This window comes from Hoplias malabaricus, chromosome Y, assembly GCF_029633855.1.
Source record: "Hoplias malabaricus isolate fHopMal1 chromosome Y, fHopMal1.hap1, whole genome shotgun sequence".
Taxonomy (NCBI): Eukaryota; Metazoa; Chordata; class Actinopteri; order Characiformes; family Erythrinidae; genus Hoplias; species Hoplias malabaricus.
In genome coordinates, this window is record NC_089820.1 from 45,174,034 (window position 1) to 45,309,487 (window position 135,454).

General features: G+C 38.2%; 9 protein-coding genes and 1 pseudogene across 10 annotated transcripts; 5 read left to right on the forward strand and 5 right to left on the reverse strand.

The window, feature by feature from the left end:
* The first annotated feature begins 13,859 nt into the window (after positions 1–13,859).
* On the forward strand, positions 13,860–17,146 carry LOC136679627 (hatching enzyme 1.2-like). Of its 2 annotated transcripts, XM_066658265.1 has the most exons (9): positions 13,860–13,988; positions 14,111–14,141; positions 14,241–14,306; positions 14,832–14,981; positions 15,153–15,270; positions 15,464–15,526; positions 15,914–16,092; positions 16,495–16,576; positions 16,657–17,146. In XM_066658265.1, the coding sequence occupies exons 1-9, from the start codon at positions 13,917–13,919 to the stop codon at positions 16,781–16,783; spliced, it is 888 nt and encodes a 295-aa protein (XP_066514362.1). In that variant the 5' UTR covers positions 13,860–13,916; the 3' UTR covers positions 16,784–17,146. The 2 variants fall into 2 exon arrangements, with proteins under 2 accessions (XP_066514362.1, XP_066514363.1); XM_066658266.1 differs by lacking the exon at positions 15,464–15,526 and having other exon boundaries at positions 16,657–17,141.
* A 3,135-nt stretch (positions 17,147–20,281) lies between these two features.
* On the forward strand, positions 20,282–23,653 carry LOC136677779 (low choriolytic enzyme-like). The gene is made up of 8 exons (XM_066655405.1): positions 20,282–20,362; positions 20,485–20,515; positions 20,615–20,680; positions 21,206–21,355; positions 21,526–21,643; positions 22,282–22,460; positions 22,863–22,944; positions 23,025–23,653. Exons 1-8 carry the CDS (start codon positions 20,291–20,293, stop codon positions 23,149–23,151), a joined length of 825 nt encoding a protein of 274 aa, XP_066511502.1. The 5' UTR covers positions 20,282–20,290; the 3' UTR covers positions 23,152–23,653.
* Positions 23,654–26,800: 3,147 nt separating this feature from the next.
* LOC136678443 (low choriolytic enzyme-like) lies at positions 26,801–69,472 on the forward strand. The gene is made up of 9 exons (XM_066656494.1): positions 26,801–26,881; positions 27,004–27,034; positions 27,134–27,199; positions 27,725–27,874; positions 28,045–28,162; positions 28,801–28,979; positions 47,482–47,563; positions 69,033–69,081; positions 69,419–69,472. The coding sequence occupies exons 1-9, from the start codon at positions 26,810–26,812 to the stop codon at positions 69,470–69,472; spliced, it is 801 nt and encodes a 266-aa protein (XP_066512591.1). The 5' UTR covers positions 26,801–26,809.
* On the reverse strand, positions 31,311–35,037 carry LOC136679001 (hatching enzyme 1.2-like). The gene is made up of 8 exons (XM_066657239.1): positions 34,963–35,037; positions 34,810–34,840; positions 34,645–34,710; positions 34,129–34,281; positions 33,833–33,950; positions 33,279–33,457; positions 32,863–32,944; positions 31,311–32,782 (listed from the first exon to the last, which is right to left on the reverse strand). Exons 1-8 carry the CDS (start codon positions 35,032–35,034, stop codon positions 32,656–32,658), a joined length of 828 nt encoding a protein of 275 aa, XP_066513336.1. The 5' UTR covers positions 35,035–35,037; the 3' UTR covers positions 31,311–32,655.
* LOC136677811 (high choriolytic enzyme 1-like) lies at positions 41,666–47,047 on the reverse strand (annotated as a pseudogene).
* LOC136678999 (low choriolytic enzyme-like) lies at positions 50,018–52,836 on the reverse strand. The gene is made up of 8 exons (XM_066657236.1): positions 52,732–52,836; positions 52,579–52,609; positions 52,414–52,479; positions 51,850–52,002; positions 51,541–51,658; positions 50,974–51,152; positions 50,553–50,634; positions 50,018–50,471 (listed from the first exon to the last, which is right to left on the reverse strand). The coding sequence occupies exons 1-8, from the start codon at positions 52,801–52,803 to the stop codon at positions 50,345–50,347; spliced, it is 828 nt and encodes a 275-aa protein (XP_066513333.1). The 5' UTR covers positions 52,804–52,836; the 3' UTR covers positions 50,018–50,344.
* Positions 69,473–72,613: 3,141 nt separating the features above from the next.
* On the reverse strand, positions 72,614–75,431 carry LOC136679000 (low choriolytic enzyme-like). Its single transcript, XM_066657237.1, has 8 exons — positions 75,336–75,431; positions 75,183–75,213; positions 75,018–75,083; positions 74,366–74,518; positions 74,057–74,174; positions 73,491–73,669; positions 73,070–73,151; positions 72,614–72,989 (listed from the first exon to the last, which is right to left on the reverse strand). The coding sequence occupies exons 1-8, from the start codon at positions 75,405–75,407 to the stop codon at positions 72,863–72,865; spliced, it is 828 nt and encodes a 275-aa protein (XP_066513334.1). The 5' UTR covers positions 75,408–75,431; the 3' UTR covers positions 72,614–72,862.
* A 21,817-nt stretch (positions 75,432–97,248) lies between these two features.
* LOC136679004 (high choriolytic enzyme 1-like) lies at positions 97,249–116,275 on the reverse strand. The gene is made up of 14 exons (XM_066657243.1): positions 116,165–116,275; positions 112,664–112,736; positions 110,173–110,344; positions 107,264–107,365; positions 106,057–106,106; positions 105,809–105,909; positions 101,456–101,532; positions 101,148–101,192; positions 100,900–101,049; positions 100,139–100,256; positions 99,472–99,650; positions 99,312–99,393; positions 98,047–98,171; positions 97,249–97,384 (listed from the first exon to the last, which is right to left on the reverse strand). Coding segments are annotated over exons 7-14 (768 nt in total). The 5' UTR covers positions 101,523–101,532; positions 105,809–105,909; positions 106,057–106,106; positions 107,264–107,365; positions 110,173–110,344; positions 112,664–112,736; positions 116,165–116,275; the 3' UTR covers positions 97,249–97,382.
* LOC136679003 (low choriolytic enzyme-like) lies at positions 106,768–112,977 on the forward strand. Its single transcript, XM_066657241.1, has 9 exons — positions 106,768–106,796; positions 107,292–107,378; positions 107,687–107,754; positions 108,434–108,589; positions 109,660–109,777; positions 110,186–110,364; positions 110,486–110,567; positions 110,959–111,083; positions 112,748–112,977. Coding segments are annotated over exons 2-9 (804 nt in total). The 5' UTR covers positions 106,768–106,796; positions 107,292–107,304; the 3' UTR covers positions 112,750–112,977.
* Positions 116,276–117,715: 1,440 nt separating the features above from the next.
* On the forward strand, positions 117,716–121,269 carry LOC136679002 (high choriolytic enzyme 1-like). Its single transcript, XM_066657240.1, has 7 exons — positions 117,716–117,775; positions 118,078–118,135; positions 119,044–119,202; positions 119,758–119,875; positions 120,626–120,804; positions 120,946–121,027; positions 121,134–121,269. Exons 1-7 carry the CDS (start codon positions 117,716–117,718, stop codon positions 121,267–121,269), a joined length of 792 nt encoding a protein of 263 aa, XP_066513337.1.
* The last annotated feature ends 14,185 nt before the right edge of the window (positions 121,270–135,454 follow it).

A 135,454-nucleotide genomic window follows, 5' to 3' on the forward strand; every position in this document is an offset into this window, starting at 1 on the left:
CTCTGGCCCACTATGACCCTGATCAAGATGAAGTTGTTACAGAAGATTAATAAATTAATAAATTAATCTCAGCATGATATATATATATATATATATATATATATATATATATATATATATATATACACCCTGTCATGAATGATGAATATATTAAAATTAAAGTGGTTTACTTTTCCAGACTAAATTCATAATATTTATAAAATGTAAGTCATTGTGCAGTAGGGGATGGCAGTTTGTCCTGTTTGTGCATGTACGTTGAGTTTAATGTTAGGGAGAAATTGCAAAGACAATCCTGTGGGCCGTAGTTTGAAGATCCCTGGTTTAGATGGTTTGTCCCCTTTGCTGCAGTTTCACTCTGTTCTGTTTGATCCAACATACGTTGGAGTGTTTGATAGCTACTACACTACTTTTTAAAATCCTCCTTCAAGCTGACCAAGAGAAGAATGTGATCTCAAGCAGAGGGCTCACTTTCACTTGATTGTTCTTCTGTGGCTTATTAGGACTGGAGTATGCCTTTGAGAAAAGCGAAACCGAAAATCTGGGCACCGCATATGACTACAACTCTATCATGCACTATGGAAGGTATAGTTTTCTGTTGTTCACTTATTCACTACTTCATTGTTTTTGTTGCTGATCAGCAAGGTTTCTCTTTTGTGGATGCAGGTATGGTTTCTCAAAGAACGAGGAGCCGACCATCATTCCCATTCCAGACAGTAATGTCTCTATTGGAGAAGCCACTGAGATGAGCCCCATAGACATCTTACATATCAACAGGCTGTACTGTGATTAACTGAGTTCCATTTTACTGTACTCATCCTCTCGCAAGGATTTTTCCTCTGAGTCTTCTTCATGTTTGGTGTTTGGAAATAGAAATAGTTTGTAAGTGTAAATCTCTCTCTCTCTCTCTCTCTCTCTCTCTCTCTCTCTCTCTCTCTCTCTCTCTCTCTCTCTGTTGTAAACCTACAGATATGTTGTTCCATAAATACTGTACAAGGTGTCGTAACTAGTGTGAAACATATATGTAAGGGGTGTCGTGTCAATCTAAACAAGAGGGGAATTGAAATATAATCTCTGAATAAAACATTCTTTCTAATGTAAACTGGGGTTTTGTTGGGCCAAATATAAATGTCTTCATGGTCTGCCCTTTTCTGACATTCATATTATTGCAAAAATTCACAAATGTGATGAATTTAGTGATTCATCACATATAATTTATTATAAAACACAATAAACAATATAAGCAGTTCATTTATTTTCATGTAGGATACTAATACAGATAAACAGTTTAACATTTTTTTATAATACATGGAGACTGTGGTCTGAGACTGACACTAAAAAGGATTAAATTAACACAAATACAAAATAAGACATTAATCTCTGTAATTTTATGTGAAAAAATAAAATGAACCATATAATAGGCTTAATCAGAAAGAGCATAAGACAAGAAATATGAACTAACACACTTAAACAATTCAACCACTTGAGAGAGTTAAAAAATACAAAACAAACAATAAGAAGAGCAAAAAGAAAACAGATACCAGTGGAGAGAAAGACCATTCTAGATATAGTTGCTGTAACATTCCTTTCTTTAGCGATCGTGAGCTTATAGCAGCACATTCAGAGCTTGTCTTAAACCATTACCCACTACATAGTGCAGCTATGTAAGGCATATCTCTGGGTTTAAAATAGAGCTCCATCTTTACAATTAAGTCAAGCAGCTATGGTTCAAGATGGACAGTGTTATATCAGTAATAATACACTGTTTGGCTGGTTGAAACTGCTAAGTTACTACAAAGAAAATTTGAGAACACACAGGGTTAGATAGACAATTGTAGGCAGAAGTAAATATATCTGGAGTAGTTTATTCAGCAGATTAGCAGTGTCGGGCAGCAGTGATGTTTGATACCACCGATTTCCTTTCCTATCCAATATTGAGTATAATTCAGGCTGGTATCGGTGATACCGATCTGATACTGATACTTTGTGGAAATACACTTAATGTCCAAGACAGTATATATCGGACCACTGGCGTAAAAAGGCTGGCACACCACTGACTGTAGACAACTGCAGGTTCACCATTGGACCACTCAGATTACTGTCCTGTGTTCAGGATATAATCTATATAATTTTTTATCTCCTCAAACTCATTTGAAATTCACAAAGACTTTCATTCTGGTAAACACATTAATACAAATTTTACCAACAACGATGAGAGATACAATAACGTGTATAAACCTGATATAAAATGATTATGCTGAAAATGTTGATACTGCTGGATTAAAACGATTTACTAATCAAATTTATAAAGAATAACAAAAGAACCCAATGAATGAAAAATTTGTAAATTGGATTGGGAATGGAAAGGTGTTAAAATGTGGTACTTTGTCTAAAATTCAGTTTAATCACCAGTAGTCTGCCCCGAAAACTCAACAAGTGAACCTCCAACTTTGCCCTCAGTGGACCAACTGTGGTCCACCATCTCCTTGCTATTAGGGGTGTCTGGTAAATCTAAAAAATGTAGTGTATTATCATGATCATCTCTTTAGGAAACCTTGGTTTAAAATCTTGGTTTTAATAAAGGTTGTCCTTTAAGGAACTCATGGACATGGGGCAAACTCAGATGATTTGTGATGCTGTGCTCACTATTTCTCTTGTTTGAGATGAATGTCATTGTCTGAGAATGCTCTAATGTCCTTCTGGTTTCCCTCCTTACAATCAGATCTGTCACTACACTAATGAAAATATCCATACACCTTTCTACAGCAATCAGCCAATTTAAATGCTTCTCTTTACTGTTTTCTGAGAAAATGGTGGCCCACTGATGGAAGATTATTTGCTGGATTTCCCTGCGGTCCACACCAGACCAGCTGCTCAACTCCATCTACTGCTGCCAGCCTCAGACCACTCACCATTGCCCACCATCATACATTACACTGAAGTATTAGATTAGCAACACTCTGGCTGATGCTTCCAATCTGATGCACTGTTTTTATGCCCCCAAATTGATGTCACTATTATTATTATTTAGTATAATATACTGTAGCATAATGACACTTGCTTACAACCTAATTTAAATTTCAGTAGTTTGATCAGGGGCGGCATGGTGGCGCAGCAGGTATTGTTGCAGTCAAACAGCTCCAGGAGCCTGGAGGTTGTGGGTTATATTCCCGTTCCGGGTGACTGTCTGTGAGGAGTTGGTGTGTTCTCCCTGTGTCTGCGTGGGTTTCCTCCCGGTGCTCCGGTTTCCTCCCACAGTGCAACAACACACATTGGATTGGTGACTCAAAAGTGTCCGTAGGTGTGAATGTGTGTCTGTGTTGCCCTGTGAAGGACAGGCGCCCCCTCCAGGGTGTATTCCCACCTTGCGCCCAATGATTCCAGGTAGGCTCTGGACCCACCGCGACCCTGAATTGGATAAGCGGTTACAGATAATGAATGAATGAATGAATGAATGAATGAATAGTTTGATCAGAGGAGGATGGATTTCCTTTGTGAGTCTTGGCTCCTCCCAAGGTTTCTTTGGAAGTTTGTTAAATGTCTTTTTCCGGGTCCAATTTCCAGGTCCAGTCTTGAACTACTGCACAGTAGTTCAAGAAGGAGTAGTTCACATCTTCAAGAAAGTGTACTGGTGAGTAGGGCGACATTTTAAACTTGGCTATTTTCTTGAAGGCCCATCACACAACAATTACAGTGTGCGTCATTGCATATTGTCAGTGTCCAGTTAAATATGTGTATCTCACAATATAGTAACTTTACTGGAGAAGGTAAAAGTCTTCTTAACTTTCAATGGAATCAATATAAAAATATATTATTTCAAGTAATTTTGAAGCATTTCTATTAGTTGATTCATCGTGAAAATTTCACACGATGTGAAGGACAGCAGCTGTGTTCAAATGATGTAGTAAACTAAAAATCAACAAAATGGAGACACAGATTTTTAATTGGACAGCGACAAAATGTCAAGTTGTCAAACTGATACTAAATGTGAACATGGCTCACATGATGAAATGCTTAAGGACCCCATGTTAAAATAAGCTGGTGTCACTGCAATGAAATGTATGAGGCATGCCTGAACATATAAATGTACAATCATTTTGTAAATGTATTACTCATAGTACTGCATGGTGGAGTTGTAGTCATAGGGAGTTCATTAACTGGGGATATCAAACAGATTAGCCTTAAAACAGCGGTACTCAAACTGTGGTATGCATACCATTAGTAGTGGTACGTGAAGCAGCAAGAGGTGGTATGCCAAATGACCTCTAAAAATGTACTACTTAATTAAGGAATTTATTCATAACTAAATATCTAAGTTTTACATGTAAATTACATAATGTTTCACAGTTTTCATAATTATGCCCCAATGAAATTCATTTGTAGAAAAATACAACGTCCAGAAGGACTACATCCAGAGGCAAAAATAGAGAAAAAACTAAGTGAGAATTCTGTACACGTGAAGACAAATTAGAAGAAAACAATCGGCTGAAGGAAAACGTGGCCGTTCTTTGCATCATTACAGCTCTAAAACAAGGTTTAACACAGCACTGTGCCTCCTTCACCTATACACCTAGTCTATGATTATAGATGGTACATGGAGGTTTTGGTTTGATAATTTGAGAACCACTGCCTTAAAACACCCGAAAGCTAGTAATGAAGCCTGTACTATCAATGATGTTCTCCCAGAATGTCATATATATACACAGATGTGGTAGTCACAGTCACTGCAGCACTGCACAGTAAATTCACCAGTGTTAAATCAACACTATCAATGTTAAATTAACACTGTTAGTGTATTAATTTAACATTCTCAGTGTTAACACTAATAGTGTTGATTTAACACTGGTGAATTTAATGTGTGTTCGTGATTGAATTCCAGAGCATGGAGCAGCTCATGCTAGACAGTGTTGTGGTAGATGCAGCCATTATCATCTAGGGACACTGTCTGATGATTACCCAGGTGGCCAACATATGAGTAGTATCTGCCAAGCAAAGAAAGTGAGAGTAAATCTCTTTTGAACTGAATTCAAATCTATTTTCCATATTATACATTCTTTAGTAGTAAGGGCTGGTATGTTGTATGTTTATCTTAGTTTTTTATATTGATCTGACTGTGGTTTAACCAATCAGTGACCCAAAAATTTCAGACTAACCTAATCCCATTCCATTTGTAATCCACAAGACGATGCCTACCCACTGCGTAAGCGTATGCAGGAGATGGAGGAGAAGGAGTCTAGACCCTGCTGGCTCCCTTACAGCTCCCATCCATCCAAGGCCAGAAGTCCAGGTGAGAATAAGTGCAAAATAATTGTTTAACAACTGAGCAGATAGTAGGCATGTAGAATTATTTAAGTTATATAAGTAATTGGGAGACATTGATGGCTTGGAAGCAGTTATAAAAAAGAGCTTGCACAAGAGTTTACTAGCTTAAAAATTAAATGATTATAATTTTGTTAAAAATGGAAAACTGGCACTCTTTTTATAAAGCAGTCAGATAAAACATTTACAGTTACTATATACATATATATACACAGTACTATGCAAAGGTTTTAGGCACCAGAATTTATGAGATTTAAAAAGCAATTTATCTGAGCAGTAAGTGTTTATTTGCTAAAAACAAACAAACACACAACAAATATCACCCAACATTAGAATGCAGTCAGATAACATTATTCCAGTGAGTGTGATATTATGTGTGTGAATGTGTTGGTTTAACTTTTTCCAAATCTCTCCTTGTGGCAATCCGTATTTGAGGTTTCATACAATACCTAATTTTACCGGTTAATAAATTCTTATTTTAAATAATGTGTGCTGTTGATTTAACAAATTCATGCAATCAAGGAGAATCTGAACAAATCATTGTTCTTCAAACTCTCTCACCTACTACTTTATAGAAAAAACAATGATCTTATATTTCTTATTTGTTTAATATTATTTTTATTATTATTTTTTTGTATTTACTGTGATTATATATAATTTTATACAAGCACCACGCTTACTGAGAAGGCATTAGTCTAAATATTCATAATTATCTTAGGTGCCTAAGACTTCTGCACACTACTGGTACACATTATGATATCAAATAAGAAAAAAATATATGGGATGTTTTTCCTGCTTAAAATTAGACTCTATAACAATAACAACAAATATTTTAATTATTTGTTATTTCTTTTATTAATTAAAAGTTTGTTGCCTCAAGGCAACTTTGTACCATCACGGATATATCAAAACGTTTGATATTGTCTTGCAGAAACAAAAATATTCATTTACTGAAAACATCAATTTCTATAACCAAACTCTTGAATAAACAGATGTGTTTAGTTTTTTTATGCACTGCACTTTTCAGATTTAGTAAGAAGTCACATTTCTATATCCATCTGTTGCTCTCAGGCAACAATATACCATCACAGAACACAAATATAACCAAATTTCATATCAAATCATTGTATTAAAACATTACAATCAGGGTTTTTTCAAGGCAAAACATTAACCATAACTTTATCCTATTATGCACCTTATCGTGGCAAGCATGTACATACACGCACAAGGACCTGCATGTACACAATACATACACGAAAACCTTACTGCCTATGAAAGATGAGGAAGCAATTCCTTTCATCAGAAAAACACAGGTAGTTAGCACATTTTGAGCATTGCACTTTTACAATACCTGAACAGTTTGGGTATTTGCAGCTCCCCTTTCTTTCAAACTGAACTGTCCAATTTGAACAAAGCAAACCAGCATTTATGGTTGATGTTTCTGCAGGGGTTTTTGGTCACTTATAAAAGACATGTACTGTAATGAATTTACTAATCATCATACTCTTTCAAGCCTACTACTTTACATCCATTTTCATCATCACCAGATTCCTCATTCTCACTCTGATCTGCTTCCTGTTGATTTTCTATCATTGTGGTACTTCATCCTCATCTCTATCTTCATCTTCATCCTTATTCTCACTCTGTCCCTGCTGGATGGTCACTATAACCTCATCATCCTAACTTTCCTCATCACTATATGATACCTCATCCTCACTCTCATCAACTGGCAGTACTACCTGTACTTTATACCTTTTGGAAGTGCCATAGGAAACGTGTGGATTCATCTCTTGCATTAAGTCATAACATGTGCACATATAGCATGTTAAATACATATTCTTATTAATGCATTACAAAATCTTGCCCATGGTAGATATATAATTAATTCTATCTACCAATTAAAACACCTTGTAGATTGTATTTTTTTCCACCCTGCTTGTATAATACCAGTATGCCTGGTATTGCCTTATGATATTCCATTATGGTACAATGTTGCCTCAGGGCAACATTCAGGTTTTTGTAATTTCCTATGACACATCTGATGACATGTCATGTAAATTTTTAAAATACTTCTTTACTTACCACTGAAGGTGGTTCAGATTTTTGGTATGTGATTATCTGAGTGAAAATAAGGGAAAATGCACTTTTCTTCAGGATAAAATGTGGGGCTGAGATAGTCACATGTGCTGAAAGAGGGAGGAAATGGACCACTGTGGATCATGTGACTACATTTTTACATTTTCATTGGTTTGTATTTGAGTTCCCCTCCCCTGTGCTTGCATTGACCAATTAAATGTGTGTTTCATTTAAAAAAAAAAAAAAAAGCTAAAATAGGATATTTTGCCTGGAGGCAACACGGTAGCACAGAGGGATATTTCAATGAATATCCCAATAAGTTAATCAGATATTTGATCAGGTTTATTTTTAAATGTGGGTAACCTTGCTTTGGAGGACAGCAGTGTAGCTTTTCCCTGCTCAGTGTGCTGCTGTTACAAACAGGTGTGACTTTTAATGTAGGAACATGCTGTTTATTTATGGGGATGAATATTTAAGGATAACACCAATTTCAAAGCATAAAATTTCAATCAACATTCAACAAATGTCATCTTTCAAGCTTCAACAGTCCATTTCAAAGTGCTTTTTATTCTACATTATTATTATAGTCAGGGTGGCACAGTGGCGCTGCAGGTAGTGTTACAGTCACACATTTCCAGGGACCTGGAGGTTGTGGGTTCAATTCCCACTCCAGGTGACTGTCTGTGAGGAGTTGGTGTGTTCTCCTCGTTGTCCGTGTGGGTTTCCTCTGGGTGCTCCGGTTTTCTTCCACAGTCCAAAACACACGTTGATAGGTGGATTGGCGACTCAAAAGTCTCTGTAGGTGTGAATGTGTGAGTATGTGTGTTGCCCTGTGAAGGACTGGCTCCAGGGTGTATTCCCGCCTTGCGCTCAATGATTCCAAGTAGGCTCTGGTCCCACTGTGACCCTGAACTAGATAAGCGGTTACAGATAATGAATGAATTAATTAATCATTATAGCCACTTCTGTCAAAGATGCAGTGATGCTAGAACACTGTCAGTACTGGCTGACTTCATGTGAAACAAAAGTCTTCCACATAATAAAGATTCTTATTTGGCATATGTCAAATGATGCTGTGCTGACCATGGCCAAATAAGTGACCTCTGGTGACATGTGGCTCTCATGGCATACAGGTGCGATCCACTCAAATGCTACCTGTTAGCCACTGGTATCTTTCTGTCCTCAGACACAATGCAACTTCTTTGTCAGCCATGATGTACTTGTTTCTTGTAATCTTTACTAACCTTGCTTCTATTTTCACAGACCCTTAGACGAAACACTAGAACATTACCCCGTCATCCTGTAGATTTAGGTAGCAGATATAGGACACACTCTGTACTTTTCTTCAATGAAGTGGAACTCTCTTGATTCATTACCCTGCTGTTTGGACCAGTTTCTAACACTATCATTCCATGTGAAATGAGGGATGTGTGCCAGAAATGTTTGGCCACCTAGGACTAAAGCAAATAACAGCTCTACATGTCATTCTGATTCGAGCCAATTCATCACAAGGCGTCACACATTCACCCAGTCACTCACACACTAACACTTGTAAACAGTTTTGCCCAGCCAGTTGACCCAATGAGTTTTTAAACTATAGAATTGAAGGAGGACACCAGATCACCCAGAGGAAACCTATATAGACACTACACTGTAAAAAATGTCTGTGAATTTTACAGTGGAAAACTGTAAAACCATGACAGTAAATGACTGTAAACTCTAAAAAGGTTGAAAACAGTTTCTGTAACAGTGAAATACCGTAAATACTTTTATCAGCCAGTGTCCAAGGACTGGGAGGAGCAGAGACTCATTAGGAAGCTCCCAGCATGCTTTGCTTCTCCATATTTTCTGTGATTTTCAGAGTTTCTTTGTTTTTTTCTGTCTTTGAGACTTACTGATTTTGGGTTGCATTGGGGTGATCACTGTGTGTGTTTCTGTGCATATTATGTCGAGGCGTGTATTGGTCAGGGAAGTTCACCATCAGCCTGTGTTCCGCATGTGGCACCCAGATACTGAACATTTCTTTAATCCTTTCAGCAATATCTCCTTTTAAGGGCTGAATACAGGATGCAGTTTGGCTGTATCTAAATATGGCTAAATCTCAGTCTCCTTTCTCTAATTTGTCACACAATTTACATGTTAATTTTATGGCAAAACAATGTTTCTTTGTTATTTTTATGTAAATACCATGTTTTTTACAGTGTATATCTGTTTTCTTTTAACAGAAATGTACTGTAAACAAAACAGTCCTTAAATGTAAAACTTATGATTGACAAAAACGTGACTGTATATTTTACGGTAAAATTCTGGCAACCACAGCTGCCAGTATTTTACCGTAAATTGTACGGATTTTTTTTACAGTGTAGGAGAACACACCAAACTCCTCACAGACTCGCATTTTCAAAAAGAAGCTAGGTGAATAAGAACATTATTACAGCAGCAAATATAGCACCTGAATATTAGAGCAAGCAAAACTACTAAAGCTGAGCAGGTTTGAATACTTGAATGGCAGACCCCTATGAAAGCTGCTGGAGTTAGTGGTGTGGGAGCCAACAGTGAGTGCTCTATCTGTGATTTATGTGGAACCCATTATCTGAATGTATTGACTCAGAGGTCACAAAATATTCAGGGAAAATTCATAAAAAAAGAGTAGTGGTGCAGGTAGTCTGTGAGGAGTTTAGTGTGTTCTCTCCATGTCCGTGTGGGTTTCCTCCAGGTGATCTGGTTTCCTCCCATGGTCTAAAAACACACAAAGTGTCCATAGGTGTGAGTGTGTGAGTGTGTGTGTGTGTGTGTGTGTGTGTGTGTTTCATCCTGCGAAGGACTGTCACACCCTCCAAGGTGTGTTTCCACCTTGCGCCCAATGATCCTGTGTAGACTCTGGACCCACCGCCACCCTGAACTGGATATGCGGTTATAAACAATGAATGAATTAGTAGTGGTGTTACCCTAATGTCCTGGCTAAATCTACCACTTTGGCCACTTCTGGCCTCCTAATAATTTCCTGCTGCTAAAATTGATTAAAAAAAAAAATCATGTAGCTCCTGAACCAAGGACGCTATAAAGACCAGAGCTGTGTCTTACCCTTGTGTCTCATATTTATCCTTGTGTGTTCTAATGTAGTTTTATAGCACTGCATGGTGCATTGGTGGTATGAATATACAGAAACAAAGTAGATAGCAGTAGTAGTAGAAGCAAGTGTAAAATACACTATTAATGCAATGGTTTGTACAAACCTTTTATTATTAGTTATTATATATATATATATATATATATATATATATATATATATATATATAAAGTGCATCCACTGTGGGTAGGCAACATGCTTGGTGCTAGGAAAATAAATACCCTTAATTTTAAGATGATGAGCACTTATATTGAATGAATATCAGGTTAAAAATCTGCACCTTTTGACTGGACAGTTTGCTTCAGTGAGAAAAGGTGAAGACTAGCTGAGGAAAAGTAAAAGAATACAAGAAATAGTAGACTAGCGGACTGGTGGGAATGCAGAAGTAGTTTAGTGTCAGATGTGGTAAAATGTCAGAAGTGCAATAGCAAAAAAGGAGAAATGGTACAAGTAGAGGAATGGCAGATGAATATGGCTTGTATTTGAGTTGTTTATTGTAGCAATAATAGATCACATCTTAACATCTTACTCTGTACCATGTTTTGCAAACTATCTTAAAAACACCTCTCATACTAGTGCAATACACACTAACAAACCACCACCACGTCATTGTCAATGCTGCGCTGAGAATTATTCACCACCCAAATCATAACTGCTCTGTGGTGGTCCTGTGGAGGTCCTGACTACTGAAGAGCAGGGTGAAATGGGGAAGAGAACGTATGCCAAGGAACAGGTGAACTAGTCTGTCATTTTACTACAAAGTGCTCCTGTGTGGTCGGTGGAGCTGTTAAAATGAACAATGAGTGTAGATACAAGATATCTATTCCTAATCCAGTGCAGATGGATGTAGAATAATTGGTAACATTTCTGGAAACTGCAAGGTTAGACATCAGTTAATAAATAATAAAACAAAAAAAGATAAAGCACACTTGAATAAATGAACTCCAGCCTAAAATTTAGCATAGTGCTTCTATCTTGGGATAATCTTCAGCAATACAGAAGTTTAGATCACTTATTAGAAGCACTTTACATTGCTACACAAAATTTACAAAATTGCCTAACATCAATCATTCATAATTTCATCCTGAGATAACAGCTATTGCTTTTGTATCTGATATTCTTAATATTTTTTATTTAATATTTTAATATTAAATATTAATATCAATTAAAATAATATTATTATTTTAATTATTTAATATTTTAATTTAAAATTAAAAATGAAAAATAACACAGCAGTACCACACAATTGTCTCCACATTTTAAGGAACACTGTAACATTTTGACCTGTAATGTGGAGAATACGAACGCTGTTATTGCAAATCTGGGCTTAGTTCTGCACTATATAATGTTCGGAGGATGGTAGAAATCCTACCCATTGTTTTAACAGTGCTGTAAAAATGAAGTACATTGGGGGGAGCATACAAAAAACAACACTTTACATTTACATAACACTTTAAATTACAGCCTGCTAAATATTAGGTAAGTGCAGAGTAAGTACCTGTTAATTAAGATAAAACAAGTACTGAATAATTAAAGGGTATGATACTAGAAGTATGTGGTTATTCCTGGTTGTCTTACAAAAAATTAACTAATTAATTAATTAATTATTAAGGCAAATACGTTTATACAAGGGAACATTAATGTCATTTTTTTATAGGGAATTAATTTGTCATATTACAATAGGTTGTCTGTAGAAACTTAAGGTTGGCAATATACTTAATTAGACAGTGTTTCACTTTATTTGGATGGCCCAAATTCACATCTACAGGGAGAGACTGAGAGACCCAGTGTACCTCTAGTGACATTCCATTAATAAGCATCATTATTAAGAATTAATAGATATCCTATTGAAATACCAAAGTGTACACTGCTGACAGTCTTTCAATAGTTTATAGCATATCTACGGGAATAATGATAAAGCCTTGAGAATTTCTACGTGTACCATTGAAATTTCCACATACATGCTTTTGCCATGTATGCTACTGACAGTCTGTAGCGAATCTACAGAAATAACACTGACAGCTCAGGAATTTCTAGATTCATTCTACTGAAGAGTCTACATGCATTCTACTGAAACATTAACAAGTATTGTACTGAAATATTAACAGGTCTGCTACTGACAGTTTGTTGATAGTTTGTAACACAACTACAGAAATGACACTGAAAGTGCGACAATAGTCGAGTGATGATAACTAGATGACTAAACTTTATCTTTTACATTTTACTTCAGTTTATTTTCAACTGAATGTGTACACATATGTCTCTGTAGTCTGTAATAAAGCTACAAAATGAGTGCTTAAATAAATTAAACCGACACTCTGCTAATATATTTATTAATGATAAATTAACTCTGTACAGATGCTGCATTCTAGTCAACAGATGCACTGTTAACAGCTTACTGAAAATATGTTGAAAATCTAAAGGGGGACCATCATTCATCGTTAGTAAGCTATGTACATATACAAACAGTATAAAATATCTCAGAAGTATGTGATGATGGTTATTGTGGTAAATCACATGTCCTAAGCCTAATGAGTGCCATGAAACTCTGCTAGTGCCTGTAATGAATGTAGCTGACCATGTCCTTCTCTGAATGTGCACTGTAAATCATTTTAAAGGATCTATAATTACATTCAGAAATACAATGAATTCAAAATAGTAACTGCATTCCTTATTTATAAAAAATGACAATAATTGTCACTTGCATAAACTGGCATACTTTTACTTCAATTTGGTAATCTATATATATGCTTAGACGTATAATGAGTTCCTTACTTGTAAAATGTTTTTAAGACACTCAGTAATAACCACATATGTCTAGTATCATTCACTTTACTTACTCAATCATACATTCATTCTTTGTCTGTAACCACTTATCCAGTTCAGGGTCACGGTGAGTCAGGAGCCTACCTGGAATCATTGGGCACAAGGCAGGAACACACCTGCAGGGGGTGGACACTTCTGAGTCACAAATCCACCTACCAATGTGTGGTCTACTGTGCTACTGTGCCACCTACTTACTCAGTAATATTTGTTATCTTACAGCTTACTTAACAGTTACTTCCTCTGTACTTACCCAGTAATTAGGGGGCTGAAATTTAAAGTGTCACCTTAAATTCCATATTACTTTTACACTCAGCTCATCCAAACCTCATGTTACCTTATTTAGAAAGAAGTCGATCTAGTTGCCATTTTTGTTTTATTGCAACACATCATAAATTTAGAAAGAGCTTTACTTAAGTTTTTTTTGGTTTGGACGTTTTGGGGTTTTTTTCTTTGTAATTTGCCACAATCCTTGACTAACCACTTGTTTGAGAGAAGTTGTTAGCCCCAGTCTCATTATTTAAACTGAAGCTCTGTCTAAGAATTCTCTGTATCTCTGCAGACTTCCATCATGCATCTGACTCTGACATTCATACTGCTGCTGCAGCTGGTCATCAGTCCAGCTCAGGGTCGCTACATTAAGGTGAGCTCACACAGTTATTTTAAATTCAGCATCCTCATGAACAAAGGTTATTAGACGTTTGTAACTATATAAATAATAGAAGTCTAACAAGTACAGTGTTTTGAATACTTGTTTTAAACCAGGAATTCGTTAGTAAGAGCTACAATGAGACAGGTGAGATATTCCTATGGCAGAATGCCTTAGTTTTGTGTATAATATTAGACTTAAAATGTAAACAGAAGTCAATAACCATAAAATTAATCATTTATTCAGACAAAAGCATTGAGAAGGATTACTTCACTGTATCATCGCTGATTGAAAGAGCCAACAGGAAAGCTGGTAAGCCCCTGAGAAGTTTTTGTTGTTGTTTATTTCTCTTTTCTGGGCCTTGAAATGCTACATGTTCAAAGTTTTTTATATGCCCACTTTCTCAAAGGTTGTTCTGAAATCAAGGGCATTAATATGGAGTTTGTCCCGCTTTGATGGAATAACAGTCTCTGTTCAACTGGGATGGCTTTACACTTGGTCTAAGATAATCACTCACATAGTCACAAAACACAGTTCCACCACTTCAAAGCCCATTGAACTCTCTAGGTCAAATTTGGCATTCACGATATTGACATTAGGCTCATACTCCAGATTGCCCGATTCTATTCGTGATTTAACAAGATATTGTGCACAGTTGAAGGCCTGCACCAGCCATAAATGCATGTAAAAATGGTGGAACTCATTCATAAGGGGTGATGGCTACAAATCTTTACACATCTTTACAAAAATTAATTGATCACCGTAGATTGAATGAGTATAACCTCCAGAAAGTAACAAAGTAAACCAATTTGTATATATTTTTATTTCATTGCCCAGGACAGTCACTGGATGAACCCAAGATTATGTTTGGTGATATTGCCATGAACCCTGGCTTTCAGAATGCAGACCCCTGTACAGCACGTGGGTGCAAGTGGCCCAGAAGAGGCAGCAAGGTCTATGTGCCTTACGTCATTTCTAACCAGTACTGTGAGTGACACCTTCTGAGGTGATGTAGCCTCAAAGAATCAAATGGACATTTTTCAGTAATGCTATTAAGTTAGGTCTACAAAATACAGTTCAGGTGTTCAAAATGATGTTGTTGTCCTTTGCTACAGCATACCCATGCACTGTAAAAAATATTTTGTATCTCTCTGCTAGCATCCCAGGAAAGGAGCATTATTGAGAGTGCTCTGAAGTCCTTTCAGACATCCACCTGTATCCAGTTCACACCTCGCCGCAGAGAGGAAGACTATATTCACATTCAGTCTCGTTCAGGGTACAGCTCCAGTTTTTTAACACTTACAACCTGTATTTAGTAATAAATTAAACCAAAGCTTATTTCCTAAGACAATGATGTACCAGTTCAATTAAACATTTTGCATGTTTCTTTTTGCATGAGGGGGCAGCACAGGGGTGCTCTGTATCACGTAACTGTGAGTTTTTGGTGTGTTTCCCCTGTGTCTATGTAGGTTACATTTCACAATCCAGAAACACATTTTGTTAGGTGGACTAGCTGTGCAAAAGTCACTCAGGTGTGTGACATAGTAAGTGTGTGATGAAATTGACTGTCACATTGTTCGGGTTGTGTTCCTTCTTTGCGCTCCAGGTGGGCTCTGGACCCACTATGACCCTGATCAAGATAAAGTTGTTACAGAAGTTTAATGAATTAATAATTTAATCTCAGCATGAGCTTACTCCAAGGAACTCTATGTGTTGGTTTCTCTGACTGGGACTAGCCTAGTCCTAAACCTGGCCCTTATTCATAATACTAAGCAGTCAAGTACTAGGATCAATCATGGGTTTAAAGAAAATCACAAACTTAGTAGAGAACTTCCATTGGAATTGTTAAGGTGGACTAGAAGTATAAGTGAAGAGTAACGGATGGCAGCTAGTAAGTGTTGCTGTAATTTGACCTGCAGGTGCTATTCGTTTGTGGGCAGAAGAGGTGGAGAACAGGTCGTTTCTCTGAATCGTCAACATTGTGTATATCTTGGTGTTGTCCAGCATGAGCTCCTCCACGCTCTGGGCTTCAACCACGAGCAGACCCGCAGTGACCGAGACAGACATGTCCGCATCCTTCTACAAAATGTCATTCCTGGTTAGTGGAGCTGGTATTTTTTCCACATGAATTATAAGAACAAATGTTTGGGACCACTCATCCAAGTTTATCCTTGAACATTAAAGATATTATACATTATAGAAATGTCCTTTACATCAACTCATACCTCAAAAGCAATTCATAAACTGCAGCCCTGTTTCAGTTTCTACAGCATATGTAGTTTGCCCCCTTTGCTGCACTATGTTCTCTTTTGGGAAGACTAGATTTTGGCACATTACAGGCATGCAAACATACGTGAGGTCAGGTACTGATGTTGAATGATTCCATTTGGATATAAAACACCACTTTCCAAAAACCTCCTTCAAGATGATCAAGAGAAGAATGTGATCTCAAGCAGAGGGCTCACTTTCACAGTCATAATAAACCTCTGTGTTTTATTAGGACTGGAGTATAACTTTCAGAAAATTGCAACCCTAAATCTTGACACCCCGTATGACTACAACTCTGTCATGCACTATGGAAGGTAAGTTTTTCTGTTGTTCACTCATTCACTACTTCATTGTTTTGGTGCTCATCAGCAGGGTTTCTCTTTTGTGGATGCAGGTATGCTTTCTCAAGGAACAGGGAGCCTACCATCATTCCCATTCCAGACAGTAATGTTGCTATTGGACGTGCCACTCAGATGAACCCCACAGACATCTTGCGTATCAACAGGCTGTACTGTGGATAACTGAGTCTTCATCGGAAATAGAAACACTTTGTAACTTTAAACTCTGTCTGTCTCTCTCTTTCTCTCTTTCTCTCTCTCTGTGTCAGTCTATGAGTGATACTACAGGACAGTTCTACAGTTGATTCTCTTTAGTTTAATTCAATTGAAATATATTTTTAGGCTTAACTTATAAACCTCCAGATGTCATTCTGTTAATGCTGTACAAGGTGGAGTAACTACTGTGAAAAATGTGTAAGGGTTGTCGGTTCTAAACAAGAGAGGAGTTGAAATATTATTGGGGTTTTTTTTGAGCCAAATAAACAATGTCTTTATGATCTGCCCTGCTCTGACATTTATTATCTTGCAAAGAATTCACAAGTGTGATTAAAAAATGAGTAATTCATCACATATAATAAATGTATTATGAAAGACCATTTCTAAATAAATAAATATTCTAGGAAGCAAGCACTTTAAAAGTAGTAATGACTCAACTGTTATTAGCCATAAAAAGGGAAATATTTTGTTGTTATCCAAAGTAAAACATGCATCTACACAATGGTAATTTTATAGAAGGAAAAATATTTTTTGACATTTGATGGAAGTCATTGTATTCCAAGACATTTTGGAGCATTTCTATGAAATATTCACACAATGTAACGGACAGATGCTGTTTTTAATTTATGTAGTAATGTAACAATCTAAAAAATGGAGATACATGTTTTTCTTTGGACTGCGACTATATATCCCTAGTTCATGTGTGTCTTTAAAATATATATGTCAAAGTAAAACAAAGTCTCTTAATCAAAACTTTTATGGCCAAATATTCCAACATTTCTAATAAAATTACCAGCATAGCAATAGGTTATTTGTCCTCTGAGAAGACTTGAACATTTTCTGATTTGATGGCATTTAGCTGTGAGAGAATTATAAGGTCACAAAATATGCTGTGGGGATTTAACCTAACCATCACTCCAAAGAGAAGTTTCACTGCTTCAGAGGCTAATTCTCAGGAGCTAATACCAATCTTACAGCTTACAATCTTACAGCTTACAGCTACAGGAAACAGTGTTAGGTTCAGTACAGAATGTCCTTGATGCAACAATATTATGGGCTCAAAATTATATTTGAATTTGTGACTGAACTGGCTGATGGCTCTATTTGAGTCATGTGAATAATCAAATACTTGGTTAAAAATTTGAAAACAAACAACAAACAAACAAACAAACAAACAAACAAACAAACAAAAAAGGTAACACTTTAAATAACAGCCAGCTAATTACTGGGTAGCCCCCTCCAGGGTGTGTTTCCGCCTTGCGCCCAATGATTCCAGGTAGGCTCTGGACCCACCGCGACCCTGAACTGGATAAGCGGTTACAGATAATGAATGAATGAATGAATAATTACTGGGTAAGTGCAGAGTAAGTACCTGTTAAGTAAGCCATATAAAACAAGTACTGAGTAATTAAAGGGTATGATACTAGAAGTGTGTGGTTATTACTGGTTGTCTTACAAAAATTTAACAAATAAGGCAAATAAGTTTATACAAGTGAATGTTACTGTCATTTTTTATAAATAAGGAATGCAGCTACATATTAGTTTGTCTGTAGAAACTTAAGGATGGCACAAATGTTTATAATCTACTTAATTAGACAGTGTTTCACTTTATTTGGATGGCCCAAATTCACATCTACAGATGAGAGACCCAGTGTGCCTTTAGTGACATTCCATTAATAAGCATCAATATTTCCACATAAATTCTACTGAAATGTCTACATGTATTCTATTCATTCATTCATTGTCTGATGCTGAAGAATTAATAGGTATCCCATTGAAATACCAAAGTGTACACTGCTGACAGTCTATCAGAAGTTTGTAGCACATCTACGGAAATAATGATAATGTCTTGAGAATTTCTACGTGTACCATTGACATTTCCACCTACATGCTTTTGCCATTTATGCTACTGACAGTCTGCAGCGAATCTACAGAAATAACACTGACAGCTCTGGAATTTCTAGATTCATTCTACTGAAGAGTCTACATGCATTCTACTGAAACATTAACAAGTATTGTACTGAAATATTAACAGGTCTGCTACTGACAGTTTGTTGATAGTTTGTAACACAACTACAGAAATGACACTGAAAGTGCGACAATAGTCGAGTGATGATAACTAGATGACTAAACTTTATCTTTTACATTTTACTTCAGTTTAGTTTCAACTGAATGTGTACACATATGTCTCTGTAGTCTGTAATAAAGCTACAAAATGAGTGCTTAGATAAATTAAACCGACACTCCGCTAATATATTTATTAATGATAAATTAACTCTGTACAGGTGCTGCATTCTAGTCAACAGATGCACTGTTAACAGCTTACTGAAAATATGTTGAACATCTACAGGGGGACCATCATTCAACGTTAGTAAGCTATGTACATGTACAAAACAGTGTAAAATATCTCAGAAGTATGTGATGATGGTTATTGTGGTAAATCACATGTCCTAAGCCTAATGAGTGCCATGAAACTCTGCTAGTGCCTGTAATGAATGTAGCTGACCATGTCCTTCTCTGAATGTGCACTGTAAATCATTTTAAAGGATCTATAATTACATTCAGAAATACAATGAATTCAAAATAGTAACTGCATTCCTTATTTATAAAAAATGACAATAATTGTCACTTGCATAAACTGGCATACTTTTATTTCAATTTGGTAATCTATAATTATGCTTAGCAGTACAATGAGTTCCTTATTTGTAAAATGTTTGTAAGACACTCAGTAATAACCACATATTTCTAGTATCATTCACTTTACTTACTCAATCATACATTCATTCTTTGTCTGTAACCGCTTATCCAGTTCAGGGTCACGGTGGGTCACGAGCCTACCTGGAATCATTGGGCACAAGGCAGGAATAAACCCTGAAGGGGGTGCCAGTCTTTGCAGGGCTACACACAAACACTCACACACACACACACACACACACACACACACACACACACATACGCACACACACACACACGCACACAAACACACACACACACACACACACACACACACACACATTCACTAACACCTATAGACACTTCTGAGTCACAAATCCACCTACCAATGTGTGGTCTACTGTGCTACTGTGCCACCTACTTACTCAGAAATTTTTGTTATCTTACGGCTTACTTAACAGTTACTTCCTCTGTACTTACCCAGTAATTAGGGGGCTGAAATTTAAAGTGTCACCTTAAAGTCCATATTATTTTTACACTCAGCTCATCCAAAGCTCATATGTTACCTTATTTAGAAAGAAGAAGATCTGCTTGCCATGTTTTTTTCTTTTGCAACACATCATGAATTTAGAAAGAACCTTGCTTAAGTTTTCTTGGTTTGGATGTTTTCTGGATTTTTTACTTTGTAATTTGCCACAATCCTTGAGTAACCACTTGTTTGAGGGAAGTTGTTAGCCCCAGTCTCATTATTTAAACTGAAGCTCTGTCTAAGAATTCTCTGTATCTCTGCAGACTTCCATCATGCATCTGACTCTGACATTCATACTGCTGCTGCAGCTGGTCATCAGTCCAGCTCAGGGTCGCTACATTAAGGTGAGCTCACACAGTCATTTTAAATTCAGCATCTTAATGAACAAAGGTTGTTAGAAGTCTGTAACTATATAAATAATAGAAGTCTAACAAGTACAATGTTTTTAATACTTGTTTTAAACCAGGAATTCGTTAGGAAGAGCTACAATGAGACAGGTGAGATATTCCTATGGCAGAATGCCTTAGTTTTGTGTATAATATTAAACTTAAAATGTAAACAGAAGTCAATAACCATAAAATTAATCATTTATTCAGACAACAGCATTGAGAAGGATTACTTCACTGTATCATCGCTGATTGAAAGAGCCAACAGGAAAGCTGGTAAGCCCCTGAGAAGTTTTTGTTGTTGTTTATTTCTCTTTTCTGGGCCTTGAAATGCTACATGTCCAAAGTTTTTTATATGCCCACTTTCTCAAAGGTTGTTCTGAAATCAAGGGCATTAATATGGAGTTTGTCCCGCTTTGATGGAATAACAGTCTCTGTTCTACTGGGATGGCTTTACACTTGGTCTCAGATAATCACTCACATAGTCACAAAACACAGTTCCACCGCTTCAAAGCCCATTGAACTCTCTAGCTCAAATTTGGCATTCATGATATTGACATTAGGCTCATCCTCCAGATTGCCCAATTCTATTCGTGATTTAACAAGATATTGTGCACAGCTGAAGGCCTGCACCAGCCATAAATGCATGTAAAAATGGTGGAACTCATTCATAAGGGGTGATGGCTACAAATCTTTACACATCTTTACAAAAATTAAGTGATTACCGTAGATTGAATGAGTATAATCTCCAGAAAGTAACAAAGTAAACCAATTTGTATATATTTTTATTTCATTGCCCAGGACAGTCACTGGATGAACCCAAGATTATGTTTGGTGATATTGCCATGAACCCTGGTTTTCAGAATGCAGACCCCTGTACAGCACGTGGGTGCAAGTGGCCCAGAAGAGGCAGCAAGGTCTATGTGCCTTACGTCATTTCTAACCAGTACTGTGAGTGACACCTTCTGAGATGATGTAGCCTCAAAAGAATCAAATGGACATTTTTCAGTAATGCATCTAAGTTAGGTCTACAAAATACAGTTGAGGTTCAAAATGAGTGTTGTTGTCGTTTGCTACAGCATACCAATGCACTGTAAAAATATTTTGTATCTCTCTGCTAGCATCCCGGGAAAGGAGCATTATTGAGAGTGCTCTGAAGTCCTTTCAGACATCCACCTGTATCCAGTTCACACCTCGCCGCAGAGAGAAACACTATATTCACATTCAGTCTCGTTCAGGGTACAGCTCCAGTGTTTTTAACATTTATAACCTGTATTTAGCAATAAATTTAACCAATGCTTATTTCTTAAGACAAGGATGTACCAGTTCAATTAAACATTTTGCATGTTTCTTTTTGCATGAGGGGGCAGCACAGGGGTGCTGTGTATCACGTAACTGGAAGTTTTTGGTGTGTTTCCCCTGTATCTGTGTAGGCTTCCTATCACAGTCAAAAAACACATTTTGGTATGTGGACTGGCTGTGCAAAAGTGCACTCAGGTGTGTGACAGTAAGTGTGTGATGACATGGACTGTCACACTGTTCGGGTTGTGTTCCTACTTTGCGCTCCAGGTGGGCTCTGGACCCACTATGACCCTGATCAAGATAAAGATTTTACAGAATATTAATAAATTAACAAATTAATCTCAGCATGAGCTTAATATAAGGAACTCTATCTGTTGGTTTCTCTGATTTGGACTAAGCCTACTCATAAACTTTATTCATAATTCTAAGCAGTCAAGTACTAGGATTCATCATGGGTTTAAAGAAAATCACAAACTTAGTAGAGAACCTCCATTGGAATTGTTAAGGTGGACTAGAAGTATAAGTGAAGAGTAACGGAAGGCAGCTAGTAAGTGTTGCTGTAATTTGACCTGCAGGTGCTATTCGTTTTTGGGCAGAAGAGGTGGAGAACAGGTCGTTTCTCTGGATCGTCAAGGTTGTGTATATCATGGTGTTGTCCAGCATGAGCTCCTCCACGCTCTGGGCTTCAACCACGAGCAGACCCGCAGTGACCGAGACAGACATGTCCGCATCCTTCTACAAAACGTCATTCCTGGTTAGTGGAGCTGGTATTTTTTCCACATGAATTATATGACCAAATGTTTGGGACCACTCATCCAAGTTCATCCTTGAACATTAAAGATATTATACATTATAGAAATTTCCTTTACATCAACTCATACCTCAAAAGCAATTCATAAACTGCAGCCCAGTTTCAGTTTTTACAGCATATGTGGTTTGTCCCCTTTGCTGCACTTTGTTCTCTTTTGGGAAGACTAGATTTTGGCACATTACAGGCATGCAAACATACTTGAGGTCAGGTACTGATGTTGAATGATTCAATTTGGATATAAAACACCACTTTCCAAAAACCTCCTTCAGGATGATCAAGAGAAGAATTTGATCTCAAGCAGAGGGCTCACTTTCACAGTCCTAATAAACCTCTGTGTTTTATTAGGACAGGAGCATAACTTTCAGAAAATTGCAACCCAAAATCTGGGCACCCCATATGACTACAACTCTGTCATGCACTATGGAAGGTAAGGTTTTCTGTTGTTCACTCATTCACTACTTCATTGTTTTGGTGCTGATCAGCAGGGTTTCTCTTTTGTGGATGCAGGTATGATTTCTCAAGGAACAGGCAGCCTACCATCATTCCCATTCCAAACAGTAATGTTGCTATTGGACGTGCCACTCAGATGAGCCGCACAGACATCTTGCGTATCAACAGGCTGTACTGTGGATAACTGAGTCTTCATCGGAAATAAAAAAATACTTTGTAACTTTAAACTCTGTTTCTCTCTCTCTCTTTCTCCCTGTCTCTCTCTCTCTCTCTCTCTCTCTCTCTCTCTCTCTTTCTGTCTGTCTGTCTATGAGTGATACTACAGGACAGTTCTACAGTTGATTTTCTTCACTTTAATTCAATTAAAATATATTTTTTAGGCTTAACTTATAAACCTCCAGATGTCATTCTGTTAATGCTGTACAAGGTGGAGTAACTACTGTGAAACATGTAAGGGTTGTCGGTTCTAAACAAGAGAGGAGTTGAAATATAATTTGGAGGTTTTATTTAGCCAAATAAACAATGTCTTTATGATCTGCCCTGCTCTGACATTTATTATCATGCAAAGAATTCACAAGTGTGATTAAAAAATGAGTAATTCATCACATATAATAAATGTATTATGAAAGACCATTTCTAAATAAATAAATATTCTAGGAAGCAAGCACTTTAAAAGTAGTAATGACTCAACTGTTATTAGCCATAAAAAGGGAAATATTTTGTTGCTGTCCAAAGTAAAACATGCATCTACACAAAGGTACATTTATAGAAGTAAAAATATTTTTTGACATTTGATGGAAGTCATTGTATTCCAAGTCATTTTGGAGCATTTCTATGAAATATTCACACAATGTAACGGACAGATGCTGTTTTTAATTTATGTAGTAATGTAACAATCTAAAAAATGGAGATACATGTTTTTCTTTGGACTGCGACTATATATTCCTAGTTCATGTGTGTCTTTAAAATATATATGTCAAAGTAAAACAAAGTCTCTTAATCAAAACTTTTATGGCCAAATATTCCAACATTTCTAATAAAATTACCAGCATAGCAATAGGTTATTTGTCCTCTGAGAAGACTTGAACATTTTCTGATTTGATGGCATTTAGCTGTGAGAGAATTATAAGGTCACAAAATATGCTCTGGAGATTTAACCTAACCATCACTCCAAAGAGAAGTTTCACTGCTTCAGAGGCTAATTCTCAGGAGCTAATACCAATCTTACAGCTTACAATCTTACAGCTCTTACAGCTGCATGTGCAGCTGCTCATTTTAGTTTTTTTTTTTTTTTTTATCAGATGTAACCTGTGGATACAACTAGAAATCATATAAGTGCTGCTTAATGTAAGACCCATAATCTAAAAGTAAGGAAACAGTGTTAGGTTCAGTACAGAATGTCCTTGATGCAACAATATTATGGGCTCAAAATTATATTTGAATTTGTGACTGAACTAGCTGATGGCTCTATTTGAGTCATGTGAATAATCAAATACTTGGTTAAAAATTTGAAAACAAACAACAAACAAACAAACAAACAAACAAACAAACAAAAAAGGTAACACTTTAAATAACAGCCAGCTAATTACTGGGTAGCCCCCTCCAGGGTGTGTTTCCGCCTTGCGCCCAATGATTCCAGGTAGGCTCTGGACCCACCGCGACCCTGAACTGGATAAGCGGTTACAGATAATGAATGAATGAATGAATAATTACTGGGTAAGTGCAGAGTAAGTACCTGTTAAGTAAGCCATATAAAACAAGTACTGAGTAATTAAAGGGTATGATACTAGAAGTGTGTGGTTATTACTGGTTGTCTTACAAAAATTTAACAAATAAGGCAAATAAGTTTATACAAGTGAATGTTACTGTCATTTTTTATAAATAAGGAATGCAGCTACATATTAGTTTGTCTGTAGAAACTTAAGGATGGCACAAATGTTTATAATCTACTTAATTAGACAGTGTTTCACTTTATTTGGATGGCCCAAATTCACATCTACAGATGAGAGACCCAGTGTGCCTTTAGTGACATTCCATTAATAAGCATCAATATTTCCACATAAATTCTACTGAAATGTCTACATGTATTCTATTCATTCATTCATTGTCTGATGCTGAAGAATTAATAGGTATCCCATTGAAATACCAAAGTGTACACTGCTGACAGTCTATCAGAAGTTTGTAGCACATCTACGGAAATAATGATAATGTCTTGAGAATTTCTACGTGTACCATTGACATTTCCACCTACATGCTTTTGCCATTTAGGCTACTGACAGTCTGCAGCGAATCTACAGAAATAACACTGACAGCTCTGGAATTTCTAGATTCATTCTACTGAAGAGTCTACATGCATTCTACTGAAACATTAACAAGTATTGTACTGAAATATTAACAGGTCTGCTACTGACAGTTTGTTGATAGTTTGTAACACAACTACAGAAATGACACTGAAAGTGCGACAATAGTCGAGTGATGATAACTAGATGACTAAACTTTATCTTTTACATTTTACTTCAGTTTAGTTTCAACTGAATGTGTACACATATGTCTCTGTAGTCTGTAATAAAGCTACAAAATGAGTGCTTAGATAAATTAAACCGACACTCCGCTAATATATTTATTAATGATAAATTAACTCTGTACAGGTGCTGCATTCTAGTCAACAGATGCACTGTTAACAGCTTACTGAAAATATGTTGAACATCTACAGGGGGACCATCATTCAATGTTAGTAAGCTATGTACATGTACAAAACAGTGTAAATATCTCAGAAGTATGTGATGATGGTTATTGTGGTAAATCACATGTCCTAAGCCTAATGAGTGCCATGAAACTCTGCTAGTGCCTGTAATGAATGTAGCTGACCATGTCCTTCTCTGAATGTGCACTGTAAATCATTTTAAAGGATCTATAATTACATTCAGAAATACAATGAATTCAAAATAGTAACTGCATTCCTTATTTATAAAAAATGACAATAATTGTCACTTGCATAAACTGGCATACTTTTATTTCAATTTGGTAATCTATAATTATGCTTAGCAGTACAATGAGTTCCTTATTTGTAAAATGTTTGTAAGACACTCAGTAATAACCACATATTTCTAGTATCATTCACTTTACTTACTCAATCATAAATTCATTCTTTGTCTGTAACCGCTTATCCAGTTCAGGGTCACGGTGGGTCACGAGCCCACCTGGAATCATTGGGCACAAGGCAGGAATAAACCCTGAAGGGGGTGCCAGTCTTAGCAGGGCTACACACAAACACTCACACACACACACACACACACACACACACACATACGCACACACACACACACGCACACAAACACACACACACACACACACACACACACACACACACACTCACACACACATTCACTAACACCTATAGACACTTCTGAGTCACAAATCCACCTACCAATGTGTGGTCTACTGTGCTACTGTGCCACCTTCTTACTCAGAAATTTTTGTTATCTTATGGCTTACTTAACAGTTACTTCCTCTGTACTTACCCAGTAATTAGGGGGCTGAAATTTAAAGTGTCACCTTAAAGTCCATATTATTTTTACACTCAGCTCATCCAAAGCTCATATGTTACCTTATTTAGAAAGAAGAAGATCTGCTTGCCATGTTTTTTTCTTTTGCAACACATCATGAATTTAGAAAGAACCTTGCTTAAGTTTTCTTGGTTTGGATGTTTTCTGGATTTTTTACTTTGTAATTTGCCACAATCCTTGAGTAACCACTTGTTTGAGGGAAGTTGTTAGCCCCAGTCTCATTATTTAAACTGAAGCTCTGTCTAAGAATTCTCTGTATCTCTGCAGACTTCCATCATGCATCTGACTCTGACATTCATACTGCTGCTGCAGCTGGTCATCAGTCCAGCTCAGGGTCGCTACATTAAGGTGAGCTCACACAGTCATTTTAAATTCAGCATCTTAATGAACAAAGGTTGTTAGAAGTCTGTAACTATATAAATAATAGAAGTCTAACAAGTACAATGTTTTTAATACTTGTTTTAAACCAGGAATTCGTTAGGAAGAGCTACAATGAGACAGGTGAGATATTCCTATGGCAGAATGCCTTAGTTTTGTGTATAATATTAAACTTAAAATGTAAACAGAAGTCAATAACCATAAAATTAATCATTTATTCAGACAACAGCATTGAGAAGGATTACTTCACTGTATCATCGCTGATTGAAAGAGCCAACAGGAAAGCTGGTAAGCCCCTGAGAAGTTTTTGTTGTTGTTTATTTCTCTTTTCTGGGCCTTGAAATGCTACATGTCCAAAGTTTTTTATATGCCCACTTTCTCAAAGGTTGTTCTGAAATCAAGGGCATTAATATGGAGTTTGTCCCGCTTTGATGGAATAACAGTCTCTGTTCTACTGGGATGGCTTTACACTTGGTCTCAGATAATCACTCACATAGTCACAAAACACAGTTCCACCGCTTCAAAGCCCATTGAACTCTCTAGCTCAAATTTGGCATTCATGATATTGACATTAGGCTCATCCTCCAGATTGCCCAATTCTATTCGTGATTTAACAAGATATTGTGCACAGCTGAAGGCCTGCACCAGCCATAAATGCATGTAAAAATGGTGGAACTCATTCATAAGGGGTGATGGCTACAAATCTTTACACATCTTTACAAAAATTAAGTGATTACCGTAGATTGAATGAGTATAATCTCCAGAAAGTAACAAAGTAAACCAATTTGTATATATTTTTATTTCATTGCCCAGGACAGTCACTGGATGAACCCAAGATTATGTTTGGTGATATTGCCATGAACCCTGGTTTTCAGAATGCAGACCCCTGTACAGCACGTGGGTGCAAGTGGCCCAGAAGAGGCAGCAAGGTCTATGTGCCTTACGTCATTTCTAACCAGTACTGTGAGTGACACCTTCTGAGATGATGTAGCCTCAAAAGAATCAAATGGACATTTTTCAGTAATGCATCTAAGTTAGGTCTACAAAATACAGTTGAGGTTCAAAATGAGTGTTGTTGTCGTTTGCTACAGCATACCAATGCACTGTAAAAATATTTTGTATCTCTCTGCTAGCATCCCGGGAAAGGAGCATTATTGAGAGTGCTCTGAAGTCCTTTCAGACATCCACCTGTATCCAGTTCACACCTCGCCGCAGAGAGAAACACTATATTCACATTCAGTCTCGTTCAGGGTACAGCTCCAGTGTTTTTAACATTTATAACCTGTATTTAGCAATAAATTTAACCAATGCTTATTTCCTAAGACAAGGATGTACCAGTTCAATTAAACATTTTGCATGTTTCTTTTTGCATGAGGGGGCAGCACAGGGGTGCTGTGTATCACATAACTGGAAGTTTTTGGTGTGTTTCCCCTGTATCTGTGTAGGCTTCCTATCACAGTCAAAAAACACATTTTGGTATGTGGACTGGCTGTGCAAAAGTGCACTCAGGTGTGTGACAGTAAGTGTGTGATGACATGGACTGTCACACTGTTCGGGTTGTGTTCCTACTTTGCGCTCCAGGTGGGCTCTGGACCCACTATGGCCCTGATCAAGATAAAGATTTTACAGAATATTAATAAATTAACAAATTAATCTCAGCATGAGCTTAATATAAGGAACTCTATCTGTTGGTTTCTCTGATTTGGACTAAGCCTACTCATAAACTTTATTCATAATACTAAGCAGTCAAGTACTAGGATTCATCATGGGTTTAAAGAAAATCACAAACTTAGTAGAGAACCTCCATTGGAATTGTTAAGGTGGACTAGAAGTATAAGTGAAGAGTAACGGATGGCAGCTAGTAAGTGTTGCTGTAATTTGACCTGCAGGTGCTATTCGTTTGTGGGCAGAAGAGGTGGAGAACAGGTCGTTTCTCTGGATCGTCAAGGTTGTGTATATCATGGTGTTGTCCAGCATGAGCTCCTCCACGCTCTGGGCTTCAACCACGAGCAGAGCCGCACTGACCGAGACAGACATGTCCGCATCCTTCTACAAAACGTCATTCCTGGTTAGTGGACCTGGTATTTTTCCACATGAATTATAAGAACAAATGTTTGGGACTACTCATCCAAGTTTATCTTTGAAAATGAAAGGTATTATACATTATAGAAATGTCCTTTACATCAACTCATGCCTCAAAAGCAATTCATAAACTGCAGCCTTGTTTCAGTTTCTACAGCATATGTGGTTTGTCCCCTTTGCTGCACTCTGTTCTCTTTTGGGAAGACTAGATTTTGGCACATTACATGCAAACATACTTGAGGTCAGGTACTGATGTTGAATGATTCCATTTGGATATAAAACACCACTTTCCAAAAACCTCCTTCAGGATGATCAAGAGAAGAATGTGATCTCAAGCAGAGGACAATAAACAATGTCTTTATGATCTGCTCTGACATTTATTATCTTGCAAAGAAATTATTACGAAATGAGTAATTCATCACATATAATAAATGTATTATGAAAGACCATTTCTAAATAAATAAATATTCTAGGAAGCAAGCACTTTAAAAGTAGTAATGACTCAACTGTTATTAGCCATAAAAAGTGAAATATTTTGTTGCTGTCCAAAGTAAAACATGCATCTACACAAAGGTACATTTATAGAAGGAAAAATATTTTTTGACATTTGATGGAAGTCATTGTATTCCAAGTCATTTTGGAGCATTTCTATGAAATATTCACACAATGTAACGGACAGATGCTGTTTTTAATTTATGTAGTAATGTAACAATCTAAAAAATGATGATACATGTTTTTCTTTGGACTGCGACTATATATTCCTAGTTCATTTGTGTCTTTTAAATATATATGTCAAAGTAAAACAAAGTCTCTCAGTCAAAACTTTTATGGCCAAATTTTCCAACATTTCTAATAAAATTTCCAGCATAGCAATAGGTTATTTGTCCTCTGAGAAGACTTGAACATTTTCTGATTTGATGGCATTTGCTGTGAGAGAATTATAAAGTCACAAAATATGCTGTGGAGATTTAACCAAACCATCACTCCAAAGAGAAGTTTCACTGCTTCAGAGCCTAATTCTCAGGAACTGATACCAATCTTACATATGCAGATACAGCTGCTCATTTTTGTTTTTTTGTCAGATGTAACCTGTGGATAGAACTAGAAATCAGATAAGTGCTGTTTAATGTAAGACCCATAATCTAAAAATAAGAAAACAGAACTTATTTGAAATTCTGACTGAACTAGCTGATGTCTCTATTTGAGTGATGTGAATAATCAAATTCTTGGTTAAAAATGTGAGGTGGGGAATCGTACACAACTGGCTTTACTCTCGGTGGACACGAAGACCCTACTTCTTCCCTCAACACAAGTGTATTGCTAACTGTTAGCCAGCATAATACATCTGGACAGTTAGTTTTCTTCTCCAAATGTAAGCTGTCCAGGTGTGTTACTAAGAGTTGAAAAAGAATCCTCCTGGGTTGGTGGTTTTGGGTGTAAATGTGGGAGTCCTAGCTAACAAGTGGAATAGGTGATGGTAACGTTGAAAAAAATAAATTTCAACAATTCCTTTCTGTGGGCAGCATGGTGGTGCAGCAGGTAGTGTCACAGTCCCACAGCTCCAGGGACCTGGAAATTGTGGGTTCGATTCCTGCTACTGTCTGTGAGGAGTTGGTGTGTTCTCCCTGTGTCTGTGTGGGTTTCCTCCGGGTGACTGTCTGTGACTACTTGGTGTGTTCTCCCTGTCTCTGCATGGGTTTCCTCCGGGTGCTCCGGTTTCCTCCCACAGTCTAAAAACACACGTTGGTAGGTGGATTGGTGACTCAAAATGTCCGTAGGTGTGAATGTGTGTGGCCCTGTGATGGACTGGCGCCCCCTCCAGGGTGTATTCCTGCCTTGCGCCCAATGATTCCGGATAGGCTTTGGACCCACCGCTACCCTGGACTGGATAAGCGGTTACAGATAATGAATGAATGAATTAATTCATTCCTTTCTGGGGCAGCACGGTGGTAGTGACAATATCACATAGCTTCAGGGTCCTGGAGTTATGGATTTGAGCTCCACTTTGTAAGTTCTCCCCATGTCTGTGTGATTTTCTTCTGGGTGCTCCCGTTTCCTCCCAAAATCCAAAAACACATCTTGGTAGAAACCTTCCCAATATCAAGTCTTACCTACTTGATTATGTTGTGATTATGATAATTGGTACACTGTATAGGATCTTGAGAAATCTGTCTTGATTATGGTAATAGAAGGAGTATATTGCTGTATTGGGAAAATAGGGGAAAAAAGGATATGCATACACAGCTCTGTTTCATATAGCTTCCTTTCTTTCAGGAGATACATGATATATTTATAAATAATTATAAATAAAACACATGGAATAAAGGAAAATGCACAGCAAATGAACCAATTTAATTTAAAGCACAATTTAAGAGCAGAACAGTATTTGGAGCAGAACGTCAGACTAAGAAACTGGGAGCTTATTTAGATTCGTTACTATCTCACTGCAGTTTTCCTGATGGAGCGGACGTCATCAGCAGCAAATATACAAATGAATATGAGAACATAAAATCTGCAACTGAAAAATATAAGACTCCAAATATCAAAATATATAGGAAACTAAAATAAAATTAATAATTGGAGAGGAGCCAAGTGTATTTAGTTTGGTGCGCTGGTACAAGTATAATTTCTTTGTGCGGGAGAGTAATTTTAATTGGGATTTTAAACACTCGCAAGTGTACTTCTCCTCCTAAATGGTTTTACACTCTTGTGGTTTTTAACATGGATCTGATGCCATACCAAACAAGTGTCAATTAAACTCCACCAGCAGCAGAGGTGGGACAATTGAATCCTCAAGTATGATTCACTGTAATTAACTGTAGGGGATATTGCTCCAATGAGAACACTTGTTGTACTAACCACACACTCAACGGTCGGTTGTGACTTGATTTGCGGCTCGCTGCACAGGGAAAAATGCTAGCCATTTGCTAGCCAAAAGGTTTTAAACAGGAATTATGTTAACCACATGAAATGCAGGATACATAGAAACAACTAAATACAAGGCTGAATAAGCAGTTTTCTGTTTCACTTTAAATGTTGTGGTGCACCTTTCAAGGTGGAACAGGAGCCAAGTTAAGCTTTGTCTAAACACTCCCTTGACCTTCTCTCTGGTTCTAGTGTATAGTGTCATGTATAATGTCTTCACAACAGGAAGGAAACCCAAACAGACACGGTGAACTACCCTCAACGTCTTAAGAGATAAATGAATTGCTTATACTTCTTGCTATTGTCTTTTATAATATATTGATTATATGTGATGAATTACTAAATTACTTATCACACTTGTGAACTATTTGCAGGATTATGAATGTCAGAGCAGGGCAGCCCATAAAGACATTTTTAATTAGCCCAACAAAACAGTTTCCATTAGCAATATTTATTTAGAACCTACAACCCCTTGTGTATATATATATCTAACTCACAGTATGTCTAGTAACTACTGTGAAAGATTTTATATATATATATATATATATAATCTATAATCTTTCACAGTAGTTACTCCAACTTGTATAGCATTCACAGAATAACATATCTGGAGGTTTATAAGTAAAGTTGTTGAACTGTAGAAAATTTAATTGTCCTGTAGCTTCTCTCATAGACATAGAGAGAGGGGGGGGGGGGTTATCCTTGCGAGAGGATGAGTGCAGTAAAATGGAACTCAATTATCCACAGTACAGCCTGTTGATACGTAAGATGTCTGTGGGGCTCATCTGAGTGGCACGTCCAATAGCGACATTACTGTCTGGAATGGGAATGATGGTAGGCTCCCTGTTCCTTGAGAAAGCATACCTGCATCCACAAAAGAGAAACCCTGCTGATCAGCACCAAAACAATGAAGTAGTGAATGAGTGAACAACAGAAAACCTTACCTTCCATAGTGCATGACAGAGTTGTAGTCATATGGGGTGCCCAGATTTAGGGTTGCGATTTTCTGAAAGGCATACTCCAGTCCTAATAAATCACAAAAGAACAATGAAAGTGAGCCCTCTGCTTGAGATCACATTCTTCTCTTGGTCAGCCTGAAGGAGGTTTTTAAAAAGTGGTGTAGTAGGCATCAAACACTCCAACCCTCACAGAAATATTCCAACATATATCCTTCCCAAAACAAAGTGATACTACATCAAAGTAGACAACACTGTAAAAAATGAAACAGGGCTGCAGTTGATGAATGGCTTTTGAGGTTTGAATTGAAATAAAATGCATTTCTACAGTGTTTAATACCCTTACTTTCGGAGGATATATTTGGCCATATGTTGCATGTGGAAAAAATACCAGCTCCACTCACCAGGCATGATGTTTTGGAAGAGGATGCGGACATGACTATCTCTGTCACTGCGGCACTGCTCATGCTTGAAGCCCAGAGCATGGAGGAGCTCATGCTGGACAACACCATGATATACACAACCTTGACGATTCAGAGACACGACCTGTTCTCCACCTCTTCTGCCCACATACGAGTAGCACCTGCAGGTCAAATTACAGCAACACTTCCTAACTGCCATCTGTTACTCTACACTTATACAGGGAGGCAGACCCAGACACAGAATAAGTCTAGGCCCCCTTAAAGGAGCAATCTGTAGGATATTTACTGTACTTAGTCATAAAATGTCCAGGGTGTGTGATCATAGATTAAGGAAACAGTCAAAGCTTAAACACTGCTGCCTCTCACAGCATTACTAAAGCAGTATATTGTCCTTGAGAAGTGGCCAGTCCAGTGCAGAGCTCCAATGATCTCGCCCTCAGAGGTCCTGCCTGTCATCATGCCCTCTGTCCAATCATTTTACAGCTTCATGTCTGCTAAATTCTGGTTGTAAGTATTAAAAGACACTGGAGCTGTACCCTGAACGAGACTGAATGTGAATGTAGTCTTCCTCTCTGCGGCGAGGTGTGAACCGGATACAGGTGGATGTCTGAAAGGACCTCAGAGCACTCTCAATAATGACGATTTCCCGGGATGCTAGCAGAGAGATACAAAACATTTTTATAGTGCATGAGTATGCTGTAGCAAACAACAACAACACTCATTTTGAACCTGAACTGTGTTTTGTAGACCTAACTTAGATGCATTACGGAAAAAATGTCCATTATTGATTTGATTCTCTTGAGGCTACATCATCTCAGAAAATGTCACTCACAGTACTGGTTAGAAATGACGTAAGGCACATAGACCTTGCTGTCACTGCTTCTGGGCCACTTGCACCCACGTGCTGTACAGGGGTCTGCATTCTGAAAGCCAGGGTTCATGGCAATGTCACCAAACATAATCTTGGGTTCATCCAGTGACTGTCCTGGGCAATGAAATAAAATATATACAAATTGGTTTGCTGTGCTTTTTTCTGGAGGTTATACTCATTCAATCTGCGGTGATCACTGAATTACACTTAATGTCCAGAGATTTGCAGCCATCACCTCTTATAAATAATTTGCAACATATTTACATGCATTTATGGCTGGTGCAGGCATTCAGCTGTGCACAATAGCTTGTAAAATATATATATATTCATGTGGAGGTTTTGCATCGTCTAAATACAGAAGTAAAAGGAATGTTAATTAGCTAAGTAAAAAGGGTAGGCACAGTAAGCTAATGCTTCAGCCTATACCTTTTGCAATTGTTTAAAAATAACAACAACAATAACTTCTCAGGGGCTTACCAGCTTTCCTGTTGGCTCTTTCAATTAGCGATGATACAGTGAAGTAATCCTTCTCAATGCTGTTGTCTGAATAAATCATGAATTTTATGGTTATTTACATCTGTTTACATTTTAAGTTTAATATTATACACAAAACTAAGACATTCTGCCATAGGAATATCTCACCTGTCTCATTGTAGCTCTTCCTAAGGAATTCCTGGTTTAAAACAAGTATTAAAAACACTGTAGTTGTTAGACTTCTATTATTTATATAGTTACAGACGTCTAATAACCTTTGTTCATGAGGGTGATGAATTTAAAATGACTGTGTGAGCTCACCTCAGTGTAGCGACCCTGAGCTGGATTGATGACCAGCTGCAGCAGCAGTATGAATGTCAGAGTCAGATGCATGATGGAAGTCTGCAGAGATACAGAGAAGTCTTAGACAGAGCTTCAGTTTAAATAATGAGTTGGGGCTAACAACTTCCCTCAAACAAGTGGTTACTCAAGGATTGTGGCAAATTACAAAGTAAAAAAACGGCCAAACCAAAATAACCTTAAGCAAGGCTCTTTCTAAATTCATGATGTGTTGCTAAAGAAAAAAAAATCAACCAGATCTACTTCTTTCTAAATAAGGTAACATATGAGTTTTGGATTTTAATTTCAAAGAATTTAAAAAATAATATGGATTTTAATGAGAAAAGTCCTACAAGTACTAAACAATATAATACATATTCATGATTTTTAAAATGAAAATATTAAACAACTTCTGTAGCAAAAATTAAATAACAAACTGACTGCTTCAAACTTTTTTTTTTCTTGTGTCTCCAGGGGCTCCCCTGATGTAATTCTTTTTTTTTTACAGCACTAAACTTAAATCAATTGGGAGGGGTGAGGGAATTCCTACCATCCCCCGAAAGTTATATAGTGCGGAACTAAGCCCAGATTGGTAATGACAGCATCTCTATTCTCCACATTACAGGTAAAAATATTGCATAAATATAGCTGTTATCTCAGGGTAAAATTACTCTGACCTGGTGGTGGTGTGTTAGTGTGTATTGCGCTGGTGTGAGAGGATTTTGTAGATAGTTTGCAAAATATGGTACAGAGTAAGATGTTAAGATGTGATCTATTATTGCTACAATAAACAACTCAAATACTAGCCATATTCATCTGCAATGGGTTCCACATAAATCACAGAGAGAGCACTCACTGTTGGCTCCAACATCACTAACTACAGCAGCTTTCCTAGGGGTCTGCCATTCAAGTATTCAAACCTGCTCAGCTAGTTTTGTTCTTATTCACCTGGCTTCTTTTTGAAAATGTTAGTAATGCCAGTAATGGACAGCATGTTCCTGTGTTGTTGCCCTGTGAAGAACTGGCACCCCCTCCAGGGTGTGTTCCCTCCTTGCGCTCAATGATTCCAAGTAGACTCTGGACCCACCGCGACTCTGAACTGGATACAGGTACAGTTACAGATAATGAATGAATGAATGTTCCTGTGTTATAAGTTAACAACCACACTTGTCTGTAAGAGCAGCACACTGAGCAGGGAAAAGAGAAAAGCTGTAAGAAGGTTTTAAAAAAGATTTAACCACATGATATATTGCGGTACACAGAAACACATAAGAACAAGGCTGAATAAGCAGTTTTCAGTTGCACATTAAATGCTGTGGGGCACCTTTCATGATGGAACAAACTTCTTAAATTTTTGTCTAAACACTGTATTGACCTGTTGTCTGTTTCTAGTGTATTGTGCCTTATATTAAATTCATGGCCAAAAACCAGTGTTGGATAAATCATATCATAGGGTGAAATAAAATAAAATTCAAACACGAAGTCCCTAATAAAGTCTAGCTGCAGACATGCACTTCCTGCCAGATGCGCTCTCTGCCACTGTGTCATCACATGCACAGGTACTGTCTGCCATAATGACAGAAACAGCACAGTGGAACGTTTCTGTTTGGCTTAATGATTCGAATGATCTTAAAATGTTGTCATTTTTATTAAGTTCTATATATGATTACCATATCATTATAATACCATACCATATCAGCAGTGTAGTGATTTCTGGTGCTATATTTGATGACAACTAAAGAAATACCATTGAATTTGTTTCATGCAGCGGAGCAGTATCTTGTTGTTTCTGCTAATAAAACAGAACCAGTAACCTAATCTTTATGGTAGTTTTTTTAAAGGTTCCATTATCACTAATGTGTTCAATTATTTCAGTATAGTGTAATATAGGATGAATTTAGTAGACATGCATACTTTGTAGTGTGTAGCCTACTCCCTCTCTCACTGTAGGTTTGAACATGTTCTGGTCATGTGTTCCTTTGTATCTTTACAATACACAGCTCTTAGGAATAAAGCAGTTTTGTTTTGTTAAACTTGCATCTTTTCTTGAGCTTATACACTCGACAATCAGTATGACTAAGCTAACATACATTCAGTGTCGGTCTAATAGCCCATGGTTTTTCTTTGCTCATGAGATGACCGTGTATACTCCTGGTAGTTGTAATTTTCTAAATCCCTGTGTCATTACTGACTGTCATACAGGACAAAGTTTTTATTCTGTGCAATTTTCATATCCTAGTACCAAAGTGTGGGGTCAGTCAAATGTTTTAATTTATTAATAATAATAATAATAATAAATGGAATTTTTAAAGCGCTTTTCAGTAACCCAAAGACGCTGTTACAATCAGATGAACACATAAACACAATCACATCCATAACACTACATAACATACAATGATACAAAACAGGAACAAGGGTAAAAACAAACAAGGGCTAATCAGAAACAGAGGGATTAAATGCAGCCGCAAACAGGTGCGTTTTAAGTTTGGATTTAAATAGTGATAGAGATGTTGACTGTTGAATTTCTGGAGGAAGGGAGTTCCAGAGGCGGGGGGCATCTCTGGAGAAGGCTCGATCTCCAAGACTACGCAGCTTAGAAGGGGGGATGGTGAGTAAACCAGCTGAGGAAGATCTGAGAATGTGATTAGGTGTGTATGGTTGAAGAAGGTCCGATAAGTAAGAGGGAGCTTGGTTATTGAGAGCTTTGTAGGTGAGAAGGAGGATTTTGAACTGAATACGATATTTAACAGGAAGCCAGTGGAGGTTGTGGAGAACTGGGGTGATGTGGTGGTGGGACCGGGTGTGGGTGAGGAGACGGGCAGCAGAGTTCTGGACCATTTGGAGTTTATGTAGTAGTGAGGAGCTAATGCCAGAAAGAAGAGAGTTACAATAGTCAAGACGGCTGGAGATGAATGCATGGATGAGGCGTTCAGAGGCAGACTGGGAAAGAGAAGGACGGATTTTAACAATGTTGCGAAGGTGGAAGAATGAGGTTTTTATGACGGAACTAACATGGGAATGAAACGTGAGCGCAGAGTCAAGGGTGACACCAAGATTTCAGACCACAGTGGAGGGGGACAGGGTGACATCATCAATTGAGAGTGTGAGGGAGCCAGTTTTATTTAGGGTAGATTTGGAGCCAATGAGGATTAGGTCAGTTTTATTACTATTAAGCATCAGTGAATTTTGTGTCATCCAGTGCCTGATTTTTGAGAGACATAGTTCCAATTTGGAGAGTGGTGGGTTGTTGAAAGAATTGGTCTGAAGGTAAATCTGTGTGTCATCAGCGTAAGATTGAAATGACGGATAATATGGCCGAGGGGAAGTACATAGACAATAAACAGTAATGGGCCAAGGACAGAGCCTTGTGGGACCCCTTGTGAGATGGATGAAATGGTTGAACTATGTCCAGAAAGTGTGACAAATTGTTTTCGATCTGTTAGGTAAGATCTAAACCAGTCAAGGGCAGAACCAGTGACACCCAGCTCACGCAGTCTTGAGAGGAGGATGGCATGATTTACTGTGTCAAAGGCAGAACTTAAGTCAAGGAGGACCAGAATACTTAGAGCTCCCGTATCTGCAGCCACCAGCAGATCATTGATAACTTTGACCAAGGCAGTTTCGGTACTATGGTGAGGGCGAAAACCAGACTGAAATGAGTCGAGGAGGTTATTGGATTCTAGATATGTTGTCAGCTGGGTGGCTACGACACGCTCAAGGATTTTAGAAAAAAATAGAAGATTTGAAATCGGACGGAAATTATTTAGATTTGCTGGGTCAAGACCAAGTTTTTCTAAGGATAGGTGTAACTGCAGCTAATTTGTAAACTGAGGGGACATAGCCAGAAAACAGTGAATGGTTAATAATAGAGGTTAGATGAGGGACCAAAGCAGTCATGCAGGCTTTCGTTAGTGAGGTAGGGAGGGGATCAAGAGAGCAGGTGGTACTTTTAGAATGGGTAATGATATCACTGATAAGAGAAGGAGTAACCGGGCTGAAATCAGAAAAACAGGGCGTGGATATAGAACAGACTGAGGGCTGTGGAGACAGTGAGGAAGGAAAGGTGGATTTAGATGAGATAATCGTAAGAGAGTTATTAATATTGGAAATTTTATCCTCAAAGAAGTGTAAGAAGGAGTTACAGCGTTCAGAGGAGGGTGTCATGTTGCTGCCAGAGGCTTTGAAAAGTTTAGAGATTGTTGTAAATAGATTACGGGGGTTAGCATTAGGCCTATTAATAAGACCTGAGAGATACCTAGACTTGGTGGTGTGTAAGGAATCTCTGTATTTGCGCATGTGTTGCAGATAAGCATCAGCATGCACCATTAATTTGTTTTTTTTGTACAGCCTTTCAAGCTGACGTCCAGCTTGTTTCATAGCGCGCAGCTCAGTGGTGAACCAGGGAGCAGAAGTGGTGAAAGAGACCAATTTGGTTTTCGTAGGAGCAGAAGCACTGAGGGACGCGGAAAGAGCAGAGTTAAGCATTGTGGCATGTACCTCAGGAGAGGATGGAGCAGTGAGAACAATAAAGCTCATGTTGATGGACTGAGCGAAGGAACAGGGATCAACAGATTTAATATTACGGAAAGAGATAAGTCTTTTAACAGATTGGTGAGCTACATTCATAGGGACAGACAATAGAAGGAGCTTATGGTCAGAGAGTGGAAACAGGAGAGGATGAAGGTTGTGAACCAGGACAGAAGAAGAACAGACTAGGTCAAGTGTGTGACCTTTGTCATGAGTAGGAATATCTACATGTTGAGTGAAGGAAAAGCAGTCAAGGAGAGCTAAAAAATCAGTCACAAACTTGTTGTCAGGAGTGTTAACATGTATATTGAAGTCACCAAGTAGCAACAGTCGAGAAGAAGAAGAGTTAGCAAGAGTGAGTAGCTCAGATAGTTCAGAGAAAAAGGATGAATTAGATTTGGGGGGGCGATAGATGAGGAGTACAGTAATAGAGCCAGGTGTTTTGACGGCAAGATACTCAAAAGATGACGGTGATGAGAAAACAAGTTCAGTAAACCAAATCATTAAATCACAATAAAAACTGTAATCTGAAAAATAAAATCTGAAAAATTGTAATAACACGTTTTTATTAAAATTAAGAATAAAAATGAATGAATGCTACGACAGAGTTTTAGGGCCACAGCGTTGAAAAAAAAAAAAAAACAAGATTCCGAGATTAAAGTCAGAATTCATAGAAAATGATCCAGAGCGAGTAGAACTCCGACGCCCACGAGGCTCCATCACGTTACGGCTCGTACAAAAAGCTAAAGCCTTATGCATCTCAGTCAGGGGCTGCGTCATGTCGTGTGAATGCGTTTAATAAATAATTCATGCATAAGGCTTTAGTTTTTTGTACGAATCCGAGCCGTAATGCGATGGAGCCTCGTGGGCAGCGGAGTTCTACTCGCTCTGGATCCATCATTTTCGTGATCATTAATTGTATCATGTGAAACTAAATGACATGGGTTCGAGCAACGATTCAGGGTTTCTGCTCCATTATAAGCAGCGAATTATTCCGAGACTTTTTCTCAGAATTATTCCCAGTCTTTTCTTGGAATTCTGACTTTAATCTCGGAATCTTGTTTCTTTTTTTTTTAACGCTGTGGCCCTAAAACTCAGTCGTAGTATACAGCTAAAACCTCACTAAAATGTAACTTCCACTAATAATGTGCCAAACTAATCCTGAAGTTAATGAGCCAAACCTGTTATACAGATATTACAAACCTTTAACCATAAAGCTAATTTCACATGAGATGATACACTGCTTAAATCAGTGTAGTCTTTCACACTGGCTGTGCATCACACAGATTTAAGAACTAATGTATTCCTCAGCAGACACAACATGATTTAGTTTCTTTGGCAGAGAGTGCACTAACAGCATGAATAGTCTGGCGGTGCTTGTGAGGCAGAGAATGCATGTCTGCAGCCAGACCCTTCTCCTCTAATCTCTCTTGGTGTGTTCCTATAAATTTACATATATAGCTATATCTGTTTGCAGCAGTTTATGAGACTGCATTACCATAGATGAGTAAAATCACAAGATAAATGCTCTTATTATGATCCCTTTCATTAAAAAGATACTCTGTGGAATGAAAGAATTCATGAATGTACATTCTGAGTAATAAATGCACAGTTTAAATGCATATCTGTATTTCAAAATGACAAAGATTGATAATAATTAGCAAATATTTATTTAAAGAAGTAATGTCATGATCTCATCACCAATACAAGATGATAGACATTCAGGCAGATAGCCCTGCTGTTGCATTAGTGATATGCAGTGATTAACTTTAGCCAGTGATTTCCTCCTGGTCAGTCTGAATAGTAGAGTGAAAGAGTTTTTTGGTTCCTGAAAGACAGAAATGGTCAAATGAACATTTTATAAATGTATAAAATGCACATGTGTAACACATTACAGTAAAGCCAAGTTAACACTAGAATGGCCAGGATTCCGTAACTACCAGAACGAGCGCAATGGTCAGTTTGACTGTCTAATATTTGCATGCGTATTGATGATATCATACCATGTAAATAAATAAATTAATTTATTGATGTTGTTACAGTAGGTCATAAAATGGCAGAATGACAATAATAAATTGTATTAATGATTATTTATATTTAATGTTCAGTACTAGTTAATATACTATGGCAATATATGATGTTTACATCATTAAGAGATTTACTGTGAAATAAAAACTACAACAACAAAAATCATTTAAAAATTACTTGCAAATATAAAGAACAATAACTCTTAAATGAGGTTTACACAACAAGTTGAAAGCTTTTTTTATATACATAATGCATAAATGGTGGAGTGGAGCACTGCTTGCACATTCTTTACTTTCATGTGATTCGCATGAAGTGATTCGCTCTCTTTTGTAGCTAATGCAACAACACAAAGTTTTTACAGGACGCTTTTTTTTTGTATAAACTGTAGCTGCGTTGTCAAGGTAATGACTGGCTTGGGGAGACAGAGCACTGAAGAGTTCCATGTACTTACAGCACTGATACAGTCTGTTCAACCTGGTGATGTCTTTGCTGCTCATCTGAGTGGCCTGACCAAAGGAAATATTGCTGTTGGGGATGGGGACCATGGTGGGCTGACCGTTCTTAGAGAAAACAGTTCTGAAATTACATGAAGAAAAAATACGGTGGCGCAGCAGGTAGTGTGGCAGTCACACAGGGACCTGGAAGTTGTGGGTTCGATTCCCGCTCTGGGTGACTGTCTGTGAGGAGTTGGTGTGTTCTCACCGTGTCCGCGTGGGTTTCCTCCCACAGTCCAAAAACACACGTTGGTAGGTGGATTGGCGACTCAAAAGTGTCCGTAGGTGTGAGTGAATGTGTGTGTGTCTGTGTTGCCCTGTGAAGGACTGGCGGCCAATAAGGATGTATATCTTCACCACTAAGGTCGATTCGATACACATCTTGATACACTGCCGATGCGATACACTGAAACCCCTTGTTGATACGATGCGATACAAATCACTCCTGTTCACGATATGATGCGATTCAAAAATGATTTGATAATGATATGACTTAATTATATGAGGATTCGGTTTGATAAGTGATCATTCGATACAGTTAGTTGAGGTTTGTGGATGTATTGGCCTAACCCATCAGTTTTCTTAACTCAATAGCACAATTCTACTTTACTCTCTAACAATTTAAGGGATGTATGCATCTGATTGTTTTCAATGGAGCAAAATCAATACATAATATAAAAAAATGCATAATTCAGTATATTCAGACAGAGCATTAATTTATTCAACTGAATTATTCAGTTATATTCTCCATCTATATTTATATATAATGTATAAAACATAAGATGAACAGTTTTAAAAGTACTGTATTAACAATGTGCATAGTGAAAATTATGATCTGCAACACATACTACAGTCTGCTAGACTTAACTGCTACACAAGGTTTCAGACAGTTGACTGACTGAGTAGTGAACATAAATGGCTCTAATTCCATTTTACAAATAAAAATTAAATAACAACATAAAAATAAAACTATTATTGCAGCATTTAGCAGCTGCTGTAAACAATACTTTCACTAAGGTGCTCAAATAGAAGTATTGCTTTTCAAAGTGCAATGTCCATAGTACTCCTGTGTACTTAGGAAAAAAAGTATTGTGTGATTTATATTAGAAAAAGAGTGAGCAGAGTTAGCTGCCAGGGGCGTGTTTTGCCTAAATAATCTTGCGATAGACCTGTCACCTCCTTTGCTACTGCTCAGTTTGGCTCGTGTTTCAGCAGGATCCGAAGAAAACGATGGGGTAGCGGCCGCAGAGATGTCCACACCGTGCCGTCTTTTCATGTGTGTCGCCAGGTTCGTTGTGCTACTAACGTATTTGATAGACCCACGGCATTGTTTGCAGATTGCGTGCGTTTTGTCAAGTTGACCACCTCGCTTAAAAAACCCGAAATGTTGCCACACGTTTGATTTGTGTGTCTTTTTTGGTGCATTAAATCTCTTTGTTGTTGATAATGCTCTCGTTTCCCTCCATATTTGTTGTGTACGTCTGCGTGCTTGCGTCAGTACCTGAGGACACGATGGTGCATTTATGTTGCCTCTAAAAAAAAAGGAAATCAATAAAAATAAAAAAATATGTTGCCTCTGAAAATACGTTAGAATAAAGAATAGATACTGGAAAACAAAACAACCGATTTAACCATGGTATTTGCCGATGCAAAAAGGCTAGAGGAGATGCACCGTAAATTCGCCCGCAAATTAAACCCGATGCAAGTTGAATCTACCGGTACAGTCGAATCGCAGACGTGTGCCGAACCACCGATGTGAATCGGTGAATCTCCCCATCCCTAGCGCCCAATGATTCCAGGTAGGCTCTGGACCCGCCGCGACCCTGAACTGGATAAACGGTTACAGATAATGAATGAATGAATGAACCTTGCAAGGCACACGGTAAACAGGCTGGATGCAAGGTGGGGTTGTACAGATTTTACTGAACAACCATTCTCAAGACTCGTACAATGACTACAAAATATATTAATGGAAGTTTATGTGAATTTCCCATTGTGAAAAATGAGCCTTAATACTTCCCCTCGGCCTAATCCTGACTCTGAGTCCAGACTTTACCATAAACCTTTTTCTAATCTCAGAAACGTTAGTATCAGTAGCATTTTGTGCTTGTTTGATCTCTAACACCTAATCCTAAATCTAACCCTAACCCTAATATTAATCCTAATTCTAACCCATTAACCTAAGCTCCAAAAGTTTAGAAATGGCAGTGTTTTATGTTTGTGTAATGCTCTTTCATACAGATTAAAGCACTTTATTTGTAGCTCTCTGGATAAATAACAGAGTGTTTGAGATTATTTAGTAAACTCCTCCAACAATAGATAGAAACTCACTTGTATGATTGTCTATGAATTAACTGACTTATATTGATTCAAAACATACAAATATTGGAGTGCTATTTGTTTTTTGCAGTATATAGGCAAAATTAAACTTTTTATTCATTCATTTATTCATTGTCTGTAACCACTTATCCAGTTCAGTGTCATGGTGGGTCCAGAGCTGACCCGGAATCACTGGGCGCACACTGGGAATCACTGGGCAGAACACACCAAACTCCTCACAGACAGTCACCCTGAGTGGGGCTTGAACCCACAACCCCAAGACCCTGGAGCTATGTGACAGCAACACTACCTGTTGTGCCACTGTGCTGCCCCAGTATATAAAACCTAAACTAAAGGTTTTATACACATTGTTTTTAGAATCAGAATCATAATTACCTCACATACAGTGAAACCAATTGGGCTTTCTCAGAAACCAAGGCATAAACGGTTGTAGAATTAGAGGATCAAATGTACAGTATTCTGTATTTGGGCTGGTGTCAACCCTGCACTATGCTACTTTTACAGTGAAATAGATAGTGTATTATTCTGTGAATGCCTGACCTGTGGTACTGCATGACAGATTTGTAGTTGTAGGGAGTCCCCTGGTTCAGAGTATTGATCTTGTTGAAGTTGTACTTCATGTCTGTTAAGAAACCAAACCATTAAATACACATCAAACGGGCCTTAACCCTTAAACTGTAGTTAAATTCTGAGACTGTACTGTCAATGATGTTCTCCCAGACGACGCGAATGTGGTTGTCACGGTCACTGCCGGTCTGCTCGTGGTTGAATCCCAGAGCGTGGAGAAGCTCATGCTGGGTGGTGTGGTGGTAGATGCAGCCATTGCGGTCCAAAGACACTATCTGGCCATTACCAAGGTGACCAACGTAGGAGTAACATTTGTCAAGCAAAAAGTGAGTCTTAAAAACCAGGCTTTCTGAAACAAATATGCTTTGAATTCAAATCCATTCTCGGATTTGGTCAATATGGTCAACATTTAGGTTGTACTCATTTTAGTTCTGATTATAATATGAACTTTGTGTTCATAAATTCTAATAATGTTAAGTTAAATAAGTTGTTCTGGGTTTTACCCCAGCTTTAGCAAACTAGCTAACTATAATGAAATTTAACTGCTGCTAAAATGAAAGTGGCTGTTGCTTTGAAGTCAGTGAAATCAAATAAATGTTTTCTTAATTTTTATGAAAATGTTTGTTAAAAAAACTTCTTCACTATTATACAACTATAAGTTGCAGTTGCTTAGGAAGATGTTTAAAATATAATATATTAGAAATTGTATGAATACTATTAACATATGTTGGGTTTAGATTATTTACAAATGTCTAATTCGATTTCAGAACTGGAATTTATCATTTTATGCTTACCCACTGCGGGACTCAATGCTGAGGTAATCTCTCTGATTGGTTCGTGTGATGAAGCGGATGCAGGAGACAGAGGAGAAGGAATCTAGAGCACGTTGTATCACCTGCAGCTCACGAGAGGCTTAAGAGGAAGCGAACATTGGTAAGTAAATATTGGCCTAATGTCAAAGTGAAATCTGCTATTTTATGAAGAAATATAAAGCTCTCAGCTCGAAGTTGTTCTCAGCTCTCAGCTGTAGTTGTTTCTGTTTACTTGCAAGAAGTAAACAAAAACAACTACATGAGTAATACATATGTAATTAATCTGTTTTGTAAACCCAATATACCAGTGAAATCTTAAATCTGCTTATTTTTTTTCAGATGTGAAGCACCATTGATCCTCACATAATCACTCACCTTTAGGGAGAGTTATTGTGCTTTTCATGAATAACCAATGAAATTTTTTTTATTAGTGTCATCCTATCATAGTCTTAATAACTTAAACTGAAGTTGGATAGACATGGAATCTATATAATACGGATTTTATTTATATTTCTTCCATTAAAAAATTTATATCAGATCATCCTTCTGATTAACTTTTTTTTTTTTTATTCCAAAGTGAGTTTATCCAAATGTCTGGCAACTTACAACTGAGTACTGCATCCAAGTTAGTTTGAGCGTTCTTAAAAAACAGTGAATACGGTGGTGGTGGTGATAATTATTATATTTTTTATTATTATTTCTTATAATGAAAATAATTATTATATTTTATATATGCCCCCAAGTCTTCACCAGTGTGTGTAAATGTGTGTTTCACTGCACAGATTGGGTTAAATACAGAGAACACATACTGTTCGGATTGTGTTCCTTCTTTGCGCTCCAGGTGGGCTTTGGACCCACTATGACCCTGATCAAGATAAAGTTGTTACAGAAGGTTAATGAATTAATAAATTAATCTCAGCATGAGCTTACTACAAGGAATTCTGTGTGTTGGTCTCTCTGATTGGGACTAGCCTAGTCCTAAACCTGGCCCTTATTCATAATACTAAGCAGTCAAGTACTAGGATTAATCATAGGTTTAAAGAAAATCACAAACTTAGTAGAGAACTTCCATTGGAATTGTTAAGGTGGACTAGAAGTATAAGTGAAGAGTAATGGATGGCAGTTAGTAAGTGTTGCTGTAATTTGACCTGCAGTTGCTATTCGTTTGTGGGCAGAAGAGGTGGAGAACAGGTCTGTCTCTGAATCGAAGGTTGTGTATATCTTGGTGTTGTCCAGAATGAGCTCCTCCACGCTCTGGGATTCAACAACGAGCAGACCCGCAGTGACCGAGACGGACATGTCCGCATCCTTCTACAAAACGTCATTCCTGGTTAGTGGAGCTGGTATTTTTTCCACATGAATTATATTACCAAATGTTTGGGACCACTCATCCAAGTTTATCCTTGAAAATGAAAGGCATTATACATTATAGAAAATGTCCTTTACATCAACTCAAACCTTAAAAGCAATTCATAAACTGCAGCCCTGTTTCAGTTTCTACAGCATATGTGGTTTGTCCCCTTTGCTGCACTTTGTTCTCTTTTGGGAAGACTAGATTTTGGCACATTACAGGCATGCAAACATACTTGAGCTCAGGTACTGATGTGGAATGATTCAATTTAGATATAAAACACCACTTTCCAAAAACCTCCTTCAAGATGATCAATAGAAGAATGTGATCTCAAGCAGAGGGCTCACTTTCACAGTCCTAATAAACCTCTGTGTTTTATTAGGAGAGGAGCATAACTTTGAGAAAATCCCAACCCTAAATCTTGACACCCCGTATGACTACAACTCTATCATGCACTATGAAAGGTAAGCTTTTCTGCTGCTCACTCATTCACTACTTCATTATTTGGTGCTGATCAGGAGGGTTTCTCTTTTGTGGATGCAGGTATGCTCTTACGTATCAACAGGCTGTACTGTGGATTGTACTGTACAGTACTGTGTACTGTACAATGAGTTACATTTTACTGTATTCATCCTCTCGCAAGGATTTTATCAGAAATAGAAATATTTGTAACTTTAAACTTTGTTTCTCTCTGTCTGTCTATGAGTGATACCACAGGACAGTTCTACAGTTGATTTTCTTCACTTTAATTCAATTAAAATATTATTTTTTAGGCTTGACTTATAAACCTCCAGATGTCATTCTGTTAATGCTGTACAAGGTGGAGTAACTACTGTGAAAAATGTATAAGGGTTCTCGGTTCTAACAATTACCAGCATAGCAATAGGTTATTTGTCCTCTGAGAAGACTTGAACATTTTCTGATTTGATGGCATTTAGCTGTGAGAGAATTATGAGGTCACAAAATATGCTGTGGAGATTTAACCTAACCATCACTCCAAAGAGAAGTTTCACTGCTTCAGAGCCTAATTCTCAGGAACTGATACCAATCTTACCTATGCAGGTGCAGCTGCTCATTTTAGTTTTTTTTTTTTTTTTTTTGTCAGATGTAACCTGTGGATAGAACTAGAAATCATATAAGTGCTGCTTAATGTAAGACCCATAATCTAAAAATAAGGAAACAGAGTTAGGTTCGGTACAGAATGTCCCTGATAAAACCATATTATGGGCTCAAAATATATTTGAACTTGTGACTGAACTGGCTGATGGCTCTATTTGAGTCATGTGAATAATCAAATTCTTGGTTAAAAATGTGGGGTACAAACCTCGTAGAGAACAAAACTGGCTTTACTCTCGGTGGACAGGAAGACCCTACTTTTTCCCTCATCACAAGCGTATTGCTAACTCTTATCCAGCATAATACATCTGGACAGTTAGTTTTCTTCTCCAAGTGTGAGCTCTTCAGGTGTGTTACTAAGAGTTGAAAAAGAATTGGTATATGAATTTTAATATATCTGAGGTAAAATATGGTTGCCCTCACCCTCCTGGGTTGGTGGTTTTGGGTGTAAATGTGGGAGTCCTAGTTAACAAGTGGAATAGTTCAGAAAGTTCTCCCCATGTCTGTGTAGTTTTCTTCTGGGTGCTCCCAAAATCCAAAAACACATTTTGGTAGAAACCTTCCCAATATCAAGTCTTACCTACTTGATTATGTTGTGATTATGATAATTGGTACAGTGTATATGATCTTGAGAAGCCTGTATTGGTTATGGTAACAGACGGAGGATATTGCTGTATAGGGAAAATAAGGGAAAAAAGGATATGAATACACAGCTCTGTTTCATATAGCTTTCTTTCTTTCAGGAGCTACATGATATATTTATAAATAAATATGAATAAAACACATGAAATATGAAGAAAAACGCACAGCAAATGAACCAATTTAATTTAAAGCACAATTGAAGGTGGAGCAGAACATCAGACTAAGAAACTGGGAACTTATTCAGATTTGTTCCTGTCTCACTGCAGTTTTCCTGATGGAGCGGACGCCATCGCCAGCAAATATACAAATGAATATGAAAACATAAAATCTGCAGCTGAAAAATATAAGACTCCAAATATCAAAATATATAGTAAACTGAAAAATGAATTTAATTATTTATTTTAAATCAATCAATCAACTTTTATTTATATAGCGCTTTTCACAACAAAAAGTCATCACAAAGCAGCTTTTCAGAGATCTGGGTGAAAGCCTCCTATGAGCAAGCCAGGGGCAACAGTGGCAAGGAAAAACTCCCTCAGCATACGAGGAAGAAACATTGGAAGGAAACAAGACTCATACGGGGAACCCATCCTCCTCGGTTCGATGAATGGGTTATAGTAATGTGAATGTAGAATATTAGTGATATAGGTGTCTGAGGAAGGATGAGGTCATGGTAAAGAACGGGCAAAATTTTCCTGCGAAAAAAGCTTCCACACATCAGGCAAGATTTATTTTTAAAAAATCCATAATTGTATGAAAATTAAATTTAAATGGAAAAAATCATCCTACATTTTATAACTTTTTTTTTTAAATTAACATAACATCATGGCGAGGAGCCAAGTGTATTTACTTTGATGCGCAGGTACATGTATAATTTCTTTGTGTGGGAGAGTAATTTTAATTGCGGTTTTAAACACTCATGAGACAACTGAATCCTCAATTATGATTCACTGTAAATAACTGTAGGGAATATTGCTCCAATGAGAACACTCGTTTTACTAACCACACACTCAACGGTTGGTAATAAATAAACTGCTTATACTTCTTGATATTTTATAATAGATTGATTATATGTGATGAATTACTAAATTACTAATCACACTTGTCAATTATTTGCAAGATTATGAATCTCAGAGCAGGGCAGCAGATAAAGACTTGTTTATTTGGCTCAACAAAACAGTTTCCATTAGCAATAACATTTTTATTCAGAGATTATGTTTTAACTCCTCTCTTATTTAGAACCGACAACCCCTTATATATATATATATATATATATATATATATATATATATATATATCTTTCACAGTAGTTACTCCACATTGTATAGAATTAACAGAATAACCTATCTGAAGGTTTATAATTAAAGCTGTTGAATTGTCCTGTAGCTTCTCTCATAGACATAGAGAGAGAGAGAGACAGAGAGAGAGAGAGAGAGAGAGAGAGGTTTACAGTTACAAACTATTTCTACTTCCAATCATGAACTCAGTTATCCACAGTACAGCCTGTTGATACGTAAGATGTCTGTGGGGCTCATCTGAGTGGCAAGTCCAATAGCGACAGTACTGTCTGGAATGGGAATGATGGTAGGCTCCCGGTTCCTTGAGAAAGCATACCTGCATCCACAAAAGAGAACCCCTGCTGATCAGCACCAAAAAAAAAGAAGTAGTAAATAAGTGAACAACAGAAAACCTTACCTTCCATAGTGCATGACAGAGTTGTAGTCATATGGGGTGCCCAGATTTAGGGTTGGGATTTTCCGAAAGGCATACTCCAGTCCTAATAAATCACAAAAGAACAATGAAAGTGAGCCCTCTGCTTGAGATCACATTCTTCTCTTGGTCAGCCTGAAGGAGGTTTTTAAAAAGTGGTGTAGTAGGCATCAAACACTCCAACCCTCACAGAAATATTCCAACATATATCCTTCCCAAAACAAAGTGATACTACATCAAAGTAGACAAACCTACACTGTAAAAAATGAAACAGGACTGCAGTTGATTAATTGCTTTTGAGATTTGAATTGATATAAAATACATTTCTACAGTGTTTAATACCCATAATGTTTGAGGATATATTTGGCCATATATTGCATGTGGAAAAAATACCTGCTCCACTCACCAGGCATGATGTTTTGGAAGAGGATGCGAACATGTCCGTCTCGGTCACTGCGGCACTGCTCATGGTTGAAGCCCAGAGCGTGAAGGAGCTCATGCTGGACAACACAATGATATACACAACCTTGACGATCCAGAGACACGACCTGTTCTCCACCTCTTCTGCCCACATACGAGTAGCACCTGCAGGTCAAATCACAACAGTGCTTACTAACTGTTATCCTTTACTCTTCATTTTCACTTCATAAAACACAGGGAGGCAGACCCAGACACAGAATAAGTCTAGGCCCCCTTAAAGGAGCAATCTGTAGGATATTTACTGTACTTAGTCATGAAATGTCCAGGGTGTGTGATCATAGATTAAGGAAACAGTCAAAGCTAAAACACTGCTGCCTCCCACAGCATTACTAAAGCAGTATATTCTCCTTGAGAAGTGGCCAGTCCAGTGCAGAGCTCCAATGATCTCGCCCTCCGAGGTCCTGCCTGTCATCACCCCCTCTGTCCAATCATTTTACAGCTTCATGTCTGCTAAATTCAGGATTGAAAGTGTTAAAAGACACTGGAGCTGTACCCTGAACGAGACTGAATGTGAATGTAGTCTTCCTCTCTGCGGCGAGGTATGAATCGGATACAGGTGGATGTCTGAAAGGACTTCAGAGCACTCTCAATAATGACGATTTCCTGGGATGCTAGCAGAGAGATAGAAAAAAATTTAACAATGCATGGGCATGCTGTAGCAAACGACAACAACACTCATTTTGAACCTGAACTGTGTTTTGTAGACCTAACTTAGATACATTACTGAAAAATGTCCATTATAGGAAATGTCCACTTGATTTGATTTTCTTGAGGCTACATCATCTCAGAAGGTGTCACTCACAGTACTGGTTAGAAATGACATAAGGCACATAGACCTTGCTGTCACTGCTTCTGGGCCACTTGCACCCACGTGCTGTACAGGGGTCTGCATTCTGAAAGCCAGGGTTCATGGCAATGTCACCAAACATAATCTTGGGTTCATCAAGTGACTGTCCTGGGCAATGAAATAAAACATATACAAATTGGTTTGCTGTGCTACTTTCTGGAGGTTATATTCTTTCAATCTGCGGTGATCACTTAATTACACTTAATGTCCAGAAATTTGCAGCCATCACCTCTTATGAATTAGTTGAACCATATTTACATGCATTTATGGCTGGTGCAGGCACTCAGCTGTCACTGAAGAAGTTTAAAAAGGTAAGAACTTATAAAACCAAGGAATGATTATTGTTAAAAAAAAAAATATATATATATATATATATATATATATATATATAATGTTTTCTTCATGTGGAGGTTTTGTATTGTCTAAATACAGAAGTAAAAGGAATGTTAATTAGCTTCAGCCTATACCTTTTCGATTTGAGATTGTTTACAAACAACAACAAACTTCTCAGGGGCTTACCAGCTTTCCTGTTGGCTCTTTCAATTAGCGATGATACAGTGAAGTAATCCTTCTCAATGCTGTTGTCTGAATAAATGATTAATTTTATGGTTATTGACTTCTGTTTACATTTTACGTTTAATATTATTCACAAAACTAAGACATTCTGCCATAGAAATATCTCACCTGTCTCATTGTAGCTCTTCCTAATGAATTCCTGGTTTAAAACAAGTATTAAAAACACTGTAGTTGTTAGACTTCTATTATTTATATAGTTACAGACGTCTAATAACCTTTGTTCATGAGGGTGATGAATTTAAAATGACTGTGTGAGCTCACCTTAATGTAGCGACCCTGAGCTGGACTGATGACCAGCTGCAGCAGCAGTATGAATGTCAGAGTCAGATGCATGATGGAAGCCTGCAGAGATACAGAGAATTCTTAGACAGAGCTTCAGTTTAAATAATGAGACTGGGGCTAACAACTTCCCTCAAACAAGTGATTTCTCAAGGATTGTGGCAAATTACAAAGTTAAAAACCAGAAATGGTCCAAACCAAAAAAACTTAAGCAAGGCTCTTTCTAAATTCATGATGTGTTGCAAGAGAAAAAGAATTTCCATTTACCTTTCCAAATAAGGTAACATATGAGCTTTGGATTTTAAATTTTTTGGAGTTTAAAAATAATATGGATTTTAACACTTACAACGTACTAAACAATATAATACATATTCATGATTTTTAAAATGAAAATATTAAACAACATCTGTAGCAAAAATTAAACAACAAACTGACTGCTTCAAACTTTTTTTTTCTCCAGGGGTTTCCCTGATGTAATTCTTTTTTTTTTTACAGCATTATACTTACATCAATTGGGAGGGGTGAGGGAATTCCTACCATCCTCCAAAAGTTATATAGTGTGGAACTAAGCCCAGATTAACAATGACAGCATCTATTTTCTCCACATTTCAGGTAAAAATATTGCATAGTGTTCCTTTAAATGTGGAGATAATTCTGTAGCTGTGTAATTTTTTATTGTTCATATTGTTCTGAGTCCCCTCCAGGGTGTATTCCCGCCTTGCGCCCGATGATTCCAGGTAGGCTCTGGACCACCCGCGACCCTAAATTGGATACGCGGTTACAGATAATGGATGGATGGATATTGTTCTGAATATAAAAAAGTGATAGCTGTTATCTCAGGGTAAAATTACACTGTTGTGGTGGTGGTGTGTTAGTGTGTATTGCGCTGGTGTGAGAGGATTTCGTAGATAGCTTGCAAAACATGGTACAGAGTAAGATGTTAAGATCTGATCTATTATTGCTACAATAAACAACTCAAATACAAGCCATATTCATCTGCCATTCCTCTACTTGTACCATTTCTCCTTTTTTGCTATTGCACTTCTGACATTTTACCACATCTGACACTAAACTACTTCTGCATTCCCACCAGTCCGCTAGTCTACTATTTCTTGTATTCTTTTACTTTTTCATCAGTTAGTCCTCACCTTTTCTCACTGAAGTGAACTGTCCAGTCAAAAGATGCAGATTTTTAACCTGATATTCATTCAATTTAAGACCAAAGGTTTGTGAACTGCTCATCATCTTAAAATTAAGGGTATTTATTTTTCTAGTTTTCTCACAGTAACAGCCATTGTACTTCAAGGGGAGATGGTGGCTTTAAACTCTTCGGTCGGCACTGCGGCACTGAGCATGGTGCCTAACTGTAGTGCATGCACTTTATATATATATATATATATATATATATATATGCAAAACAATAAATAATAATAAAATGGTTGTACAAACAATTGCATTAATGATGTATTTTGTATTTTACACATGCTTTCACTAAAACAATTTTAATAATCTACTTTGTTTCTGTATATTCATACCACCAATGCACCATGCAGTGCTATAAAACTGCATTAGAACACACAAGGATAAATATGAGACACAAGGATAAGACACAGCTCCTTTCTTTATAGCGTACTTTTTTTCAGGAGCTACATGATTTATTTATTAATCAATTTTAGCAGAAGGAAATTATTAGGAGGCCAGAAGTGGCCAAAGTGGTAGATTTAGCCAGGATATTATGGTAACACCACTACTCATTCATTCATTGTTTATTACCGCATATCCAGTTCAGGGTGGCGGTGGGTCCGGAGCCTACACAGAATCATTGGGCGCAAGGCGGGAACACACCTTGAAGGGTGTGGCAGTCCCTCGCAGAGTGAAACTTTCACACACACACACATACACACTGTCGTGAGAAACAATTTTATTACTTTGTGTTTGTGGATAAATATCCTTAAATGATGATTAGTTAAATTAGCAATTATAACTACATATTCATTGTGTGAAATCTTGTACCTTATATGCATTTATATGAATGACTAACCAGCATTTACATTATGTATTACTTACACATGTAGTTAAACATTTTGCTTGCACTACTAACTTATATAATAATTACTCTTAAAAGCTATATTATAAGCTAACACTATGGCATGATAACTCACGTGATATTTACACATTCTTAATTCTTAACGTCTAATCTTGAACAGATGTGCACTCCAGGCTTTTAGCACACTGACATCAATCATAGAGTTGGCCCAGGAGGGCTTAAGTGTAGGGGCATGTTGTTGACCTTGAAGTGCATTTATGACTCCCTAAATTTTGGTCTCTGGGGAGAGGAGTGTTGGGAAGAGAGGCCCATTGTCAGCCTGGTCGATAACGAATGTCTTCGGGGTCACGGCATGCACTTGAATCTTGCACGTGAAGAGCTGAGTACTAACACGTGAAATTATGCATATTAATATACGCTAATCAGCCAGAAAACGCCTCACCGGCAGGGTTTACGTCATATGGGGTATAACTGTCGGAGACAGAACTTGAGAGGTCAGAGCTTTACTTGGGAGGGGTATTAAACTGTTCTCGATGTATTGTTCTCCTGGATCCAGTATTGTTAAATAAATACTTTGATTTGCTTTGAACTTCACTCGACTGGTGTCTGCGACTCTTCTGGAACGAACACGCCTCCCCGAAGAGGGAGGGTGTATTTTGGACCTTTTTGATATTTTCTAAATTTTAATTACTTTGAGAATGGTCCAAAAGAACATTTTTATCTTCAACACACACACACATTCACACCTATGGACACTTTGTGTGTTTTTAGACGATGGGAAGAAACTGGATCACCTGGAGGAAACCCACACGGACAAGGGGAGAACACACTAAACTCCTCACAGACTACCTGCACCACTACAACTTTTTTTTAGGAATTCTCCCGGAATATTTTGTGACCTCCAAGACCATATATTCAGATAATGGGTTCCACATAAATCACAGATAGAGCACTCACTGTTGGCTCCAACACCACTAACTCCAGCAGCTTTCCTAGGTGTCTGCCATTCAAGTATTCAAACCTGCTCAGTTTTAGTAGTTTTGTTCTTATTCACCTAGCTTCTTTTTGAAAATGTTCCTCCATCATAAAAGGTGCAGAAGATAGGAGCCAGGATTTGGCTCCCATTCAAGGTGACATTGAAAAAAGAGATACATTTTCTTTTCTTGAAGCTGATTTACATTTGTGCAGAACAGTGGCAGTGAAGGTAGTGTCGCTGCTACACAACTAGACCCTCCTTGCATCCTGGGTTAAATTTTTTACTTTCTCTCCTGGGCAAGTCTGTGAGGTGTTTGGTGTGTTCTCCTAGTGTCTATATAGGTTTCCTCTGGGTGATCTGGTGTCCTCCTTCAATACTATAGTTTAAAAACTCATGTAATGGGGTCAACTGGCTGGGGAAAACTGTTTACAAATGTGAGTGTGTGAGTGACTGGGTGAATGTGTGACGCCTTGTGATGAATTGGCTCGAATCAGAATGACATGTACAGCTGTTATTTGCTTCAGTCCTAGGTCCTAGTAATGTTTCTGGCACACATCCCTCATTTCACATGGAATGATAGCGTTAGAAACAGGTCCAAATTGACCAAGACCATCAGGTTTAAGATCCTCTAAGTTATCCTCAGCCCTCCGTACTCTGTAGCCAGATCCAGGGAAATCAAGAGACGCTGACACTAGGGTAATGAATCAAGAGAGTTTATTGAACCACTTTATTGAAGAAAAGTTCAGAGTGTGTGTCCTATATCTTCTTTCTAAATTTACAGAATAACGGGGAAAGGGGTGAGGGCATGGCTTGATAAGGGGGAGGCATGTTCTAGTGTTTCGCCTGTGGTCTGTGAAAATAGAAGCAAGGTTAGTAAAGATTACAAGTACATCATGGCTGACAAAGAAGTTGCATTGTGTCTGAGGACAGAAAGGTGCCAGTGTCTAACAGGTAACACTTGAGTGGACCGCACCTGTATGCCATAAGAGCCACATGTCACCAGAGGTCACTTATTTGGTCCCGTTAGGCTCAAATCATCTTTATTATTTGGGAGATTTATGGTTCATATGCAGTACTGACCGTGGTAAATGCATCTTTGCCAGAAGTGGCCCACATCTGAATGCTATCTTGAGAATGACAATAAAAAAGCACTTTGAAATGGACTGTAGGAGCTTGGAAAGATGACATTTGTTAACTGTGAATAAACATTTTATGCTCTGCAATTGGTGTTTTCCTTGCATGGACATTCAGCCCCAGTAATGGACAGCATGTTCCTGTGTCGCTGCCCTGTGAAGGACTGGCGCCTTGTGCCCAATGATTCCCGGTAGGCTCTGGACCCACCGCGACCCTGAACTGGATAAGCGGTTACAGATAATGAATGAATGAATGAATGTTCCTGTGTTATAAGTTAACAACCACACTTGTCTGTAAGAGCAGCACACTGAGCAGGGAAAAGAGAAAAGCTGTAAGAAGGTTTTAAAAAGATTTAACCACATGAAATATGGGGTACACAGAAACACATAAAAACAAGGCTGAATAAGCAGTTTTCAGTTGCACATTAAATGCTGTGGGGCACCTTTCATGATGGAACAAACTTCTTAAATTTTTGTCTAAACACTGTATTGACCTGTTGTCTGTTTCTAGTGTATTGTGTCTTATATTAAATTCATGGCCAAAACCAGTGTTGGATAAATCATATCTTAGCGTGAAATAAAATAAAATTCAAACACGAAGTCCCTAATAAAGTCTAGCTGCAGACATGCACTTCCTGCCAGATGCGCTCTCTGCCACTGTGTCATCACATGCACAGGTACTGTCTGCCACAATGACAGAAAAAGCACAGTAGAATGTTTCTGTTTGGCTTAATGATTCGAGTGATCTTAAAATGGTGTTATCTTTATTAAGTTCTATATGTGATTACCATATCATTATAATACCATACCATATCAGCAGTGTATAGTGTACAGTGTGCTATATTTGATGACAGCTAGAGAAATACCATTGAATGTGTTTCATGCATAAAACAGAACCAGTAACCTAATCTTTATGGTAGTTTTTTTAAGGTTCCCTTATCACAAATTTGTCCAATTATTTCAGTATAGTGTAATTGTAGGCGCCAGATGCCTATTTTGTGCCTAGTTTTTTTAATTTGCCCCATATTATGTGTATTTCATATTTCATAGTATAATGTCATATTGATAAGATATTTGATTTAAATTCATGCTTGATATATTTAATAATTTAAGTTAAAAACATACGTAAAAGGTTAAAATGTGGATTTAGAATAATTACAGGAAGTTACATAGTTGACCTTTAATCACGCAAGGTGCGCAGTGCACAGGAGACATTGTGGTTAGATTGACACGGGAAAAGGAAGGTTGGTGCCTCACGGTTTTCTGACCATGCTGTGCCGTGGCCGTAGTCATGCTGTGGAGTGACTATAATTTACATTAGTGGAAGCTTAAGAGGCACAGTTTCATTTGTATTAGTTTTTGTTATCCTTTTTGTTTTAAATAAAAATACAAAACGTGACTTTGGTTGAGGATATCCTTTTGTTTTCTTTTTGGATCTTGAAACACGCGTCAGCCACAAAGCCCCAACCTAGAAAGATTTTGTTTAAAAAACCCCACAACTTTAGTCAGAAAACCTTCAGAAACTGTGGAAACGTTGGACAACGTTTTATCAAAGCGAGAAGTGTAGCTGTGAACACTGGATGGACGGTAACTAATCACGAGACGAGTGGATGATTATCAACCAGAATAAGAATAAGAATAAGAATAGCTGGTTAGAATCTTACCAGCTATTTCGGAAGTTTGCCATTATGCATGAAGTTACTGAACAGTTAACTAGTGGAAAAAGAGAATCGAAAATGACAGAGAAAGCCGTTGAAGACAGGTTACACTGCTTAACACAGTCAAGGAAAGCTAAGCTAGGCCATCTAACTAGCCAAATTAACCGGATTGAAACGCTAATGGAATTCGATGGTAACGTGGACACAGTTAAACACAAATTGCGCGTGGACTTTAAAGATTCATTCGGTGCGTTTTGTAAGATAAACGATGGTCTGCAACAATTAATGAATGAGGAAGAGTTTAAGAGGGACCAAAATTCGTGGTTTGACCCAAATGCGAGCCGAATGCAGGGGTTCATTAAACATGCGGAAGTGTGGATTAAAGCAGCTGCGGCTCGCGCTGAACAAGCAAGACGCTGTGACGCCGAAATTCGTCCTTCAGACAGCGCGTCTGCTGTATCGGTTGCCTCGAGCAAGAGGAGTAAAGGGCGCGAGACAAAAGCTGGAAGCAGAGAATCCACCACTTCTTCAAAACTTAAGCTTAAAGCAGAGATGGAGAAAGCTACATTGCTCGCAGAGGCAACAACTTTGCAACAAAAACAAGATTTACAGTTGCAAGAAGCTGAATTAAAAGCAAAAAGGGAACAATTAGAAGCTGAATTAAAACGCCAATAAGCTGAAATAAAAGTTAAAAAGGAACAATTAGATCTGCAAACACTTACTGCAGCAATGGATGCAAAAATAAAAGTTTTAGAAAATTATGAAAATGAACGCTTTTCACAAGTGAGCCATGCATCACGCCATTCATCACTCCGTTCATTAACAATTGAGTCTGGATATATTCAACTGCCCTTAAGTCCAAATCCAGTCCCTGACAATACAAGTGCACATGATCAGTTCATCCCACTGCAGCCTCAGCCTATTGCTGCACAGCACATTCAGTCCATTGGTGCACAGCAGCCACAGCTTATTGGCACACGGCGGCCTACAGCTACACCTGTAGCAGATGACCATGCAGTTGAAACACTCTGCAGTGTTATGACTCATCAGAATACAATAACTGAGTTGATGGTGAAGCAACAGAAAATGATGACCCTGCCACCATTAGACATTCCCACCTTTAGTGGTGACCCCCTTGAGTACAACACATTTGTAAGGGCATTTGAACATGGTGTAGAATCACGCACTGAAAGCCCTAAGGATCATCTCTATTTTCTAGAGCAGTTTACATGTGGTCAACCTAAAGAGCTGATAAAGAGCTGCCTTCATATTAAGCCAGACGAAGGCTACCAGAAAGCAAAGACGTTACTGAAGGAACACTTCGGCAATGATTACAAGATTGCTGTAGCCTACATGAACAAGGTAGTAAACTGCCTTTTCACTCTTTCTGACAGCAAGCCTCAACACCATGACTGAAGTGAGTTACATGGAGGAGCTTGATAATGTTGCGAATTTATAGGCCATTGTTTTGAAGCTTCCTTATAAGCTATGTGAAAGGTGGAGTGGTGTTGTATTTGGTGTGCAAGAGCAAGCTGACAAGAGAATCAAGTTCAAGGATTTGGTGGAGTTTATTAACAAACAAGCCAAGATCGCACTGCACCCAGTCTTTGGAGAGATAAGAGATAGCACAACATTTAAAGCACCTACACCTAAGCAAAACAATAACAAAGAGCAGAAGAAAGGCATAATTAAGAAGTCATTCACTATAAGTGCTAAACAGTTGGACAAACAGGAGGCAAACACAAAGTCAAAGGAAAACACGGATTCAGAGATGACTGCCACAAATACGTGTCTCTTCTGTGACGGTGAACACAACTTGGACTCGTGTACTAAGCTTAAAAGCAAGCCACACAACGAGAAGATAGACTTCCTGAAAAAGGATGTTGTTTTGGCTGCTTAAAGCAAGGCCACATGAGTAAATCCTGCAAGGCAAAAGTCAGCTGTCAGGTGTGTTCGCTAACGCATCCAACGTTGCTGCACATAAAGAAAAGGGGCATCGGTGCTAAAACAAAAAAGGAGACACAGAGTTATGAAACACAAACTATCCTCAGTGCCTTCATTGCTGCAGAGTATGAAGGTGGTGAGCTGATTGGGGCCGGGGAAGATGACTGTACGCCGGCTATCATTCCTGTCCAGGTCAAAGCCAAGAGGAGAAACGCAGTGGTGCAGACATACGCCTTCTTGGACCCAGGAAGCTCCGCCACATTCTGTACCGAAGCATTGATGAAGAATTTGAAGCTCAATGGAAGAAAGACTGACATACTGCTGAGAACTATGAACGAAGAGAAACCTGTGTGTACTCACATAGTGTCAGGCTAGGAAGTCGGCAGTTTGTCCGGTGAGGAGTTCATCGATCTTCCAGACGTTTTCTCGCAGAAAGCCATACCTGTTAGAAAAGAAAACATACAGAGACAAAAGGATCTTGAATGGTGGACTTACCTTAAAGGAATACACTTACCTTATATCGAAGCCGACATTGGATTACTCATAGGAGCAAATGTGCCCAAAGCTATGGAGCCATGGGAGTTGGTGAGCAGTGTCGGTGACGGGCCATACGCCGTGCAAACCAAGCTAGGCTGGATTGTAAACGGGCCTTTGGGGGAAACATGTAGCGGTGAAATCAATGGAAGGCTAGAGAGGACAACAGATAACCGCATATCAGTCAGCAGTTTGGAGAACCTGTGGCTACAACAGTTCAAGGTGGATTTTCCGGAATGTGGAAAACATGAAGTGGAGATGTCCAGGGAAGACCATCAGTTCATGGACATGGTCACGGAATCCGCTGCACTGATTGATGGTCACTACTTCTTATGTCTACCACTCAAGAACAGATTGGTTCACATGCCAAACAATCGACCAATAGCTGAACAGCGAGCACAAAACCTTAAGCGGAAGTTTCTCCGAAATGACAGCTACAGACAGGAGTATACAGACTTTATGGAAGACCTGATAAAGAAGGGCTATGCAGTGCAACTTTCAGAGGACGAACTGATGCACAAAGAAGGGAAGGTGTGGTATATACCACATCACGCCGTATACCACCCTGTCAAACAGACACTAAGGGTTGTGTTCGATTGTGCAGCATCATATCAAGGCACATCCCTGAACAACCAACTCCTTCAGGGTCCAGACTTGACCAGCAGTCTGATTGGTGTTGTGATACGATTCAGACAAGAGCATGTTGCGATTATTGCAGATGTGGAAGCAATATTCCACCAAGTTAAGGTGTCTGAGGAAGACTCTGACCTGCTCAGGTTCCTCTGGTGGACAGACGGTGACTGCAAATGTACGTTGACGGAGCACAAGATGACTGTGCATCTATTTGGGGCCACAGCTTCACCGAGTTGCGCCAGCTTCGCTTTGAGGAGGTGTGCTGAAGATCAGAGTGGGCAGTTCAGACCCGAAGTAGTTCAGACTGTCTTACAGAACTTTTATGTAGACGACTGCCTCAAGTCTGTCGCTACAGAGGAGGCAGCTGTATCCATATGTCAAGACCTCATGAAGATCTGTGCCAAAGGAGGCTTCCGCCTCACCATATGGGTGAGCAACCGACGGAAAGTGCTTGACTCCATTCCCAAGTCTGAATTGGCAACAGAAATAAAAATGTTGGATCTGGATCATGACGAACTACCTATGGAGAGGGCTCTCGGTCTCAACTGGTGTGTTGAGTCAGACGTATTCAAATTCAAGATCACCATAAGAGATCGCCCATTCACTAGGAGAGGACTTCTCTCAGTCATTGGTTCAGTCTATGATCCATTAGGCTTTTTGACACCTGTAGTCTTGCCAGCGAAAGCTATCCTGCAAGAATTATGCAGATTGAAGATTGGATGGGACGACGACTTACCTGAGCATGTGAAGAAGCAGTGGATGGACTGGCTAGCTAGTCTTCCTGCCTTGTAGGATTTCTCAGTGGCCAGATGTCTCAAGCCTGAAGAGTTTGGAAGTTGCGTATTCGCGCAATTACATCACTTTGCGGTCGCGAGTGAGGATGCATACGGGTTGGTCAGCTACCTTCTCCTGCGCAATGCAGATAATAAGACGCACTGCACATTCATGATGGGCAAGTCCAGAGTAGCGCCTCTTAGGCCTCCTACCATTCCCCGGATGGAATTGATTGCGACTATGGTGGCCATTAAGATGGATGGTGTCCTAATAAGAGAGCTTCAACTGGATCTTGCAGAATCAATATTTTGGACTGACAGAACAGTGGTACTCCGGTATCTGCAGAATGAGACCACACGTTTCCGCATGTTTGTGGCAAACTGAGTTTCGGCTATGCTGAAAAACTCTGAAGTGGAGCAGTGGAGACATGTCAGCACTGACGTGAATCCAGCCGACTGCGCCTCTAGAGGGCAAAGAGTGGATCAATTCCTGAAGAACACCACATGGGTGTCTGGTCCCGAGTTTCTCCATGGTCCCGAAGAGAATTGGCCCAACACTCCATTGAGCCACACACAACTTACATCAGATGATCCTGAGATCAAAAAGGTCATAGTGAATCGAGTGGATGTGGAAGAGAATGTCACTCCATTCAAAAGACTAATCAACCACTTCTCATCCTGGATCAAATTGAAAAGAATCATGGTGTGGTTCCTAAAGTTAAAGGCCATGCTGCGAAGCCTCTGTCAAAAATGCAAAGAGCTGCGTGCAGTTGACCCACGATTGACTTGAGTGTGTGTGGATTATTTTGGACCACTGGAGGTCAAGCATGGAAGAACCATCTTGAAGAAGTATGGAGTCATATTCACTTGTTTAGCCATTCGCGCAGTGCACATTGAGTTGGCCTCGTCATTGGACACTGGTTTGTGCATTAATGCGATTCGGCGCTTTATAGCGCACAGAGGACAAGTGAAAGAGATTCGCTCGGATAACGGGACGAATTTTGTTGCTGCCAATCGTGAGTTAAAGGCAGCTATTGCTGATTGGAACTCCTCCGATTTTCAGCATCTGTTCCACCAGCATGGGATCAAGTGGACGTTCAACCCTCCCACCGCATCGCATCACGGTGGAGCATGGGAGAGGTTGATACGATCAATCCGAAAAGTGCTGAATTCAACTGTGAGAGAACAGATCCTTGATGAGGAAGACCTTCTTACGGTCCTGTGTGAGGCAGAGTCGGTCATCAACAGCCGTCCGATCACCAAGGCATCCAACGATCCGAATGATTTAGAGGCTTTAACGCCTAATCATTTGCTGTTGCTGAAGACGACGCCCTCATTGCCTCCAGGATTGTTTGACCAGGACGACCTCTACTCTAGGCGCAGGTGGAAACAGGTGCAATATCTGTCCAACTTGTTTTGGAAGAGATGGACTAAGGAGTACCTACCTCAACTACAGGAGCGCCAGCGCTGGGCCACAGAATCCAAGAACTTTGCGAAAGGAGACATTGTACTTCTTGTGAATGACTGTGCGCCTAGAAACTCCTGGATTATGAGCAAGATCATCGAAGCAATTCCAGACAAGAATGGTCTGGTCCACAGAGTCAATATAAAGACAAAGACTAACATCTTGGACAGACCCATTACGAAGGTCTGTCTGCTTGTAACTATTATCACCAGTAGATTGACCAGAGGAGGATGGGTCACCCTTGTGAGCCTTGGTTCCTCCCAAGGTTTCTTCCTCAGCTGGGGGAGTTTTTCCTTGCCACTGTCGCCCCTGGCTTGCTCACTTGAGGGTTTTAGATTTGTTTTTACATTTCATGTCAAATCTTTGTCTTACTGGAATTCTGTAAAGCTGCTTTGTGACAACATCAGTTGTGCTATATAAATAAATTTGATTTGATTTGATTTGTGGAGTCTGACTGGGCCAGTGGTAAAGACTAAGCCCCTACGATGAGCCATGTGCTAGCAACCTCTGGCTTTATTTTCTCTCTTTATTTCTCTACTTTTCTCTCTCTTTTCTTTCTTTATTGCAGATGGAGTATTATGGACTTTATATCCTTGAAAGTTTTGACAATAGAACAATAGACATTTAGTGTACATTATTAATAGTATCTTGGTTATGGGACAGAAATTTGCATATTTCTTATACGTGGCTATGATTTATATTTTACTTAGTAAGAAGAAGTTTGGTAATTGTTCTATGTTACTTTGTTATTATAACACCCTCCAGGGTGTATTCCCGCCTTGCGCCCAAAGATTCCAGGTAGGCTCTGGACCCACCGTGACCCTGAACTGGATAAGCGGTTACAGATAATGAGTAAAATCACCTTTCATTAAAAAGACTCTGGAATGAAAGAATCCATGAATGTACAATCTGAGTTATAAATGCACAGTTTAAATGCATATCTGTATTTCAAAATGACAAAGATTGATCATAATTAGCAAATATTTATTTAAAGAAGTAATGTCATGATCTCATCACCAATACATGATGATAGACATTCAGGCAGATAGCCCTGCTGTTGCATTAGTGATATGCAGTGATTAACTTTAGCCAGTGATTTTCTCCTGGTCAGTCTGAATAGTAGAGTGAAAGAGTTTTTTGGTTCCTGAAAGACAGAAATGTATCCAATTCTGGGTCGCGGTGTGTCCAGAGCCTACCTGGAGTCATTGGGCGCAAGGCGGGAATACACCCTGGAGGGGGCGCCAGACCTTCACAGGGCAACACAGACACACACACATATTCACTCACACACTCACACTTACGGACACTTTGGAGTCGCCAATCCACCTACTAACGTGTGTTTTTGGACTGTGGGAGGAAACAGGAGCACCCGGAGGAAACCCACGCGGACATGGGGAGAACACACCAACTCTTCACAGACAGTCACCCAGAGCAGGAATTGAACCCACAACCTCCAGGTCCATGTAACTGTGTGACTGCGACACTACCTGCTGCACCACCGTGCCGCCCTATTGGTGATATCATACAGTATAAATAAATAAATTAATTCATTCATTCATTTTGTTATAAGTCATAAAATGGCAGAAAAACAATAATAAATTGTACTAATGATTATTTATTGATTGATTTCACGCCCTCGTCCTGTCTGGTCTGTTTTCCCCGCCATGTGTTCTCTCAGTACATGGCTCTGTTTGGTATTGTCCTTGTCTCCTCCTTTGTTCCGCCTCCTTGTCCGTCATCCTCGTTATCTGTTTCAGGTGTGTCTCGTCAGTTCGTGTATTTAAGATCCCTGATGACACTTGCTTGTATCGGTCATTCGTTTTGTTTCGTTCCTGTTACAACTTATGTTCTTTTGTCTCCTACTCCTAGTCATGTCGTTTTGTTATAATTCCTAGTCATGCTGTTTCTCATTTTGTTTGTATACCTAGTCATCTTGTTTTGTTCGAATTCCTAGTCATGTTCTTTCCTCGCTTCATGTTTGCCCTTGAGTCAGTTTGTGTTTGTTTTGTTATTTTCTTGTAAATAAAAGTCTGTGTTGTAGCGTGTGCGTCCGCTTCCTGTTAGCGTTCCTAACAATTGATCATATTTAATGTTCAGTACTAGTTAATATATTATTGCAATATATGATGTTTACATCATAGATAGATTTACTGTGAAATAAAAACTATTAACAACAAAAATAATTGAAAAATTACTTGCAAATATAAAGAGCATTCATTTTCATTCATTCATTATCTTTAACCGCTTATCCAGTTCAGGGTCGCGGTGGGTCCAGAGACTACCTGGAATCATTGGGTGGCACCATTGATCCTCACATAATCACTCACCTTTAGGGAGTGTTATTGTGCTTTTCATGAATTTCCAATTAAATTTCTTTTATTAGTGTCATCCTAATATCGTCTTAATAACTTAAACTGGAGTTGGATAGACATGGAATCTATATAATACGGATTCTATTTACATTTCTTCCATTAAAAAAATTTAAATCACATCATCCCTCTGATTAACTTTTTGTTTTTCAATTCCCAAGTGAGTTTATCCAAATGTCTGGCAACTTACAACTGAGTACTGCATCCAAGTTTGTTTGAGATGAGCGTTCTTAAAAAACAGTGAATATGGTGATGGTGGTGATTATTATTATTATTATTATTATTATTATTATTATTATTATTATTATATTTTATATATGCCCCCAAGTCTTCACCAGTGTGTGTAAATGTGTGTTTAACTGCACAGATTGGGTTAAATACAGAGACCAAATTCCTCTGTGTGCAAGCACAGTGGCCAATAAAGTGATTCTAAATATTCTTATATACAGTGTGTTTGAGCTGCCGTTACATACAGAAGTGATTGGCAATGACATATGGTACATAGACCCATCCATCACTGGACTTGGGCCATTTGCAGCCTTGAGAGGTGCAGGGGTCAGCATTCCTTCCACTATCATCCACAGCAATGTCTCCAATAGCGTTGGGCTCATCAGGACCACACTGTTCGGGTTTGTGTTCCTTCTTTGCGCTCCAGGTGGGCTTTGGACCCACTATGACCCTGATCAAGATAAAGTTGTTTCAGAAGATTAATGAATTAATAAATTAATCTCAGCATGAACTTACTACAAGGAACTCTATGTGTTGGTTTCTCTGATTGGAACTAATCCTATTCATAAATCTTATTCATAATATTAAGCAGTCAAGTACTAGGATTATTCCCGGGCTTAAAGAAAATCACAAAAATAGTAGAAAACCTCCATTGGAATTTTTAAGGTGGACTAGAAGTATAAGTGAAGAGTAACGGATGACAGTTAGTAAGTGTTGCTGTAATTTTACCTGCAGGTGCTATTTGTTTGTGGGCAGAAGAGGTGGAGCACAGGTCATTTTTCTGAATCATCAAGGTTTCAGCCACGAGCAGACCCACAGTGACCGAGACAGAAATGTCTGCATCCTTCTACAAAACATCATTCCTGGTTAGTGGTACTGCTATTTTTTCCACATGAATTATATGGCCAAACGTTTGGGACCACTCATCCAAGTTTATCCTTGTAAATGAAAGGTATTATACATTATAGAAATGTCAACTAAAACCTCAAAAGCAATTCATAAACTGCAGCCCAGTTTCTACAGCATATGTCAAAATCAAATCAATTCCAATTTATTTGTATAGCGCTTTTTACAACTGACGTTGTCACAAAGCAGCTTCACAGTTTCAAAACAGAACATTTAAATCAAAGCCCAATGCAAGCAAGCCGAAGGCGACAGTGGCAAGGAAAAACTCCCTCGAGGCTGGAGGAAGAAACCTTGGGAGGAACCAAGACTCACAAAGGGGACCCATCCTCCTCTGATCAAACTATAGATTGAATTTTAAATGATCACCAATGAAGTGTCATTATGCTACATAATAATAATAATAATAATAATAATAATAATAATAATAATAAGGTGAGCAGCTGGTCTGGTCTGCAGGAGAATCCAGCAAACAATCTTCCATCAGTGGGCCACCATTCTCTCAGAAAACAGTAAAACAGTAAAAGGGAAGCAGTTAGTTTAGTTGAGTGCAGCAGAGAATAAGAGCATGTGAATATTTTCTTTAGTGTAGTGACGGATCAGACTGTAACAGACTGGGAGTAGGGAAACCAGAAGGAGCTCAGGCAAAGACATCCATTCGTTCGAAGCAAGAGAAATTGTGAGCACATCATCCAGGTTTACCCTGATTCTCCATGTCCATGAGTTCCTGAAATGACAACCTTAAACTAGACAGAGGTTAGTTGCCAAAGGCTAAACTGAATAAGTGTGTTTTGAGCTTAGACTTAAACATAGTGACTGTGTCTGCGTCCCAAACACTAGCTGGAAGATTGTTCCAGAGCTGAGGGGCTTTGTAGGAGAAGGCTTTCCCCCCCGCTGAAGTCTTATGAATTCTGGGTACTAGTAAGAGGCCAGCGCCCTGAGATCTGAGTAATCTTGGTGGTTCATAGTGTGTGATGAGGTCTTGCAAGTATTCAGGGGCGAGACCATGTAAGGATTTATACGTGAGTAAAAGAATTTTGTAATCAATACGGAATTTAACTGGAAGCCAGTGAAGGGCCGATAAGACTGGACTGATATGATCAAATTTTCTAATCTTAGTGAGGACCCTGGCTGCAGCATTTTGAATTAACTGGAGTTTACTCAAGTTTCTGCTGGAGCATCCTGATAAAAGTGCATTGCAATAATCTAATCTAATCTTGAAGGGGTTTGTCCCCTTTGCTGCACTCTGTTCTCTTTTGGAAAGACTAGATTTTGGCACATTACAGGCATGCAAACATACTTGAGGTCAAGTACTGATGTGGAATGATTCAATTTAGATATAAAACACCACTTTCCAAAAACCTCCTTCAGGATGATCAAGAGAAGAATGTGATCTCAAGCAGAGGGCTCACTTTCACAGTCCTAATAAACCTCTGTGTTTTATTAGGAGAGGAGCATAACTTTGAAAAAAAACTGCAAAATTTGCAACCCAAAATCTGGGCATCCCGTATGACTACAACTCTGTCATGCACTATGAAAGGTAAGGTTTTCTGTTGTTCACTCATTCACTACTTCATTGTTTTGGCGCTGATCAGCAGGGTTTCTCTTTTTTGGATGCAGGTATGATTTCTCAAGGAGCAGGCAGCCTACCATCATTCCCATTCCAAACATCCATTATCTGTAACCGCTTATCCAATTTAGGGTTGGGGGGGGTCCAGAGCCTACCTGGAATCATCGGGCGCAAGGCGGGAATACACCCTGGAGGGGACGCCAGTCCTTCACAGGGCAACACAGACACACACACACATTCACTCACACCTACGTGTGTTTTTGGACTGTGGGAAGAAACCGGAGCACCCAGAGGAAACCCACGCGGACATGGGGAGAACACACCAACTCACAGACAGTCACCCGTAGCGGGAATCGAACCCACAACCTCCAGGCCCCTGGAGCTGTGTGACTGCGACACTACCTGCTGCGCCACCGTGCCGCCCCCCATTCCAAACAGTAATGTTGCTTTTGGATGTGCCACTCAGATGGATGCCACTGTGGATAACTGAGTTACATTTTAAAGCACTCATACTCTCACAAGGATATTTCCTCTGTGTATTCTTCATCTGAAATAGAAATACTTTATAACTTTAAACTCTGTCTGTCTGTCTGTCTCTCTCTTTCTTTGTCTCTCTCTCTCTGTCTGTCTATGAGTGATACTACAGGACAGTTCTACAGTTGATTTTCTTCAGTTTAATTTAATTAAAATATATTTATTTAGGCTTAACTTATAAACCTCCAGATGTCATTCTGTTAATGCTGTACAAGATGGAGTAACTACTGTGAAACATGTAAGGGTTGTCGGTTCTAAACAAGAGAGGAGTTGAAATATAATTTGGGTTTTTTTGAGCCAAATAAACAATGTCTTTATGATCTGCTCTGACATTTATTATCATGCAAAGAATTCACAAGTGTGATTAAAAAATGAGTAATTCATCACATATAATAAATGTATTATGAAAGACCATTTCTAAATAAATAAATATTCTAGGAAGCAAGCACTTTAAAAGTAGTAATGACTCAACTGTTATTAGCCATAAAAAGGGAAATATTTTGTTGTTGTCCAAAGTAAAACATGCATCTACACAATGGTAAATTTATAGAAGGAAAAATATTTTTTGACATTTGATGGAAGTCATTGTATTCCAAGTCATTTTGGAGCATTTCTATGAAATATTCACACAATGTAATGGACAGATGCTGTTTTTAATTTATGTAGTAATGTAACAATCTAAAAAATGGAGATACATGTTTTTCTTTGGACTGCGACTATATATTCCTAGTTCATGTGTGTCTTTAAAATATATATGTCAAAGTAAAACAAAGTCTCTCAGTCAAAACCTTTATGGCCAAATTTTCCAACATTTCTAATAAAATTACCAGCATAGCAATAGGTTATTTGTCCTCTGAGAAGACTTGAACATTTTCTGATTTGATGGCATTTGCTGTGAGAGAATTATGAGGTCACAAAATATGCTGTGGAGATTTAACCTAACCATCACTCCAAAGAGAAGTTTCACTGCTTCAGAGCCTAATTCTCAGGAACTGATACCAATCTTACCTATGCAGGTACAGCTGCTCATTTTTGTTTTTGCTTTTTTTTGTCAGATGTAACCTGTGGATAGAACTAGAAATCATATAAGTGCTGCTTAATGTAAGACCCATAATCTAAAAATAAGGAAACAGAGTTAGGTTCGGTACAGAATGTCCCTGATAAAACCATATTATGGGCTCAAAATATATTTGAACTTGTGACTGAACTGGCTGATGGCTCTATTTGAGTGATGTGAATAATCAAATTCTTGGTTAAAAATTTGAGATGGGGAATCGTGGAGAACAAAACTGGCTTTACTCTCGGTGGACAGGAAGACCCTACTTCTTCCCTCATCACAAGCGTATTGCTAACTCTTATCCAGCATAATACATCTGGACAGTTAGTTTTCTTCTCCAAAGGTGAGCTGTCCAGGTGTGTTACTAAGAGTTGAAAAAGAATTGGTATATGAATTTTAATATATCTGAGGTAAAAATGGTTGCCCTCACCCTCCTGGGTTGGTGGTATTGGGTGTAAATGTGGGAGTCCTAGTTAACAAGTGGAATAGGTGATGGTAACATTTAAACAAATATATTTAAACAATTCCTTTCTGGGGCAGCACGGTGGTAGTGACAATATCACATAGCTTCAGGGTCCTGGAGTTATGGGTTTGAGCTCCACTTTGTAAGTTCTCCCCATGTCTGTGTGGTTTTCTTCTGGGTGCTCCGGTTTCCTCCCAAAATCCAAAATCACATCTTGGTAGAAACCTTCCCAGTATCAAGTCTTACCTACTTGATTATGTTGTGATTATGATAATTGGTACAGTGTATATGATCTTGAGAAGCCTGTCTTGGTTATGGTAACAGACTGAGGATATTGCTGTATAGGGAAAATAAGGGAAAAAAGGATATGAATACACAGCTCTGTTTCATATAGCTTCCTTTCTTTCAGGAGCTACATGATATATTTATAAATAAATATAAATAAAACATATGGAATATAAAGGAAAAAGCACAGCAAATGAACCAATTTAATTTAAAGCACAATTGAAGGTGGAGCAGAACATCAGACTAAGAAACTGGGAACTTATTCAGATTTGTTCCTGTCTCACTGCAGTTTTCCTGATGGAGCGGATGCCATCGCCAGCAAATATACAAATGAATATGAAAACATAAAATCTGCAGCTGAAAAATATAAGACTCCAAATATTAAAATATATAGTAAACTGAAAAATGAATTTAATTATTTATTTTTAATCAATCAATCAATCAATCAACTTTTATTTATATAGCGCTTTTCACAACAAAAAGTCATCACAAAGCAGCTTTTCAGAGATCTGGGTGAAAGCCTCCTATGAGCAAGCCAGGGGCAACAGTGGCAAGGAAAAACTCCCTCAGCACACGAGGAAGAAACATTGGAAGGAACCAAGACTCATACGGGGAACCCATCCTCCTCGGTTCGACACCGGAGACACAACAGAGGACAGAGCAGAAGTAAAAGTGAACTGATGACTGATGAATGGGTTATAGTAATGTGAATGTAGAATATTAGTGATATATGAGTCTGAGGAAGGAGGAGGTCCTGGTAAAGAACGGGCAAAATTTTCCTGCGAAAAAAGCTTCCACACATCAGGCAAGATTTATTTTTAAAAAATCCATAATTGTATGAAAATTAAATTTAAATGGAAAAAATCATCCTACATTTTATAACCTTTAAAACATTGCTGTATTCAAAGTTCAGTCTCAAGATTTAAACTTTTAGTTTCAGTGTTTTTTTTTTATTATTCAAATTGACATAACATCATGGCGAGGAGCCAAGTGTATTTACTTTGATGAGCAGGTACATGTATAATTTCTTTGTGTGGGAGAGTATTTTTAATTGCGGTTTTAAACACTCATGAGACAACTGAATCCTCAATTATGATTCACTGTAAATAACTGTAGGGAATATTGCTCCAATGAGAACACTCGTTTTACTAACCACACACTCAACGATTGGTAATAAATAAACTGCTTATACTTCTTGATATTTTATAATAGATTGATTATATGTGATGAACTACTAAATTACTAATCACACTTGTCAATTATTTGCAAGATTATGAATCTCAGAGCAGGGCAGCAGATAAAGACTTGTTTATTTGGCTCAACAAAACAGTTTCCATTAGCAATAACATTTTTATTCAGAGATTATGTTTTAACTCCTCTCTTATTTAGAACCGACAACCCAAAGCTGTTGAATTGTCCTGTGGTTTCTCTCATAGACATAGAGAGAGAGGTTTACAGTAACAAACAATTTCTAATTCCAAACATGAAGAATACACAGAGGAAATATCCTTGCGAGAGGATGAATACAACATGGAACTCAGTTATCCACAGTACAGCCTGTTGATACGTAAGATGTCTGTGGGGCTCATCTGAGTGGCAAGTCCAATAGCGACAGTACTGTCTGGAATGGGAATGATGGTAGGTTCCCGGTTCCTTGAGAAAGCATACCTGCATCCACAAAAGAGAACCCCTGCTGATCAGCACCAAAACAAAGAATTAGTAAATAAGTGAACAAGAGAAAACCTTACCTTTCATAGTGCATGACAGAGTTGTAGTCATATGGGGTGCCCAGATTTAGGGTTGGGATTTTCCGAAAGTTATGCTCCTGTCCTAATAAATCACAAAAGAACAATGAAAGTGAGCCCTCTGCTTGAGATCACATTCTTCTCTTGGTCAGCCTGAAGGAGGTTTTTAAAAAGTGGTGTAGTACCCATCAAACACTCCAACCCTCACAGAAATATTCCAACATATATCCTTCCCAAAGCAAAGTGATACTACATCAAAGTAGACAAACCTACACTGTAAAAAATGAAACAGGACTGCAGTTGATTAATTGCTTTTGAGATTTGAATTAATATAAAATACATTTCTACAGTGTTTAATACCCATAATTTTTGAGGATATATTTGGCCATATGTTGCATGTGGAAAAAATACCTGCTCCACTCACCAGGCATGATGTTTTGGAAGAGGATGCGGACATGACTATCTCGGTCACTGCGGCACTGCTCATGCTTGAAGCCCAGAGCGTGTAGGAGCTCATGCTGGACAACACAATGATATACACAACCTTGACGATCCAGAGACACGACCTGTTCTCCACCTATTCTGCCCACAAACGAGTAGCACCTGCAGGTCAAATTACAGCAACGCTTACTAACTGCCATCCATTACTCTTCACTTTTACTTCATAAGACACAGGGAGGCAGACCCAGACACAGAATAAGTCTAGGCCCCCTTAAAGGAGCAATCTGTAGGATATTTACTGTACTTAGTCATGAAATGTCCAGGGTGTGTGATCATAGATTAAGGAAACAGTCAAAGCTAAAGCACTGCTGCCTCTCACAGCATTGCTAAAGCAGTATATTCTCCTTGAGAAATGGCCAGTCCAGAGCAGAGCTCCTATGATCTCGCCCTCCGAGGTCCTGCCTGTCATCACGCCCTCTGTCCAATCATTTTACAGCTTCATGTCTGCTAAATTCAAGTTGTAAGTATTAAAAGACACTGGAGCTGTACCCTGAACGAGACTGAATGTGAATGTAGTCTTCCTCTCTGCGGCGAGGTATGAATCGGATACAGGTGGATGTCTGAAAGGACTTCAGAGCACTCTCAATAATGACAATTTCCTGGGATGCTAACAGAGAGATAGAAAAAAATTTAACAGTGCATGTGTATGCTGTAGCAAATGACAACAACACTCATTTTGAACCTGAACTGTGTTTTGTAGACCTAACTTAGATGCATTACTGAAAAATGTCCATTATAAGAAATGTCCACTTGATTTGACTCTTTTGAGGCTACATCATCTCAGAAGGTGTCACTCACAGTACTGGTTAGAAATGACGTAAGGCACATAGACCTTGCTGTCTCTGCTTCTGGGCCACTTGCACCCACGTGCTGTACAGGGGTCTGCATTCTGAAAGCCAGGGTTCATGGCAATGTCACCAAACATAATCTTGGGTTCATCCAGTGACTGTCCTGGGCAATGAAATAAAACATATACAAATTGGTTTGCTGTGCTACTTTCTGGAGGTTATACTCTTTCAATCTGCGGTGATCACTTAATTACACTTAATGTCCAGAGATTTATAGCCATCACTTCTCATGAATGAGTTGCACCATGTTTACATGCATTTATGGCTGGTGCAGGCACTCAGCTGTCACTGAAGAAGTTTAAAAAGGTAAGAACTTATAAAACCAAGGAACGATTATTGTTAAAAGAAATATATATATATATATATATATATATATATATATATATATATATATATATATATATATATATGTTATATATATATAATAATATATATTATGTTTTCATCATGTGGAGGCTTTGTATCGTCTAAATACAGAAGTAAAAGAAATGTTAATTAGCTAAGTAAAAAGGGTAGGCACAGTAAGCTAATGCTTCAGCCTATACCTTTTCGGTTTGTAATTGTTTACAAACAACAGCAACAAAAACTTCTCAGGGGCTTACCAGCTTTCCTGTTGGCTCTTTCAATTAGCGATGATACAGTGAAGTAATCCTTCTCAATGCTGTTGTCTGAATAAATCATTAATTTTATGATTATTGACTTCTGTTTACATTTTAAGTTTAATATTTTGCACAAAACTAAGACATTCTGCCATAGGAATATCTCACCTGTCTCATTGTAGCTCTTCCTAATGAATTCCTGGTTTAAAACAAGTATTAAAAACACTGTACTTGTTAGACTTCTATTATTTATATAGTTACAGACGTCTAATAACCTTTGTTCATGAGGATGCTAAATTTAAAATGACTGTGTGAGCTCACCTCAGTGTAGCGACCCTGAGCTGGACTGATGACCAGCTGCAGCAGCAGTATGAATGTCAGAGTCAGATGCATGATGGAAGCCTGCAGAGATACAGAGAATTCTTAGACAGAGCTTCAGTTTAAATAATGAGACTGGGGCTAACAACTTCCCTCAAACAAGTGGTTACTCAAGGATTGTGGCAAATTACAAAGTAAAAAACCCAAAAAGGTCCAAACCAAAAAAACTTAAGCAAGGCTCTTTCTAAATTCATGATGTGTGACAAGAAAAAAATGTCAACCAGATCTACTTCTTTCCAAATAAGGTAACATATGACCTTTGGATTTTAAATTTTTTGGAGTTTAAAAATAATATGGATTTTAATGAGAAAACACTTACAGCGTACTAAACAAATTAATACATATTCATGATTTTTAAAATGAAAATATTAAACAACATCTGTAGCAAAAATTAAACAACAAACTGACTGCTTCAACCTTTTTTTTTCTTGTGTCTCCATGGGCTCCCCTGATGTAATTCTTTTTTTTACAGCACTATACTCAAATCAGTTGGGAGGGGTGAGGGAATTCCTACCATCCTCCAAAAGTTATATAGTGCGGAACTAAGCCCAGATTAACAATGACAGCATCTCTTTTCTCCACATTTCATATTGCATAGTGTTCCTTTAAATGTGGAGATAATTCTGTAGCTGTGTAATTTTTTATTGTTCATATTGTTCTGAATATAAAAAAGTGATAGCTGTTATCTCAGGGTAAAATTACACTGATGTGGTGGTGGTGTGTTAGTGTGTATTGCGCTGGTGTGAGAGGATTTTTAAGACAGCTTGCAAAACATGGTACAGAGTAAGATGTTAAGATCTGATCTATTATTGCTACAATAAATAACTCAAATACAAGCCATATTCATCTGCCATTCCTCTACTTGTACCATTTCTCCTTTTTTGCTATTGCACTTCTGACATTTTACCACATCTGACGCTAAACTACTTCTGCATTCCCACCAGTCCGCTAGTCTACTATTTCTTGTATTCTTTTACTTTTTCATCAGTTAGTCCTCACCTTTTCTCACTGAAGTGAACTGTCCAGTCAAAAGATGCAGATTTTTAACCTGATATTCATTCAATTTAAGACCAAAGGTTTGTGAACTGCTCATCATGTTAATATTAAGGGTATGTATTTTTCTAGTTTTCTCACAGTAACAGCCATTGCAATTCAAGGGGAGATGGTGGCTTTAAGCTCTTCTAGTCATTGGTTGGCACTGAGCATGGTGCCTAACTACAGTGCATGCATATATATATATATATGCAAAACAATAAATAATAAAATGTTTGTACAAACCATTGCATTAATGGTGTATTTTTTTATTTTGCACATGCTTTCACTAAAACAATTTTAATAATCTATTTTGTTTCTGTATATTCATACCACCAATGCACCATGCAGTGCTATAAAACTGCATTAGAACACACAAGGATAAATATGAGACACAAGGATAGGACACAGCTCTGTTCTTTATAGCGTCTTTTTTTTCAGGAGCTACATGATTTATTTATTAATCAATTTTAGCAGAAGGAAATTATTAGGAGGCCAGAAGTGGCCAAAGTGGTAGATTTAGCCTGGATATTATGGTAACACCACTACTCATTCATTCATTGTTTATTACCGCATATCCAGTTCAGGGTGGCGGTGGGTCCGGAGCCTACACAGAATCATTGGGCGCAAGGCGGGAACACACCTTGAAGGGTGCGACAGTCCCTCGCAGAGTGAAACTCACACACACACACACACATACACACACACACACACACATTCACACCTATGGACACTTTGTGTGTTTTTAGACCATGGGAGGAAACTAGATCACCTGGAGGAAACCCACACGGACATGGAGAGAACACACTAAACTCCTCACAGACTACCTGCACCACTACTCTTTTTTAGGAATTCTCCCGGAAATTTTGTGACCTCCAAGTCCATACATTCATGGCAATGGGTTCCACGTAAATCACGGGGAAAGCACTCACTGCTGGCTCCAACACCACCAACTCCAGCAGTTGTTGAAGCTGGGTCTGCCATTCAAGTATTCAAACCTGCTCAGTTTTAGTAGTTTTGTTCTTATTCACCTAGCTTCTTTTTGAAAATGTTCCTCCATCATAAAAGGTGCAGAAGATAGGAGCCAGGATTTGGCTCCCATTCAAGGTGACATTGAAAAAAGAGATACATTTTCTTTTCTTGAAGCTGATTTACATTTGTGCAAAACAGTGGCAGTGAAGGTAGTGTCGCTGCTACACAACCAGACCCTCCTTGCATCCTGGGTTCAATTTTTTACTTTCTCTCCTGGGCGAGTCTGTGAGGCGTATGGTGTGTTCTCCTAGTGTCTATATAGGTTTCCTCTGGGTGATCTGGTGTCCTCCTTCAATCCTATAGTTTAAAAACTCATGTTATGTGGTCAACTGGCTGGGGAAAACTGTTTACAAATGTGAGTGTGTGAGTGACTGGGTGAATGTGTGATGCCTTGTGATGAATTGGCTCGAATCAGAATGACATGTACAGCTGTTATTTGCTTCAGTCCTAGATGGCAAAATGTTTCTGGCACACATCCCTCATTTCACATGGAATGATAGCGTTAGAAAGAGGTCCAAATTGACCAAGACCCTCAGGTTCAAGCTCCTCTAAGTTATCCTCAGCCCTCCGTACTCTGTAGCCAGATCCAGGGTAATCAAGAGACGCTGACACCAGGGTAATGAATCAAGAGAGTTCCACTTTATTGAAGAAAAGTACAGAGTGTGTGTCCTATATCTACTTTCTAAATCTACAGAATAACGGGGAAAGGGGTGAGGGCATGGCTTGATAATGGTGAGGCATGTTCTAGTGTTTCGCCTAAGGGTCTGTGAAAATAGAAGCAAGGTTAGTAAAGATTACAAGAAACAAGTACATCATGGCTGACAAAGAAGTTGCATTGTGTCTGAGGACAGAAAGGTGCCAGTGTCTAACAGGTAGCACTTGAGTGGACCGCACCTGTATACCATGAGAGCCACATGTCACCAGAGGTCACTTATTCGGTCCCGTTAGGCTCAAATCCAGTTTGCCATGGTCAGCACAGCAACATGTGACCATTGGACCAAATAATCATCTTTGTCATGTGGGAGACTTATGGTTCACATGCAGTACTGACCGTGGTAAATGCATCTTTGCCAGAAGTGGCCCACATCTGACATTCTCATCTTGAGAATGACAATGGCAATGAAAAAGCACTTTGAAATGGACTGTAGGAGCTTGGAAAGATGACATTTGTTAACTGTGAATACACATTTTATGCTCTGCAATTGGTGTTGTCCTTGCATGGACACTCAGCCCCAGTAATGGACAGCATGTTCCTGTGTTGTTGCCCTGTGAAGGACTGGCGCCCCCTCCAGGGTGTGTTCCCTCCATGTAGCGACCCTGAGCTGGACTGATGACCAGCTGCAGCAGCAGTATGAATGTCAGAGTCAGATACATGATGGAAGTCTGCAGAGATACAGAGAATTTTTAGACAGAGCTTCAGTTTAAATAATGAGACTGGGGCTAACAACTTCCCTCAAACAAGTGGTTACTCAAGGATTGTGGCAAATTACAAAGTAAAAAACCCGAAAAGGTCCAAACCAAAATAAACTTAAGCAAGGCTCTTTCTAAATTCATGATGTGATGCAAAAGAAAACAATGTCAACCAGATCTACTTCTTTATAAATAAGGTATCATGTGAGCTTTGAATTTTAGTTACAAAGAACTGAGTTTAAAAATAATATGGATTTTAATGAGAAAACACTTACAGCGTACTAAACAATATAATACATATTCATGATTTTTAAAATGAAAATATTAAACAACTTCTGTAGTAAAAATTAAACAACAAACTGAATGCTTCAAACATTTTTTTCTTGTGTCTCCAGGGGCTCCCTGGTGTAATTCTTTTTTTTTTTTAAAGCACTATACTTAAATCAGTTGGGAGGGGTGAGGGAATTCCTACCATCCTCTGAAACATATATAGTGAGGAACTAAGCCCAGATTAGCAATGACAGCATCTCTCTTCTCCACATTACAGGTAAAAATATTACATAGTGTTCCTTTAAATGTGGAGATAATTCTGTAGCTGTGTAATTTTTCATTGTTCACATTGTTCTGAATATAAAAAAAGTGATAGCTGTTATCTCAGGGTAAAATTACACTGACGTGGTGGTGGGGTGTTAGTGTGTATTGCGCTGGTGTGAGAGGATTTTGTAGATAGCTTGCAAAACATGGTACAGAGTAAGATGTTAAGATCTGATCTATTATTGCTACAATAAACAACTCAAATACAAGCCATATTCATCTGCAATGGGTTCCACATAAATCACAGAGAGAGAACTCACTGTTGGCTCCAACACCACTAACTCCAGCAGTTGCTCAAGCTTTCCTAGGGGTCTGCCATTCAAGTATTCAAACCTGCTCAGCTTTAGTAGTTTTGTTCATATTCACCTAGCTTCTTTTTGAAAATGTTCCTCCACCATAATAGGTGCAGAAGATAGGAGCCAGGATACAGCTCCCCTTCAAGGTGACATTGGAAAAAGTGATATATTTTCTTTTCTTGAAGCTGATTTACATTTGTGCAGAACAGTGGCAGTGAAGGTAGTGTCGCTGCTACAGAAGTAGACCCTCCTTGCACCCTGGGTTCAATTTTTGACTTCCTCTCCTGGGCAAGTCTGTGAGGTGTTTGGTGTGTTCTCCTAGTGTCTATATAGGTTTCCTCTGGGTAAGCTGGTGTCCTTTTTCAATCCTATAGTTTAAAAACTCATGTTATGGGGTCAACTGGCTGGGCAAAACTGTTTACAAGTGTGAGTGTGTGAGTGAGTGGGTGAATTTCTGACGCCTTGTGATGAATTGGCTCGAATCAGAATGACATGTAAATCTGTTTTTTGCCTCAGTCCTAGATGGCAAAATGTTTCTGGCACACATCCCTCATTTCACATGGAATGATAGTGTTAGAAAGAGGTCCAAATTGACCAAGACCCTCAGGTTCAAGCTCCTCTAAGTTATCCTCAGCCCTCCGTACTCTGTAGCCAGATCCAGGGTAATCAAGAGACGCTGACACCAAGGTAATGAATCAAGAGAGTTCCACTTTATTGAAGAAAAATACAGAGTGTGTGTCCTATATCTACTTTCTAAATCTACAGAATGACGGGGAAAGGGGTGAGGGCATGGCTTGATAAGGGGGAGGCATGTTCTAGTGTTTCGCCTGTGGTCTGTGAAAATAGAAGCAAGGTTAGTAAAGATTACAAGAAACAAGTACATCATGGCTGACAAAGAAGTTGCATTGTGTCTGAGGACAGAAAGGTGCCAGTGTCTAACAGGTAGCACTTGAGTGGACCACACCTGTATGCCATGAGAGCCACATGTCACCAGAGGTCACTTATTTGGTCCCATTAGGCTCAAATCCAGTTTGCCATGGTCAGCACAGCAACATGTGACCATTGGACCAAATAATCATCTTTGTCATGTGGGAGACTCATGGTTCACATGCAGTACTGACCGTGGTAAATGCACCTTTGCCAGAAGTGGCCCACATCTGACTGCTATCTTAAGAATGACAATGAAAAACTACTTTGAAATGGACTGTAGGAGCTTGGAAAATTACATTTGTTAACAGTGAATAGACATTTTATGCTCTGCAATTAATGTTGTCCTTGCATGCCCATTCAGCCCCAGTAATGGACAGCATGTTCCTGTGTTGCTGCCCTGTGAAGGACTGGCGCCTTGCGCCCAATGATTCCCGGTAGGCTCTGGACCCACCGCGACTCTGAACTGGATAAGCGGTTACAGATAATGAATGAATGAATGAATGAATGTTCCTGTGTTATAAGTTAACAACCACACTTGTCTGTAAGAGCAGCGCACTGAGCAGGGAAAAGAGAAAAGCTGTAAGAAGGTGTTGTTAACTCTTGCTGTGTTGTGAAGATAGGTGATGGAAAAGAATCTCCGCAGACACGGTTAAAAGTGTAAATACATCTTTATTTACCAAAACAGTGTCTTACGGGTTCTTAAGGATCCCGTGAGAGGGTGTTCAATTTGAGCGCGCCGATCATCTCTGTCCCGTGTCTATTTGTCCCTCCCCGTCTGGCTCGAATCCTTTTGTCTATATGGCTCTCTCCTTTGCAAATAAGGCAAACATAGAGAATAGTTTACATTTGCATGCACTTAAGGGAGGGTGTAAAATTAATAGTGTCCTGCCTCACTGACAGCTTATCCTAAACATCCCTCTCTGTAGCGCACATACATATGTTCAGCCATATGCTCTAAAAAACACACTGAACATTTCTTAATACTGTCTTATGAGGCCGTCTGATAAATATACCTCATAATTTCCTCATTTCGAGACTGTTAAAGTCTCGTAAAAATTTAAGCAACCCATACATCTAAATGTCATAACAAATAAGTGATACCTTCCTACACACAATTTTAACATCACTTGCATTATGATGTAACAAAATTTCATGGAGTGTGAGGGCGAAAAAACCTGCCAGGCAGCCATCTTTCTTGAAAATCCTTCAAACATTTTAGACAGGAAAAATTCCCTCAACGATCCCTCTGCCCAGGCGATCACAAAAAAATTGTACTCCAATCCAATTAAATTTATTCTATATGTGTAGGGAGTTGACTTAAGTAAATGTATATAAAAATCTCAGAAAATAAAATCAAACCAATGTCCAAATTCAGGCTGGTCGACCCATCGGACCTTCCAGTGGACCTTTCCCTACCTGACACACCCCTTGGCCCTAACATCGATAAAACAAACAAAAACTCTGAGATTTCAATACACTTACACAGATCACATTTCATCAGTCTATAAATCTTCATAATAAACAGTTGTTACAATTTTTAATATCACTCATATAATGGTTTATCACTATCAAAGATTACTAATAATAAACAATTCAATAGCATTTTTGTCTTCTGATGTGATGTTGATGACATATTGAGCTTCAGCAAGTCTTCACCATTCTGTTTCAAAGTCCTTCTGTTTTATTGTCCTCTTTTGAGTTTTTGGATCCCTGTAGCATTTCAGGAATCTCGAACAACCATCCTCCCTTACAGTGATCTTCCCCCCTTTTTCTTTCTGGAAGAAAGAAACAACAGCCAGTATCTTTTGCAAAAATGACAGATGCAAATAAACATCAAATAAAACTTTAATAATAGTAACATTAATGGATTAATACGTTTTATAAGCTACAGTGTATACTTCATACTTGATTACTAAATAATAAACCTAACAAAATAAAAGATAATATCATAAGTGAATGGAAAAATATATAATAGTGGATATTCAAAATGGATATCTTTCTACCAGGTTGTTTTCCAACATTTCCTCCTCATGTTTGTCTGAGTCGGTTCTACTTAATAATGGCATCTGTACTTGATTTCCAGGCATTACAACTCCAACCCATCTCAAAATCATAGCTTTTGCACAAGTTAACAACAGTGTACAAAAACAAAACATTATACACACTGCTAAAAGAGCTGCTCCAAAAACTTGAGCCAACATTGCTCCTAGTAGTCCTAATTTCTCCAATAACCAAGCATTCACAGACCATCCAGCTCCTTTTGATGGACCAAACGCCTCCCTTATATGCTTCAATGCTTCTATAACACTAGTCATATTATCAGAATTATCCGGAATCAAAGTATAACAGGCATCCCCTGTTAGGTTCAAAGCTACACATAAACCCCCTTGATTAGCTAAAATGTAATCCAGAGCTATGTCATGTTTCAACAATGTTAATCTGACATTGAGTATTTGACAAAAACTGAAACCCTCTTATTGTTTCATTAGCAAACCCTTGTAAAGTGTACGTAATATTATCTATATGATCTGCTAAGAATGTCACACCATACCATGGGAATAATCCTATACCCCATTTTTCTCCTATACTGATTCTCCAATGATATGCTTCCAAGTTATGAAACTGAGCCATTTCCCTTTTCTTTCTTCTCACAGAATTACCTTCAGAATTCCCTTCATCAGTTGCTTCAACTTTTTGGAGAGTATAAACCTCATAAGGAAGCTTTAATGTTGCCATATAACAACAGCCTGTCCACCCATATGGTAGAAATATGTATGCTTTATCTCCACAAACCCACCAAATATCCTTAAAATTTCCTATAGTCACATTTACAGGCAAAATGTCATACTGCACCATTAATGTTCTACTCTGTTTGCTATCTGGTGTATGAAAATTCACTTTAAACAAAACGTCCTTAGGTTTAGGCTCTTTAAAATTCATCTTATAACGAGCACAATCAGATATTCCCATAAACATCCCCTGTCCATTGTGAGTATCACTGGAACAAAAACAGTCTTTAGTCTTCACAGATTTTACTTCCATTGCATCAGGCCGTGCTGTCAGTATATTTTCATGCTGATTAAGGAAATTCACATATGGCAACTTCATCAACCAAGTACAATTTAATCTAGGTCTAAACAAATGCACTGATAAAGCCATTATTATATCTTCTTCAGAGTTTTGCTGATATATTAACCACGATAAAGCATAAGATTGACACATAGAATGCAATGGTTCTGGTACTGTCTCTAAAATTGATGGCCATGTGCTTGGTGATGGAACTTTCACCACACATGGACCAGTCAACCTCGTACTCATTCTTACGGAATGAGTTATTTGCTGAAACCATAAATTTCTAGATGCCCATGGGTCTGTGATTTGTAACACTGAAGAATCAAATCCATATGCTTTCCATTTTGCTTCTCTTTTCTGTAATGCATGTTAATGGTCAGTCATTTCTTCAGATGTGCAGTCAAAATCAAAAAATTCTTTCTGCCCTTCTAAGTGATTTTCTGAGTGGTTACTAAACCATTTGAATCAATGTCTTCCATTGGGTTTCTAGCTTCTAAAGTCACTTGCCTAATATTCACTTCATGCTCTATATTTAACTCTGGTCCCTGTGCTATGTTTACTTTCTTCTGCAATGGAAAGGACATTAGTTCTGGAGTCTGGGTTACTTTTACAACATTATGTGATCTTGTTATTTTTCCATTTTCAACAGTTGTGCTAGATTCAGATGTACCCGAAGCAGAAGTCATCATTGGCAGTGTAGTGCTATTCATCTCCTTTAATGGCATATCTAAAGTAGTAAACCGATTAGTTACATTATTTCCTTTACTTATTTCTGGAGCTAAAGTATTTGACTTAATTTGTTCTTTAGTAACCTTTAAAGTCATTGCCATAGTGGTTTGGTCCTGAACTCTTTTAATAGATGTAAAAACTTCAATAGGACTCTGGTCCTTTATCATCACTATCACTGTACGAGTTATGTACCCTTCTCTCCACACATTTTGAAATGGCACAAACTTAAGCTCTGGTTCCAAATAAGTACAAGTGTATTCCCCTTGATCTTCCCATGTAACATTACGTAAAAGAATTGAACAATCATCTCTAACTCTGAACCACCTAAAGGCATTAAACAAAAGATACTTTCTCTGGTCATGAGGCAAATGATCAACTTCAGGTCCTGTTAACACCACTTTTTCACCACGACTATTTTTCCACTCAGGAGGACTATTACCCCCTGTATTAAATCTTCCACATTTACAGGGAAGATGAACTGCTTTACCTTATTTAGCTTTAACCACTGTCTTGAAAGGTGATGACGTTGTTGAAATTATCAAAGGCATTAGTGTAGTTAGATGTGATCCATTTATCCCCTCACTAACTTTCGACACTGAAAAAGTAAAATTCTTTAAAGTTTCATTCTCTTTAGTTCTCATACCGTTTAGGTCTAACCTTTTTCCGAACTGGTCTTGGACTCTTTTCTTGATCCAAGTCTCTGAACTGTTTTGAAATGGAATTACTTCTTTCTGGAATGGGACCTGCTGTTTCTGGGACATATTGAAATTCAATTTCTCCAAACCTTTTGTCTCGTTTACAATCTGCTGTGTCATGTCTGGCATCATCAGAAATATACACAGAGTCATCAGCATCACCCAAACCAGGGACAATCTCCTCTTCAGGAGATCTACTCTGATTTGTTTCTTGCATGTTATTTTCAACCTCTTCTCCCTCATGTTCTTTTGGTTCTCCTGAACCTGCAACTTCTCCTCCCTTTGAGAAAGGCTCTTCTTCACTTGGTGCTTTAACACAGTGAGATAAATGATACCACGTTGGAGACCCCTTGACTTGAACTGCCGTTCCAGTACTGCGAACAACTTCAAAAGGTCCTTCTCTGCGTTCGTTATACCATTTTCTTCTAAATACCTTTACAAACACCTTGTCTCCAGGCTGCACTGTATTCTTCCTTTGCTCATCCAGCCTCTCCTGCTCCTCCTCTTTTCTTTGCTTTTCTGAAACGTATGTGGATATTCTTTTATGTAAATTAGCTAAGTATGAAACATATGCTCTCATGTCATCTTCTAAAAGAGCTAAACTTGGACCTTTCCCACTTGTACGCAAACATGGCGTTGGCATTCGTCTGCCTGTCATCAACTCATGAGGAGTCATGTGTAAATCACGCAGCTCACTTGAGCGACAAACCATTAATGCTAATGGAAGGGCTGCTATCCAATTTAACCCCGTGTGCTGACAGATTTTAACAATCCGATTTTTCAAGACACCATTCATTTTTTCACAAATCCCTTGACTTTGCGGATGGTACACAGCTCCCAGACGCTGTTTAATTCCCAATTTTTGCAAAATTAATTTCACCGTTTTATCCACAAACTCTTTCCCATTATCTGAGGATATTCGATCTGGAAGTCCCCACCTGCTTATGACTTCTCTACACAAAAACTTGGCAACCGACTGAGCATCCTTACGCTTGGTTGGACATGCCTCAGGCCATCGTGAAAACCTGTCCACAACAACCAGCATATACCTCTTACCTTCAACTGGTTTTATCATGTCTACAAAGTCCACAACTAACTCACGCATAGGACCCCTTGGTGTTGGAATGTAACCAGGCGGAACCATCAACCCCCTGCGAACATTATTTTTCAAACAAATTATACATCTGCCAATTACGTAATCAATCTGTTCAAGCAAATATGGTGCCCAAAAACCATACTCCTTTGTAATCTTCCTCCTAACTTCTCCCCTAGCCACATGAGCTAACCCATGTGCCTCTTGAATCATCAGACCTAACAAGTCCGGGGGTGCTACTATCAGCCCCTCATGGTTTCTCCAGAGACCAGTAGAATCCCTGCTGGCACCTCGATCCAACCACAATTGTTTATCTATTTCAGGAACAGCTTCCTGCATTAAAAGTACATCATTAAGTGTCACCTTCTCTTCGAAGTCCACTTCATGAGTCACCAAAAACACTTCCCCGAGTTTGTCCGCTCCTGTAATGGCTTTGGCAGCTCCATCAGCTGCTCTATTCCCTTGTGAAACCCTTGATGCATCCATTTTATGAGCTGCACATTTAGCTATTGCTATTTCTTTAGGTTTCATCATAGCATGCAACAGTTTCATTATTTGAGCATGATGCTGTATTGGTGACCCATCAGTTTTCTTAAACCCCCTGTTTTTCCACACTGATCCAAACAAATGACACACATTATGGGCATACGCCGAATCTATGTATATGTTCACTCGCTTACCTTCAGCCAACAAACATGCTTCTGTTAACCCCACAAGTTCAGCAAGTTGTGCAGATGCAGGCTGTGGAATTACTTCAGCCTTTTCAACAACAAATTCGGTCCCCTTTGCTCTTACTATTGCATAGCCAGCCCTCAATTTATCTCCTACACGATAACAGGACCCATCAGTCCAATACTCCACTTCAGCCTCACGCAACGGAATAGCTTGTAAATCAGATCTAAGTCTCGAATACCTCTCTACGTCTCGTACACAGTCATGTGGTTCACCATCCTCTGGAGTTGGCAAGTTCTCAGCTGGATTTACTCTTACACACCTCGCTAGGGTGACATCTTCTTGTTCTAAGAGCCTATGATAATCTCTAATTCTAGGCATAGTTAGAGCATATTTACCAAAATTTAAAAGATTTCTAAGACTATGATGTGTAAGAATTGTCACTGGATAACCCATCGTGACAGATGATGCTTTCTCATACATTAAGTACACTCCCACCATTGCTCTGTAGCAACTTGGTAACCCCAATTCCACTTCTGAAAAAGCAGTTGAATAATAAGCAATTGGTTGGGGATTGGTTCCCGTACCTGTTGGCTGACAAAGAACTGCACATGCATATTTTCCTCCAGTAGAAGTGGACACGTATAACAAAAAATTCTTAGAATAATCTGGCAGAGCTAATGCTGGAGCCTCTTGTAACCTCTGTTTTATTGTCTCAAACGCTAAAAGGCCATCCTGTGTCCAGGAAAGATTACAATAAAGTTGAGCATTCCCTGTATCTTTAATCATAGCTCTCAAAGGTCTTGTTAAACTAGCATAGTCCTCTACCCATGCTGAGGAATACCCTGCAATACCCAAAAATGTCATAATTTCTCTAACTGTTCTGGGTTTGGGAGCTTTGCGAATAGCTTCTAACTGCTTATCAGAAATACATCTGTGTCCCTGTGTTATGGTCTGCCCTAAATAAACTACCCTTTCCTGACAATACTGCAATTTTTTCTGAGAGACTTTGTGCCCTTTCTCTGCCAGCACCTGTAACAAAGTAATTGAATCCTTATGACATGTTTCCTCATCTGGTGCACAGAGAAGAATATCATCCATGTATTGAATGACAGTACTTTTTAACTTCTGATCTACCCCAACTAAATCATCTTTCAATACTTTATTGAAAATGTGAGGACTATGTTTATATCCCTGTGGTAATCTCTTATACTCATAGAATTCTCCCTTGTAAGTAAACCCAAATAAACCCTGACTTTCTACACTTAGTGGAACACTAAAAAATGCACCACATAAATCTAATACTGTGAAATACTTTGCATCCGGAGGGATTTGGGCTAACAAAACATGTGGATCTGGCACTTCTGCTGGAAAGTCTGCGACTACTTCATTTACTGCTCTCAAATCATGTACTAAACGATAAGAGTTATCTGGCTTCTTCACAGGCAACAAAGGTGTATTACTCTGCGGATTCTGTGTTATCTTCAGAACATCTGCCTTCACAAGACCTTCAATTTGTGGTTCGATCCCTTTGATTGCTTCTTCATTCAAAGGATACTGAGGCTTCCACGGAGGTTTTGTTCCTGGTCGGAGTTTTGTTCACTGGTTGAGCTGACTTCACAAATCCAATGTCAGTGCTATGTTGTGACCATAAACATTTTGGAACACATCGCAGCATTTCCTCTTTCAAAGAGTTTGAATCCATCTTCTCATTGTAAAGTGATTCATGTGTCATCCTGATGACTTGTGGCTGTCCTTGTCCTTGAGCAGTAATCATAATCTTAATAAATCTCTCATCTTCACTCCTCCAGATGGAAAGATTCTCTTTAAGCGGTTTAAAGACAACTTCTTCTGCTTCTGCCATCATTTCACCTATTTGTTTCTGCTCACAATCTTCAGACACCAGCAAAGTCACATGTGGTACACTTTTTCCCATCTCAAACTCTTTATGCAAGTAATCATTTTTGTCTATCTTCATAGCAGCTCCTTGTGGTCCCAAAATTATGCAACATGAACGTAATTCAACTTGCTTTGGTTGATGACTCAGCCATTGTTCTCCATCTGATTGTTCAGCATCCTTAAAGTATTTCAGTGTACAATGAAATGGATACTCTGGAGTCTTTGCATCAGGCATGTTTGCTACAATAAACTTCTCCCACATCTTGGCTGGTTCCAAGAATTCTTCGCTAAGATTTCCAATCCAAAATACTGAAGAAGCTTCAGTCTCTGTTTTCATCATCAGTTGATCAATCATTTCACTCGGCACTTCCACCAGGCAGCCGTCTGGTGTGCATTTTATTGTACAGTTCAGTCTGCACAAAGCATCTCTTCCCAAAAGTGCAATAGGTGTATGTTCTGATACCAGTATGGGTATTGTAGTCTTCAGATGTTTATAGCAGAGCTCAATTGGTTCTGTGAGAGGAATCAGCTGTTTTACTCCCTCAAACCCGATTGTCCGAATCATCTGACCAGACCTGGGGAGGTGCATAGCATCTTCAGGCCGAATACAGGTGAAAGCAGCTCCACTATCTGCCATCATTATCAATGGTCGATTATTTATTTTCACCTCTATTGTTGGATCTCTCTCCGGCCCTATTGCTACCAGCTGACACCTCCCACACGAGTTCTCCGGGCATCCCTAGAATCCTGGTTCCGGGCCCCTATAAGGGTTCACAGGTCCCTTGATTGACCTTGGTTGTCCTCTGAATCCTCCTCTGAATCCTCCTCTAAAGTATCCCCTGAAGTTTCCTTCTGGCCGGTTGCATTCACGAGCAAAATGACCAAACTGTCCACAATTATAGCACACTTCAGGAGGCTGCTGGAAGTTCAGACTGAATCTTCCTGGTCTTCCTCTTCCTAGATTTCCTTGACTTCTTCCTCTCCATGTCTGCACCTGACCAAACACTGGCTGTGGCCAGGGAGTCACTGGAGCAACTGATGCTGACTGGCTCACTTGAGGTTGAGTCTGATCCAGATGCAGTCCTGGCTGATTAGGAGGCTGACTTTGTATGACTACAGCTTGTTTCTTTTCTTTTTTCTTGTTGTCCACCAGTTGTATTTGGTTCAGCTTTCTGAGGGTCTCTTCATCCTGTATTTTCTGATCATGTTCCTTCTTTCTATATAGCTCCACTTGATGGGCTATATGATCTGTATAGACACTCTTTGCCATGCTTCCGAGACCCACTACTTCTGCCAGTTTACTTCTCACTGGTAAGGGTAGTCCCTTCTGTAATTTGGCTCGCAAAATTGACTGTTCCATCTGATTTAAATCTGGATCATTTCCTGTGACATTTCTCCATACCTGATGGACTCTTGACACATAGGCTCTTGGGTTCTCATCTTCTCCCAAAGGCTCAATCAGGATATTGTCAGGATGCACATTGGTTGGAAATGAATCTTTCAATGCTCTCCACATTCGACCTCTGATTGCAGCAAACAGCTCTGGATCATTAACAGCAGTTCTTACATATCGTTCTAGGCCCGCTTTCTGTAGAATTTCTTCCATGGCTGGAACTCCCAGGAGATTTGCTAAAGGTCTCTTTATGTCACCTATTGCTGGCTGCGTTCCCACCAGAAGCTCTTCCAATTTTGAAATCCAAGGATGTGCTCCTTCTTGCAAAGTAGGCAACTTTTCCATGATATCTGACATATCTGTATTTTGCCAAGGCTTGTATTCCAAATTCCGTCCACGGACTATCACTGGACACATCTTTTCAAGTGATTTCCCTTTCCTTGGACGCAAAGTGTATTGTCTTTCAGATTTTTTAGTGTCTTCATTTTTCAGATCCTCCTCATATGTCTGCAACTCTTTCAGTTGTGTCTCCAGTGAGCTAGAAGCATTATCTAAGTTCAATAAACATTGGTCTATACTTTTTTCTACTTCTCTCAAAGCTCTTCGTCTGTCTTCTCCTCTTGTGCTGGATGTTGCAGGAAAGAATCCTCTTTCAGAGAAAGATCCCTTACTCTTCCATCCATCATCACTGTCTTCATTCTCTGTTTCATCAGAACTTCCATCTCTTGAGTCCTCTTCCCTTCTACTCACATCTCCTTTTTTTTCTGCTTTAGCTAGCATTCGTCTGATGGCTGGGTCATATCCACCCATGGCCTCCTCCTGGTCACTCAGATCCTCATCTTCAATGGTCCTCCTTCTCATTCTCAGTTCACCTCTAGTCTGCAGACGTCGAGTTTTCTTCTTGCTTTTGGAACTCGGATACAGTTTTATCGTTGTCTCTGCTTGTCCTGTTTCAATGATGCATTCATCTTCGTCTTCAATGTGATAATTTCCTCCTTGACTAATCACTGGAAGCTGAGGATAGGCTTTTTCACTTTTCACTTCCTTCTCATAAGGTGGTGGTGTCTTAACTGAGTCCACATGTGAAAAAGACACATTAACTTCGGCCATCTGTCTTTCGGTTTTTTTTCGTAAGTTGGTTAATCGCGTCTACACTCTTTTCCCTCTTGTCCTTCGCTGCCTTCATCAGTTTCTGACTCTCTTGTTCAAATAACTGGAGAATGCCAAGCTTTATTTCTCTTTTTTCCTTTCGCTTTTCTCCTTGACGCCCTTTCTTCTGTCCTGCTTTGTATGTTGATACAAGTACCTCTATTGTTTTAATTACATCTGGGTTAAGTGTCCCCTCTACCGGCCATGGTTGGTCTATGTCAGGCCATCTCTTATAAAATTTTTCTGAAATTCTTGCAATGCCTTTTATTAAAGGATTATTTTTCTTAACTATATCAACAGGAGTAACCCCTTTTGAAACATTAGTGCCCATTTTTAGCATAATAATGACTAAATATGTTCCCAACTTACACTTATTAATTATTTCTCTCCCTTTTTTCCTCTGTTTATATGCCACTATATTACCACAATCAATAAAAATTAATCCCCAATTGAATTTGCCAACTTCAGAGAAATCAAACCTTAATATGCAATACAATTCACACCACTAAATCCCCTTTACTAAGTGATATAACTACTAAGTGCACCATAAACCTAGATTTATTAAACATTCAATAACTATCTTGTAATTAAAGAATATACAAACTTATATAAGACTCAACAAGCACTTCTAAATATGATTACCACTAAATATTTGCAACCCCATACACTTATAGCAAAGCTTAGATCAGAAATCCCTTTTCAAATAATAATTTTTCTTCATAAACCACGTTGTTAATTCTTTATAATCAAATTATTACCTTAAAAATGAACAACCTGTTGCCAAGCTTTCTTTGAAGAAGTCTGTCATGTACTATAGCACCAATAATGAACTAAATGCAAATAGATAAACAAATCAATGAATTTCCAATTATTACTTTTTAATAATGAGACCTATTAATGATTTAATCTAAATGTATCAATGCAGGTGTTTGTGAAAGAAGTTTGTGGATAAAATGACTGGCCTTTGTGCAGTCTGCTCTGCTATGGGCAAATTTGACCCCCCTTTTCTTCTCCTGGTCTTCTCACCGTCTCCTTTAAGATGAGACTCACACACATATACACACACACACACACCCCACAGGATAAAAAGACAAATAGAAATTTAATACATTACTTCTTAGTAATTAAACATTCAATATGCTTATTTGTATTTTATTTACCAACATTTAGTTCATTCATAACATTTTTACCCTTCATTCAATATTGTAAACACCTCCAACAAATCTCTTCATTGGCTTGAAGCCTAAACAACCTTAATCTCAACCCCCCTAAAAAGGGTCTAAAGTGATTGATGGCAATAAATTCATCCTTAATGCAGCTTCCTTTAACATCTGGTTCGGCTTAACCAGTTTAGCATAAACATTTCACATACTATTCTATGACCACATGATAGTAAGTTTCCAACCCTGCATCTTGGTTCCTAAGATTAATGTACTATGTTGTACTCTTCACATATAAACATCGCAGTGGTATGTTTAAACCCCAGAAAGCACCAATGTCAAACACTCCAATATTCACACATCGGCAGTATTTTTCAATTATCAGTTGGCAGCTAAAAATTATTATTTTTCTCATATAAAGTAACAGTGCTTCACAGAGATCTCAACACCATAGACTATAAAATTCAACCCCTTTTTCTGAGCAACTGAAATAACACCATTCCAACACACTTTATTAATTCAATTCTAATTTCCATCTTGTAGCAGCTCTCTCCATATAAGGCCATTCCTCAGTTCCCCTGGCCTAAAACAATTACCCCATTCAATGTATCTCAATTTCATCTATTGCATTCAAAGAGAACACAAACAAATTACTGCTCCACCAATTCACTCTCACCCACTATGTTAAATTAATCCTCTATTCCCTTTTATTTTAGATCATAACAAGCACCACACCCATTATCAAGAGCTTCAAACCCCTGCACAGCACTATACATCAATATTTTCTAATTTGCCCAATAACTATTAGTTTCTATTTAAATCAAATCAACGTGGCTTTTATCAGTACATCACAAATCAAAGTCCTACCATTTCTCTCTTTTTCAAGAGTGAATTCTAGGCCTTACACACTTGCAGAAAGAGACCCCCCTTGCAAAGCATAAGATTTCAAAAATTCAATAAAATGAGAGGAGCCAGACCCATGATCCCTTTTTTCTCCCAATAAAAGCCATCATATGGAGATTTCAAAAACTTTTCTCCTTTCCCCAATAACAATTTTCCCTTTAGTTCCCATGATTAAACCTTACAGTTTCCCCAATGTACCCTATTAATTACTCAGCTTTACACCTTGCTCTCCTTTTTCCTATTCTCAGCATCTAAAAACGTCTTTCTGGAGCTCATTGTCTATATTTTCTTAATGTATAGTCTCCAAGAAAGCTCATAAAATCGTCTCTCTGGAGCTCATTTTCTACTGTTTTCTTTAATTTACTGTCTCCCAGAAAGCTCATTTATTTTTACTTTACATATTTTTACTTTAAAAACGTCTTCCGTTCAGGCTCATTGTCATAAATAAACAAACCCTCATTTTATTGAGGTTCATATTCATTTAAATAACTGTCCTTGAACGAAGCTCATAATTTTTACCATTACAAATTTTCTTCCCTATTAATTTCTAAATCTCTCATTCTTTATCACATTCCCCCTTTTTCTAAAAACACTCCCACAGAAAATTCATGGCTTTTTTACAGCGCAAGGGAGAAACCAGTTCTCCCCCTCACACACTCAATATGGGGGTTGATCACTCCCCCTTTTCTCTTTTTTCTCCCAAAAAAAATTCTTTCAGCTGACACACACACATGCACAGCAAGACACTCCTTTTTCTTAATTCACTAGGCACACACACATATTCCAACATCCTCCAAACAGCGCTTACACACACTCATCATTTTCAACACAGTTTCTCATAGTCGACCCATTCACACATTAACAGCATGCTTTTTATTGCCGCCCTTACCTTATTTCCTTATTTCTTATTCCTTATTTTTAATTTATGCTACCTTATGAGGTGTAATAATTCAAAAAGAGGCAGCATCAATACAGTGTTCGTCAACAGTGTTTCGAGTGGGCACCCCTAATTAAATCTCTGCATCACACCTCCAGTTTCTCATCAAACTGACCCAAAAAATCACCTAGTGAATTTTTCAGGATTTGCGGCCAGGCTAATCCCGCCTCCACGAGGGCTTTTTCCAAATCAGCGGCATCCTCTCTTTATTTAACTTTCTTATCGTCTCTTTTCCTCTTTTTTCCATTTCATTATCCTTAAAACCTTAAAACCTTAAATAAATTTTAACCAAATGCCACTGGGCCCAGGGCTTCTCACTATTTCAATACAATCCAATTCCAAAAAACTCAAAGCTTACTTTCACGCAATGACTGTGATTCATGTCTTACAGTTTCAAGCAAAAATAGGGCCCTGTTTACCCAAACGTGCATGTCATCATCAGCTCACCTTATCGTTACTAATTAAGCTATTCCACTTATACTTCAACATTTCCTTTTCTTTTTCCTCTTTACTCTTTTCTTCATTATTCCCTTTTATTTCCTTCATTTCTCTATTACAATGACTATAGTTAAAAATTTAGAACGGAGAACTTTATCCAACACCATTTCCAACACAACACTGCATACACTAATGAGTCTATCTCGGTGCAACCCTTCTGCATCAGACAGCCCAAACACCCAACCAGCGCTCAAATTTGTGAAAATCTCACCTTCTATTTGCCGGCTTTTAAGCGGTAGTTCGAATGCAGGGGTCATCTGAAGCCTGAAGTCATCTGTGTCTTACGGGTTCTTAAGGATCCCGTGAGAGGGTGTTCAATTTGAGCGCGCCGATCATCTCTGTCCCGTGTCTATTTGTCTCTCCCCGTCTGGCTCGAATCCTTTTGTCTATATGGCTCTCTCCTTTGCAAATAAGGCAAACATAGAGAATAGTTTACATTTGCATGCACTTAAGGGAGGGTGTAAAATTAATAGTGTCCTGCCTCACTGACAGCTTATCCTAAACATCCCTCTCTGTAGCGCACATACATATGTTCAGCCATATGCTCTAAAAAACACACTGAACATTTCTTAATACTGTCTTATGAGGCCGTCTGATAAATATACCTCAAAGGTTTTAAAAAGGATTTAACCACATGATATATTGCGTTACATAGAAACACATAAAAACAAGGCTGAATAAGCAGTTTTCAGTTGCACATTAAATGTTGTGGGGCACCTTTCATGATGGAACAAACTTCTTAAATTTTTGTCTAAACACTGTATTGACCTGTTGTCTGTTTCTAGTGTATTGTGTCTTATATTAAATTCATGGCCAAAAACCACTGTTGGATAAATCATATCATAAGGTGAAATAAAATAAAATTCAAACACGAAGTCCCTAATAAAGTCTAGCTGCAGACATGCACTTCCTGCCAGATGCGCTCTCTGCCACTGTGTCATCACATGCACAGGTACTGTCTGCCACAATGACAGAAACAGCACAGTGGAACGTTTCTGTTTGGCTTAATGATTCGAATGATCTTAAAATGTTGTCATTTTTATTAAGTTCTATATATGATTACCATATCATTATAATACCATACCATATCAGCAGTGTAGTGATTTCTGGTGCTATATTTGATGACAACTAAAGAAATACCATTGAATTTGTTTCATGCAGCGGAGCAGTATCTTGTTGTTTCTGCTAATAAAACAGAACCAGTAACCTAAACTTTATGGTAGTTTTTTTAAAGGTTCCATTATCACTAATGTGTTCAATTATTTCAGTATAGTGTAATATAGGATGCATTTAGTAGACATGCATACTTTGTAGTGTGTAGCCTACTCCCTCTCTCACTGTAGGTTTGAACATGTTCTGGTCATGTGTGTTCCTTTGTATCTTTACAATACACAGCTCTTAGGAATAAAGCAGTTTTGTTTTGTTAAACTAGCATCTTTTCTTGAGCTTATACACTCGACAATCAGTATGACTAAGCTAACATACATTCAGTGTCGGTCTAATAGCCCATGGTTTTTCTTTGCTCATGAGAGTGACCGTGTATACTCCTGGTAGTTGTAATTTTCTAAATCCCTGTGTCATTACTGACTGTCATACAGGACAAAGCTAAGTTTTTATTCTGTGCAATTTTCATATCCTAGTATCAAAATGTGTCAGTCAAATTTTTTAATTTATTAAACCACAATAAAAATTGTAATCTGAAAAACAAAATCTGAAAAATTGTAATAACGCATTTTTATTAAAATCAAGAATAAAAATGAATAAATTCAGCTAAAACCTCACTAAAATATAACTTCCATTAAAATTAATAACGTGCCAAACAAATCCTGAAGTTAATGAGCCAAACCTGTTATACAGATATTACAAACCTTTCACCATAAAGCTAATTTCACATGAGATGACACACTGCTTAAATCAGTGTAGTCTTTCACACTGGCTGCGCGTCACACAGATTTAAGAACTAATGTATTTCTCAACAAACACAATGTAATTCAGTTTCCATGGCAGAGAGTGCACTAACAGCATGAATAGTCTGGCGGTGCTTGTGAGGCAGAGAATGCATGTCTGCAGCCAGACCCTGCTCCTCTAATCTCTCTTGGTGTGTTCCTATAAATTTACATATATAGCTATATCTGTTTGCAGCAGTTTATGAGACTGCATTACCATAGATGAGTAAAATCACAAGATAAATGCTCTTATTATGATCCCTTTCATTAAAAATGAATGAAAACACGTGGAATGAAAGAATTCATGAATGTACATTCTGAGTAATAAATGCACAGTTTAAATGCATATCTGTATTTCAAAATGACAAAGATTGATCATAATTAGCAAATATTTATTTAAAGAAGTAATGTCATGATCTCATCACCAATACAAGATGATAGACATTCAGGCAGATAGCCCTGCTGTTGCATTAGTGATATGCAGTGATTAACTTTAGCCAGTGATTTCCTCCTGGTCAGTCTGAATAGTAGAGTGAAAGAGTTTTTTGGTTCCTGAAAGACAGAAATGGTCAAATGAACATTTTATAAATGTATAAAATGCACATGTGTAACACATTACAGTAGAGCCAAGTTAACACTAGAATGGCCAGGATTCCGTAACTACCAGAACGAGCGCAATGGTCAGTTTGACTGTCTAATATTTGCATGCGTATTGATGATATCATACAGTATAAATAAATAAATTAATTCATTCATTTTGTTACAGTAGGTCATAAAATGGCAGAATGACAATAATAAATTGTATTAATGATTATTTATTGATTGCTCATATTTAATGTTCAGTACTAGTTAATATACTATTGCAATATATGATGTTTACATCATTAAGAGATTTACTGTGAAATAAAAACTATAACAACAAAAATCATTTAAAAATTACTTGCAAATATAAAGAACAATAACTCTTAAATGAGGTTTACACAACAAGTTGAAAGCTTTTTTTTATATACATAATGCATAAATGGTGGAGTGGAGCACTGCTTGCACATTCTTTACTTTCATGTGATTCGCATGAAGTGATTCGCTCTCTTTTGTAGCTAATGCAACAACACAAAGTTTTTACAGGACGCTATTTTTTGTATAAACTGTAGCTGCGTTGTCAAGGTAATGACTGGCTTGGGAAGACAGAGCACTGAAGAGTTCCTTGTACTTACAGCACTGATACAGTCTGTTCAACCTGGTGATGTCATTGCTGCTCATCTGAGTGGCCTGACCAAAGGAAATATTGCTGTTGGGGATGGGGACCATGGTGGGCTGACCGTTCTTAGAGAAAGCAGTTCTGAAATTACATGAAGAAAAAATATAAATAAATGCAACCTTGCAAGGCACACAGTAAACAGACTGGATGCAAGGTGGAGTTGTACAGATTTTACTGAACAACCATTCCCAGGACTCGTACAATGTGTACAAAATATATTCATGGACATTTATGTGAATTTCCCAGTGTGAAAAATAAGCCTTAATACTTCCCCTCAGCCTAATCCTGACTCTAAACCCAGACTTTACCATAAACTTTTTTCTAATCTCAGAAACGTTAGAAACAGCAGCATTTTGTGCTTGTTTGATCTCTAACACCTAATTCTAAATCTAACCCTAACCCTAATATTAATCCTAATTCTAACCCATTAACCTAAGCTCCAAAAGTTTAGAAATGGCAGTGTTTTGTGTTTGTGTAATGCTCTTTCATACAGATTAAAGCACTTTATTTGTAGCTCCTCTTTGGATAAATAACAGAGTAAATTTATTTAGTAAACTCCACCAACAATAGATAGAAACACACTTGTATGTTTATCTATGAATTAACTGACTTATATTGATTCAAAACATACAAATATTGGAGTGCTATTTGTTTGCTGCAGTATATAGGCAAAATTAAACTTTTTATTCATTCCTTCATTCATTGTCTGTAACTACTTATCTATTTCAGTGTCGTGGTGGGTCCAGAGCGGACCCGGAATCACTGGGCGCACACTGGGAATCACTGGGCAGAACACACCAAACTCCTCACAGACAGTCACCCTGAGCGGGGCTTGAACCCACAACCCCAAGACCCTGGAGCTATGTGACAGCAACACTACCTGTTGTGCCACTGTGCTGCCCAAGTGTATAAAACCTAAACTTGGCAAATTTAGGTTTTATACACATTGTTTTTAGAATTGGAATCATAATTACTTTATGCATACAAGAAATCTAATACTCCAGCTGACAAACACTCCTCACACCCGGGTGAGAGTGTGGGCCACTCTAACACTACCTCACATACAGTGAAACCAATTGGGCTTTCTCAGAAACCAAGGTATAAACGGTTGTAGAATTAGAGGATCAAATATACAGTATTCTGTATTTGGGCTGGTGTCAACCCTGCAATATGCTACTTTTACAGTGAAATAGATAGTGTATTATTCTGTGAATGTCTGACCTGTGGTACTGCATGACAGAGTTGTAGTCGTAGGGAGTCCCCTGGTTCAGAGTGTTGATCTTGTTGAAGTTGTACTTCATGTCTGTTAAGAAACCAAACCATTAAATACACATCAAACGGGCCTTAACCCTTAAACTGTAGTTAAATGCTGAGACTGTACTGTCAATGATGTTCTCCCAGACGACGCGAATGTGGTTGTCACGGTCACTGCGGGTCTGCTCATGGTTGAATCCTAGAGCGTGGAGAAGCTCATGCTGGGTGGTGTGGTGGTAGACGCAGCCATTGCGGTCCAAAGACACTGTCTGGCCATTACCAAGGCGACCAACGTAGGAGTAACATCTGTCAAGCAAAAAGTGAGTCTTAAAAACCAGGCTTTCTGAAACAAATGTGCTTTGAATTCAAATCCATTCTCAGATTTGGTCAATATGGTCAACATTTAGGTTGTACTCATTTTAGTTCTGATTATAATATGAACTTTGTGTTCATGAATATTAATAATGTTAAAATACATAAGTTATTCTGGGTTTTACCCCAGCTTTAGTAAACTAGCTAACTATAATGAAATTTAACTGCTGCTAAAATGAAAGTGGCTGTTGCTTTGAAGTGAGTTATTTGAAGTCAAATAAATGTTTTCTTCATTTTTTATGAAAATGTTTGTTAAATAAACGTCTTCACTATTATACAACTATAAGTTGCAGTTGCTTAGGAAGATGTTTAAAATATAATATATTAGAAATTTTATGAATACTATTAACATATGTTGGGTTTAGATTATTTATAAATGTCTAATTCGATTTCAGAACTGGAATTTATCATTTTATGCTTACCCACTGCGGGACTCAATGCTGAGGTAATCTCTCTGATTGGTTCGTGTGATGAAGCGGATGCAGGAGACAGAGGAGAAGGAATCTAGAGCACGTTTTATCACCTGCAGCTCACGAGAGGCTTAAGAGGAAGCGAACATTGGTAAGTAAATATCGGCCTAATGTCAAAGTGAAATCTGCTATTTTATGAAGAAATATAAAGCTCTCAGCACATCGCAAGAAGTAAACAAAAACAACTACATGAGTAAAACATATGTAATTAATCTGTTTTGTAAACCCAATATATCAGTGAAATCTTAAATAGACATGGAATCTATATAATACAGATTTTATTTATATTTCTTCCATTAAAAAATTTAAAATCACATCATCCTTCTGATTAACTTTTTTTTGTTTAATTCCTAAGTGAGTTGATCCAAATGTCTGGCAACTTACAACTGAGTACTGTATCCAAGTTAGTTTGAGTTGAGCGTTCTTAAAAAACAGTGAATACGGTGGTGGTGGTGGTGATTATTATTATTATTATTATTATTATTATTATTATTATTATCTTTTTAATTATTATTTTTTATAATATATATAATATTTATTATTATTATATTTTATATATGCCCCCAAGTCTTCACCAGTGTGTGTAAATGTGTGTTTCACTGCACAGATTGGGTTAAATACAGAGACCAAATTCCTCTGTGTGCAAGCACAGTGGCCAATATAGTGATTCTAAATATTCTTATATACAGTGTGTTTGAGCTGCCTTTACATACAGAAGTGATTGGCGATGACGTATGGTACATAGACCCATCCATCACTGGACTTGGGCCATTTGCAGCCTTGAGAGGTGCAGGGGTCAGCATTCCTTCCACTATCATCCACAGCAATGTCTCCAATAATGTTGGGCTCATCAGGACCACGGACTAACACACACACACACACACACAGTGAGAAGGATCCTTGAAGTACATTTAGGGTCCATCATATACAGACTGATTATAAATTGTTCAAGGGCTCATACCAATGCCTCTGTTAGCTCTCTCCAGCAGCTCTCCCACAGACAACACTAACAGATAATTAATGGAAAATTCATTAGAATTCCATACATCCAACTAAATGTATTAGTGTGTCTTATGTATACTTTACAGTATTGACTTACAAGGCTAAAGGAGAACCAGGTGAAAACAAATGAGGGACAATGTAGAGACACAAGAGTGAAGATATTAGTTATTAAAGAGTCAAATTTATTATGTTGAAATTTATTAAGAGTTATGTTGAAAGTACTTTTGTGCATGTGTACGTGCCTGGGTGTGTGTGTGAGAGAGAGACTCACCTCCTCCGCTTTAACTGAGCAGACCAGCAAAAGGGCCACCAAACCCACAGCCTTAATCATCATTCTTAGTAGTCTGCATGAGGTTTTAAAACACAGTAACATAGTAATATCACTAACAGCTATCTTTAACTATGGGGCAATGATTGTTAAATAAAACATCCAAAAGGGTTTACATTCTGCATTTCAATGTTGTTTTGCCAAAAAAATTATAAGTAAAATCCTAATGCTTATGTTGAATTATCCAGTAATTATATAGACATTTAAAATGTTATCCTACTTGGGATCTTCATGACATTCATACATTATATATATTTGCCATTACATGCATAATTAAATTTGAAGTCGTAAGCTTAGGAATACCATGGAAATTGAGACAGAATAAAGCTTTTTCTTACCTCAGACCCTCAAGATAAAACAAATGCAACACTTTTATGCAGTGAGGGCTTTTATATAATTGTCAGTGGACCCAGTTTGATAACAGGAGCTAATAATTTATTTCCTTTAAACAAATGAGGAATCATAAAATTCCATTGAATAAATGAATTTGGCCTTTAATCAGTTATATTTTTAAATGTGGGTGACCTTGCTTTGAAGGACAGCAGGTGCAGCTTTTCCCAGAAGTGTGCTGGTGTTATACAAACAAATCTCACTTTTAAATTAACTTTAGGGAACAGGTAGCACAAGTTCAGAGCATAAGTCTGATCTGATGAGCAGCATGTTTCCTTAGAGTAGTCAACACCACACAGGCTTTGTAAGTATTCACAATCTTTCAAAGAATGATTTCAAAGCACTGTTGGCCCTTTTGTGACAGCAAAACATACAGCATTGATTCAGATAAAAAAAAAATAAGTTAAAGATTTATAATCATGATTTTGGGTGGATGTATTCTGGTTCAAATTTGCTTGTGGAGGACTTGGATTAATTTTTAAAGTTAACATGTGTATGAATAAGTTGGTTTACCTCATTTTCTCTTCAAAATTTTGTAAGAACTGAACCTTTGGAAGATCCGATAAGGACCTTAATACCAGGTGGTCAGTATCCTGAAATCTGAATCACAAACAGCCTCAGGAGTTGTCCTGGTTGCTAAACATTTTTTTTAGTCACTTTTTCGATAATGGGCCCAAAGAGAGGAGAAACAATTTAGTAGATAAAACACTTTGATTTCCCAAATGACCTTTCGACTGAGTGGTTTTCAAAGTGATTTTTGTACAATATGGTAATATTGTGGTACCTGCCTATTATCAGATCTGTGGAGTACACTCTCTTTTTCATATCTTCTTGGTCACTGCATTTCACATTAGATAATCATATGTGTTTTTAAAATTAAGATGGATGGTTGGTATAGTGATGAAGTTCAAGTGGATTTTAATGTAATTTCAGCCATATGCCATGCTATACAAAGTGACACTCACAAGACTACAAAGTGCACAATTGCAAACATGTGAAACAAAAGCAAGACCTCCACATTTCACAGTCGGGGGTGATGAAAGTGAATTAAAGTATACTAAATTAATATTTGGAGGCAGCATGGTGGCACAGCAGGCAGTGTCGCAGTCACAGTGCTTCAGGGACCTGGAGATTCTGGATTCGAGCCCCGCTCCGGGTGACTGTGAGAAGATTCATGTGCTCTCCATGTGGGTTTCTTCCGGGTGCTCCAGTTTCCTCCCACAGTCCAAAAACACATGTTGATTGGTGACTCTAAAGTGACCATAGGTATGAATGTGAGAGTCAATGGGTAAGTGTGTGTCACCCTGTGAAGAACAGGCTTTGAAGGATTGTTCCTGCCTTGCCCTATGATTCCTAGTAGGCTCCAGACCCTGAACTGGATAAGCACTTCCAGACAATAAATGAATGAATGAATAAATAAATTCATATTTGGAGATTATGATTAGTGTATTAGGTAATAATGCAGCCATTTATGCGGAAGACCAGGATTCTATTCCCTATTCAGATAAGGCACAGATCAGTAAGAGCTGATGAGCAGGGTTCTACTCCCTACTCAGGTAGTAGTGATGTGTCGGTCGCGAACGAACCGGTTCAAAGAGCCGGCTCTTGTAAGTGAACGATGAGAGCCGGCTCCCGTCTAAGACCGAGCCATTTTTTCTAAGGCTTGTCATATTATGGAATCAGATTTGTGCCAAAAGGAATCGCACAAAAAAAATAATCTCAAACGTAAAACTTATAATTTTCAAACAAAATATCAAACTCTGACCTTTGTGCTCCATGGTTTTAGTGTGTGAGCTCTGAGTTCTGCGCATGCTCTCTGAGTTTTGTGCGCCAGATCCCTGAGTTTTGCGAGCAGTTTTGGCACAAAGCTCTCGCGTGGGCGGGACTTCTCATTGGTGCCTTCCCATTGGCTAATGAGTATTTGAGTGACAACTTAGTGCCCTGAACGTTGTTCACGACTCTGAGTGCAGAAAGCGTGTGTATTCGGCTTTGGGATTCCGCTTTTGCAGAATATAACGCATTACACACACACTCTTGTCTGTGATGTTTCTCTTTTCTCTGAGACCTCCTCCTGTAACAAAATGCACATAAGGCATTTGTTAAAAACAGATTAACTGTGATCTTCAAAATAAATTTGAGCATTTAAACCGTCTAACAGTAATTACGGGAAAGTGAAGACCCTCTATGTTAGTACACGATAGGTTTTTGAACAGAAAACCAAGCACTCATAAATAATATTTTACAAATAAATGCTCATTTATTCTGTTTCACGCTGAGTAAACAGACATCGGTGTGCATTCACATCAGATCAGTATCTGGTAACGAGAGACAAACAGGTTTGTTTTCACAGTAAAATCTTTAATGTTTTGATTTAGACAGAACATTACCTCAATATCTGCATTGATTGTCGGAGTTTGCAGATATTTCATAGTTTTTAAACAGTAAAGTACAAAGAGAATTCGTGTCTGTGTAAAATTACTAACTCTTTAATGTTGAAATCTTTCCTGTCTCTCCGATGCTGAGCTGCAACGAATGACGTGGGCACTGAGTTGTCACTCAAAAACTCATTAGCCAATGGGAAGGCACCAATAAGAAGTCCCGCCCACGCGAGAGCTTTGTGCCAAAACTGCTCGCAAAACTCGGGGATCAGGCGCACAAAACTCAGAGCATGCGCACAAAACTCGTGCAGCTGGCGCACAAAACTCAGAGAGCACGCGCAGAACTCAGAGCTCACGCACTAAAACCATGGAGCACAAAGGTCAGAGCTGGATATGTTGTTTGAAAATTATAAGTTTTACGTTTGAGATGATTTTTTTTGTGAGATTTTTTTCTGGCACAAATCTGATTCCATAGTCATTCAACCAATCAGAGAACAACAAGCAAAGGTACTAATCAGCGAAGGGTTATACCATCAAGCAGGGAGGGGAGGGGTGGGTGTCAAACCGGAGGAAAGTGAAGAGGGAGAGCCGAAGGGAGAAAATGACCGAAAGGAAAAGAAGCAGTATTTTCAAAAACTGGGCAGATAATAACAGAGAGAAGAAACCGGATCAACCCCTCCGAGCTGAGACACTTGGTTTTCCTGAATGCCAATCTGCCTTCCAAAAAATAGTTGAAGAAAATGTTAAATCAGTTAAATGTTTGTTGACAGTTGAGGTTTTTTTAATCACTAAAGTTGAATGCTGCTGTTTTGCACTTTGCAGAGTATTTGTTTATTTTATTTCCCAGAAATGGTTGATTATTTAATTTAATAAGCTATTTTGTAATACCTACCTTTTGGGTTCCATTGGCTATATTTCAGAGTTTACAAGTGATTTTCTATTAAGGTGTTTAAATAAAAATCCAGTTATTTATACAATTGAATGTGTGAGTGCAATCAGTGAGTTATTACAAGACAGCCATAAAACAATTGGCCATTGCAATACTATTTATTATTTTTAATATTGAACAATAATATTTTGTCCATATAGTCATGTAAAATGTAGGTAATATTGTTCTGTACCAGTGGAAAAAAGTGGTAAAACAAAGAGCCATTTAGGAGCCGAAAGAGCCGGCTCTTTATGAAGAGCCGAGCCAAAAGAGCCGGCTCCCCAAAAAGAGCCAAAATTCCCATCACTATCAGGTAGAGCATAGATCAGTATGAACCGCTAAAAAAAAGCACGTCTAAGTTTCTGATTCAGGGTACATTAATTAATTAGTTATGACAGTATAAAACATGGATAAATGGTCAAATTAATATCTCAATTAAACATTAGCTAATGATGGTATTTTTGTAAACTTATTCATGCACTCCTTTCACGTCTATACTCCTTTTTCAAACCGGATGTTGGGACATATATGTGAGGATGTCAAGGAGGTTTGGGTACTGATATTTGATTAGTTTTGGATCATAAACACTCACTCACCCCAAATATACTGAATGGTGTGTCTTTTATCCAGGAAATACAGTTCCATTGCTCCACAGCCTAATGTTTGTGGGGTTGCTTCATGAGGGCAAGTTGAGGATCTGTACCAATGCATTTTTAGTGTATTATTTCAATTTGGGATCTGGAGTGAATACCAGCCCACAACTTGTGAAATAAACCATGCAGTCTTGTTTACTGGCTGTAAATCTGACAACGTGATAAAAGGCTGATTTTGTGCTGTTTCTTACATGCAAATACTTCAGAGTGGACCCATTTCCTCATTTGAGTATCTTCATGTCTGTGAGAGCAAAAAGATTAGGTTAAATGTAGCAAATGAGTGCAAAAGGAAATTAAATTAATGCTTTTCATATGAAAATACTGATGAAATATAGCAAACATGAGAACAACATAGAACAAAACAAAGAGCATAAATTAAAAATGGAGCTTTTGCTCTCCGCTCCTCGACTCTTGGGCAGAAATGATCAGTGGCTTATTCAAATTTAAGAAAACACGATTATAGACCAGGGAGAACCGCGCTGTTTGTTTGATCCTTATGTTATTTTGAAACTGACAATTTATCAGACCCAAGGGAACTGTGTAAACATGTGGAAAAGAGATATAATAAGTCCACTTTACAGCAGCTGTACATCTGGCCTAGTGACTAAACATACAGACTTTGTTGAAAAGCTGGTGAAAACAACATGTGAGCCATGTGTGAGACACAATTGTAGCCTTGGTTCATATGAAATCACAAAGTGTGAACACTGCACCTGTGTCTTTTCCAGTAAGACTGTACGTATTTAAACGTGATAAAGGGTAAACATGTGTTACCATATTTCATAGGAATATTTTTGGGCCAGATACGTTTTAGTGAGTAATCAGCATGTTCTGTGGTCTGCGCTGCTAGAGATCTTATCATCCTAGGGACAAAGGAGTATAAAAACCCCCTCACATTACTGTGCTGCTTGTTTCTTCTCAGAGCCTTGAGGTAAGACTATATGTATGGAACAGTTATGTACTCTTTATACTGCATAGAGAAAATAATTATTTTAAAGCAATGGATCACATGTATGTATTGTGATCAGCCATAAGACACAATGAGCTTCTGTTTCTAAATTCTTTGTGCTGTCAGCTTCACTGACAATACAGTTGCACTTCACAGCTCTACAATTGCACTGTAGTCCATCTGTTGCATCTGCAGCACTGCTGTGTTTGATCCACTTCTTCACCGCGGTGCTAAAAATGATACACCAGAGGATTAACACCTGCTCTGTGGTGGTACCGTGGGACTCGTGACAAACAGAAAACAGGGTGAATGGGGTTAAAATGATATACAGAGTAATATATGCACTACAAGATTTAATTGCAAAACTACAGAGTACACATACAAATGAAGATTGCTCTCCTTTTTAAACACAACATTAACGTGACAATATGAAATATTAATGCTAATACTTCTTGTGTGCACTGGCTCCCTCTGCAGGTCACTCTTCAATATGTTTGTGTATAAGGAGACAGTGGGTCTGTTGGCCCTGCTGGTGGTGTGCTCGGTTCGATCTGAGGAGGTAAAGCACACACACACACACACACACACACAAAGTTATCAAGTCATTTTCATCAGGGAAATAAATGCAGAACATATATATTTTACATACACTCTCTGTGTAGATCGAACATTATGGAGTACCTGGGAGGCGCTAGGGAGCACCTACACTGTTGCATTTTGATTCTGTATTTTGTTTGTTTGTTTTTATGTCTCCATTTTGGCCATCATATCTAGCCTGGTAAGTCATATCTAACAACTACAATGCTTAGTAAATCAGAATACAAGTGTATATCAGTTTTAATATGATGTATTATTGGATCTGTGTGTGCTACAGTGGCTGAGGAGATTGCTGCTAAACTTTCTGTTGGGGAACTGTTGGAAATAGCTAACAGAGGAATCGGTATGCTAACACACACACACACAAAGGACTTTTTATAGATTCCAAATTAGGAAAACATACAATTATTCTTGACATAAACCTTACCCTTAACCATAACCTAAATCCTACCCCTAATTTATACCCTTTACCTTAACCTAATCCTGACTCTAACCTTTACTCTTACCCAAACACTAACAGCTACCCAAATTCACCACATATCCAAAATGTTTTGTAAAATCCTTTTATCCTTTTTTATACTCATTGGGGACACAGATTTTCAGCTATATGTGCACAGCTTGTATAATCTCCATAGCAATGTCGGAAATAAAAAATTGAGCAGCAACCAACCTAAAAGACCACCATTCCCAATGCCACTAGAAACTAGAGGGAGATAAAGAGATAAAGCCCCCAGCTGGGCTTTCGAGCAGTCCATCCAATACCTTTGATATAAGGTAAAATGCCCTTTTTGCTCTAAAACTACATTTGTCGAACTTTAGTACCAGACCTGACTAAAACACTTCTGGCTGAATATAATCTATGAAGGTGACACTACCTGCTGCACCACCGTGCCGCCCTTGAATATATCATATAAAATAATATACAATGGAATATTATTTACAATTTGAAATTGACAATGTTGACAATATTCAAAGCTGTGGCCTTTACAGTCATTGTGCAATCTTCCTGCTCTTTGTTATAGTACGTGGACCAGATGAGCCAAAAGTTCTTGGAGACATTGCTGTTGATGATGAAAATGATGTGAGGAACGCTGATCCATGCACTTCCAGTGGCTGCATGTGGCCCAAGTCCAGTGACGGCAAAGTCTACATTCCCTACGTCATCGCCAACCACTTCAGTATGTAGGCTTTTCTATTGTATTCCAAATGCTTACATTCACCAGTACAAACATCTCACATGCTTTATTACACAGTTACTGCACTCTTAGAAATGAAGATGCAAGGGCAGTGATGCAATGGTCTAAGTAGTGGTCCTAATTTTGATCATGTGTCAATCCCCAGTGATGCTTCAGCCATCCCAGGCCAGGAAGAGAACTGACCTCACTCTCTGGGTTGATAGGAAGGCTTTCTCTCTCAATCCCCATCACTTAGCACAAATGCTTGCCAGTGTTTATCATGGACAATTAGCATTCACCTCCAAGTGTGTTGAACTGTTTTGTTCTTTTGTGTTTGCAGCAGTTGGAAAAGAAACAGTGGCTGTCTTTTCAAGTCTCAGAGGAGGCATTTGATTCCCCTCAGCCTCAGACATAGTTTACATTATTTGCGATTTGGGAGTCCTAGGCAGAGAAGTTGCTATATATATTATTGGGAGCTAAGCTTAAGAGCTGAAACACCTGGTAACCTCCTGCTTTGGGGAGCTCATCTTGTCTCGTGTTGCTGCTTCAGAAAAGGCAGAGATGTTTGCTCTTCCTTCCTCAGGGACTGTGGCTGCTTCTGGAAGTAACATTGTGCATTTTATGAGTCTGTTGCTAGGATGAGGCTTATGACAACAGAAACACTGTCTGTTACACTAAAAAATGACTGCTGCAATCACACAGATAAACAGTGTATAGTGAAAAACACCAAATTAGAAACCAAAATAAAAAATTTTCTGAGACTGTTGGAAGCCGCAGGTCCAGTATCTGTTCAATACGAAAAATCTTTTAGCATCCAAATTATGGAACGATTCTATATTTTACAAAACAGCCTATTTGAGGTGGCTGAAAATGTTTTAGGAGGTCTATAGCCTGCCTGAAACAGGTCTAATTACATCACTGGTCTTTGCTGTTGGTAATGGTAATAACTCCATGAATTCAAGTTGACCTGGCAAAAAAATCGAAATCTTATGGTAACAGTACTAACTCTAACACTAACACATGTCAGTGACTGGCAAATCTTTACTGACCTATGCACATTTTTTTTCTCTTAGACTCCCAGGAGTTGCAGGTAGTCCAGCGTGGTCTAGATTCCTTCTCCTCTGTCTCCTGCATTCGTTTCATCAAGCGCACCAACCAGAGAGATTACCTCAGCATTGAGTCCCGCAGCGGGTAGGCCATGATATTAGAATTAGAAGGTCATCAAGCTGAATGTCAAACATGGGCTAGAGTGGTATAAATCCTCCCAGCATTGAGCTAGAGAAAGGTGGAATGGCATTTTCATACACCCAATATATTTGGGATGTGTCTGAGAGGCATTTAAAATGGAAAACTAATCCTCCCAACTCACTATTACTATTATTGCTGTGCATTAATCTCCTTAAACCAGCATTAAAACATATTCTCTAAAGTTTTTCCAGAATGGTAGGGGGGACAGAGGGTGGACTAAATGTTAGATAATCAGGTGTACACAAACTGAACCCCTGTTTGCTCCAAAATAGACAGATCTACTGAAAGTTGTAGAGGTATTATCCACTCTGCTACAACATTGTCTTAAGACGTTGTACCTTTTACTCATAGATGTTACTCCTACGTTGGTCGCCGTGGTTACGCCCAAACGGTGTCTCTGGACCGCAATGGCTGCATCTACCACAACACCGTCCAGCATGAGCTGCTCCACGCTCTGGGATTCAACCACGAGCAGTGCCGCAGTGACCGTGACAACCACATCCGTGTCGTCTGGGAGAACATCATTGACAGTGAGCCTATGATTCAATGTTTATGCCCCTGTCAGAGCTTAAAACTGCAAGTCTAAAATTAGGATGGTTTAACATTTCAATATACAGCTTGAGGCTACAAATAATGCATTTGTTTTGACAGGCTATAAATACGCCTTTGACAAAATCAGCACCCTAAACCAGGGAACACCTTACGACTACAACTCTGTCATGCAGTATCACAGGTAAAACACACATGAAGCTAATCATATTTTGTCCTGTTTTCATAGAAATCAGACATTATCACGTTTAGCTTATAATTTAGGACATTTTTGAACATTCTTTTTGCTTATTTAGTGTTGAAGTTGAATTAAGACAACACTAGGTAGTATTTTGCCTTAAAATTCCATCTTCAAAATCATTGTGATATTTCACTGAGCTTTAATAGGGAGATTAGTGCCTCTGTCTTTGCTATTCTGGGCTTAGCACTGCAAATACTGCACTATGTATTTTTTAAAGGAGGGAAGGAAACCACTCCCCCTCCCTCCCTTCCTTCCCCTCTTCCTGCAACTGCAGGGACAGCCCAGAAGCTAAAAATACCTCATTAAATTCCGTGTTCCCTATATGTTTCTCCAGAACGGCTTTCTCCAAGAACGGTCAGCCCACCATGGTCCCCATCCCCAACCCCAATGTGTCTTTTGGTCAGGGAACACAGATGAGCCAAAACGACATCAACAGACTGAACAGACTCTACAAGTGCTGTGAGTTAAAAAAAAACCCATCAATATCTTATATACAGTGCAAAATACCAGATACCACTCAGAGTTTAACATATGTCCACAATGAATGTCATCTACATAGAAGAAGAAGAAGAAACACCTTTATTAGTACCCCTTAGGGAAATTGCTTCTCTGCATTTAACACATTCGTGGTCGTGAATACACAAACACACACAAGTGAGCATTTCTTGACACACACTAGGGGCAGTGAAAACAGACACGACCGGTGCAGGGGGCTGCCAAACACCTTGGTGCCCAGGGAGCAGTTTGGGAGTTAGGTGCCTTGCTCAAGGGCACTTGAATGAATGAATTTTTTCTTGCCTCTCCTGCGAATTGAAGCTGTAACACTCTGGCCTCAAGCTCACTTCTCTAACCTTAAGGCCATGGCTGCCCCAGAATAGAAATTTTAAAGTTTTGTTGTGGTTGGTACGGTGGCCTATAAGTGCAAAACACACCAGCAAAACTAGAGCCATAAATATATGCACAAAAGCACAAACAAACATACAAAAACAAATACACAGTGGTTTGGAGTTTGGTGTGTTCTCCCCATGTCTGCGTGAATTTCCTCTGGATGCTCCTGTTTCCTTCCACAGTCCAAAAACACACATTGGTATGTGGATTGGCTACTCAAAAGTTCCCATAGGTGCGAGTGTTTGAGTGAATTTGTGAGTTTGTATCGCCTTGTGAAGGATTGGCGACCCCTCCAGTGTGTATTCCGACCATGCACCCAGTGATTCTGGGTAGGCTCCAGACCCACCATGACAATGAATGCATTAATGAATAAAGCAGAGAAACACATGCAAATCAAGACTCACACAAAAGCAGGAACACATCTGCTTCAGCAGGAACCTTCAGCTGAAGAATTTTCCATATTTTTAAGTACGTTTGTTTTCTTCATTTATTTCTTAGCTTTTTCATCTTTTGATGAGTAAAATTTCTTAAATTCTTTTGTTTGAATCGCTCAACTCTCAGGACATTATCTCCCTATGGGTGTAAAAGTTTCTCTTGATCCATATTGATTGAATATTAATTTGTCCACTTGACTATGTGATGCTATTATATGGTTCAGAATGGCTATTGTTCTGTGTTTTCCCTCATTTGTTTCTGCTGTCTCTAATGCCTCGCAAGGCAAAGCAAGGCAAGATTATTTATAGAGCACCTTTCATACAGAAGCAATTCAAGTGCTTTACAGAAAAAGAAACAATTAAATTAAAAGCCAGAATAAAATCATAAATGTCCAATAAGACAATTACATAAAGAGTAAGAGTAAAATGATTAAAACAATTTAAAATGACAATAAAAGAAAAGAAATGAAAGAAATAAAATGTCGTTATAGAAAAGTGCAGAATATTTTAAACTGAGCTGTAAGCCTGCTCAAACAGGAGTGTTTTAACTCTTTAAGTCAGCTGGTTCCATTCAAAAGCAGCATAGTAGCTAAACTCTCCATGTTTAGTTTTGACCTGAGGCAGGACTAACTGACTAGTTCCTAAAGATCTGAGAGCTCTGCTCAGCTCATATCTCTGTAGCAGATCTGATAAATACGCTTACTGTATTATACAAACCTTCATAAAGTTCTGTGATTTCTTGGCATCAGGTCTTCCCCAGAATCCTTATCTCTGATTAATCTTGATTTTCCTATGCAACAGAAGAAGGACTCCACTCACCCACCAAGGAGACACAACAAACAGAGAAGATCTGTGTAAAGGTCTACACATAGATGAAGACTTTGTGTTTGTGACAATCTTGTGAAATTAATAAAGTCTGTAATGGAACAAATAAAAGTGTATGTATTATACAGAAACAGTTTATTTAATATATTTTACACACATGGAAATTACATCCACTGGTGAATTAAGTCAGTTAATGATATACATTCTCACTGTATTTCCTAAAACACTTATACAGAGGTATGTCCCTGAATAGTTTCAGTTATACTTTTAAAAATGTTCAATAAAGAGTTAAAAGTTGCAGCACCAATGTCACTTGCTATTTTGAAATTCTGAATCTCTGAAATTATAAAAAAAATCTGGAGAAGAATGTCTTACAGTGTCCAGGTGATGGTGCTGTTGTAAAATATTTCCAGTCAGGATATAAGGCACAGTGCACTGACACTGAGTGTGTTAGCATATGACAATAAAACCAGTTCAAAGTGTTTGTAGAGAGAAACTGAAAACCATTGCCAAAGACGCACACTGTAATAAAATGAAAGAAGAATTCTGCTGAATTCTCCATCAGGGTGTCAACGGGGAAGCATCATCCAAATACCTTCATGAACACAGCTCTGGAGTAATGTCCTGCACAGCATGATTAACCTTGTAGTTTTTAATAATCAAATAGCTAAAATATTACATTGATGTGACTTTAAACATTTATAGACTGTGATATGTTTTTGTATTAGGACTAGTTTTCCACTCTGGGTTCTTTAGCTTTCAAGCCTTTATAAGACAGTATTTACGGAACACAAAGGTTTATGGAATTTACAACACAAACTATAATATATATATAAAAAAAAAACACAAAAATAAAAAATATTGACAATGTTAGCAATAATGCATAAATGTCATGCTTTTGCCCTGTTTCGTTTTGGTTCTTGTCTCCTCCCTTAGCTCTGCCATATATATATATATATATATATATATATATATATATATATATATATATATATATATACACACATACACACACACACACGTATATATACCCACCCACGGTTTCAGGCTGTATGTGTGTGTATGAATTACACCACATCAATTCATTGTTGTTTTCTGTTTTATTTTGATTCAGTCTTTTGTTTGCATTTGTTTGCATGACAACAGATTATACCCATACACTTAGAAACATTAAGATCTGTATCTTTTCTAGTTTTTTGGATTTGAATATTGAAAACCACACATATACCGTTATTCTCATGATTCAGGATTTACTCAACAACAAACAAGCTTTTTCTTTTTTTTCTTTTTAATATACAATGCAAACTTTATGAATAGGATACTTTTTGAATGGGCTACCTGTATTTAAATGGACAAATATAACCTATCAATGAGAACATTATATTTAACTTAACAGGTTATCAGTACACTTTCCAGAAAACTGTCACTTTGGTGGTACCTCCAAAGATACACATTTAGTACCTTTAATTAGGGAGCATAACTGTACCTTATTGCATTATAATTGTAGATTTTACATTTATGTTGATTTCATACCACCCCCCCCCCCTTCATCGCTAGGACTTTACAGAGAAAATCACGTTTTTAACCTTGTTAACATCTCCATGTCCGATAGCTCATCTATTGCTGCACAGTGTACCTCAGTCATCCTCTAGTCCTTCACCGGACACTGTTGGCTGGATATTCTTGATGGACTTTTTTTGTCCAGCAGTGACACTGTGGTGTTTAAAATGCCAGCAGCACTGCTGTGCCTGATCCAGTCATACCAGCACAACACAAACTAACATGCCACCATCACATTTGTATTTGAGTGTAGAAACAAAGAGGTCTTGACTGATCAGTGTATTTCTACGAGATGTTCCTCTTTATCTGGTATTGTCTCTTCCATCTACATTATAGTCCAACTATATGTAGTTTTAGTATATTCACAATGTTAAACAAAGAAACCTTTCTGCCAATGATGAGTTCTAAAATGTAGCAGACAAAAGAAATGATCATAAATGAATTAAAGTCTTGAAATTAACTCTAAGCTTTGAATGGAAATGACTAATAAAATGAATGACCACCCTGGTATGCTGGTCAAATGTGTGGGGAAAACCCCACCTGCATTCTTTACATCAAGGCTACATGTATTTAAACTTGATAAAGAGTTGCTATACGTTATCAGTTTCCAGTAGAATCCTTTACAATTGTTAATGTTTAAAGATAACTCTTTCCAGGTGTCAGCAGCTCCTGTACTACATGTATGTGCCTTGTTTATCTTGTTCTTTACACAGAGAAGAGTATAAAATTCCTCTCTCTCTGACACTATACTGTTCATTTCCTCTTGGGGTTTGAGGTAAGAGTGCCTACTCTAATAACTCTGTATCCATTGACGCATTAAATGTTTCTATTTAATGAGTTGTTTAATGTAATTAGGTTCTCCTACAGTCCAGCTAATAAATTATGTTCCATATGGAACAGAGATAAAATCTAGAATGATAATATTTAGCTCCAGCTTTACATATTAGATGACGAATTTGTCCTGACAGTAATTATACACTTACAAAACAACCATATTTAACACACTCTTAAAAATATCAATGCTACAAAATGCTCTCAGAGCAATGCCATAGAAGAAATACTTTTAGTTGCATAAAAAACTGTGTTTGTGAACCTCTTAAATGTTTAAAAATCCATCACTGGATCTTAAGGTTCTTTATGCATTTAAATGTATTTGCAAAAATTGTTCTTTATGGAATGAATCGTGGTTCTTCTATAGCAGTGCAGAACCTTTAGTGGTGCTTTTATTTTTAAGAGTGCAGTCTTGTTAAAACTCAAAATCAGTGTTTCTCTAAATTTGATAGTCTATATATTTTACATTTAGAGCATATGTTGCAGACCTTTGTATAAAAAGCCTCTTACTGCGACCCTGAACTGGAAAAGGGGTTACAGACAATTAATGAATGAATGAACCCTGTTTTTGCCTGAGCTCTGAATGGGGAAAGCAATGTCATGCACGATACTACACCAATTACAAATTTCCTGCAAAATAGTGACTTCAGTATTAGTGAAATGACTGGAGCTACATCAGAAACAGTATCCTGTTCACTCTACAGTGCACTATTTGTGTAGTGGTGTCTGAAAACATAGTGTGGAAGGTCAAACACACACTTAAATAGGATACAACCAATATATTCAGATTTATCACTGCGCCATGTTTGAGTCAATGTGTACATATTATACACCAATCGAACGGGCAGACTCTCGTGTTTACGTGAATATAAACCATTATACTCTAAGATGACTAAGGAATTAAAGGCGAATAAGTATAAGATATTCCAAACTTCAGGATTCTTCGTCACCAATAACAAAACCGCTGCGGCTCACAAACAAAGTTAGCATAGCATCGCTTACCTTAGGTTGTCCCCCTCAAAATGAGACCAAATTTGAGTCTCTCCGTCAAACCGTTCGTGAGTAATCCTCAAGTTTGTGTCAAGAGTACTGGCCGAAAAAATACCCGAAAATAGTACACATTTTCAAATAAGAAAATTAAACAAGCCGCGTTGCTTAGGCGCTCAGCTTTCCAACGACATGTCAATCAACTCTGTAGACCAATCAGGGGCAGAGTTATGGCGATGAGCACCCAAGGAGGAGGGACTAACACCTAGCGCCTAACAGACCCAGACACCGCGAAAGAGACTCAGATCATTCTATTTGGAAGCCACAAGCTCCACAAACAATAATCAAGTCAATAAACATGTTCTGAAAGCTTAGATTTATTTTACTAGCTGCCTTTTCCCCACTGAGACCATTTAAATGTAGGAGGGGTGTGGGGGAGGTTGCCTTGCTCTACAGCCAATCAGAGTGCAGCTCTTGCCATTTAACACATCAGACATTTAAAGGGACTCAGTTTTTAATTGCATTTAAAGTGTAAACATCAGAAATAAACTTAGTACATCAGAATAAAACACACCATAACAAATGTTTCTTCCTGTTTGGCGAGGGCAAATTGCCTCTTGGATAGGAACAGGTTTCTCAAGGAAAGTAAAGAAAAACACTAAGATGTTGGCATTAGGTTTAGACAAAATATATGCACTGTATTTTTGCTGTAAAAGCAATCATTTTCCTTATGGCTTGTGGTCTAAAGAGACACTTAGAGAAGCTATCTGCCCATTGTCTGCTCCAGCTTCAATAACTTCAAATCAGTATAAGGTATCAACTCCAAATTTTACACGGTGAACATAGACCACTGGAGACAGGGGTTTAAAAAGTTTTAAAAGAAAAAGTCCTCAGACTCATGAACTCTTCAGTTTATAGTCACAATTTTTAAAAATAAGACAAGCACCTAATTTTTTTTAGTTTTCATCAGATTTTGACGACTTCAGATATATTTCAGGACCTCTAAATGGTTTATTTCACAAATTTGAAGGGTTTTCTGTAAAATTAGCTCATGATAATGCCTCCAGTTTATTCACTGCTTGAGCAGGTAGCCTCTAGATTTGGGTATGTAATTTCAGGCGGAAAATGGACAAAAGGATGCCTGGATTGTGCATTATTCAATAATAAAATAATAAATAAATATGTTGTTGCACAGTAATTACCAGACCTCTATATATTCACTTTCAGACAAAAATATATCAAGGGATAGAAAACCATTCTTATGTCTCAATAAAAATGAATGGAAACATTTTAAATATTAAATCATATAGAACACTTATGGATCCATTCATAGTGAAACTTTCACACAGTATCAAGGACAGCAGATGTATTCAAATCACAAAAAATTAATAATACATACATGACAACACTACCACATACAAAATTAGTTTAATCACCAACTGAGCTGCCTACATTCATGCTCTATATATTGACCCAGATTTTTAATAAAGGGAATATTGAGTTCATTAGACAAAACTAATGAGAATAGTGCTGTCTTCTGCTTCCTGCTACAGGGCACTAGGCATCATGTTTGTTTCCAAGGTGACTCTCGGTCTTCTGGCCCTGCTGATAGTCTGCTCTGTCAAAGCTGAGGAGGAGGTGAGATACAAACTGACATTCACATATGGTCAAACACAAGTTTTCTAGGTTAGATATGAGCCAAATGTTTTATTTCTCTATACGGTGTGTATTGAATTCATATTCCCCCTGTTTTTGTTTGATTGTTTGTTGTTTTCATGCACCACATGTGACTTCTCCTTCAGCTTGGTAAGTCGATATGAGGTATAGGAGCAAATGTATTTACATCAATTTCTAAATATGAAAATATATTTTAAGTGAATATAAAGCAACTCTTAAGAATAAAAGTATTTTTTTCTGTAGTTTTTGAGGACACTTCTGCCGAGTTGTCTGTGGGAGAGCTGCTGGAGAGAGCAAACAGAGATCTCAGTATGTACACACCATAACACAATTTAAAAACATAGTGGACATTTATAATTGGGTCATTCTAGTGGTAATATATTAGAACACAATGGTTCAAAATACCACTTATCCAGTTCAGGGTCATGGTGGGTGCAGAACCCACCCAGAATCACTGGACACAAGGCAGGAACACATCCTGGTGGTGGCGCCAGTCTTTCACAGGACGACATGTACCAATATAATTGCTTTTTATATACACCCATGCCATTCTGAAATACACTGTGTGTCTGGACGTTTGTAGACATCCCTTAAAATGTGTGAATTCAGATATTTAAGCTAAGCCCACTGTGGACAAATATGTTCCATGGAACACAGTTGGTATAATCTTCAGAGAAATACATGAAATTAAATGAGGTGCTCTGGAGCAGCTGCACATGAATTTATGTTCAACATGCCCAGTGCCAAGAGCAGGCTAGAGGGTTTAAAACTGACCAGCATTGGGAGGTACAGAAGTGAACCTGTGTTCACTGGAGTGATGGAGTTCAATTCAATACATTTGGTATGAGTTGGTGTCACTTGATTATGATTCGGAACTAATCATCAAACGTCAGAATCTGATCTCACAAAGGTTCTTATGGCTGAATGCTAACAGAAAATTACCGAAACATTCCAGCAACTAGTGTAAAGTTTTCATTCAAAAGAATAGAAACTATTTAAGGAGTGCAGTCTGTCTTAAAATGGTATTATATTACTTAATAAGCATTTATAGCTCTCATCTATAGCAAAGGAAACAAACAGCATTGGTCTTCATATCACTATTATGAAGACAATGCATTAGCATTATAATTTTAAACACACTGAAAAAAAATAATGCAGAAATATTGGTTACCCTAATTCAAATATGTCCCACACATCTTCTCTGTCACTTACATTAGTGCGTGACATCGATGAGCCACTGCTGATTGAAGGAGACATCGCTGTTGATGATGAGAACAATGAAAGGAACGCTGATCCCTGCACTTCCAGTGGCTGCATGTGGCCCAAGTCCAGTGACGGCAAAGTCTACATTCCCTACGTCATCGCCAACCAGTTCTGTATGTGAAGTAATCCAGCTGTTATCTCTTTTTCTGCTGTTATTTGGTTAACTCTGGCTATTGAATTTGAATTCAGTAGTCTCACATACAAATAGCCACTGGTGTGGAATTGGGCCTCCTTGAGGCAGGTAGGTCATTTTTATTAATGTGTTGACTTTTGCTAAAGGTAAAAAAAGGTGATAATAATAAAAAGTATTAATAAAAAATATATTTAGTAGTTTAAATTTAAACTACTATTACTACTACTAATAATAATATTTATCCAGGCTAAGGCTAATGGTTTCTAGACTCTCAAGGGATTTCTGCAGACAGACAATCAGTTGGACCCAATCAGATATGTTTCAAGTCCAAACTGGGACTAAGAATAGTTATAAAATCTCCTGTTGTTGTATGTCTACTGCTGGTCCTGTGTCATCTGCAGCCTGTTAACCTTGATAGTCTATTTCTAGAAGTTTATTCCTAAACATTTGTGTGGCAGATGCTCTGACCTGGTGAAATACAACCCTAATAGCTCTGAAGAAAGTATGCTTCACCATTTGACCTCTCTTCCCTCAGCCTCTCGCGAGCTGCAGGTCATCCAGCGTGGTCTGGACTCTTTCTCTTCCATGTCCTGCATCCGCTTCACCAAGCGTACCAACCAGAGAGATTACCTCAGCATTGAGTCACGCAGTGGGTACGAAAAACACCTACGCTCAAGATGAAAGTCAGTTCATCTACTCCATTTTAATAGCTCCCAAGAGAATGAACCAATTTTGGCAGAACCACTTTATTATTGCAATTAGTCAATTTTGACCCTGAAAAGCAGGTATAACTATTTCAGGCCAGTATCAAATGCATTGCAATTAACTGATGCTTTTCTGGGATGTATTACTGCCTTGTGTCCAGTAGTTCTGGGTAAGCTCCAGACCCATAAGAAACCTGATCAGGATGAAGCAGACACTGAACATGAATAAATTAATGAATGAATGGATATCAAACACAGGACTCAGCTAATTTATATCCATGGCATTTGATTAAATGCTTGTTGAGACACTTTTATAATTTTAGTCATGTTAGAAGTAAGTGTAAGCTGGATTTGGTCTATAGTGAATGAAATTAGGGGCAGCATACTGGCGCAGCAGGTAGTGTAACTGTCACAAAACTCCACGCTTGAGGCCTGATCTTGAGGAGTTTGTGAGTTCAAAAACACATGTTGGTAGGTGGATTGTCTACTTGAAAGTGTCCATAGGTGTGAGTGTGTCATCCTACAAAGGACTAGCGCCCCTCCAGGGTGTTTTCCCACCTTGCGCCCAGTGATTCTAGGTAGGCTCTGGACCCACCACGACCCTAAACTGGATAAACGGTTACAGACAATGAATGAATGAATGGATGAAATCAGCATTCCTGAAAATGTCCTCCTTCATACATTTTGTTTATTTGGCAGATGTTACTCCTACGTTGGTCGTCGTGGTTATGCCCAGACAGTGTCTCTGGACCGCAATGGCTGCATCTACCACAACACCGTCCAGCATGAGCTGCTCCACGCTCTGGGATTCAACCACGAGCAGACCCGCAGTGACCGTGACAACCACATCCGCGTCGTCTGGGAGAACATCATTGACAGTACGCTCACTAAACTCCCTTTGAGATCATAGAAATATGTCCATAAGCCAGCATAATTCTCTGTTTTGATCACACTGAGTTTTTTGACTTGTATGTCTGTGTTTTATGATTACAGTTTAATGTTTGGTTTCTTTTCAACAGGCATGAAGCACAACTTCAATAAAATCAACACTCTGAACCAGGGAACTCCCTATGACTACAACTCCGTCATGCAGTACCACAGGTCAGTTACTCAACAAACAATAAGCCATGCATTTCTTTTTTAGGGGATATTATCTGTCCATTTTAAAACCAACATGAAAGACTAACATTACTTTATATTATTACAGAACTGCTTTCTCTAAGAATGGTCAGCCCACTATGGTCCCCATCCCCAATAGCAATGTGTCCATTGGTCAGGCGACTCAGATGAGCCAAAATGACATTAACAGACTCAACAGGCTCTACAAGTGCTGTAAGTACTAGGCAGCAAATGATAATGCATGAGCGGATGCTGAGCGAAGTTGAACATCATCCCCTGGGGAGCATTTTGTTATATGTGAATTAGTAAATGAGTGAGAGAATGATTGAATGAGTGAGTAACAAACCTGTTTCACGATATGTTTATGTATGTATGAAGTCATCATTCAAAATCAATGCTATTAATGAAAATTATGTTTGTTTGTTTTTTGATGATGTTAACAGCTGCCTTCTGTTACAGAAACTGGTGAGTGCTGCAGAAGGGTGTTCTTCATAGCCCCCCCCCCCCCCCATTCAAACACATCTGGGAATTGAGAAGGATGTTTATTAAGATGGCAGTTTGAGGATTTTTAACTCAATTGTTTCAAAATAAAATCTGTTAATGCAGTTACTGTTCCGCTGTCGTTCTTTCCTTTCTCTAATGAAGAGCACTAGTTATATCAGTGAATCTAATACAATTTAGCCAGAAGATATAATCTTGCAATGCTATTTAATAGAAATGCTAAAATATGTCTATAAGTAACTCACACACTGTAGTATCGCATTTGTCACCTCCTTCACTGCTACAGCAATGAAAGAATGAAATGAGCTCTCTTAAATGTTGAGAACCATAAGCGAATAAGAGCAAGTTATAGAACAATTAACTGTTTCAGCACTGCACTTACTATCAAATATAACATGAACATACAAAATTATGAATATGTATATAATGTAAATAAATAATTATTAGTTTATTATTAAATATTATTAAATATAGTTTATAACAAATCACAATACTTATATTTTATAAATCTTAATGTACAAAATTGGTGTCCCACAAAGCTCTGTTCCAGGAATTGTATTTGCTGGTTTCAGCTTTGCTAATAAATATCAAGACAGATTATTCTGAATGTCTGTGGACCAAGGAAAAATAAATACACTAAAACATTGGCAAAGGCAGCGCTGATTCATATCTAGCTTAACATGCACATTCACACAGCCAATCTGTGATTCACTGTCAAAGGCACTGTTATGGTTTACACTGGTGAGACACCTAAGCTCCTAAATGGTAATCAGAAAAGACTAAATTGTGAAGTTAATGAAAATTAACTGAATATAAGTTGGAGAGAGTTGGAGAGAGTATGGACACACCACCAAAGCTGTCAAATTTGAATTATTTTTTCATCGATGAGAGACAAGACAATAACAGTGTCAAATTAATATTAAGCTATACTTCCACTGTGAGAAGACAACTCAGTGCTATGAATTTAAAAGAATGTGTAACTTTCATAAAGCCACAAGGTACAGAAAAAGAAGAAAATATGGAAATAAAGCCAAGAAGCTACTGTTTTCAGAACAATGACCCAGACAATGCCTTAGCATGTAACACACCGTATCAGTCACTAGGCCTACCATAACAACAGCCTTAGGTTTGGGTAATTGTTTCCAGATTAAAGTTACAGTAATGATAGTAATTAATGAATAATTAATAGTGAATATACAAAGACAGAAATGTGAGAATAGTAAGGCTGCTGAATATGTGGAGGCAAAGGAAAGTATCTAGTATTATCACATGACGTTAAAATGTAACTGTAAATCTGATTATTAAGTTATAATAAACCAATAATATATAATAACCACCGCGATCCTGAAATGGAGAAGCGGAAAAGAAAATGTATGTATGTATGTATATAATAACCAATTAATAAGAACTAATTATGAGTAAAATAAATATAAACTCAGTTTCTTAGCAGTGTAAAAACATTTTCCATATCATTTCTTTCTGATGATGTTTTTGACCTGCATCTTCTTGAGAGAGAGATGACCTTTTTCTAACTATGCTTCTTTATTAAAAAAAACCTTACTATTGAATTTGCCATGGGCGGCACGTGGCGCAGCAGGCAGTGTCGCAGTCAAAGAGCTCCAGGGACCTGTGTCTGTGAGGAGTTTGGTGTGTTCTTCCCGTGTCAGCATGGGTTTCCTCCGGGTGCTCAGGTTTCCTCCCACGGTCCAAAAACACACGTTGGAAAGTGGATTGGCGACTCAAAAGGGCCAATAGGTGTTAGTGTGGGATTGTGTATCACACTACAAAGGACTGTCGCCCCCTCCAGGTTGTGTTCCTGCCTTGCGCCCAATGATTCCGGGTAGGCTCTGGACCAACCACGACCCTGAACTGCATAAGCGGTTACAGATAATGACTGAATGAATGGATCAATGAGATTATTTAGTATTTTCAACACTTAAAAGAACAGACATGCAGCAGGGCTATACATTATTTAAATGAAAAGCACTTTTAAGTTAAACCACTAATCTTGCACTTATTAAAACATTTGGAATTTTATTAAAACGTCTTGTATTGTGCTGTATCTCTTTCCCAGGTATTGGCTATTTCTGTGGTATGATATTGTGTCTTAGTTCATTGGCTTATTTCCATTGGTGAGGATGTATTATCTGAATAAGATTTAAAAGATATAGGAAATTGCTGTAAGCAAGCTGTTAATGTAAATGTAGACTGCTTGGATTTATAATACATTTATTGATGTAAATGTGTAATTTACAATTGAAGCTGAAAAAACAAAGAGGAATCTTAAGTATGTACATCATTCATTCATTCATTCTTTCAATCATTGACCACTTTTCCAGTTCAGGGTCAAGGTGGGTTCGGAGCCTACCTGGAGGAATCAGTGGGCGCAAGGCTGGAATACAACCTGGAGGGGGCACCAGTCCTTCACAGGCGACACACACACACACACACACACACACACACGCATACACACACACACACACACACACACACACACACACACACATTCACTCACACCTATGGACACTTTTGAGTAGTCAAATCACCAACCAACATGTGTCTTTGGGACCGTGGGAGGAAATCAGAGCACACAGAGTAAACCGACACGGACACATGGAGAACACACAAAATTCCTCAAAGAGGAAGGCAACACTACTCGCCATTTTTTTTTTTTTTTAGTTTACTATGTTTGTAAACTAAAACACAGCAGTTGTCCTTCACACTGTGTGAACATTTCATAATGAATAATAATGAATGAACAGACCCTGAGAAATGCTCGAATAGAGTTTTTACCATTGAAAGATATGAAGGTTTTCCCTTCTCCTGTAACGTTACCTTTTTGGAGATGCATGTTTTTCTTTGGACAGCGATGCTGACTTATGGATTAAATATGGCTTTAGTCAATAAGATGTTTAGATACAGCATAGGAGACATGAGTTAATGCGGTGCTTATCTCTCTTAGTAGACCTCACATTAGATATCAATGTGTAGGGAAAAGTGCACCTGTGCTCTTTACAGCAAGGCTACATTTTTTTAAACATGATAAAGTCTTGCCATACGTTAGCATATTCCATAAGAATTCTATGATTTGACATTTGTGTGTAAAGATAAGTTTTCCAGGATTCAGCAGCATCTGTTCTACACATAGGTGATGTGTTTGCACAGAAAAGAGCATAAAACCCCTTTTTCTCTCTGACAGTGGTCTGTTCATTTCCTCTTGGGATCTGAGGTAAGAGCTCCCACTGTACTGACTATTTTCCCATTGATGTATAAATGCTTGTATTTGTTCATATCTCTAATTAAGCACCCATTCTCTCCAACAATGATCTTTAAACTTGGCCTTTCATCATTAATATTTAATTGTTTTTGAAATTAACGCTGCTTCTTTGTGCAGGTCATTGGGCATTATGTTTGTTTCTTAGGTAACTGTGGGCCTACTGACCCTGCTGGTGGTCTGCTCTGTCCAAGCTGAGGAGGTGAGACAAACACTTGCACCATTCTGTGTAAATTCTTTAACACTTCCAGTGAAATAACCCATTTTATTCGTTTTATATGTGAAAGTAAGTTATCATATCTCTACAGAAAACACACCTAGACATGTCATTTCTCTGCATTTATGTTAATTTTTATAATTTTAATAAGTGTGTTTTCTCTGCTTATTTTCAATAAACAAAATTTAAAAAAGCATGTTTTCTGACCAGGGCTGATAGACCATTTTCATACAACTGTATTCATGTACTTTATCCAATACTTACATATCTGTGCCAGACAGGATAAATGTTATAGCAGTATAGCAGTATATATGTAGAAACAATGAGTTTATTTAAATATTTTTGGCTGATTTGTATATTTGTATCTTAAAATATTAGTGTTTCATTGATAACTTCACATATTTCCTCAACTGACCAAAAACCTATTTATAATAATGAATGCAATTACCTACACTACTGTCCCATTGATGAAAAAAAGGAAGGTTTTAGCTCTCAGTTAAAAAAATAAAACATGTAACTTTTGTAAGAAGTGCTCTGAGTGTTAGGATCACCATCATCACAAACTTTGCTGCTGTAGATTACCCTCTTTTTCCTGTTTATTTGTATTTTAAATCTGAAAATCATCACTGTCCAATTAAAAACAGGTATATCCATTTCTGTGGATGTTTACTACATCATTTGAACACAGAAGCTGTTTCATGATGAATGAACCAATAGATGCTCCAGAATTATGTGGAATAAAACCTTTTTACATTGAAAGCTAAGAAGGTTTTTCCTTCACCTGTGAAAATACTATATTAGGAGATTTTACATAGACTTCCAGTCATTATGTATGGACTTACCCATACCACATTATTCTTAACTACTACTAGCCTAATCTTGACTCTTATGCTAAGCTAAGTTTAAGAAAAGTATATTATCTAACCTTAAAATGTCTTCATCTTAAAGTTTAATGTGTTACTTGTGGAGACACTTGCAGATACACAATAACTCCATAACTGTGCAGCATATTACACTTTTATGAATCTTTACACATTTTGCTTTTATGCCTTGTGCTCATTCTCAGTCTCAGATTCAAAGTGTGTTCTTCAAGGTGACAAGAAAACCACAGGATAAAAATGCATACCACATTTTTCAGCTTTTATCTTTTTTTAATACTGTGGGTTGCATTCAGCACTGACTTATGTCTACTGCTGATCAATGTTTCTTCATGATCCTTCAGTTAAATCCTGTCATTAATACATCTGATAAATATAGTGGTGAACTGCTGCCAGTTCTACACAAATACATGTAATTGCAAAATTACAATATGATCAAACAAAAAATCCAAACAAATACAGGGATTTAAGGATAAATGAACAGTTGACAGGCTATATGAAGGTCTTTCATTGGCTGGCTATAACCTGTAGGTCAGTACCTAGATACAACAGACCAAACCCAGGCTTTACGTGAATGTTTTTATGATGCTTAAATGGATGGCTCTTTCGCGTCCTCTTTATAATATATTCTAGTGCGTGACATGAATGAACCAGAGCTGATCAAGCTAGACATCCCTGTTGATGGTGACAGTGACGCTGATCCCTGCACTTCCCGTGGCTGCATGTGGCTCAAGTCTAGTGATGGCAAAGTCTACGTGCCCTATGTCATTTCCAACCACTTTTGTATGTCAAGGACTACACCAGGATATAATCATTAAATCTTATGATAATTTCCCTCCAAATAATTGAGAGAGTATTGATTGATTGATTTTCCACTGTTACATATGGATTATGTTTGCTATACTGTATATAAATGTAATTATACAGGCTTTTAGCGTCTATGTCTATGCACTACAAAATGCTTATCAGCTGTTAAATATTTAAAGCAAAACTAATCTAAACACCCCCCAACACTAGATCTGTTGTTTAAAGATTGTGAATGTATAGTGATATTTGGAAGACTCCACATTTCCCCAGAGATTACTATTCTATTCACTTAGCAACTTTAGACAATTAGTTTTCGGTCAGTACAGGTCTCATGACCGTGTAGAAATAGCCTGTGTCATTAATTGAAGCAACAGTCTTTTAGTTGCCTTAACAGGAATGGGCATTAGCATTCTCCTCTATGTGCATTGAGCTATTAAATATGTATTAGCAGCAGTTTGAAAAGATGTGGTGGCTAGTTTCACATGTCATGTGTGCTAAACTTCATTCTTCCACCTTGGAAACATGGTGTAACAGGGAGCACCCTAACAGGTGGAAATGGCAATTAATAATAAAGGGAGAAAATTGGATCAAAAAGAATGAATTCATCTAGTTTTCCATCTTTTAAACCTATGATTGCCAAAAGAAAATGATCTGGCCTGTTGTGGTGGTGAAAGAGCTATATGTGCTGACACAACTGGACCAAATGGTGGAAGTAGCAAGTAGCACTTCCTATGAAAATACTTTAAATAAGATATCCATGTTGTTTCTTTATACTTCGTTAAGTAGGTATCATCTTAATGAGAGGAAGCTGAGTCAGAAAATTGATTTAATTTTAAAGAGTCTATTCTTTTTTTGTGCATACACCAATCAAATCAAATCATATTTATTTATATAGTGCCTTTTACAACTGACGTTGTCACAAAGCAGCTTCACATAAATATATCAGAGCAGAACATTTAAATCAAAGCCAGACAACAAGATAATACTTCAGACAACAATTTATATAAATAGCATATAATTTGTGCAACTTCTGTTTTCTCTGCAGGTGCTACTCCTACGTTGGTTGTCGTGGTAATGCCCAGACAGTTTTTCTGGCTCGCAGTGGCTGTATTTACCACAAAACTGTCCAGCATGAGCTGCTCCATGCTCTGGGATTTAACCATGAGCAGACTCTCAGTGACTGTGACAATCACATCCACGTTGTCTGGGAGAATATTGTTGAGAGTACAGTAAAAGTATTTAACACTCTGATGTATATTTATATTTAAAATTATAATCAAGTTGATTTTATTTCACACGGTAGGTAGTGTTATTTAAGTTGTTTCATACAACACAAATATGCAATACAATTGTAATTGGATGGATCCCATGCTATCTCAATAACAGTAAAAATACTTTTTTTACCCAATGTTATGATACTAATTTTTACTGATGATACTATGATACTAAATATACTAATATTTATTGTTAGTGAATAATGTAGCCTAGTAAATTATTAAAAACCTAATGCATATTGCTCTTCTGAAATTTCTGACGTATTACATGTCTAATTATACTATAATGCTGTTTTAGTAACCTTTTTTTTTTTTTTGCTTGTTCATCAGACATGAAACACAACTTTAACAAAATTGCCACCTTGAACCAGGGAACTCCCTACGACTACAACTCCGTCATGCAGTACCATAAGTCAGTGACACAATGCACTATATTGGTTAACTGTTCATTTCAACATTCGCTCAATGGCCATGGTATATATATCTTGTAACATTTGTGAAAACATAGAATGCTGATTTTCCGCTATAATATTTCAGAATGGCAAGCCCACCATGGTCCCCATCCCAAAGAGCAATGCGTCTTTTGGTCAGGCCACTCAGATGAGCCAAAATGACATCAAAAGGCTCAACACACTCTACAAGTGCTGTAAGTATTTGATGTCACGTTACACATTTAATAGTACATTTAACATCATTTGAGGTTTGTGATGTGTTCTATCATAATGAAATATGGAGTATTTACACAGAAAATGCTGAGTGGGGCCAGATTTCAGATTAGCCACATATCAAATCCCACCTGAAGAGTATGGGAAGATATCTCAGGTTAATCCTGGAATTTGTTTCACATTCTTATCAATAAACCAAGCAAACTGCAGTTGTAGTTTTTATCCCTCAATCCAGACCTTTTCAAAATCAGTTAAATGAACTGTAGTTTATAACTAAAACATGAATGCACCAGACTTGGATAAACTCCTTGATGCATACATGTAGCTCCATGATGGATCCATTTCCCACAGTGTTGGGAGCAATGTGAAATTTCCCCCAATTATTCTTTCTCACAGCATCCTTATTATTTCCCGTTTTAAATCAACACGTGGTGTTTCTTTTGACTGTTAGATTTGGCCAAAATTATACATTTTTATATGATGTAATTTCCATCCATCCATTATCTGTAACCGCTTATCCAATTTAGGGTCGCGGGGGGTCCAGAGCCTACCTGGAATCATCGGGTGCAAGGCGGGAACACACCCTGGAGGGGACGCCAGTCCTTCACAGGGCAACACAGACACACACACATTCACTCACACCTACGGACACTTTCGAGTCGCCAATCCACCTGCAACGTGTGTTTTTGGACTGTGGGAGGAAACCGGAGCACCCGGAGGAAACCCACGCGGACACGGGGAGAACACACCAACTCCTCACAGACAGTCACCCGGAGCGGGAATCGAACCCACAACCTCCAAGCCCCTGGAGCTGTGAGACAGCGACACTACCTGCTGCGCCACCGTGCCGCCCACGATGTAATTTTTAACTGATTATTTTTTCAGCATGTCTTTGTCCTTCCACACCACTGTTGCATGCGGAATGCAGTCCATGCAGTCAGCAGGATCTTTTATTTTACTTTAGCAGACCACCAAAATCTTTTCAACCATTTAAAAGTTAGGTAAACACTACATGAGGTTATAGGGCTATAAAATATGCTTTCATTTTCTACACTGTGAACCTGAATAAGTAACTCAATCAAATGTCAGAAGTATGCATACACATTTACTTTAAGTGTCTACAACTTCATTTAAGGATTAATACTACTAAAAATATATGCATTTCTTGTAAAATTCATTCATTCTCTGTAATAAAGGTGCCAGTCCACCTACCAACGTGTGTTTTTCCACTGTGGAGTAATACAACAAACTCCTCAGGGCAGTGACCCCAGGAATCTGTAACTATGTGACAGTGATTCTACCTGTTGCGCCACCAACTTGCACTGAAATAAACACATGAACCTGTTCAAATTCACTAAAAGAAGTGAACCCCAGACCATCCGCCACCTTGGCTGAAAATTGCTGCACTGGTCCTATGTCTGTGACTTCAGATGCCATGCTACATAAACTCATAACATTTACTTATAACCACAAACAGGACACTCATTCATTCATTCATTCATTATCTGTAACCGCTTATCCAGCTCAGGGTCGCAGTGGGTCCAGAGCCTATCTGGAATCATTGGGCGTATGGCGGGAATACACCCTGGAGGGGGCGCCAGTACTTCACAGGGCAACACACACATTCACTCACAGACTTGCACCTACAGACACTTTTGAGTTGCTAATCCACCTCCCAACGTGTGTTTTTGGACTGTGGGAGGAAACCGAAGCACCCGGAGGAAACCCACACGAACACAGGGAGAACACACCAAACTCCTCACAGACAGTCACCCAGAGCGAGACTCAAACCCACAACCTCCTGGTCCCTGGAGCTGTGTGACTGTGACACTACCTGCTGCACCACTGTGCTGCCCCTCAAACAGGACACTGCTTAATCAAAATTTTTGTTTCACAAATTCAAAGAGAAGAATTTGTTGGAAATAATTTAATTGTTTAATTGAGTGAGAATTTTCAATATATTTTAAATTAGAATCACTCAATCCAGTTAATGGTTAAGACTAATAATGGAGTAATGGTTCTGCAACTCATTTTTTATCTCAAAATTTATCAGTATATCTCAGTTTTAACTAAATCCTATTTTTTTATTTTTTTATTAGCAGCTCAGTATATGAATGACTATTCACAGTTCTGTGTAGCCCTTAGGTTGCTAACTAGCAGCTAGCAAAATAAAGACATCTGGGTAACGTGTGCTGCCAAAATGTTGCCAGATTCATATTACCTTGATCCCACAGGCCTCATACAGCTACATCTGAGCCAATACAGTAATGGTACAGCTTTACCAGTAGACTGCAGTAGAAGATTAACATGCTTCAAATTCAAATATAATAAAATGATAAAATAAATATAATCATATAAATTCTCTTGATGTTAAGAATGTGGTCAGATTTTTCTGAGGCACAGAGAATACCGTGGTTCTCTTCAGGGAATATGTGTGTGTGTGTGTGTGTGTGTGTGTGTGTGTGTGTGTGTGTGTGTGTGTGTGTGTGTGTTCAAGGTTTCACTTACATTGTTCTCTTCTTTGTGGGGATGAAACTGATTTCCATAGTGTGCATCATTACAATTTAGAGGGAAAATGTTTTAACGTTACTGCGAGGTTAAGGTAAAGGTTGTTATGGCAAGTAGAATTTATGGATATTAGTTTATGTATTGTCCCCACAAGAGATGGAAACAACCATGCATATGTGTGTGTGTGTGTGTGTGTGTCTGTGTGTGTGTATGTGTTGCAGAGGAAAGGTACACACTCTCTCCAGGCAGAGGGTGTAAAACTTGTGTGTACTGAGGATATGTGAGGTACTATGTGGCAGACAGTTGGTTTCTTAGCAACAGCCCACGAGCAAAGGAAGAGGAGGGAATATGGAAGCCGAGGATGCCAGAATGTGACTGAATGAATCCCAGCAGTGGACTGTAGAAAATCATCATTAAAGAAAAATGTACTCTATCAGACAAAAATTGTTATACAGGTACATTTCTGTTAATATAAATTGTGTATAAATACCTTTAAGGTTTTCACTACATATTGTTTCCCAGGTGGAATATGAATACTTTACATTGTGTAATTTTTTTTAAACAGAAAAAAAAATCACAAGTGTACAAAGTGTCATTGATTCCAAGCATAACATCACTTATTGGTGGGCAGTGAAGAAAATGTGAAAGTATGTGAGAAATAATGCCAGTTACATGGTGCAGTACCTAGGGAGTGAGTGAGTAAGTGAGTGAATAAGTGAGTTACAAGTGAGTTTTGGCCTTGTCGGCTCCTGAAGTTTACTCCCTCAGCTACATGACAAAATAAATAGACCAGTTCATACAAAATTGAGCAGTATAGTCCTTCTTTCTTCTTGCAACCTGACCATAAACTAGGCCATAAAAAAACCACATACACTGTGTGTCTACAAAGTAACATGTACCAGCTACTGCCTGGGCATTGTCTTGCTGAAATAACCATGGACTTTCCAGGAAAAGATGTCAACTTAATGGCGACATGTATCTCCAAAAACCCAATGCTTGCTTTCACTTCAATGGAAACTACTTTCATATGCAAGTCACCCATGCCGTGGTCACCCAGCATACAATGCAAGATGTCATTAACATGGAAACTTCCATTTTACATGGAAATAAGCTGAAATATTGACTTCTCTGACCGCAGCACAAGTTTTTATTGTCTTTTGGACCATCGGGATGACTGTGGCCCAGAGAACTCATTAGCATTTTCACATACACAATGTGTTTTCATATATACACAATATGTTTTTTTTTCATTGTGTAATAGATACAAGAAGATAGAATAGTCTCACTCTAATGTTGCAGGTGTTGAATTCTAAATTTTATATTTACAAAATATAGTTGTTCAGTGAAAGCACTAAAATATATTCTTCTAGCTTTTTCTGTTAGTATAAGCTTCAAGAGAATGGATACATCACAGGGTCTGTTTTTTTTTGTTTGTTTTTTTTTTTTGCATTTTACAGTGTGTCCCAACTTTTCTGGAAAGGCTCTGTAAAGTTTTAGTCTGGGAGATATAAGAATTTCACAGTACTGTTCCTCCATGCCTATGAGAGGAAAACCCTTGAATCTTGCCTCTGAAGTGTGAAAAGCTTTTACAAAGGCCTCTCAAACTGAAAGCATAATCCTTTGATATTAATGACTTCTCATGCTCATTACAGGTATTTTTAATCAGGCTAATAGGTACGTAGTGAGTAATATAATTGGATGAGTTTGGCATGATGCCTCTCTTTGAACTCAAAAGTAAAGAGGAAAGAGAAGCAGAGGAAAGTGGGTCAGAATGAAGAACTGCACAGGGACACACATACATATGAGGAGTATTTTTATACAATCTTTCATTGACCAGCGTGTTACTGCAGCTGGATTCTTCTGCAATGTCTACTTTTTGAAGAAACACTCCAATTTTTTTAACCCACATTTTGCTTTTCAAAGGGTTGGTTCAATCTATGTCCCGGAGCAAAAACACCCCACACATATTTTTGTTCCAATATAAATAGTAAAAGCCATAGATATGAACACACAAACGTTTGAGTTCTTTATTTAAATCCATAATTAAACCCTTAGAAGGTTTATGCCGTTGGGTTTGACCCAGTAGTTTATCCTTACTTTCAAAGTGCCTATATTACTGAACATCATGCAGCAGTATATGGTAGGAGGACACTGCTTCTAGCGCCTCCTATAGGCCTCGTACAGAGAAGCTAGGAGGACTTCCCCAATACATGCACACTGCTAGGAAAATAATGTAGGCTCAATTTTTATGGCTCATGTTTTAAATTTTTAGGCTCAATTGTCAGACCTTCATGGGATCTGTTCATGGTTACAGTATACATGCGTTTATATTTTTTGTTTTCATACAGCATCCAAGAAATCCGTGACATAAAAGTGACACAAAGCGTAACGCCCAATTTCTTTCAAAACCATTAGGTGTTTAGACTTGCATATGCGCACACACACACACACACACACACACACACACACACAGACTTCATTTTGTCTGGTCTGACCTATTTACACCCTTTGATTCTCCATCGCACCTGATGGCACAGTCTTCTCTCACCTCTATTCAGCACCCTCCCCTAAAATAGACTGAAGAGCTCTGAATATCCGCCACGCTAACTCAATCATCCCCAGCACCTCCTTGCCTCCCCCCTGAGCAGGTTTGCCTGCCAGATTCTCGGATTCTGCCTCGCATCCTCACTCCCCCATCTGTCTCTGAGCTCCTCGGGAGGTGTGAATGGATTTGAGAACTCCCCCGGGCCTGGCACGCCTCCCTTCTTCTCTATCTCTCTGTCTCTCCCTCTTGCTCTCTGTTCCTCTCGCATCTCTGCCTGCCTTGTGGCAGATGGTGGTTTATCAGGGAGCGCATCAGAGCAGGACTCAAGCAAATGCCTCAGAACTGTTTGGGTACATTTCACAGAGGCCACAGCCACCCCTCAGCCTCCGAAAGCTGTCCACTTGCTTATTAGGTGAAATTCGTGCGAAGGCTCACAGATGGAGGCATCCATGGGTTGTGCTGTGCTAACAGAAAGGGCAAACGTCATTGTGAGTGAAGTGTGCACTAATGCCAGTCAGAAGACCACAAACATAGAGAAGAAAACAAACACAAACTACCCATCTCTCTCTTCCTTTGGGTGCCTCTCAATTGTATAAAGACAATAAGCACTTTTTTCTGTCTAACAATTTTTTCTGTCAGCAAATTTTAATTCTCTATAATTTTTCAGTTATTTCTCTCTAAGGAGAAACAAACACAAACAATTAAGGCAGAATATATATAAATGTGTGTGTGTGTGTGTGTGTGTGTGTGTGTGTATAACCAATGTACTATATCTGCAATATCCTACATTCCCATTGTATGATGTCATGTTGTTAGCTGTAGAGAGCCATGCGCTTCAAAACAACGAGAAATGTTTCAGTTAAGCATCCTTACTATAATATTTATTTTGTAATATTTTATGAGAAGATATTGTCATGTTAAGGCCACCGTTCCAGTAATATCGAATATTCAGTCCAGCTTGTCCAGCTTAAAGCTTTGCTACGAATGACCATGTGTGGACAGAGCATGAAAAGGTCAGTTCAATTTCCAGTGCTATTTTGCAGCAGACATTGTCACAGAGCAGGTTTACAGATGTCCAGCTCCCTAATGAGCAGGATAAGGGCAACTGGAGCAGAAAGAAACAGAGGACCAACACTGTACTAGAAAATGTATCAAAATGCACTAAGAAAAAGACTATGTTCATGGATTAGCAGCTGGGTAAAATACACAGATCTTCCACCTGTTAGAAGTGATTAAAGAAATGGCTTCTTAGATAAAAGTCTCAATCTTGCTACGCACTGATACTGAAACATTGACATCCCATTGCTTATCAAAATATAGAAAAACGAGAGAGAGCTCAAGACAGAGACAAACAGAAAGAGATATATATATATAAAGAGAGAGAGAGAGCAATAAGTAACATTAGCTGCAGAGTGGAATTCAAGTCCTCCCCTTCACTCCTTTTCTCTCTCTCTCTCGCTCTCCTCCCCCTTTTGCTGAGAAAGGTATTAGAGAATTAGAGACAGAATGTGATACAGGACTGCAGGAAATTTGATCCATCAAAATCTCATAACTGGAGCGATCTGTCAAGGAATGTTCTGTGATTCTTGCAATGAGACACACACACACACACACACACACTCAGTTTGAGAGAGAGCGTGAGAGGGAGAGTGAGTCAATCTTGTCACAGATACTGTGAGGTTGGAAGTTTGGCGCTCTGTGTCCCGGAGCAGCTTGTCGAGAGCTGAGTGTGAAATTGCG

Bases quoted from the DNA above. Each gene is read 5' to 3' on its own strand.
- LOC136679003 (XM_066657241.1), top strand. From the start codon at position 107,305: ATGTTTGTGTATAAGGAGACAGTGGGTCTGTTGGCCCTGCTGGTGGTG. The intron at 107,379-107,686 runs GCACACACACAC...TGTGTGTGCTAC, and splicing joins GTTCGATCTGAGGAGGTAAA to AGTGGCTGAGGAGATTGCTG. The intron at 107,755-108,433 runs GTATGCTAACAC...TCTTTGTTATAG, and splicing joins AATAGCTAACAGAGGAATCG to TACGTGGACCAGATGAGCCA.
- LOC136678999 (XM_066657236.1), bottom strand. From the start codon at position 52,803: ATGCATCTGACTCTGACATTCATACTGCTGCTGCAGCTGGTCATCAGT. The intron at 52,610-52,731 runs GTGAGCTCACAC...GTTTTAAACCAG, and splicing joins CTCAGGGTCGCTACATTAAG to GAATTCATTAGGAAGAGCTA. The intron at 51,153-51,540 runs GTACAGCTCCAG...TTTGACCTGCAG, and splicing joins CACATTCAGTCTCGTTCAGG to GTGCTACTCGTATGTGGGCA.
- LOC136679000 (XM_066657237.1), bottom strand. From the start codon at position 75,407: ATGCATCTGACTCTGACATTCATACTGCTGCTGCAGCTGGTCATCAGT. The intron at 74,519-75,017 runs GTAAGCCCCTGA...TTCATTGCCCAG, and splicing joins AAGAGCCAACAGGAAAGCTG to GACAGTCACTGGATGAACCC. The intron at 73,670-74,056 runs GTACAGCTCCAG...TTTGACCTGCAG, and splicing joins CACATTCAGTCTCGTTCAGG to GTGCTACTCGTTTGTGGGCA.
- LOC136679004 (XM_066657243.1), bottom strand. From the start codon at position 101,522: ATGATGATTAAGGCTGTGGGTTTGGTGGCCCTTTTGCTGGTCTGCTCA. The intron at 101,193-101,455 runs GTCTCTCTCTCA...ATTATCTGTTAG, and splicing joins AGTTAAAGCGGAGGAGGTGA to TGTTGTCTGTGGGAGAGCTG. The intron at 99,394-99,471 runs GTACAGTCTCAG...GTTTCTTAACAG, and splicing joins CTGGGAGAACATCATTGACA to ACATGAAGTACAACTTCAAC.
- LOC136679002 (XM_066657240.1), top strand. From the start codon at position 117,716: ATGTTTGTTTCCAAGGTGACTCTCGGTCTTCTGGCCCTGCTGATAGTC. The intron at 118,136-119,043 runs GTATGTACACAC...CACTTACATTAG, and splicing joins GAGAGCAAACAGAGATCTCA to TGCGTGACATCGATGAGCCA. The intron at 120,805-120,945 runs GTACGCTCACTA...TCTTTTCAACAG, and splicing joins CTGGGAGAACATCATTGACA to GCATGAAGCACAACTTCAAT.
- LOC136679627 (XM_066658265.1), top strand. From the start codon at position 13,917: ATGCATCTGACTCTGACATTCATACTGCTGCTGCAGCTGGTCATCAGT. The intron at 14,307-14,831 runs GTAAGCCCCTGA...TTCATTGCCCAG, and splicing joins AAGAGCCAACAGGAAAGCTG to GACAGTCACTGGATGAACCC. The intron at 16,577-16,656 runs GTAAGTTTTTCT...TTGTGGATGCAG, and splicing joins TCTGTCATGCACTATGGAAG to GTATGCTTTCTCAAGGAACA.
- LOC136677779 (XM_066655405.1), top strand. From the start codon at position 20,291: ATGCATCTGACTCTGACATTCATACTGCTGCTGCAGCTGGTCATCAGT. The intron at 20,516-20,614 runs GTGAGATATTCC...TCATTTATTCAG, and splicing joins GAAGAGCTACAATGAGACAG to ACAACAGCATTGAGAAGGAT. The intron at 22,945-23,024 runs GTAAGGTTTTCT...TTGTGGATGCAG, and splicing joins TCTGTCATGCACTATGGAAG to GTATGATTTCTCAAGGAACA.
- LOC136678443 (XM_066656494.1), top strand. From the start codon at position 26,810: ATGCATCTGACTCTGACATTCATACTGCTGCTGCAGCTGGTCATCAGT. The intron at 27,035-27,133 runs GTGAGATATTCC...TCATTTATTCAG, and splicing joins GAAGAGCTACAATGAGACAG to ACAACAGCATTGAGAAGGAT. The intron at 28,163-28,800 runs GTACAGCTCCAG...TTTGACCTGCAG, and splicing joins CACATTCAGTCTCGTTCAGG to GTGCTATTCGTTTGTGGGCA.
- LOC136679001 (XM_066657239.1), bottom strand. From the start codon at position 35,034: ATGCATCTGACTCTGACATTCATACTGCTGCTGCAGCTGGTCATCAAT. The intron at 34,841-34,962 runs GTGAGCTCACAC...GTTTTAAACCAG, and splicing joins CTCAGGGTCGCTACACTGAG to GAATTCCTTAGGAAGAGCTA. The intron at 34,711-34,809 runs GTGAGATATTCC...TGATTTATTCAG, and splicing joins GAAGAGCTACAATGAGACAG to ACAACAGCATTGAGAAGGAT.